The 121896-nt window shown below is 37.3% G+C and overlaps 3 protein-coding genes across 4 annotated transcripts; 1 reads left to right on the forward strand and 2 right to left on the reverse strand.

The window, feature by feature from the left end:
• Nucleotides 1–22886: 22886 nt before the first annotated feature.
• Nucleotides 22887–49376, reverse strand: LOC121414466 (forkhead box protein O1-like). The gene is made up of 2 exons (XM_041607647.1): nucleotides 48729–49376; nucleotides 22887–24565 (listed from the first exon to the last, which is right to left on the reverse strand). The coding sequence occupies exons 1-2, from the start codon at nucleotides 49161–49163 to the stop codon at nucleotides 23357–23359; spliced, it is 1644 nt and encodes a 547-aa protein (XP_041463581.1). The 5' UTR covers nucleotides 49164–49376; the 3' UTR covers nucleotides 22887–23356.
• Nucleotides 49377–57882: 8506 nt separating this feature from the next.
• LOC121412788 lies at nucleotides 57883–73211 on the reverse strand. The gene is made up of 9 exons (XM_041605552.1): nucleotides 73167–73211; nucleotides 72173–72350; nucleotides 70381–70545; nucleotides 68687–68804; nucleotides 66744–66907; nucleotides 65527–65593; nucleotides 61289–61322; nucleotides 60314–60403; nucleotides 57883–58317 (listed from the first exon to the last, which is right to left on the reverse strand). Exons 2-9 carry the CDS (start codon nucleotides 72332–72334, stop codon nucleotides 58218–58220), a joined length of 900 nt encoding a protein of 299 aa, XP_041461486.1. The 5' UTR covers nucleotides 72335–72350; nucleotides 73167–73211; the 3' UTR covers nucleotides 57883–58217.
• Nucleotides 73212–81172: 7961 nt separating this feature from the next.
• On the forward strand, nucleotides 81173–121468 carry LOC121414467 (TGF-beta-activated kinase 1 and MAP3K7-binding protein 2-like). Of its 2 annotated transcripts, none has more exons than XM_041607648.1 (7): nucleotides 81173–81482; nucleotides 106114–106204; nucleotides 107318–108371; nucleotides 114724–114872; nucleotides 115798–115891; nucleotides 117239–117331; nucleotides 119608–121468. In XM_041607648.1, the coding sequence occupies exons 1-7, from the start codon at nucleotides 81478–81480 to the stop codon at nucleotides 119739–119741; spliced, it is 1620 nt and encodes a 539-aa protein (XP_041463582.1). In that variant the 5' UTR covers nucleotides 81173–81477; the 3' UTR covers nucleotides 119742–121468. The 2 variants fall into 2 exon arrangements, with proteins under 2 accessions (XP_041463582.1, XP_041463583.1); XM_041607649.1 differs by lacking the exon at nucleotides 81173–81482 and adding an exon at nucleotides 99364–99690.
• Nucleotides 121469–121896: the final 428 nt, after the last annotated feature.

Genomic DNA, 121896 nt, shown 5'->3' on the forward strand with positions numbered 1-121896 from the left:
TTGAAAACTTCATCACGAGGTGGTTTTCTGAACCGGTTCGGAAAATCGCTTCCAAGATCCCTTCGACCGTTCTCACTACACCTTAAGCTAATTTCCACTAAACTAGTTTTAGGAAAGTAGTGAGAACGGTGTCGAAGAGAGAATAGAAAGAAAGCAAAAGAGAAAAGGGGAGAGAAAGAGGGAGAGTGAGAGAGAAAAAGGGAAGAGCCGGAAAGAGGAAAAAGTATGGCTTTCTCCGCAATGGCTATCACTTCCTTCCCCGCTGGGTAATTAGCGATCCGGTCGCTGAATTGCTGCAAGAGGCGACTTTGCTTTCATGCATTGCTAATGTGCGGGTCTGTCACAAGCTTGTATCGTGCATGACAAGAGCACGGTGGAAGGACCTTGTGACTATTCCATGTAGACCCTGCCACTTCTATGGAAAATTCACTTTGAATTGATTTTCGCCCTCCCATCCTCGCTGCCTCTGGTGACCAGTCGTAAAATCACATCGCTTTTCGCTCTCGTTTCAAAATCACTTCCTCAGCCCCGATCAATTTTCTCTCCACAGAGTCCCATTACTGATCATCATTATTGCGGATATTTTCTGAATATTATATGAAACAGGAAAATCTGTAGGCGTCTCATTAATAATTGAAGAAATAGGCCTAAGGTTTTAATTGGAATTCTATATGGTATAATTTCTTTTCATCCCTTTCTGATTATATCATTAAGGTGTACAGCAAGCAGTGTTCAACGCAAGCAAAGTTGAGGGGCGGGAAAGAAACGTCCCACATAAAATTTTCAAAATCACAGATTAATGAAAAATTATTTTAATCTAATTTGTCTATGATCTATGACTTGTACTATTTGTAAAAAAAAACAAATGTACATTTTTCCAAGAAAAAAAGTTTGTATATTGCTCTAAACTACGACCGACTTCACTTCCATTTGGAGAGTTCAATGACAAAACCAGTGGGCTGAGAGATACAAAATGTCTCAATTTCAAGACTAACCCAAGGGTACATGCTATACATGCTGTAGCTTTTGGTAACTATTTGAAGCAAAAGTCGTCTTTATTCAACTGGGTCAAGCAACCGTTCGTAAGCTTTTATAGAACAGCATGAATGCAGGGCATACTTGTTCGTAATACCTGTTTCTTAAGTGTGTAATCACCCTCACTTTTATATCCCCCCAACTTAGTCTTAATCAACAGACTTTTATACTAAGATTTAGAAGCTTTCTCACCGAGGACCACGACGACATATATTGGTCAAATTTCAAATTAAGGTACGCTTCCCCCCCCCACAAAGGGTAACTTGCCAATTCGTCCACTGCCAACTCGTCCATTCACCACATGGTCTACCTTCATTTAATCTAATGCCATTCCGTCCATCAACATTTCATCTAACAACTAATTCGCATTCCAATCACTATTTCGTCTATGACCATTTCATCTAATAACCAGTTGATCTAATATTTGTTTTTATTTTCATTCGTCTTGCACAATTAACGCGTAGTGTAATTAGACCAAATGGTATATGGACTAAATTACTATTGGACCAACTGGTTATTAGACGAAATGTTGATTGGATGAAATGGCAATTAGGATACTGGACGAACTGATGGTAGAGTCGGTAGACCAAATGATCGTAAAGAATTGGCAACTGAACGAATCAGCATTGAACCAAATGAAAATAAATCCCCCTCGCTAAGTAAATCTTAGTCTTGATCAGAAGACCTCTTACTAACCTTTATAGGATATAAAGATATGAACTTATTGCTACCGAGGACCTCTACCAATATGACATATATCGGTCAAATTCAAATTAATGTCCAGCTCTACGGCAAAGCACAGGTAGCGAAGAGGGTTGCGGATAATTGAAGAAGGTGGACTGTAGAAGCGGCATGGCGGTAAACGTAAAGTGCGCCAGGCTTTGATGATTGGCCAGGTTAATGAAAGGAGAAGGAGAGGAATGTCGGGTGAACCGATCCAAATCTAGGATACTGACATTTTTCTTTATTAGATTGGTTTCATTTCATCCCAGGGCCATCCCGTCTTACAAAGAGTTACGATCGATCCAATCAACCGCAACTATGGAAAGACAGCAATCCTAACATCTAAAGTGTGGAGCGTTGTGGCCCAGTGGATTAGTCTTCTGACTTTGAAACAGAGGGTCGTGGGTTCGAATCCCAGCCATGGCGTAATTTCCTTCAGCAAGAAATTTATCCACACTGTGCTGCACTCAACCCAGGTGAGATGAATGGGTACCCGGTAGGAAGAAATTCCTTGAATGCTTTGAGCGCCTAGGCAGCCCAGCTAAAGCCGGGGTAATTATAATAGCAGGGCCCGCTGGGAGAACAGTTTTCGGAACTGAAGCGGCTTCCCTGGGTAAATATACCTATATTATTATTATTATTATTATAATGCATACACATCTATTAAAAACATTTTCTGAATATGCAGCATTGTCTCGGCAAACCAGTGTGTTCATCAATACTTACAATGTGACATGGTGCAAATTGCTTGTAAGAAAACTTATGACATCGATTGATTTCCATATTTGAGGTTTATTGAATCACTGGTAACTCTTGTAAGATGGGAACCACGGTGCGTTTTCACTTCTATTTACTCATGTTCTTCAGCATACCCAAGACTGTGTTTACACTGTTGTCAATAGCTGACCTATATTGCTCAAGCCTAGGCCTACTAAAAGGGGAACTTTTCACATGAAGCAATAAAGCAATTTTATTTAGGTCACTATCTTCAGTTTTACTGATCAGTCTTTGTAATGGTTGTGGTATTGAAGATAGAAGCCTATATTATCTCTGTCCACAACCCTCTCTTATACCAGGGCAAGCCTGCGATGACCCGTCCCTAATTGAGACTAAGAGGCCGTTCTCATTATGCTTTCTAAAACTACATATAGTTTCAAGAAACCAGTTTGGAAGATCGCTTTGCTAGTGTTCCCACTTGATCACACGAAAGTCGTTTTCAAAATCACTTCACGTAAAGCGATCTTGTTGCTATGGAAATGCTCTCAGTGGGGTGACACGTTTCATGCGAAATTCGAAACCACAGCATAGGCATTCTACACCTGTCGTGTGGAGTAGCGCGCTCAAAATGTGCGAAGATCGCTTCCCAAAGAATGGTTGTGTCCTCACGTACGCTAAAGGCGGTGCTGCACCATCCCGAGTTTGCTCAATCTCGAGATTTTAGCCCGATCAGCCCTCTTCGCGATTAATCTCGAGATTCAAGAAACCCCGTCTCCACCATCGCACGAAGAGCGATTCTTGCTCGAGCGAGGCAACAAGCCCGATATTCCGAGCATGCGCACTTTCGATCTTGGAGTTTCAACGGCCCGCGCTTTTGAATAACTTCCCGCGATATGCAATCAAGTGCATGTTGTACTCTTAGCTTTTCACTAGCACTTTCGCCGAATTCGACCGTTGTTATGCAACAATCCTCTCAGCTCAGCCGCGCTATAACATAATTATAAGCGAGTGAAGTATTCTTCGTTTAATATGATGGCGGAGGAGGCAACGACAAGGGGGGGGGGAGAGGAGGAAAGAAAGCTATAAAATTGCTCACATTTTGCGAAGGAATAAGACGACACTGCTGTCAGTATTGTTATTGACTATGACCATCGTCGATAATGAGCGCCTCCCCATCGGTCTGGTCTCTCCCAAAATCCATTCACTGGGGGGCTGGACACCATCGTTGCTGATTGGGGAATTGATGAACGCTATTCGCGATAAAGTTGACTTTCGCATGCGTTCGGTACAATCGCGATGTGTTTATGTTTTGACCAAGGCGGAAATGGAAAGCGAATTGCATTATGGACTGAAGGTCATGAATAAATTAACCCGAGTCCAAACCCGAGTGCGTCTGCACCTACGAATTAGCGCGATAATTCGTAAATAGCGCGCTATTTTGCAAATAAACCCGAGTTGACTTGGGATTGCAATCTCGAGATTAATCCTACGAACTAGCGCGATAATTGCGTCTGCATTACAAACAATCTCGAGATTTTTCAGATCGGGATAATTTGCCGGATCAGAAATAGCGCGCTAATTTGAAAACTCGGGATGGTGCAGACGGCCCTTAAAACCAGTTTACCAAGGCGAAGTGATCTTGAAAATTACATCGCGAGGTGGTTTTTCGAACTGGTTTGGAAGATCGCTTCCAAGACCGCTTCGACTGTTCTCACTATGCTTTACACTAGTTTCCACTAACCTAGTTTCCAGTTTTAGGAATGTAGTGAGAACGGTGTCTAAATGGGGCTTGACAAATTCAAGCACGAGATTCATCTTGCTGTTCCATGATTTGAAAAAGATTTGATACACAGTTCCCTTTCAAAGCATTTTATCCTGTTTCAACAATTCAGAGGCTTGAGAACTGTTCAACATATTGCCAGTTTAAAAACGAGTTCAAACAAAATCCAATAAAATGACCGCCATGTTTGTACATGTACATGTATGTATTGTCTATGTCATGTGCCAACAGATTCTGGCCAAAAAGGTGAAATTGCAGAGAAACAGAAAAAGACAAAATAAGAATGGCAGAATAAGAAAATAAGAATGTAGGTGTCATGTCTTTAACCCCCAGCAAAAATATTACATACATGGTCCCACATGTACTTAACTGTGTTGGGAATCTTTGGTGTGATCATTTTCAGTTTTATTACATTTCATGATTTCAGAGAGTTAAGTTAATCTACAGTTAACATTGATTTTGAAGAATTCCTCATGAAATCATTTTTTTTTTGGGGGGGGGCAACAGGTAATTTAAACTTGAAGTAACTGCAATATACATTGACACATGTAGGCAGACATTTTGTAGTGACTGGTTCTTAATGTCCTAGTAAAGCATATGATTGCTGTCTCGAGGGCAATCACCCAAGTTTATTATCATTTTAGTGTGAAACTCTTTGGATCACTCTTCGAGATTAAAATCTCTAGTTTTGATCAGATATCAAACATGAAAGAGACAATTTCTGTCAATATTTGAATCAATGTACGCAGTATGTACCTTTGTTCGTGAGGTCATTGAATAAGAGATCGGTTGATCGCTGTGCTGCTGGGATGCAGTAGTCTCAACGCACAGACCCAGATCACACTTAACACATTCTATGTACTGGAATAAATGTCAATGAGTTAGCATTCTGTGAAAACCCTTCGAGTTAAGGGGTCTGAATACGTAGCCTACAATGACCTGTGTACAGAAGGCCTTCACGCTCAGATATTGACATTGAAATGGCAAGTTCTGTAGTTTTATAACTGCTAGTCTTGTGAGAAGACCCACTTGTTGATCAAGGTTTCAATCAGGGTTTGTGCCTACAGACTAGAATGGACTGGATTTGCAGGTTTCCTGCAATGGCAGTAAGAGCTACAGAGTGGGTTCATTGGCAATGTAGTCTCATTAAATAGACCCTATTCTATGCTGCATGTAATGCTATATTACAAACATTTGGGTCTGGCATACTAGGCCAGATAAAGGCAGTAGTGCACTTTCAAAGCCTTTTGATGAATATTCGTGGCATATTATCCTTGCCATTTCTCAGAATTGGGATGTATGGTTTGGATTCTTCGGTTCTGATTTATAGAATTACATGCAACCACAGGAATTGGACTTGCATGCTGAAGATAAATCATGGGGGGGGGGTTACTAACAGATAACAGTATGGATGGGACTGCAGAATGTTTTAAAATCAAGGCGAATGGACAGTTATATGGCAATTTTGATTGATCGTCTGAGCAATATTTTGATTGATTGTCTGAGCAATATTTTGATTGATGTCTTCAGCAAAGTTTTGATGGATTGGGAATTCTGTGACATGGGTTTGAGAACAAAAGGTGATCCACCCACATGGAAAGGATGCCTGATAAAATGCCACTTGGTACAATGCCCCTTTGGTCCAAATTCCATTTGATCTAATCCTCTATAAACTTAATTTATATCGTAATAAAAAACTTCGTCTGATAAAAAAAATCATTTGGTCTAATGACAACTTCCCCAATTTACCACGGGAATATCTACACCAAAGTGATGAAGTGTGTTTCATTTTTATGTCCCTCACTGCAGCAATGCTTAATTTCTTCAATACTTTCTTATAAGAAATTGAAGCAATAAAAAAGGAAATCCATTAGATATCGGGTTTAATTGTGAGATATGGCAGGTCGGGATATGAAATTTACGGTCGCGAAGAAGCGACATGCACTTGAGGAGTAGACAGAATTCCGGGCGCTCAGGAAGCATGAATGAGATGGCAGGAAGTAGGAAAGGAAAAAAGGAGAATGGAGGCAGGGGGGGCCGGGGGTGAGGGGGATTGAGAGAGCGTGAGAAAAAGAGAGAAAGCAGAGAGGAGGGGAGATATTGGAAGAGTGTGGGAAAGAGAGGGAGAAGGGAAAAGGGGAGAAGGGAAAAGGGGATAAAGGGAGAAAATGAAAGAGAAATTGAATGAGTACGAGAGAGGAGAGCAGGAAGGAGAATGGGTAGTAGAACAGGGAGAAACTGTGAGTGTGAGAAAAAGAGAGAGAAAACAGAGAGAAGAGGAGAAAATGGAAGAGTGTGGGAAAGAGAGGGAGAAGGGAAAAGGGGATAAAGGGAGAAAATGAAAGAGAAATTGAATGAGGATGAGAGAGAGGAGAGCAGGAAGGAGGAAGATGAAGGAGAAACTGAGTGAGAGAGTGGGAGAAAAAGAGATAGAAAACAGAGCAGCGGGGAGAAGAAGAGATAGTGTAAGAAAGAGGAGAGAAAAAGAAAGAAAAGACATGCGGACGGAAAGAAAGAAAAGGAGAAAGAGAAAAAGGAGAAAGCAAGAAAATGTTTTCAAGACACACGGTAGGATGGGGATAAGAAGAGAGAAACAGAGACAACAAGTGAATGAGGCCAGAAAGACAGGAAAGAAAAAAAAAGAGAAAAGGTGGTAACCCCCCCCCCCAAAAAAAAAAAAAAACAGGAGTGAAAGAGTAGAAAAATGGGAGTAAATAAGAGTGTAAAAGAAGAACGAGAAAGAAATAATTGATGTAAAAACAAAAAGACAGACTATATTACAAAAAAAGCATAAGACAAAGAGAAAAATGGGGACAGCAAGACTGACTATTAATAAATTTTACAGTGCAAATTACATGGATGCGAGACATTTTGCACTCTCATTCTATTTTAAAGTGAGTATAAAAGGAGCTGCTGAAATCACATTATCAGTATTAAAGGGACTACTGAAAAACATAAAATATCTGGAAGTGAATTTCTGAAATTAGAATTCAGACATCAGGGTGGATCCAGGATTATCTAAAGAGGGGGGGGGGGGGTATTTTTGTACAGGAAAAATTAAACAGGAAAAAAAAGGTTTTCACTCCAAAATGGAGGTAATTTTTTTCCAGGAAAAATTTGATAAGCAAAAAGAAAAAACACTTGCTTATTCACGACATATCCCCCTAAAAAAGTTTTGTGCCTCTCAAAGGGAGAGGGGAGAACGGGCTGGATTTGCCCCTACCCAAATACACCACTGTCGGACATGATTGTTGTATGATTAAATTGTGTAGTTGTTATTGTTTTGGGTTATTGAGGCACTTAATGTGTTACATGTAACAATTCATAATTATCATCAATAGCCATACATGATGAAAATCAAGCTCAATCTAGGGACCTTCTTTTGGTTTGTAATTTAGACTTTGTACATTCAAGGTGGTTTTGAGAATATTAATCTAAGAATTCTTTTATCATTAATCACTCCCTTTTGTTGATTCAGGTGTCCCAACTGAAAAATTCATCTCGAGGATTCCATCCGAAGCTTCTCTATATTGTACTTCATAACGGTTCCTTTCGAACATACATGCCTGTACTTTACCCTTAAAACAACCCAACAAATTAACATAACATCCATAGCTTCAATTTTTTTTAAAGTGTCATTTTTCTAAATATTACATATTTCTGCAGATTTACGTACCAAAAATTTATTTGGAGATTTTCTTGCATCATTCACCATTTAAGTGCCAGCCCCACCCATGCATCTTTGTGTAAGTGATTAAAGTACAAGTGCAGCGCAAATACACATTTAACATGAATGTATACATTGGTACCTACCTATAAATGCCATAACAACTTCAATGTACAAGCAGGCTAACAAACATAGATGTGCGTAGTGAACACATTGTGACGATTCACAACATAACATGATTTGAAATCGAATAAATATTAAAGATTAGTGAAATATACCATTCTGTCAAAAACCAGGAAAAACCACGATCAAATAAAACTGGACGCTGGTCTTTTAATTATTTATTTACTCTTCTCACGCAGGGGGCATTTATTTCTTGATGTGTCGAAATGTTCTGTGTTATTTTGATCTATTACAAAAAGAGACTTTGCACCAATGGCAAACAATGCCACCTAACGCCATTCAGCTCATCTGGGAAGCCCCTAAAATCAGGATATACAGTGGTGCTTTTCATGAAAAATTTTAAGCTTGGGCTGAAATTGTGATTCAGTGTTGGTTCAGTCACACTATCGGAACTGACTACGAACCAACCAGAGAGATGCCATTCAAAATAATGGTCGGTCTGGGGTTAGTTTGTAACTGTGACATTTAGCATACAAGATCATGTCTTGAAAAACCTTTTTCTGTAAAAGGGCGTTCCATTGATCGGTCTTGTGTTTATGCATTCTTGTTTTAATTTAATGCAGATTGAAAACATACTAAAACATTGACATTTCAAATCTCAGATTTGTTTGTTTTATAGGGCGCCCCTCCCCCCCTCCTGTGACTGTAAAATAATGTGAAGAAAAGACCTACTGCTCCCAGAAGACATAAAAATTACATTATCATTTTATCAATAATTAATGTTTGAGTTCACCCCAGGGCTTGTATTTAGGCCTTACCTCTATACATTTGATTAACCTTGGGCCCTCAAACATCTATGTACAAATGTAGGTGTACATTATGAATACCAAGTGACATAGGTCCCTGGCTGGACGGTTGACTGTAGTCTGCAGTCTTAGACTCTATATTGACATTGCATCAGATCTAAGATGATCAGAAATCCACTTTCCTTGGGCAAGCATAGCTACATCTCCCTCCAACTTCAATTAAATGAAATCATTTATCAAAAGCTACAGTACACAGGGTCTCAAAATAGGCTGTTACTTTCAGACTCTGAAAGGAACAGCCTATATTATGCAGGGTAAGACCCTGATTAGAACCGTAATCAACAAGTGGGTCTGTAGACAAGTCTAACAAAAATAAAACTTTTGGCCATTCAGCCTCTATGCAAGGCTTGACAATCAGACCATTTCAATGCATTTTGAAAAACTGACGGCTTCATCCTCAACTAGAGTGATCAGCATAGTCTCACAATTCAGACACTGTAATGAACAACATCTACCAAGGGGTCTGCATCTGACGACTACGCGTAGGTCAACAAGACCATCATTTATCAATACTTCTGCAATCCTTCCATCATCCATTGTACATTACATTCCTTCAATCAATGGGCCTGTATAGATGGAAACCACTGGCAGAATCAATATAATGTTCTGTCTGTCCGCCGGGCTCTCATTAGCATAATCTGTGCAATCTACATGTATAGATAGGCAATGCAAAGGAACATGGATGGCCCCTAAATATGAGCGTGAAAATTTTGTTAACACCAGGCCTTGGACTGTGACACTGTGATTGCTAAATTTTCAGAATATGAGGAGAGAAAATAGGAGATGGGATATAAGTTCTAATTATTGCTTAGTAAAAACATTAGAAAATGTAATCTGCATATAACCAGGTTATATGTAGGCCTGCTATAATGACCTTTTCAGTTGTTCGTTGAGAGTTTCAACTTTAAAGAAAGTTTATAAAATATTCTACAAAATAAACAATGTTCAACTTTTTAGCAATATCCATTAGGAAATGGACATTTCTGTTTAAAGTTTGAACATTTCTTTTTCTCATACAGGCCAAAATGCTTTAAACCAGATTGTAGAACATGTTTTAATGTGTAGGCCTACTGATAGGATTTAGGGTAGAGCCTTTAGATTTATAGTTGCGGATGTAGCCAGGTAGAGACAAAATAGGACTAAAAAACAAATATAACATTAACCAAAAAAATATATAACATTGAAGTCCAATGTGAGCAAATGTTTGGCTGTAAGAGTATTGGTCAAATTCCTGAAAGCTGCACTAACCTTGACTAATGTGATTTCAGACAGGTTATGATATCCCCCCCCCTCCCCCTGAATGGTCCCAATACTATAGGCTACATCAAAATACTATTTGTCCTAATTATATTAACTGCCAACAATGATCAACATGAATTATTTACTATTATTTACTATTATCATAATAGAATTCCACTGCTGAATATGGAAATGTGTGAGATACATGTGTAACTTTTGTAGGCCCAAGCTTTGCCCACAATAATTCTTTATGGCAAAATATATGAAGGAAAAAAATGTAAAAGTTCCATCAAGAACACTTCCATGTCCATTTTACGAAGTCATTCATGTCAAACAAGCTTATGCAAGGAGATAGGCCCTACATACATGTACACCTTCCTGAGCTCTGCACCATATCTACATACCTACGCACACAGCCTCGACCAACACACGACCAGAAAACCTCAATGCCGGGCCAATTGTTGTGATTCTCTGCCAGACTGCCAGTGTTTTGGAGTGGAGCTATGGGGGTCAGGTCGGGTCGTGATGGGTCGCCGAAGGTCACTTGGGGTGGCCCAGACTTTTTCATCACACCCCGAGGGTTTCATGGAACTCCGGTTATCAACATACACTGGAGATTAGCTCTCATACCTTATTGCATTATAAAACAGGTCTTTCCTCTCTCTATATCTTTCTTTCCTTGTGTCTTACTACTATTTGCATGTCTATCTGTCAATCTACCTGTCTGTCTCACCCCACCCCTCAACCCCCCCAAAAAAAAAAACTCGCCCTAGATCCCTTATCAATCTATGAAATCTTCACACGTATTTTTATCTTCACTTTTTTTTACCCGACTTTCTTCATGATTACATTTGATTAGAATAATATTGTTTCATCTTTTAGTGTTAAAAACAAAATAGGCCTAGAAAATAGAATACCATTAATTTTCATGAATATCAATAGCATACATGTAGTTCACAGATGAGCAGTGGTCTGTAAAGTGGAAAGAAAACTGAGATAGAAGAGAAAAATCAAATGTAAATAATAATATACATGTAGGCCAACATTTAAAATTCTGATGTTTTATCTTTCTATTTCAAAATAAGATTTGATTTGACTTCTGCTTTTGGAATGTGATGGTAACATTTTATTCAACAAGCACTTAAATTTGTAAGCCTGTGAGCTGTAACTGAAACACATCCAATGCCTCCATTGCCTGAACTTTACATGCACAACTAGGCGTAAAATATATTTGGTGTCAACAACAGTATTAAATGCAATACATACTGTCATACAGCCCTTCTAAAAATTGTAAAAAAACAAATGTGTTGTCATATTGATATATATTTTTTTTCAGTAGGGCTACTTTGCAGTCCTGTACTAGCAATTATTTTTCAATTACAGTACTACAACATAGGGCCTAAGGGATAAAGATCTATGCCCTCCGTTTTGATATTGTTCATATAAGGCCAAGTAAAAAAAGATAGTAGTTGATCGTCCGGGTTTTTGAGAGCGGTGATGAGGGAGGTCCTTGCTATTTGCTATCTTACTATTTTTTTTAAGAACACGGAGGCATTTTCTCGGTCCGATTTTTGACATCAGTGATGAGGGAGGTCCTTACTATTTACTATTTTTTTTGCTATTTTTTATTCAAATGATTGTCAGGCCATGTCAAGCTCGAATTATGTGATAGATGCATGCTCAATAGTAATAATAAATGATTAGAAATATATATATACATATTATTATATATGTATAAATATCTACGATTGATTGGAAATCTATGGAAAATAAAATCTATTGATGTATTATTACTGATGTATACTGGTACTGTATTGTTGTCAAACAGAATGTTCATGTCAAGTGAATAATTTAAACATTTTAATTTATGTAAGGGTAAAAAAAATGCATGGGGGGGTCTTTTTTATTGTCGTGGAGTCTTGTTCAATTTTCCAGAGCCAATCTCATTTTTAGCTCTGGGTATGGTTTCGCATCGCAGTTTTCGGGTGCTTGTTCGTTTACATAATGTTTAATACTACTGCTCAAATTTTATTCATTTTTAAAATTGATATTGAATATTAGATCCCTCATTGAATATTCGATGCATTGCCTCCTGACATTAGAAAACTCGCCAGAAAATTCAATGCATTTCACAAATTCACATGTCACGCCAGCAGTCAATCACATCATCCTAGCACAGGGGCCGCGGAACGGTTTTCAAAGTGGGGGGGGGGGGGGGCTGACCATGCTAAAAATCACAATCATATGGTCAATTTTACGTTTTTGTACACGATTTTGGAAAAAAGTGGGGGGGCTGAAGCCCCCCCCCCCCAGCCCCCCCCGGTTCCGTGGCCCCTGTAGCACACATGCAGTTCTCCCAACAGAGTCACAAGCACACAATCACCGTAACACACATCTAAGTACAGGCGCTATCACTCACCAAAAAAACCCGCTGAAATACAAATTACGTCATTAGAATTGATTTATCTGCGCCATATTTCAAGAGCATGCGACGGATTAGTTCAGATTCAGTAAGCGGGGTCCCCGAAAATGCACTAAAAATGAAGAAATCCGCGATCTTTTCCGAGTTTGCAAACTTTATTTCCTCGCTAATTTATGATGGTATCTTCAAAACCCAATAAAAAAACAAATCAGAATTTTTTTCTTTCTTGCAATTACGGCGATATCGGACTTTGCAATTGTTTTTGAAGTTGCGAGAGAGATCCCAGAGTAATCTTGTGAATTTTTTCGTTATTCAGCAGCCATAAAATAGTTAATAACAAGAAAATTGATGCTGCAATTAAAAAGGGAAGATGGCGAGGACGAGAAACAACACAATTTTTTTTTTTTTTTTTTTTTTTTTTTTTTTTTTTTTTTTTAGAAAATAGTAAATAGCAAAAATTTTCACGCGGCGGCCAAAAGTGATGCGCGCGAGGACGATCAACTACTTTCTTATTTTACTTGGCCTAAACTAGATTGTATATAAATCATTTTTACTGTTTAGAATGTAGGCCTTCAGGCTTAATGATGCGTTGATCTGTGTAGGGAGATGAAAGGGTCATGGAAACGGGTAACCGAACTCTGAATCTGTTGGGGAGTCTTTGTCAGGGCCAGTATGTAGGGCCAAGTCTGTCACCAGCGAAGCTTTTCCACCATCGGAATGCCTTTCAGCAACAAAACTCAGAATGGTATTCACTACTTTTCCTTGGATCCATCCACACACGCAATCTCATTCTCTTCATCCAACAAGCTCGCCTGACTACATGTATGTACGGAGGTTCCGCTGCATTGCTACTTTGCACAGTTTGGGAGTTGTCATAGGCCTACACACTCCGAGACAAACAATGACAATTTGCCATATCGTCATGTACGTACAACATAAAATGATGATGGTGTTGAACACAATTTAGAGTTAGACTGTCTTAAAATTGTACACCTATAAATCTGAGCTTCCAAATTTATAATTAAATTGATACATGTAGCTCAGCACTAGTAAAAAATATTAAACAGGAATACAGGGGGAATTTGCCCCCCCCCATGAATAAAATTTCTCAGTAAAAGAAGGTGGGTGAGTCACCCCCCCCCCCTCCCCCTCCACTGGGCATGGCAGTATAAACTCAAGCAATGAAAAGGTTGCAGTATGCTAGCTTCAATTGAAACTGAATTGAGAAGAAAACTTTCTCAATCTCTCTCTCTTTCTCTTTATCCAATCATCATTCATTTGTTAAAATATCGCACAGGGATGGAAAGCTCATTACACTTGGGTCGGCTGAGGAGGTGGAAAAAATATATGAGCCTCTTAATAGACAACGTGCTCCCTGAGTGAAGGGAGATAGGAGTGCGAGAGATATATATCTCTTCCAAGATGAGCCGTGAAAGGAGAACAATGCAGAAAATTAGAATGGAACTTGGTCGTAAATCACGGCCATGTGGGAATGCAGGGGGGGGGCTTGTGTTTCTTCCCCACAAATTCGTACACGCACGCACGCATGTTGTCCCATTTCAGGAAAGGATTGACAATATCCCTGTTGCTACCATTGCAACGATTCGAAATAATGATGGCTTCTGACTGCTCCTAGAACTGGCAAGGTTGATATCATCAGAAGCCAGATTGGAGAAAATGTGGATCTTTAAAGCTCCCTGGCACATCTTTTGTTTCTTAAAAAAAAGTTTGAAGGGGGAGAATTAAGCCTTGATTGTAAACACCACATGTCCCGGCCCTATTACTAACGCCCTCTCCGCATCGAGTTGACAACGACATGACAACTGACGTGCGAAGAGAGAATTTGGCCAAACGATGACTTGGAATAAGGGGACGTCGTAGCGAGTCAGCCGAGCCGATCATCTTCATTACGCTGGCCACACCATGAGTGGTGCTAAACTGATTAAAATAAGAAGGTTGCATGTGGAGACATGTCCCTGTGGACTTTACAGAGGGTTGACTTTGGAGAGAATGGCCCAAGACAAACAATTGAAGGGTGCGTTCAAACTATTCTCTTTTTAGCTGGTACAACAAACATGAATCATGGAACAAAATGGAACCACTCCTCACAGTAAGCCAACAGGAAGCGCATACATTTTTTCGCAGATTTACCATAGAATCACTCTGGTTAATTGGGAATAAGAGGGCAGCAATGCCAATGAGGTCGGGGCACCAAAGGCACTGGCCTTCATTGCCTTTGGGATGAAGCAAGCTCTACAATGCATAACACGAAAAACAGTTACTACGGAAGAGGTTCAATTACACAGTGTCCTTTTTTAAGCCCACCCACTGAATATCACGCATGAAATACAGGTAAACTTGAATGTAAAAATGCTATTTAAACTCACAAAGCCCATTATTGTAACAAATATTGTACAATCTTTTTTTAACAAGTCGTTTACATTTTAAACAAGGTGATTAAACTTTAAAAGTGTTGTTTGCAAAGTCTGAACAAAATAAAAGTTTGAAAGCAACTGTTTAAAAGTTTTAAACAATAGTTGTTCGAGTGACCAGCTTAAACAACATACTTGAAATTTTAAACAGCATTTTACAGCGTTGGATTGGAATTGATGACCATATGATGAGGAAGCCTGTAGTAGAACAATAATGGAAATCTCCATCGCAATTCAGTCCATTCTTAACATCGCGGTTCTGCAGAATCACATTTCAAAAAGTCATCTCTTTCATGTCTGAATTTTACAGATCTATGCTTTATAATTTTCATATGACCATCAAAACACTTCAAAGCAATCATGGTTTAACATGATTTAACTTGTTTTGAAAACTGTGTTTCTAGGGTTATAAGTAGCAAGTGAACGCAGCAATAGTGGTTGAGAGAAGACAAATAATCTCAGCTCTTGTACACATGCATGGCTGATAAGTGCTGTCACAAGATTCCCTCTATGTACCATGTTCATCCAGTTTGATACAGGTTAACAGGCTTGGCTTGAAATGATGCTGTTTTTCAGGTTGTGATATTGGTAATCAAACAAAATAAAGGGAAATTCAGATAATTATTGAAGAGTTACGATCCGATTCATAAAAATCGGGACTTTGTATTTGACAGCTTTATGTTTAGGCACATGCCTGAGGCTGTAGGCCTATACAATGATAACGTGATTTTTGAATGTACAAGAATACCCACTATTTCACTATAAGCATTTACATGAGGAAACTTAAATACTGGCATGGGGGGGAGGCATCATGAGAGGGGAATGAATTCAGCCAAAAAAATGTAATCTGAGGCCTGCTCTTGTCCATATTGCCACTTTGTGATTACTTCATACACAGACTTTGCAAGTTTGCAACAGTAGTCCCACACATACATTCTCGATGACCTATCACTTTGACAAATGAGGAATCCCTAGCGACAGAGGGGAACAGAAAGCCATTAATCACGGGTACCGTTCAATAAAGTAACCTTGGCGTAGGAGTCCCTACTTACAAGTTCCGTCCTGAATTCATTTTGAACTCTCCTTTTTTCTTTCCATCGCGGTATTAAAGCCACGCTGCTCCTGAAAAATGGGGGAGAGAGATAGAAGGATCTGTCGCTTTTCTCTGTCTAGTGTGTTGACGAGGTGAGTATCTAGGCAAATACACAAATTGTCTGTGTAGTATGCACAGACACGTATGGAACTATGCCATCAAACCTTTACAATATACATTAACTAAGGAAGAGAGAGGCATTGCGAAAGAAAGTGCGATCTCAATCTAGATCAAGCCAAACATACTTGATAGTGATGATTTATTCTGCCAACGGTAATGACTGAATTACTGCGACTGATATTTGCTCTCCTTTTCAAACTTCAAGTGACAGTTTCGTGGCGTGCTGCTCCTTCACGCCGCAAAGCTTACCGACGGCCACACGAGCACGTACCTTGTGTCATGCATAATTTTTGTTATCTCTTGTGTGGAAAAAAAAGAGTTTTGTGATTTTAAATATACTATATTCATGAACAAATACAAGCACATGTAGGTTTCATCAAAAGATTACAAGCAGATGTAGTTGCTAAATACTATTACATAAAATACCTCTAAAAACTCAGGACCTACTTTAAAACATTATATTGTAGAAGTCATGCAACTCATAATACTGACGAACATGTCGTGAAAGTAAGATTAAGCTGAATGTTCATTTATTCACAACATGATGTGATCACTCTGTTTTTTCTTTGTGCTGCCATTGTAAAGGCCTTATTCCTTAACTTTATAGGTTTTCATTCAGTAAGTTTCAAGTATTGTCTGCTTCACATTGTGGCTATATACAGCGCTGCTCTGAGTCCAACCAATATCTCCTTGGGCTGCATTTATGCGACCTCAACCCAGAATCATGATTTGAATCACGATTTGAATCATGATTCAAAACAGCAACATGAATCACGATCCGACAGAATCAGCGTTTATACGACCATCTTTCTAACGCTGTTTCTCCCTGAATTAGGGCCGATCCAGTGCGCATCACAGTGCGCAGTTTGACACAGGAAGTATAGTTGCCTTTGGAACTTGAAGACAAGATTGATGAAAACAATGAAATATACAAATGATGCTACAGTACAACCCCAGGGGTACAATACACAGAATGATAATTCCTAAATGCATGTGACAATTGGCATATACCGGTACTACACTGGCAATACTGCTCCACGTTAACCTGCACGAAACACAGCGCGCGCTTTGAGTCGAACCCGGAAGAAGCACGACACAATGACGTCATAGAATCATGATTCAAATCACGATATCGTTCATACCACCTTTTTCGTTCGTGATCTACAGAAACGTCTTTCAAAACGCCCCTTTTTCCATGTTTCATGTTTGTGATTTGAAAGACGTTTATTTCCACTTTCGACTAAACGCAATCGTGATTCTGCAGAATCGTGATTTGAATCATGATTCTAGGGTAAAAAAGTGTCGAATAAACGCACCCCATGTCCAACCATGGATCGTCCAACAGAGTATTGTGGACTATTTTGGTTATCACTATTGCTGTTGTTGTGAAGATATGATGGGAGGACCAGAGGGCCGAGTGCGCCCCACGACCTGCTATACAGTCCTGAATTACGGGTGCTTCTGACAATTTATGGCCACATAACTGGGGACAGTTTAGTTTATTATGTCATTAGGTAAATCTGCTGCTGATGCTAATGACTTGGCCACATGCCACATACCAGTCATGGTGATGGATAGAGAGAGGTTGGGAGAGGGGGACGAGGAAGGGGGAGGGGAGAGGAGGGATAGAGGGAGTAGAAAGGAAAAACGGAGAGGGAGGGAGAGAGGGGAGGGGAGTGGAGGGGTAGAGGGAGTAGAAGGCTAGCAGAGGGGAGGAAAAAGGGGTTGGGCGGAGGGGAGAGACTGAGGTAAGATGGAAAGGGAAATTGGGAGAGGAGAGAGGGGGGAGGGGAGGAGAGAATGGGCTAAAGGGGGCAGAAGAAAGGGGGAAAAATTACAGCAGGTCCAAAACTTGATGAGAAAATAATTGCAGGCTGTCCTAGTTTTTAAAGCCTGTCCAGGGCCAAGCATAAATCTTGAAAGAAACTTTTTTTTTAAAGGTTTTTGTCCTTTCTTTCCCTTTATCTTCCTCATCTTCATCCCTCATCAAACACTGCTTTAGATCACAAAGATACAGCCATTTTATCCTCCATTTAGAAAATATCCTAGTCCTCATCTGGCAAGCATGGTAATTACATGGATAAAAGACACTAACAAGGCAAAAGAAAGACCAACATAACTGCTCATTATAACTCTTTTGTTCCATTTAATGACATTGGTGCAAGAAAAAAAAAACAATTTCACGGCCTACAAACAGGATTATTCATGGAAAAAGGGATGGGATGTGACTTTTGTTTTAATGAGATGAGAGATACAGTAATCAAAATGTTCTGGGGGGAGGCATGAAATGATATAATACTTTTGCTAAAAATGTACATGATGTAGGCATGATCATACATTGTACAATATATTGTAGCCTCCTTTGAGCTGTTTGTTGGAGAAAGAAGATCATGACATGTACAAGCGTAACTATCTCTAAAAGTTTTTTAGTTCATTGTGACTGATTGGGGGAATTTTTAATATTATGCAAAAAGCACGCAGTACATACTATGCAATGCAAAATAGTAAATTTTTTATAAGAAAGTGGTTCCCAAGTCTTACAGCATTCACTTAATTCTTCAATATAGTCAAATCTTCCAATCACTTTTATTAAAATATTAGACATTATCTATTCAGATTAAATCTCATACTAGTATCATAGGTCCTGTTTTTCCACAAAGACTTTAACTAGTACACATTTTTTTGTAACAAGTTTACAAGCACCCAATCAAATTGAATGATTTCAGAAGCTTTTAACTTCAAATTTATTCACAAGTTTTATGAAACATGCCCCTGATGGAACATACATGCACATGTGAATGTTGGTCTTGTTTAATAAAGACTTGTTATGATAACAAGTAAACATTTTCTGTATTAAACAAGTTCACATGCAACCAACCGATCAAATTGAATGATTTCAATAGCTTTAACTTCAAATTTATTCACAAGTTTTATGAAACATGCCCCTGATGGTTATAAATGTCGGTCTTGTTTTGATAAAGACTTGTTATGATAACAAGTAAACATTTTCCATAACAACTTCACATGCAACCAACCAATCAAATTGAATGATTTCAGTAGCTTTTTACTTCAAATTTATTCACAAGTTTTATGAAACACACCCCTGATGGTTATAAATGTGGGTCTTGTTTCATAAGGATTTGTTATGATAACAAGACAAATTTTCTTTAACAACTTCACATGCAACCAACCAATCAAACTGAATAATTCCAGCAGCTTTTAACTTCAAATTTAATCACAAGTTTTATGAAACACGCCCCTGATGGTTATGTCGGTCTTCTTTTGATAAAGACTTGTTATGATAACAAGTAAACATTTTCTGTAACAAGTTCACATGCAAGTGATGCAACCAAACAATCAAATTTAATGATTTCTGTATCTTTGAACCCCCTACATGTACTTCCAAATTTTTAGCAAGTTTTATGAAACATGTCCCGGACGGCTATTCATGAAGTAGACACGTACAGTAATAGCAGGGACAGTAGTGCTACAGGTCCACAAGTGACAGTCGGCGATTGTTAACAGCCGACATTCTTCGCCTACCATCTCCGCTAATCTATCCGGGTGCTAATTAGAAAGCGTTGTGCACCGGAGAGTGGCATGCCTGTTATTTCAGACACATAACAATGTCACTGTTGTACGAGCAGCATGAATTAATTAAGCAGAAGGCAGTATCCATATGTGTGACCCTTGACCTACATACATGCACTATCACGATACAAATTTAAGATAATATCTTTCACCTCCCCCTTGAGATCTACAGCTTTCCAATGTTGATTCCGAATCTCCCAAAGCTGTAATAGCATACAGGAATTTAAATGGATTTTTCCCCTATCATTGGAGTGCATGCAACGATTCGCCGGAGTTTGAAATAGATTTGAGTCAGTTGGTCTTATAAAGCCACAGTGGGGTCAATAAAGTCAGTCAAAAAAAAGAACAAGATTTTGACTCATTTGGGTGGGATAAGTTAGTCGGGTCTCTAAATTTAATCACAGCATTTGGTCTCATTTCGGAAGAGTTCTAATACCTCGGTCACATTTGCTCTCAGCTGCTGTACGGCGAGTCGAAAACCGCCGTTTTACATTTTTTTTGTACTAGTTAGCTACATGTACATAACATGTACATGTAGCTAACTACCTATATTATACATACATGTATGTAGGTGGTTTGAATAAAAATTTATAAAACGGTTGTTTTTGACTCGCTGTACAGCAGCTGAGAGCAAATGTGACCGAGGTATTAGAACTCTTCCGAAATGAGACCAAATGCTGTGATTAAATTTAGAGACCCGACTAACTAACAGCAAATGTGACCGAGGTATTACTAGGGTTGTACTGACTCAGTCAGGCTATTGGGAAATCAAACTTCAAAAATACTGTTCTATCCAATGGTTGATTTTGACAATATGCACCTCTCATTACCCAAGTGTTTTATGGTGTACCCATCTGAGGGAGACTTCTCCATTTAATTTTTCTATACGACTGTAAAAAAGGTATCTTGTTGAAATGATTCCTATAAAGTATGATTAATATGTAAGGAATAATGGACTATCAGTTCACGATTGGAGAAAGACGTTATACCGAGGAGGCGAAAAACCGAAATTCAAGTATTTCAGCGACCTCTACGAAGTCGCCTCATCCTTCTCCTCCTCACTCAAGCATGCAGGAAGGTGATGCTAGTTCGAGAGGGAAACCATGGGGGGACATGAGGGGTGGTGAAAAAGCAGAGTACTGAGTTGGGGACGTGAAAGGCAAGAGGAAAAGGCCTGCATTGCCAATATGGTGAGGGGGGGAGGGGGTGATTCAGGAAAAATCTCCAAAATGAGGAAACTCCTATAAACGTATTGTAAAAGTAGGGTGGGGTATTCCAGGAAGCGAGTTCGAGGTGAGGGCAAGTAAATTTGGCTATAGGTACAGGGTGCTACATAAGCACTTGCCCGATTGCCCGGGGCAAGTAAAAGTTAGAGTCAGGCAAGTGTTTTGAAGTAAAGACCAAAACTACTTGCCCAAATTGGGCAAGAAAAATTCTCACAGTAGAATGACCAACTTTCTTTTGAAAAGGTAAAACTTTTTATTAAGGATTTTTTCGGGCAAGTGAAATAGATTTTTGGGCAAGTATACTTCAACTATTTAAAGATTTACTTGCCCGACAGGGCAAGTTCTTCTAAAAAGTTATGTAGCACCCTGAGGTATATAGGCCTAAATGCAAACGACACTAAATCAGGGCAAGGTATCACAGAGCTTGCATTTGAGATGGGGAAAAGGGAGAGGGAGAGAGATGCAAATTTCAGCATAATAGAGAAATGGAAGGATGGTCTGGATGGAGATAAAGATCGGGAGAGGGGGGGCAAGAGGGGGGGGTGAAGGAATACGGAATGAAGCTGTTGAAAATTGGGTTGAGGAGTTGGTGAGAATACATGAATGGAAAATCAAGTAGTGGCTCACTTCTCGCTGCCGTGCAAGAGCACTCCAAATTCACTGACCTGGCTATGCTCTCCGAGAGCTTTAAAGGGAGTCCAGAGAGCTCAGAATAAAACTACAATTCAAGGTACGCATAAAATGCCTGTTATAATATTATTATATCGCTTCAATTGTATTATATCTTTGAGTGCCAGAATCTAGCAGATCCTTTCTAATGAAACATTATCCTGTTGTTGTTTTCATCTTTAAATATAGGCCTACAGATTCAACTTCAATTCAAGGTTTAAAAAAATCCAATGCCAGTGATCGCCCACAGAATACAGCATGCCCCATTAGATGCATTATAAATTCTAATTTTGGCTTTTCAAGTTTAATTCACAGCTCTAAAAAAAAGAACTTTCCAATGCTAATTCACCCACAGAACACACCCACCTACTGATAGATTGTATATATTGTCCATTTAGATCTAGAAAAGAATGAACTTTTACCCTCCTGTACAAGTATTCAGTAAATTGCCTCGACTCACCCAATATCTTCAGCTTTAGGCCTATAGATCTCTTCATTACATTTTCTAATGCATTAAATCTGAGTAATTTCCTCGAGTACATGGGAAAGACGAACTCAATTTTGCCTTTGCCAGGTCGCTTTATCATTTTTTTTTCATATTGATGATTTTGAATTACATGTAGAAATGTGGATTTTTATTTGAAGTTTGTTTTTTTCATTGGATTTGGTATGAGGTTAGATCCAAATTTGAATGTGTATTTAAAATTCACCATCTGGTAAAGAAGTATGAATGACAAGGAGTAGATATTCAGACCTGACTTTGAGTGAAATTTGAAAAATTGAATTCAAATTTGTATTTGAAATTCACAATATCCATATTGTGAATTAGATAAACTATCCAAACATACATGTTTACCATACACTCATTTTAGAGGCAAATCAAGGGGTGGTCTAGATGATGTGCACACTATCACATAATAGGCATTTGAAGACTATCTCACGTAGGAGAAGCAAAGTTATGAAAAGAGTTTTCATTCTTACGATTCAAAATGTGTCCTTGTTTACTTAATACAACTTGGTTGGAAGAAAGAAATACCAACATGCTTTATATTCACATCAATGATCACATCCATTGAGGTACTTCCAAGCGAAGACTTCTCTTTTCTATTGAATCCTTTGCAGACCTAGCACTATGCTTGCATATTTCTTACAAAAGAGCATTTGGGGAAAATCCCTCTATGTCCAAAGGTGTTAGAAACTCGCTCCTTTATTGGATATTGGAAATCAACAAGGATCCCTCACTGACTAGAAGTGTTAGCTCCTGAGGGGAATATTTCACCTTGAAAGGTTCTGCATCGCTTTGACGATTAGACAGTACTTAAAATCAAGAGAACTTGATGACAAGGTGTTGCTTGAGGAAAAGCAACAGTGGTTATGATGACATTTTAAGAAGAATGATTAGCTCTTGTCGAGTACAAGTACTTCTACTCCTACCACAGGTAGTGGTAACTGAAACATTCAGTCTGGATTGAAAGGATAATGTATTTCTTTAGTCCAGTAATTTGATCAAAGATTAGATCAAATTTTAATGATTTATAAGTGGAAAACATTCAACAAGAGGTGGAAGATATTCTTCAAGACAGACTTGAAGGGTATGTGATTAAGTAAAAGATATACAATGAAAGATGAGCAAGAGAAAGTTGGTCTTACCGTTTAATGAACCCAGCTTGGAGCAGCCATGGTCGTTGCTGTAGTTCCCATCGTTCCTATGTTATCAAAGCTGGCTTCAGGTCCTTCTGTCAAGTCCTGCTCATTCCGCAGGATGGTTTCCACATCGAGATCCCAACCCTTGAGAGGGTCCACTTGCACGCTCTCCAGGTCACTGGGGAATCTATCCACATGTCCCATCCCGGGATGGTGGTGGTGAATGTGGCCAGGCATGTGAGGAACATGTTGAGGGGTTCCGCCATTGGGGTACGGTAGCGGATGGTGGTGGCTGTTGGTGTGAGTGTTGTGGCCGTTGTTCAGCAGCATGGCCAAGTTGCTGCCTTGGTTCCCGGAAGGCATCAACCTGTGAGGCGACGTGTGCTGGATCATGCTCTCCTCGCGACAGCTCGGCATGGGCCGCGGCGACTGCTGCTGGCGCAAGATGGCGGACTGCGAGAACATGGGGTCCTGAGGGATGATGGCATCGTTATTTTCATGCATCAAATTTGTGAAGCTCTGTCGCATGCCATATTGACTGGGTGGCAGCTCCTGCATTGGGGAACACTGACCTAGAGGACTTACAGCTGGGGTGCCCTGTTGCGAGTAATACGGGCTGTTACTATGTACAGGAGACATATCGGAACCACTGTAGCTTTGCGGAGAGAACAAATATCCGCTGCTGTTGTGTGAGTGGCGGATCGCGGGTTCTACACTAAGACTTGAATCTAGGGTCATTGCTTTGGCTAGTTTTGCTAGCTGATCTGTTGACTGGTAGGGGTCTGGACTATCATATGACTGATCTTGGAAGGGAATCGGTGACATAGGTGGGACTTCATTGTCATGCATGTCAATTTCTGGGTGCGTGGTCATAATCGGGGATAGACGGCCACAACTACTCGCATTTGAGCTGGCTCGCGACCTGAAATCTGTCGTTCCCAAGTTGAACGGTAACGGGCTGGCACCTTCCTCTCCTTCTAACTTTGGTGTGGGACTTGTGTTTCCCCACTTTGCGCGCTCCTCCAGGACCTTCTTCTTGACTCTCCCTCGCTTCCTCTCAAACTTGGAGTTTGTGGTGTCCATGCTGGACGCTCTTCTCCTTGATGACTTGCCTGGTTTGGCATCAGGATTGATCATCCACCAGGAGCTCTTTCCTGTACCTTCATTCTGCACCCGGACAAATCGGCTGTGAAGGGACAAGTTGTGTCGAATAGAGTTCTGCATAGAAAATACCAAAGAAAATGAGGAAATGCTTTAAAATTTTCTTAGGTAGTTGTGAAAAAACTTAGCACAGCAAAATAGATGTAAAAGCAGATAAAATATTCAAAATTAGCATGTGTAGGTATTTAGGTCAGTATTTGTTTTTAATTTAGAAATGGTGCATTGACCGCTTCATCATCAAAGTCTCACTAACACATGTAAGTCTGTCTGGACACAACAAAACTGGGCATTTGTAAAAAGCAAAAATGAAAATTGGTCTTCTATCTGTAGATTGATTGTTCAACTTCTGATGATACAGGAAATGTATTCGTCCCTGCAGTAAATCATTTTGAATGTATTGGTAAAGTTAAAAAGGGCTACATGAACTTTTATTTAACAAAGATCAGAGGACATATAGGTTCTCATGAACATTATGATGGTTGGGTCATTTAGCAATATAGTATTCAAGATGCCAGAAGTCCAATCAGCAAATTAATTACAATGGGAACGGGAGGTGATGGCATTATTTTCGTTTTCTTTTGTTCCACATGAACATTACATATCAATGACTGGTTATGAATATTTTAGAAAAGGAAAGGGGAAACCAACAGAATTCATTATTTGATACCAGTACGAATAGTATCACTTTCTTTCTCTCCAACCCGGTCCACAATCAAGAATATTTCATTACAAATAATCGCATTGCCATGACAGCATGCTAAGCAGGCGGCATGGTTACAGTGAAATGCGCCAGTGTCACATTGCCTTGTCTTCCGATAAAGAAACCTGCAGAGCCTGAAATCGTAGAAACAGCCGCCATATCGCTTCTCCCTCAAAAAGTGGCAAACCAGATCCCAGCTCTGCTCTAAGCCCTGAAATGAAAGATTAACGACGGCTTGTGGTGGGTATTAATAACGCACAGGCGCAGAGCCGTTCCCCGTGCCCTTTTTCTCCGAAGCGCTTAAACGCACGTTGAAAGCGTATCACTATTACGTTCATTAAATGGGCGGCGGACCATAGAGACGGGAGGCTCACAGCGGTCACATTATCCCGCATTATCGATTTTGAAAATTAGGCTTCGGGAGAGCGAGACAATGTGGTGGCTTGCTTTTAATCAGACTACGCTATAAAGAAAGGCAGTGGGCTGTAATTAACAACCACTCAAATTGTTAATGACTTGACCTAAATAGGACAGCTCATAATGAGAGATAATGGCAGAAAGAGCACAAGCACAGAGAGACTTCTCCCTGAAGTGTGTACAGTACAAGCTGTCGACTGGCTGATTTTTTTTTCCCAGAGAGGTACAAGCAAAGTTATCAGAACAGAATATTTGGAGAATCCACATGGCAATCTAAACTATACTGTGCAATAAAATAATACTATGACCTGAATAAGATGATCCCAGCCATGGTGTAATTTCCTTCAGCAAGAAATTTATCCACATTGTGCTGCACTCGACCCAGGTGAGGTGAATGGGTACCCGGCAGGATTAAGTCCTTGAATGCATGAGCACTGAAAGGCAGCTCAAGCTAAAGCCAGGGTAATAATAACAATAACAACGCGCCTCGGAATAGAATATTTCTAGATAGATGGCGCTATATAAATGCATATTATTATTATTATTATCATTATTATACTCATCGTGCTGCAATCTATCGCAAGTGGCAAAAATGTGTGACATGTAACTATTTTTTCATATATTTGTGTTTTTTTTTAAATAATATATTAAATTATTTTTATGCTGATCAGGCCACTCTGTACAAATATTCGCGAATAAATATATAAATAAATGTTATACTGATCACCAGTCATTACTGATAGCACGCTGTCATCAATGACGAGTGGCAACAATGTCTGAAAGCACGAAATTTGTCATATAGGCTTCAGATAATGCATGTTAATTACATTAAGAAACCAATAGGAGAGCTATAAGATTGCATTAATTGCAAGTTTCCATTACAATTATTCAGAAACTGTGATTCCGATGACTGCACTGTCTATTGAAACTGTCAAGTGAAGTACCACCATTACTGATAATACAGGGCATAGAATGCACTTGATAATGATAGTACAAAGTACATATATTCCAGTTTAAGGTGATTTCATACTCACCAGTATGCAAACAATACATGGAATTTTCCATGTGATGCAAGGAAATGACATATAAGGAGCCTACTATGTTCAAAAGTACATAGGAACTCTTAGAAAAATAACAGAAACCTTTGCAAAGATAAAGGTTGCGAGTATTTTTGGAGAGTAAAAGCAAAATTACATGTTCTCATTCTCAAGCAGTTTTTTTTTTGGTGGGGGGGGGGGGATTTTCGGGGCTATTTTGGACAACCTACTGCTTAAAATCTACAATGATGAATAAGGCTTTAACATTGAAGTGAATGGGGATTCTCCAGGGCAATTGAGAGGCGAAATTGTACGTGTAATACTTCCATTATCATCATGGGTATTTTCACGGGGGACACGACATTTGCTCCGGCGACAAATGCTCCGGGCTTTATTTCATCTACATGTAAATCATAGGGTTAGGGTTCCAATGAGGTTTTACATGTACATGTATAGGTTTAGGGTAGGGTTTAAAGTTAAAGGTCAAGTCCACCTCAGAAGATGTTGATTTGAATCAATAGAGAAAAATCAGACAAGCACAATGCTGAAAATTTCATCAAAATCGGGTGTAAAATAAGAAAGTTATGACATTTCAAAGTTTCGCTTATTTTTAACAAAATACATGTAGTTATATGAACGAGCCAGTTACATCCAAATGGGAGAGTCGATGATGTCACTCACTCACTATTTCTTTTGTTTTTTATTGTTTGAATTATACAATATTTCAATTTTTACGAATTTGACGATTAGGACCTCCTTGCCTGAAGCACAAAATGTTAAAATAATGGAATTCCACGTGTTCAGGGAGGAATGAAACTTCATTTCACATGACAATGATGAGAAAATAAAAATATTTCATATTTCACATAATAAAATACAAAAGAAATAGTGAGTGAGTGATGTCAACAGTTCCCTCATTTGCATACCGACCGAGATGTGCATATAACTGTTTTGTGAAATGAAGCGAAACTTTAAGATGTCATAACTTTCTTATTTTACATCCGATTTTGATGAAATTTTCAGTGTTATGCTTGTTGAATTTTTCTCTTTTTATTCAAATCAAGTTTTTGTTAGGGTGGACTTGTCCTTTAAGTCCAGGATTGAAGATGGTCATTCCATTTGTAGGCACAATTTAGAGCGGAGCGATTGTCGCAGGGGCAAATGTCATTGCAGGTATTTTCACGATCGAGGAGGTGTGAGGACGCTCACCGAGAATCACAATAGGATCCAAATCTATCTGACTTCCTGTTACTCAGCGTCAGAAGCCTTTCATTCGCTTCAAAGAATAGCACAAGTCAAAGAATGAGACTTCATAATGAGAAACCAAACAAACGGCCGCTCGCTTGGCCCAAAAGACCTTACTTTTCTAAGCCTATGAGCAAACTACAATGTGATTTGTTTTGTAAGCCTCACCCCCCCCCACACACACACACCTCTCTCTCTCTCTTTCTCAACACTGCAGATTTATTTCTAACATGAAAAACAAGATTTGGAGGAATACAAGCCTCCTAGGTGTGCCTCATTCTATATGACCTACTTGATCATACTAAAATGGCAGTTTATTGGAAATCACCATCAAACAAATGTTGGATAACAAAGTGGAATTGACCTCTACATGTACATGATTTGCCATTTACTGTCCTTTTTTGTACATACATGTATGTGTGTGGGCCTACATGAATTGTACATCACCGTGTAAAATGGGTACATGCACTACATCATGCAAATCTACAATGTACAATGTATATCTGTAAATTAAAAAGTACCTGGCAAATGACGATATTCTTTTTTCAATTGACACCTGTGCAATGCATACCGACAATGCGTTTTTTTGGGGGAAATCTTTTCACTCGAAACAGCACAACCAAAATTGAAATTTATGGATAAAGATATCAAAAAATTCTTTAGAAACAAACATAAATGAGTGAATTAATGGCCATACTGTCAATGTACATGTATATATACTGGATGAATCATAAATTAATTATTGCATGAATTAATTAATTAATAAACTAAAAACATTAAAAGAGAACTGTCAACTGCAAAAAGTAAGTTGATTACATGTAGATTGGCCTAGTTTTGGTCATTCCATAAAGATAACTTGCTGGTATGCATATGTACATTAAAGTGGTATTTGCCAGCTGGTAATTATTATCATTTCATAATGGTCTACTCATGTAACAATTGCGCAATAATAAGGGAATTATCTCAAGTGGCAATTGTTAGCAATGCATAATAAAAAAAGAACACTGAACTGTCACTGATAACATCACACTCAAATATCAGTTAGAATAACAAGAATAAGAAAAGATAACAGGAGCGATTCAAAATGTTGGGTAAACGTTCATTTATAGATAGACCCAAATTATAGTCACATTTTCCCTATTCCTTCAAAATATTGTTTATTTTCTGTTATAAGATGGCTAAATAATTTGCAGCTTGCTGATTGGTCAAAGCGTACCACATGATCATTCGCGAAAAGTGTCTATCCCTGCACGCCCGTGCAAATTTCGCGCACCCAAATTGTCTAACCCACGGTAAGTGCAATTTCAAAATTTTTGATATTTGATTTAGATCTATTTCATTATTTCTTTCTCATATAAGGTGCTTAAAATTGCGATCGAAATTACTTAGCCATCTTATAAAAGGAATAACGCATTTTACCCGTCGTTTTTCAGCGATATGCAGTGCACTCGAGGTTTCTTCTTCGCATGCACACTCCACACTCGCCTCCGGCTCGTGTGGAGTGCGCATGCTCAGAAGAAACCTCTCGTGCACTGCATATTCGCTAAACAACTCCGCGGAATGCGTTATTCCTATATTAATACCACAAACAAAATCATTTAAGGTGAATTTATGCTATAATTTTGAGTGTTCTGCAGTGTACTTGGGTGTACACAGATCATAATCGCAGTTCATCGTGATAATAGTTGCACTAAATAGTTCAAAGTTAATCAACATACTGAAATACCAGGCAAGCAGTTTAGAGAACCTTATTTTACACATCATTCGTATGTGGAACAAAATGCAATTTTTCAAATGAATGCGATATGTTCATGCTTCTTCAGAAAACAAGTTTATAGGAGAAACGTCGATCTGAAAAAAGCCAAACTTTTCAGCGAGTTTTCGAGAATTGTTCATGATCAGCTTGATACATGGAGATCTGGAATCCATTTCATAGATAGCGAAAACAACGGTAACTTTGCCATTATAGCAAATTACCATGGTAACAGGGCTCAGCCGCCAATCACAATCAAGGTTTCCATGAAAGTTTAAAAATAGAAAAGTTACAATGCATTGTGGGAAGTATTTCAAATATGAAACGGGTTCCTGGTTTTACAAATGGAAAAAAAAAAGGCTGCAGACATGTACAGGCAGGATTTTTTTTTTATGTTTCAACACACCACCTAAGCCTTCCCCCCCCCCCCATAAAAAAAGTATAAAAGCACCCATGGTAAAATTCAATTGTGAACAGAGGCTACAGTAGTTACTGGCCACGGCTATGGTATATATATATAGTGATCTCATTTCACACTAATCCTTCAGGATATTAGCACAGGAAATAAGACTTTTCATCCCCATAAAGAATAGGTTGAAACTAGGACCGGTCGTACAGTCATTTATATGTGAACTATGGTCTTGTTCACGTTTATAGCATACTACGACTAGTATGTGTATTGTTTCAGAGCCAACAAAGGTGAAATAGGGGGCAAGTTTTTGAAATAGGTCTCATATTTATAACATAGATTTGCGAGAGAGTAAAGGAGCAACCCATGTGTCTTCTGCTGTGCTTATATACACTAAAAAAAACAAGTCTTGATAACAAAAAAATTGAAGCCTCAGACCTGTGCAACAAAGATTCGGAACATTTATAGTGTTGATTGGGATTTAAGAAAAATTGTTAGATCACAAATTATGTGCATTGATTAACATTGGTCCAAAGATTTTAAAGCCAGTTTTGAATCAACATATTTAAATTTAACACTATAAATTTACTTCATCTTTATTATGCTTCAGCAGTAGTCACCATGTAAAACACCTTCTTCAAACTCTACCCCTATATGTAGCAGTTTCCTATCTGTATATTTTGTTTGTATTTGGGTTTCCTATCTGTAATTAACAAAAAGGCCTACTTGTTCCTTATCACTTTCCCTTTGATTCCTTCCTTTTTAGTCGCTCCTTCCCTTCTTCTGCACCCTCCATTTCTTCTTGGTCTATAAAACCATTACTTATACTTCTTAAAACTAGTTTACTGGAAATCGGTTCAGGAAACCAGTTTGGAAGATCGCTTTGCTAGCGTTCCCATTTCATCACCCGAAAGTGGTTTTCAAAACCACTTCATGTAAAGTGGTCTTGTTGCTATGGGAACATTCTCAGTGTGGCCACACGTTTCGCGCAAAATTTGAAACCGCAGCATAGGCATTCTACATACAGTCTGTGGAGTAGCGGGCTTGAAATGTGCGAAGATCGCTTCCCCAAGAACAGTTGTGTCCTCACTTACGCTAAGACCAGTTTAATGAAGCAAAGCGATCTCCAAAACTACATAGCAAGGTGGTTTTCTAAACCGGTTTGGAAGATAGCTTCCAAGACCACTTTTCTCATACATATATCAAACTAGTTTCCACTAAACTAGTTTTTAGACGGTAGTGAGAACGGTGTCTATTTCACCCTTACATCTTTCTTGCTTCTCGCTGAAGGCTCCCCACACTCCTCATAAACCAAATTGAGATGAATATCATGTGCAACGCAAATTACATCTTTGAACCCCTGACATTCAGCCAGCCCCCTTCTTCGTTGCAGATTACACGCTGCTCCTGCAATAATGGAAGACGCTCGAATTTTCTACCTGCCGATCAATAAGCGGATGGGGAAAAAAGAGGGCGACTAGAGCTTTTTGAAAGTCACGCTCACCCCTAACCATCCCCCCTCCCTCCCCTTCCATCCCTCTGGCTATTCCGTCCACCCTCAAAAGCGGTCAATTTGATAATTACTGCCTTGCTCTTCAGGTAAAGACGAAACCATCTCACCCACAGACATGTGCCGGCTCACTTACACATCAGAAATTGACAGAGAGAGAAAGACAGACAGAATAAGAGAAAGAGAGAAAATAAAAATAAAAAAAGAGAAAGAAATGGAAAAGACAAACAAAAGAGCAAAAGAAAGAGTGGGGAAGAGAAAAGGAAAAAAGGTAGAGAAAGGGAGAGAGAAAGAGTGAAAAGAAAAGGGAAGGGAATATATAGAGGCTTTTGAAACTCACATCATTATGAACTCAAACAATAGACATGGATTTTCCAAGGGTATCGAATCGGCCGGCATTAATTAGTACCTTGGCTTTGACATTTTGCGTTATTGATGAAAACCCTCAAGGAAAGGGAAAATTTTCAAAAGAACACACAATTCCATTGATTGCTTTATATACCCCAGTCACACAGGCAAACCAAACTCCAGATTGATCAGAACCATTGTTATTGCCAATAGCATACCATCAGTCAGTCTAGCGTCGATTTCGTTATTGTGACTCTAGCATCAATTTCAGAGTGCAGACAGATATTCACGATATTATCCCATACAATGAAAAGTCATTCCCAATTTACATGCCTACAATCTTCAAGAGTAAAAATGTTACCCAATATTGTGTAAAAAGGGAACATGCATGTTAGTTTACACATGTAGGTAAATTGTATAAAAGGAAGTTTTATGGGTATAATTTTCAAACAACGCTAGGTAAGAGGCCATAAAGGTTGAGTAAACATTTACCCAACATTGTGTAAAAAAAAAGGATCATGCATGTTTGTTGGGTAAATTTTACCAAACCAATTTTCATGGGTATATTTTCAAAGAATGCTGGCTAAGATTTACACATTTCTATGATGGATTTCATTGAGAAGTCCAGAAGAAGATTGTACTATACATGTACATTTTAGGACTTACAAATACTGCACAATGTACTGAGGCCTAATTCTAATACATGACAAACTATTTGATATCAAGCAAAATTTTCAAAGCTACACTGTATACTAAATTCCACACAGATTTAGGGAATCGATCAGATCACTAATCCCCATTTTCTTATACTGATATCATTTGTTGATTGTCTTTCATTTCCAGGGGATTTCAGGGGGCTGTATGCAGGATATCATTTCTGAGCACAAGGCGCAATTAATACTAGTGTCTAACAACTCCAGTACAAGAAGTAATTCATTTTATTTCTCATAATCTTACATTATGTTGCCTTTTCAAAATATGATGTCCCACACGGTAAAACTTGATGTTAGTAGACTAACCATTCTCAATTTAGTCAATACATGACCAAATTGGACTTCTTCCAAGGAAATAGTGACAGTAACATGTACGACCATGGTGCGAATTGCTGGATTGTCATCTTGGCCCACATGTACATGTAGGTCTCGGCTTAATACATGAAGGCGACAAGCGATTTTGCCCTAAAGACAGACCAAATCGCTACCAAAACTCCAAAAAAATGCATGCTTTGGGGTGACCATTTTTTTCTTGAGTCACCCAAAGATCTGTTACAAACAAAATTCAAGATTATTTATAAAATCGATATAAAAACTCAAACTATGACAGAAAAATTAAAAGTGATATTTGCAAATAATTGATTGTTGCCCCTAAAAGAGAAGCCCTTAAAGTGAATGAAGTACATTGTAGCCCTCAAAATTCTGCAATCGCCCCAATGTGGATATAGCCCCTAAAAAAACAAATTTCCTAACCTTAAACCTGGTAGGCCTTCATATTGACGTTAGTTTTTCAACGTCATCACCTGAAATTCTAGAAATTGATCTTTCAGATTCAAGAAGCTGTATATTCTTTTCTTTGTAGTTTATACAGCCTGTATATATATATATATATATATATATATCCAAATCAAAATACTTTTAAGGAAATAAGTACAATACATGCAGGTAAATCCTTACACTGGTTTCATAAGAAAGTAAACTTGAATGACCACCGACACGCGATCCCCCTAAGATCCTGTGATGGCCGACCATGCTCGCTATGTGTTCCCATTCCTCTACGGTCAACTGACTTAGTTTCAATTGACCATTAAAACTAATGTTATGGTTCGAAGGTGTCAATTCTATCTGTATCCACATTCCGCGAACCCAGCTCGTTTTGATTTCATTGACGTTATTAAAGCCCAATAGGCGGTTTCAAACCGCCTCGATCACAAGAATCCCCGTTAAATTACGAGAACTTCTTAAGGCTAAAAAATACCCGTTAATTATTCCTGCATTCACACCGCCCCGAAACACATCCTTCGGGATAAGTTCCCGTAGTTACGAGCATGCGCAGTGTGGTCTGATAAGCAGGCAAGGCGGGAGATTCAAAATCACTAGCCCAGCAGCCACCCACGCCGCCGCGCCCAACGACACGCTGGGATAAAAGTTCCCGTAATTTGCTTTCACATCGCCAAAATACCTGCGACCTTGGAAAAATCCCCACGAAAGTTCTCGTAATTTCGCCAAGTACCTACTATTTAGCGGGTATTTTCTTTCGGGGAGATTACGCGTAGTTTGCTTTCACATTACCAAAATACCTGGTATTTTCTGATCGGGGTAAATTTCCCGATCAGAGAATACCTGGAACTGGCGAACTTCGAGGCGGTCTGAAACCACCTAAAGACAACGCATGGCGATGGTTTCCTGCATTCACAATTGTTTGATTTTAAAATAAGTTATTTTTGCATATATTTTCCTTGTAATTGAAAATTGAAAACTGTTCATGTCTTTGTTTGTTTTTTTTTATAATTCTACTGTGCTCTGTTTCATATTTTGGGAGATCTTTTATAAATCCAGACAAAGTTATAACCAGGGCTCAACATTAGCAGTGGTCCGATGGCCCTGGGCAACCAAAAAAGAGAGTCGGGCCAACAAACTTCTGTAGAAGCCCACGCTCGGTGGCCCAGTTGGGCTACCAAATTTTGATAAATTGTAGTGTTTTTCCATTGTTTCAGGGCCACCATAATTGCTTTGCAGGCCACCAAAAATATGAAATTGATGATTTTTGTTTACTGATCGGGCTACCAAGAACAAAAGTTTAGTGTGGAGTCTGCAGGCATGTAAAGAAAAACACAATCTGTTTATTCTGGTTTAATACATGTCGTTAAACAAATATGTTTAAAAACTTTAACAGCAACGTTCAACTTCATAGATGAGAAAATGATAACTGATTTTAAATTTCTCAACTCTTGTTCTATTTCTTATCAAAAACATCTCCCCAAGCAGGGTAAATGTAATATATGAAATCGAAATAACAAAATGTTAATGATGATTATCTGGAGCCATTGTCTGATATCACTAGATCTTTTTTCTTATCAAAAACATCTCCCCAAGCAGGGTACATGTAATATATGAAATCGAAATAACAAAATGTTAATGATGATTATCTGGAGCCATTGTCTGATATCACTAGATCTGACTACAGTGTACACCTCTACATGTAAAATAAAACAAATAATGTAAATGTACTACATGTAGTACTTGAAAGTACTTCAGAAATGTTTCTCAACTAAATAATGTTAACAAGCTATCATAACTTTTAAAATTCTGAGAGATGTTTAGCTGTGACTCTTATGCAAATCATGCCAAGCGCACTTTCCCTGTTGATCATGTAATTTTGGCGTACAGTATTGCAAACCAAAAAGAACAAGCACCCCTTCCGGGGGGGGGGATTGGGAAAGCCGTGGTGTGTATTGCACTGGAGTTGACTTTTGTTAAAACACCAGATAAAAATAGTATGCCCTTTTTCTCATAGCAGGGAGCCCCCCCCCCCCCCCACTGACCCATTTTACATGTAACACATTAATGCATAATAGGCTTTACACCTTTTAAATTTCAAATACATCATACATGTACATGTATCATTCTGGATCACCATGATTAATACTTCCTCTCAATTAAAAAGCACACCCAGATGTAAATGTATATAGGCCTGCAACAATTATTTTCCCTTGCCAACTACATGTATTTAATAGGGTTGCATAATGGCCGATAATTCCCTTTAAATAATGAAGTGCTGATGCTTCATTCTGCGCATGAAGAAGGGCTATGATTAAGTGTTCCTGTTCACAGACCTGTCTCCCATTTGTCTTGCATTCAGCCTGTAGAGTACAGGGGGGATATGACACGGCCGCAGCCGCACGTTTCGGATGACAACTCACTTCCTGACCGGAGCCCCGGCGTGTACGCAAAATTGAGGGTAGCGTCAGTTAATACAATGCAGTTTTGATGGGCTTTTAATATACACAGTAAAACTTGCATTATACAACCTGGTTAACTATAAGGGATGAACTGGTGATGGATTGTTTGCAATTGTTAAGGAACTATTGAAATTCAAATAGTTATGTTCAATTTCTAATTTATATTGCTTCAAATTTAAACGTTGTTGTTTGAATGCATAAATCATCAGTTTACTTTAAACTCTGTATGAATAAAGAACAAACATAAGTTCATGTATAAATAGCAATAATAATCATATTGCATTTTATAGTGCGCTTAATATCCATGAGTAAAACAATTATGTATCTTCTTGAATTTTTTTTTACGGTGTAGTAACTCGAAGGTTTTGAATTCTTCTTTGGAGAAAGGAAATCATATTACAAAGATGGTAGCATCATTTAATGACTTTTTAACAAAAAATAATCTTCAAATCAGCAAAATAAAAAAAATTGTCATTAAGAAGGCATTAATTGAATGTGCCTTTGCTAACCAATGAAAATGTGCAGTGATTGGTCAAAATAAATGCAATTAAAATTATTTGGACTGCTTGATTTGTTTGCTTTGATAATATGCATTCAATTCTTGTACAAAATGTAGTCACACATTTATACAAAAAGAAATAATCCATAATATAAACAAAATACATGTACTGTACATGTACATGTAGTATTCTGTAAGGAATAAAATGATGTTAAGTATTATCAACTTAATTATTATTATTACTTTGTACATAATACTGCGCTTTTCCCATGAGGTCCAAAGTGCACAATGAAATAATTAAAGGGAAAAAATAATGCTTTTCTGGAGTACAAACTTTTCTTTTAAACTATAATCAACGCAATTATGATTCTAGACAATTACAGAGTTGTGGACTTTCTCCCTTTATATCGGGAGACCAGTTTACAATCGATCACACTTTCTCATAGACAAAAGGCCCTGAACATATAACGCAATGTGAGCATCCCCAAAGCAGCCTCTCTACCACAAAGCCGACATTCCAAGGCACCCAAATCCCATGGTAATCCATACAGAGTATGCACTGACCATAACCCAAGGCTTCGACAAAAAATTCACCAATTTCTTCCTACATCATTGCAAGCTCATACTGACTGCAAGTCTGCGACAATCGCTCAACTCACTGCGTGGAAACAAGTTGCTACATGTATAAATGTACATTCTGTACTTGGGCAATTCCATAAAATGATCAACCTTTTTGCACCTCTGATCCCCCTATTTCTCAAGTCTTACTTCACTTCATAAACTAATACCCCTTTCATAAACCCAATTACTATGAATTAGGCGGCTAATTTGGTCGTAAAATTGGAGGACAAGAGTTATCCGCATTACTCTGATGCTGCTATTATCCGCATGATAGCGGCATCGGGATAAGATTTTGAGTTTATGAACGCATTTCCAAATAATGCGGATAATTGCCATGGTGCGGTCACAAGGTCACCCTTTTCCAACACAACCGCATCGGAGGGGGCGTGTCCAGTTGTCATGGCAATTATCCGCCTTTTTCAGGACGGGCGCTCGTAAAAATAATGCGGCTTATTTTCGGAGTTTATGAACGCAATTTTTATTGAATTATCCGCATTACTCTTAGGCGGCTAATTGGAGGATAGGTTTATGAAAAGGGTTTAATATAAAGTGATGGTCCTTTAAGAACAATACAGACTCAAAAGAACAAGAAATCAGAGGGAGAAAATTTCATGAAAGTCCCACCTATAGGGGGTCGGATGTACATACATGTATATCATGGAATTGCCCATTTTGGCATTTGGTATTTTCAAAAAGGAATAAATCAATTACTACTGACTTAACTCTCTATGTGGAAACAAACTGCTATGTGTATTCTACATATACATACGTGTAGTAATTGGTATGTCCTTCAAGAGGTGATGAATTGATTTATACTCATAACATTTCATAGGTTTATTTTGAGAATGACATGTACTTGTCGAAAGGTTTGAGACGATTGATTTTGAACAAATCCCAAAACAATATATTTCAACAATTGATCTCCAATGTATGTAAAAATTGTGATCACAAAATATACATGATACATTTTTTCATATCATTTCAAATGTTTAAAAAGTTCTTTAAACACGTTGGTACAGTTAATCACAATTCGGCCAATACCAGCGAATGATCTCTATACACATGGACATGTATTATTCCCCTGGTCCACTTTTAATGAGTGCAACAAATTTGTTGTTTTATTACTATCCTCAAGACATCACATTGTCCTCGTCCTGTGAACTGGTATTAGTATATTATAGCAGGGTGCTACATAACTTTTTAGAAGTACTTGCCCAGTCAGGCAAGTAAATCTTTCAATAGTTGAAAATACTTGCCCAAACATCGAGGTCACTTGCCTGAAAAAATCCTTGAAAAAAAAGTTTTACCTTTTCATTCTAATGTGAGAATATTGCTTGCCCAATTTGGGCAAGTAGTTTTGGTCTTTACTTCAAAAGACTTGCCCAACTCTAACTCAATCGGGCAAGTGCTTATGTAGCATCCTGATAAAAGGCCTCTACATTGTACATGTATGTAGGGAAAAAATAAATACACTGTAGACTACATGTACAAAATAGGCCTGTATACATACAATTATACTTCCAAGGATCATTTCTTGGTCAAATATGAAATCAATACATACTGTGTGAAACTGATGCCAATTTTCTAATGAGCTGAAAGGTAAGGAGAGCCTTTTGAGTATGGGCTGTCCTTGCTATTTTATATCTAGGTACAAAAGGCCTGGGATTTTGACTTTATGCATGTATTATGTACATGTAGGCCTACTTTGTATCAATCAATGGATAGGGTGTTATGGGGGGGGACAAGTTGATAGTAAAGGGTAAGTCCACCTCATCTCCCCAACAAAAAGTTGATTTGAATGAATAAAGAGAAAAATCAAGCAAGCAAGATGCAGGACATTTCATCAAAATCAGATGTATTTACATGAAAATTTTGATACTTTAAAGGTTTTTTTTTGTTTCACAAAACATTTACAGTGTACGCCTACATGCACATGTACCCTGGTAGATATGCTAATGAGGGACCGATGATATCGCCCACTCACTGTTTCTTATGCCTTTTGTTCAATAGAAGAAATATTGTTTTTTCCTCATGTGAAACAAAAATTGAATTCCCCCTGAATATGTGGAATCACCAAGGTTGTATTGCTATTCAAGAACTTCTTTAAAGTATTGTCAAATAGAAAAATTCATATTATATTTTTCATTATTTCAAAATATAATGTTCTACAATTCATATTATATTTTTCATCATTTCCAATTACTTCATCCTTGGACGTCAGAAGACTTTCCCTCGAAATTACTGCTGCTTCAACTACATGTACTCAGTTTGGCTTTTAAAGCTTACAGCACATGTATTTGCAAGATTAAGCCTTTTTTAATGGCATTGCAGCCAGTGGCCTTCAAACCATACCGAAATCTACCTGCTGTAATAAGCTCAACTTATAAACCACTAGGGTTTTTACCTCACTTAATACAGAGCCTGCTCTACACTCTTCCAAAGCTTCGGGTGTGTTCAATGTCGGTTTCAACAGCAACATGAAACGTGATTGAAAACGTGAGTTATACGAAATACTGAACACGAACACGATCAGCAGTGTACTGTTCAGTGTCAAAAATATAAAGCCGTTTACATGTACATGTATATGTTAAATTTCCCGCTTTCGGTAACGCAGCTTTAGTGCTCATTGTGACCCATCATATAAGAAAGGTCAGTTCTGACACCAGTTGGAGTAGGTTTCCACTGCGAGAGCAAATTTACATGTAAATACGTTTCAAAATGCAATTGTGTCAATGTCGCATGCGTGATGCTCAAGGTCGTAAAATTGGAGCTGATCGCATTTACAAACACGTTTTTTTACGTTTAAATTTTCATCTGAATCATAATTTAAAAGACGTTTATTTTTACGACTGGGAGGAAAGGACATTGAACACACCCTAAATGTTTTTTATTATATCCATGTTTTGTGATCATGTTTTCAATCATGATCCATGTTGCCGTTTAAATTTGGAAACGGACATTGAACACACCCTATGTTTCAATCCCATACAGCCATTCCAGCAGAGCATGAAAAAATAAATCCTTTTGAAGATTTGAGCAGCGTGGAATACTGTATGCTGGGGTACTAAGCTAGCCCGAGGTCCTTTCTGTGGAAAAAAACACTTTCCACAATGGAGCGAGTAAAAACAAGTTTTTCGGGTCTGAGAAACCTGCTATCTCTTTTGTAGATAGAAGATGAATCCTTAGCCATCTACATTCAAGAAGGGCCTGGAGCAAAGCTATTCACACTCTAAGGAAGAACAAATTTCACATTACTACATGTAGTACACTTAATGAAACCTAATCCAAGCTTATGGGCCTGACAAAGATAACATGTTTATGAACAACTCAGTTTAACTCAAGATAAATTTGGTTTTCCTTATTATTCAACTTTTTGCTGAACTTTGTCATAAACATGAGTGAAGACAAGTATATACATGTACCGTTATCTCTATACATGTATTTGCATGTATATAATCTTTTACATTTGACATTTTAAGAGAGGAACTTTAATAAACCAGACAATATGAACAGGGCTTCACATAGAAACAAGAGACATTCTGTTGGAAACTTCTCCCTTGTAGCAACTGAAGTCTCAAGGCATGCACATGTACACAACACTAATTGCTCACTGGACTGGTGTTCCTAAGGGCACCTTAATAGGACCACTTGTGTTTAATCAAAGTACTAATCAATCCCTCATGAGTCTGATCTCCTCAGAGATAAACTGTTCAAGTGTGTTGGTCAGAGTGCTCCCATTTTGTAATTGGAAAATAATTATTTTACTGGGCAGGAGTCCAAGACTCTCTGAAGGAATTCTGCTTGTTTTTATTCTTCATTCAAGAATCGCATTAAAAAGCGGTACTGAGTGAACACTGAAACTGTCAGTTACAAATGCAAACAATGTAGCACCAGATATTCATTTTAAAACACAAGGTACATGTTTTTTACACCTGTAGCTATTAGCCTATTACATGCACATGTACATGTATGCCAACAACAATGTAGTGAACTGATACACAAGTAGTGCAGAAAAAAGGACATGCATGCAGAGTGTGACCTTGCTGTACAGTGTCATGTATATATCCAGGTACATACATGTACATGCTGGTAGCCTATATGTACAGTGCAGATCTAGTTCTACTGATATGTGGACACCTGTACATATAAAAATGTGGTATTCAATCAATGTACTCTTCAAATTCTTTACACTTCAAAACTTTAAGGCACTCTATAGATACATGAATAAGCATTAAAATGACCAATAATAAATGCACTGATGCAAAGTACATGCATGTACAGGCCTACATGTATGTACAATTATGGAAGGAAATGTTACACACAGTATGTACATACATGCCTTGAGCTGATCATAGCATGTTAGGTCCCACAAGTGTCCTTATCCATTACAAATGTTCCAAAACAATTTTCAATATTTTCTTAATTACCTTCTAGGTACATGTACATGTAAAATTTGTTAGCCTACATACATGTAGGCTACTAATTAATAGGCATCATTCATTTTATTGTTTTTCATCTTTAAAACAAATAAAATGTGCACAAATGACAACTGCAGTTATGAATGTATTAATGTATACATACATGTACATGTAAATTTTGTCAAACATTATAAATGTAGACCTAAAATAATCAAGAGTCATATGACCTTAAAATCCAACATGAAAGGCCAAATATTATGTTGACTTTTTGATCATGTCTTTAATAGGCCTCAATCAATTGTAGCTGAGTCACGAAGGCACCTTTTTCTCAAGCACCCGAGGACAAGCAAAGATTATGTTTTCAAACTGAGTATCTCTCAGTTTCAATACATGTGCAAGCCTATGATGTGCAGTATTCAGTGAGGTACAGTGTACAGTAGAATACAGCCATGCATTTTGGGAGCACGTTGGAATTGTGGCTGTCGAACAGGCCAGGGGGGCAAAGGGCATTCGTGACACACGATCAAGCAAGCGGCAGGGCATGCTGCATGCATTATCGTTATTTCAAGCAATCAGGGTCTAAATCCGTTCAGACTTCTCCCACAAGCTTTCCCACTGGAACAAACGCATCCAGTGTTTGGCTGGGGAAGGTTTGACAGATAAGATAGGGGGGGGGGGGTTGGTAGAGGGGAGGAATTAGGCAACTGCATGGGAATGTAATGAACAATGAAGGCTCCATGTACCTTCAGCGAGGAGGCGCACGTCGACGCAAACGTGCACGGAGCAGAGGTGAGTTTCCCCACGTCATATGACGCCGTAAAATATTCACAATTTCAGCGATTACACAGCTCGGTGCAGCGGCATGCCCCGCAAAAGATGCTGGCATGACGTCAGATGCAAGACCGAGAGGGCATTAAAGGGGACGTAGCCGTCTGCCATTAACTCAGGGCAAGATTCAGGGAGCTGATTTGGGCTTGAAATGGTTGATCGGACTGACGTCAAGGAGCTATATTGAGCCTGTTAGGGGGGACCGGTCTTTCATACGCAAATGAGACAGAAGTGCTGAAGAAGGGAGGGGGGGGGTTGGGAGAGGGTATGAATAGCCACCACAGCTCAACTCTGGAGAATCACCTTGCCTATTCAATAAAGTGTTCACGCCTACTTTGTATGAAGTAACCTTTCACTTTTTTCATTCATTCTCTGACCCACATTATGTGGTTAGGGTTAATCCTTTTCCACGCTAGCCTTCCTTGGCTCAAGTTGGCTGAGCTTTCCCATTGGTCTGCCAACCATTGAGATTACAATGGTGTTCAGTTGCGTGTACAATTCTGGCTAGCTGTGCATGATCTACATGTATATTGAAGGCCTATGCTATCATATACATACATATACTGTCATGCATGCCCTATGCCTTACATTAATGTTCACAATGTCCTCTTGCCTCTGCCTGAATCCCATCTATGAAGCCCTATAAAATGAACTTTGTTTTTCTCCATGATGAAGAAATTCAGTTCTACATTATGATACATGTACATATGTACAAACAGAAGGCTTCAAAAAAAAAAACATTCCACTTATTTCTTCACCCCCCCCCCTCAAAGAAAAAAACATTAACACACAATTACACAGTCAAATATTAAAATTCTAAAGCTCACTTCTTAATCTGGTCGTTTGAATTTGCAATGCAAGCAAAACAAAATTTACAATAAAATTGAAACTACATGTATTTTCTTTTGACCACACTGGCCACAGCGAGAACCAAAAAAAATCAACTGAATACAAGTACATGTATGTTGTTTTAATAAACACATTCAAATAATAATCACAATAGTGGCTATGGAATACCGGGTAGTTGTCAAAGTACTATTTATATAGGCCTACATGTATTAAACTTCACTTCATTTATAAATAGGCCTACATGTATCTTGCTTTTGTTACTACAATGTATTTACATCTTAAAAATCGCAAATTAAATTTGAGGAACATTCAATCATGTACATGCACAGTGTATACACATAAAATCATATGTAGCCATAGCAACATGGATCAACCATTAATTAAAAACATGTCAAAAAGGTCAATGACCTTTCATTTCTTGAAACCATACTTCCCAACTTCTGAGGGATGGCCAAGACCTAAGGAGTGATTTTGCAAGTAATTGATTTGTAATCCACAGCAAAAAATAAATAAAAAATACAAATCACAAATAAGGTCTAAAGGTAACTTCATGTACTGTACATGGCCAATTACACATGTACATGTAAAGATCTGTGCACAGAATTATGGCCTTAAAAATTAGGTTTGTTTGCCTTAACACTACAGGGAAAAAAAAAAGTATGATCATTTTTGCATAGCTTCGATATAAAAGAACATTTTTTCAAACCATGCATAACTATAGAGATTGAAGGGTGTTAAAGGACAATATGGATTAAGTTTTATTCATCATTTTCCGTCAACATATTAAAAAAAATGTATAGAAATTAATAGTTCAGTCGGTTCATTTATTCTATTTTTATTTTCAAATTTCAATAAAAATTGCAGTTGTCCTACACATACATGTACATGTAGAGTCAGTATTACAGATTATAGGACAATTTTATTGTGTGCTTATTTTGTCTAATTAACATATATACACTGTATATGTACACAATTAGATCTGCGGAGAAAGAAACATGAGGGCGGCAGGTGATTTCACCCCTATCATTCCTTTCAAAATGCATGCTTTGGGGCGACTATTCGCCCCAAGATCTGTCACAAACAATATTCAAGACTATTTAGGAAAATCAAATATTCTTACATGTACTATGGCAGAATATTTGCTGTTACTGCATATTTGCTTGTAACCCATAAAATATCCTTCAAATTGAAAGAAACAGCCTCCAAAAATATTCTGCAATTGCCCCATGTGGAAAAAAGTATTGCCCCTAAAAATAAGTTATTTCCTACATTGTATAATGTACCCTGTAAAGGCTGTAATAAATGTTTTTTGCATTATTAGAACATTTTGTACAGTATGCAACTTCATGCACTGTTGCAGAGAATTATCATCTCCGATTTAGCATCAAGTAACCACTTCTAGAAATATTAATTTCAGGAAGTTCAGTATACATATCAAATCTTGTATTTATTTGAACTCCACATATCGGGAGGGGAAATTTCCTTAAAGGGACACAAGAGTCAAGATGCCTGCTACATGTAATTGTGCGGCTCCTCTTTCCTCATTGTAATGACAGCTATTGGCAGTGGGGATAGTGATGACTACATGTAGCATAATGGGAAGAGCGAGCCTGCTTCTTGCTCAATTGATTCCAATTACTTATTTTATTCCTCATGAACAATTGACAACACTTCAACTCAACGCAACTTGAATTAAATTGGAAATGATGAGTTAGAGAGAAACTACATGTAGTATGAATACTTGTACCAATAAATAAACATAAATAATCAATACTGTATACATGTACATTAAGCACTCAAAAGAGTACAGAGTGGATTCATTACTGATCAATGAAATAATTTCATGCATCAACTTTACAACAGTCATCTCATCTGCATATAGTAAATGTTTTGTGGTTTTGTAGACCAACATTCATAAACCTCTGACCTCTCCCTGGAGTCCCCCCCCCCCCTTAACTTTTTTTTTCTCTCAATCTCTTCCAAGATTTGGATATTAATTGACCGTAAAAGTGTTACGTGTAATTCTAAAAGTAAATCAGGATTTCACTCAAAGTACATGTACATGGATGCTTTATTGAATTGAACGTACAGTAACACCATTTTTCCATTTCTCGCTCTCCTTTATGTGATCTTTAGACTTAAACATTGGTCAACATTCTAAATCAATGGCTGAATTACAGGTGAATCAATATTCAAGTCAAAAACAATTATTGTAAGGATGCTTAATGATGAATGTATTGTAATGTCCGTATCTCACTCTCTCTCTCCATGTAGTCTTTCAAGATTTTGATATATTAGTTAACATTCTACATGGCTGGTTTTTTAATCAAGATTTAGCTCAAGAAACTTTGCTAATGATCGTACCAGTGACACAACATTTGTTCGTGCGACAATTGCTCTGGGCTTAATTTCATCTAAGATGTACACATGTAGGGTTAGGGTTAGCAATAGGGCATTATGTACATGTAAGGTTTAGGGTAAGGTACAATGTAAATAGTGTTAAACCCAGGGTTGAAGTTGGTCATTCAATTAATAGTGTGTGGATTTTAGAGCGGGCAATCATCGCCAGAGCAAATGTCATGGAGTCGAACATGACGTCTTTCTGTCTCTTTTTAAAGTGAAAATGATATCTTATTGCATACATCATCAGCCCTTCGCCATGCCCTATCTATCGCCAGCTCAGCTTGGCAATCTGGAGATTCATTAATCACACTTATCTTCCACGGTGCGAGGAGGCGCTCGTTTATTAGAATCCAAGCCTGGTACACATTAAAGGCTTATTCAGTCTTCAGAGAGAGAGAGACATTGCGACAAACTGATCTCTCATTCCTTGGAATTTTGAGTGTACATGTAGACGAAATGTAGACCGTACATATTTTGTAGTCATTATCAAGATGGCATGAACTGTCATTATGACTAGAATGCCACAAAAAAATCGAATTTCCTACAATACATGTACATATATAAGCCAAATTTCATTTAACAAAGTAAAGAGATATAAGTAGATGAAGATGAAATAAAGACCAACTGAGGATTAGACTAAATGAGAATTGAAGTTGGTATTAGACCTAGAGGCTTTAGAGTAGACTACAGGTATTTCAGAAGTAGACCAACTGCTAGTAGACCAAGTAAACATAACCAAATGTATGACATGTAATGTATGTGTTCCCTGGCATCAAAGCAGACATACATGTACAATACATGTACCCCACGATGTTCTTCTCCCATCAAACGGGACAGCAATACCCTGTACTGTATCCTGCAGATCTTCTCTCAATCTACCTACGTCACATTAGCTTTAGAAAGGTCATGGTATCTTCAATGCACAGGATTAAAGGGAAACTTAAAGGGGTGATCCTACTTCATTTGCATGATCCAGGCTGGAGATAGTTATATCTAAATAAATAGAGTATAAGTCACAGAGCAAGATGCTGATAATTTGATCAAAATGATATATCAAATACTAGTAACAAAGTTATTGAATTTTAAAGATTTGCCTTATTCTGGTGAAACAGTTCTAGGCATGTCTTCATGAATATTCATTAAGTGGGCTGATTATGTCATATCCCCACTTGTTCTCTTGTATTTTATTATGTGAAATTAGGTTCATTCTAATTTTTTTTTACCAAAAACTAAAACAATTGGACTGACAACTGATCAAGTGCATTAGCTATTTATTGCCTCAACTTATTTAATCATATTTGAGGCACATAATTACACATGTATGAAAAGATGAAACAATTATGATTTCATGTAATGACATTAAAAAAAGGGAATGTGGGGATGTGGCATCATCAGCCCACCAAATGAATATTCATGACGTTGTGTATATAACTGTTTTAAAAAATATTAATAAACTTTAAAATTCAATAACTTTGGAATTTGTTATCTGATTTTTGTGAAGTTTTCAGAATTTTGCTCTGTGAATTTTACTCTAGATATAATTATTTTCAGCCTGAACCATCCCTTTAAAGCTGTGGGAGGAGGAAAACTATGATTGAGTGCTTCAAAGTTCTTGTATATCTCAAAGGAGAATATCACAGTAAAATGATCAACTGTAGAGTGCAGATGGTTGCTCTAAGTTGGTAAAATCAGAGGAAAATGAAACCATGGGAAAAAGATTAGCTTGTGTGAAAACAGAAAAATCAAAGAAACAAATCAATGATAGTTTGAGAAAATTGAGCGTACAGTGAATAACAAAGAAAGTTATGAGCATTTGAATATTGAAAATTATGGGATGTCACACTTGTACAAATCCCCAATTAATTTTCTACAAAAAAAATTATCACTTTTATCAAGCCTATCCATACATGTAGGTCAGTTTGTTTTGTTTTATTTTTCCTCATGGAAAAATATTTTATTGAGATCCCATAAAATATATAATGGACAAAATGTTTGTATTATCACAACAATGAGCAAAAATATATATTTTAGGGGGGAGTTGTAGTTCTGTGACATCACAAATCTTGGTCTCATTGCCAATTGGAGGACCTCCATAGCATTTAGTGATTTTGACATTCAAATGCTCATACATTAACTTTCTATTTGTCCAATTGTTCTCCAAATTCATTAATCTGTTTTCAGATTATTCTGTATTTATACTGTACAAGCACTAAGCTATTAACGCTTAACCGATGGTTTCATATTCCTAAGAAATGACGATAACCAGCTGAAACATTCAGATAGAATTTTAAATGTAGTACCATCCATGCACATGACTCACAGCAAAATAAGAAGAGTTAAAGGGAAAGTTTACCCTGACCCCCAAAAAAATCAATTTAAGAAAAATGGTGAAGGTTTGAGGAAAATCCACCGACCATTCAAATTTTGGAGAGTTAATCAAATTTAGATTTTTTTTAAAAATATGACATCATATAGGGCTATTCGAGCAGCCAGCAGCGCCACATGTTTTAAAATGCATTAATTTCAATTTTCAATGGTTCAGGCTTATGATGACTGAAAAAAATTCTTTCAAGAGTGGGTGTTACATGATTTGGCTGTTGATGTACTGAAGGTACACTAAAAAACAATTTCCTTTTATAATGACATTTCATTGATTTTCTTAAGTACTCTACAATACATGTATATGGGGAAGCTGCTTGCAAAGGACCTTACAAAAAAATATTAAGCTAATCATAAAAAAAGTTGCATTAGAGTTTACAAACTGCAAAAATTGGAAATCTGTTTATTCCTCAATATAAAAATCAGTGCTGGATTTAAAAAAAAATAATTAAATCTTTATAATGGAACTACTGTATGAGAGAAAAAAAACATGTGAAAGCAGGAATAATGATGATGGTTATCAAAAATATAATGTATTGAATTCAATTTTGTATTTTTTTAATTGCTAAGAAGCGACAAGAAAAGGAGAGAATATGAATTGTCTATTGATCACATTGGCTACTGTGTGCTTGCAGTGCGGAAGTTGACTGGCCTGGTCAATGCACAACGCACGCGCTGCAAGCTTATGGGTGCATTGGGTTGCGATTTGAAAACAAGTCTCTCGCACGACGGACAAAAAAAATACACAAAAAGTACAATCGTTAAAAACTACATTCTTTGACATGACACTTGCCAAATTTATGACTACAATGTGGGATGGACTTCGGAGATTACTCTGGGATAACATACCTTCCAACCCGCTGAACTATTGCTGTCTCCTTTATCCTTGAAAAATGGGACATTTTTTACCATCCAGTCGTAAATTTGGGAGAGGGTCAAGCGTTGATCGGGAGCACTTTGAATCGCTTTGGTTATTAAATCTGCGTATGACAGGTTTCCCCAAGCATTTCTTCTTGAACCATTCCGTCTCTGTGATGATGGAGTTGATAATTCACGATTTTCTCCTCCTTCTAAAGGTAAAACAGGCTTAGTATCCGGTGTTTCTTCTGTAAGAACGGCGGGACTGAGTGCCGCGTGGGGATGGTCTACCGGAGGCGCCGGGGCGGCGGCGGCGGCATTACCCGGTTGCTGGGGCTTCGAGTCCAAAAAGTCCGGCCGACGCAACGGCCATGTACAGGAACGTGGTCGAGCTTGTGGCTCGAAATCGGGGTCGTTATCAACCATCTTGATGATGTTTCCAAAGGGTATTAATAATCCTAAATTGGGTCACAAGTACACACTATCATATGAAAGTATCCACTAAAGTCCAGGGGGCTGTCGTTCCATATAAAATGCATGTGTGTCACTCTAAAAGTTGTCAGACACTGACACAACGAACATTCACAGTCACAGAGCTAGCTCCATCCGGCCGCGTATATACGTGCACAATAATAGTCCAAGCCGTACTATACTATGCATGCAATTCTCGTAGACGTACGTACGTGCGAATCCTATACGATCGAAGAGCCGGCCGGGAATTCGTTATATACGGCACGCATTTGCCGTACAAGTAGTAAGCGCAATGCATAGAGATAGCTCTATGGCGCAATGCAATGCATGTAGGAAAAAAAAGTCAACCGCAAAGACTTATGAGGGCGACAGAGTTGCTCGTTCAAAGCAGATTGTTGAACATTGAGAAATAAGTTCCGTTATATTTTTTTTAATGTGATATCAGGGGAGATAAAACGTTAAAATTCATTCCACATTTTTCTTAGAGTATCGCCTCCTTTATCACTGCCATAAACCTTAGACTCACCATGCACCACCACCATCATTCTCACAATCACCACCACTTACTTACCAAAAACCATAGCACCACTATTTCCATTATCACCACTACGGTCACCACCGCCAATTTCACTAACACCACCACCACCACCACCGCACCACCACTGCTACCAACACCACCACCAACACCATCGCCACAACCAACATCACTGCCATCCTCCGTTCACCATGCATCGCTACCGCCATCATCACGAGCACCATTATCGCAACAATTTGCCTTGTTTAAAAAAAGGGGGGGAATAACCACCGCCACAATCATTACCACCATCAGAGTCACCAACAACATCGCAGCAACCATCACTCTTGAAGGGGAGTTGTTGTTGGGTGGGGGTTTATTCCTTTTCTTGGTAAAATCTTGATGAGTTTTATTTAATCACTTGATATTTTTTGAAAGACACAAACACTTATAGGGTGTCCTTTATCATACGAGTATTATTGCCATAAAGCCGGGGAGTAAGAAGGGGCCAGTGCCCCCTCCCCTATGACATTTTCAAATATTTTTTTTATATGTATACGGTAGATTTTATCTAAAATTCACTCAAAGCCTACACCTGAATTTTTTAAAATCGTTTTAATGATCATTTAACAAAACTCCTCCAGCTTGATGAGCCCGATGCATGTCGCTTCGCTCACTCACGCTTTATTGCGCGGGGGGGGGGGGGATTCCTGCAAATGCATGTACATGTATAATGCAATAAGGTCATGTCTGCTCTTGGAGCGATGTATGGTGTCGAGGCCCAAAAAGTGTTTGGGAGGGGCGGGCGCAAAACCCGGCGTTCTGTGGCTGAGCAACTGTACACTTTGTTTGATTACGTAATAAGTTGTTTACGTGTCGTCAGTAAAGGTAAGGGTGATTGTGATTTCATTCATAAAAGGCTGGTCGGCGCGAAGACAGGGCGTGCCGCCACAGTGAGTTCTTTACATGAAACGGAGCAAGTCCAAGAACACTAAGAACAGAATTTAATCATCATAATTTGCATTGATGACAGGCTTTATAATCCTTCCTTTTGCCTTATCTTATTTATTGGCAAATCCGCACATTAAATTTAAAGGATAATACGCCCATCATACTTCCCTTTCGGAGAAGAAAATGAAGGGCAATAAAATTCAATACACCAATAACCAAAAACAAGAAATCTTGATTCAATTTTCAATTAGTTTTATTTCATTTTCACCAGAGCAAAGTAAAGTGGTCGAAAATAATTACAATGACATTTGCAAATAAATGAGGTATGTGCAACGTATCATATTTTTCCATAGGTAAAGCAGATCTGTATAAGCAAATTATCATGAACACTATATATATATCTGAGAAAATGGAGGGATCCACTGAAAAGCAAATGCTTGTAGTGTGTGGACCTATCTAGATAATTATCAGGAAGTTTTTAAACGAGAAAAGAAATGCCAGAAAGGGCTGATCAAATACCAACAGTCAATGCCGTACGATAAATATCAGCTGATTTTGTTTTCCTGGGTTGCTGATGGAAATAAAAAAAGGGGGGTTCACTACAAAATTACGGTTATTTTGGTTTCATTTTTCAATGTTTACACATGAAAAAAAAGTCGTTTCAGAATGGGGGTGCTGCCTATGGAGAATAATACACGCAGCACCCCCAATTATTATTACTATTTCTTTTTTTTTTTGGGGGGGGGGTGCTTCAGCACCACCGGCGCCCCCACTTTCCAGGGCCATGGTGAACATTTATATACATCGTATAACATGAATTATACAATATATTTTTAAAATACTTGAACAACTTTGATGATGACCAAACTAATATATTTGGGAGTATATCAAAGGGACAATTAAATGCTCTTCGTCGTTCTTGTTTTTACATCTCCCGAAAAGACTCGTCTCCCTCTTTTTTTTATTTTTGTTATTTTTATTACTTCTAGGTCATTTCATTAATCATATTTCGATAAGAATTGATCAAGTCCCTCGTTTAGAAATGCAACTGAAACATAGAGCAGCCAAACGGAATGGTCATCATATACGAATAACGAAACTATTCTGAGAGTCAGGACGGACGGCACATGACTCACGATGTATAACGAACAATATAACAATGAGGTTCTTATATTGATTTACATTTTTCACATTGTTGTTAGTATAGACCAGTCAATGGGGGTTCTATTTGACGAACTAATGCCCCCTTTCAACCCCCATGTACCACTTTACTAATTCTTCTATCTATGGGGATTCTTGACTCCAGGCCACTGGCCTGGACCCGACAGTATTCGTGCAGAAATTGACGTCATATTTGAGCAACAAAAAGAAGGAATTTCATTGAGTTTGCAGCTATTTTTGAGCACCGACTTTGATCGATTTTCTAAAACGGAATGGACTGAAAGACAACGTCTATACCCAGGGGTGGCGGTACATTGTTTTTAATTTAGAAGCTCACGCATATCAGAATATAGCCCCCCCCCCCATACACACGCTTAACAACTTAACAGGTGCGCCTGCATGAAGTAATTCTTGGTGGTGGGGTGGGGGAAACTTCCTGGGGGCGACCTTTCAATTTTTATTTTTTATTTATTTATTTATTTACTTATTCATTCATTCACTCATTCATTTATTTATTTATTTATTTATTTATTTATTCTATTCATTCATATTTTTTTCCAAAAAATTATTATTATTTTTTTTTTTTGGGGGGGCTCTCATGGCCCTGGGAAGCGGGGATGCTTTAGCACCCCAAGTATTAATTTTGCTTGAGCCGGGTGATGCGTCTATTGTTATCCATAGGCAGCACCCCCAGGCATTCTGGAAGATTTTTAAAAAAATGAAACATGTAACCAAAATGACCTTATTTTTGTAGTGAGACCCTATTTTTCTATATTTATTCATTTTTTTTTGCTTTGCTTTTAGAATTTCTCGGGACCAATTTTACCTTCATCTTGTAGTGAACAAACAGGCATGGGCAGGAATCACATTATAAACTTGAGGGTCCTTTTTAGTCTTCTGTGTGCAGAAGTTGCATAAAAGATCCCCATAATCCTTTTACAAGACCGACTTATCTTGATAAAACGGTCATTGTTAAGGTTTTAATTTGATCCTATCCTCGAGCCTCTCAACTTTTTTTTCGACGTTCAAGTTCGCTTAAATTGTCCTCATTCACTATAAGCCGACCATGATCATGTTCATTATCTCTGCTCAGTCCTGCATTAATTTTACACAAAAGAATGTCGGACTGAGATTTAATGAGAATCAAGATCATGAAAAGTTGATAGGGACTTGGTTTCGGGTGAATGGTTTTTCAAAAAGCAGTCGTTAGTGGAATGGGTGGGGGCCTGCTGTAATAAGTCGCAAGTAGTTCAAGAAAGGCGACGGGTTTAAAACTAGTTGAATAAGATAAAGCTATAGGAGTTGTAAAACTTATTGGAGCTTATTACAGCTTCGTTATCATAAAATACAACGGTTGGCCGCTAGAACTGTCATTGTAAAGGAATTAGGGAGGGTTAAGTCCAATAGGATTAAAAGGGCTGCTTATATCAGTAGACTGAACGTCCAGTATAAATTTGGGCATGGGGGGGGGATGGCACAGTCGGGAAGGAAATCCCGAGTCCCGGGATGGAGCATGGAGGGGGGGGGGGGGTGGCACTATAATCACAAGGTCCACATCATGCACGTTCATGGATTCTAAAAAAGGACAATAAACGAGTAATTTTGCTTCGATCTCAGAGTGCCATGAAGTCACGTTTCCCCCACAATAATGTGTAATAAAATTATATCCGACTTTCATAATAGGTTAAAATATATACCAGGCACCATGCACTACCTAGTAGAAAAGTAGACCATTAAAGACTTTCAATTAAAAAGTCCTTTCACTCCACACACATCATCATCATCACCACCACCACTATCACCATCACAATCATGAAATTATGGAAGAAGGGCAGAAAGAGGAGGGGGGGTTGAAAGCAAGAGGTGGATAGGAGAGAGATTACAGAGAGAAACTGCTAGTTCAATATCAGCCTCTAAAAATCATCAAATGACCTCTATCTTCACTATTATGCCACACTATCATCATACCATCACCACCACCACCATCATCCTCCTCCTCATCACCATCATCATCCTCATCATTACCATCATCACCGTCATCATCACCATCATCACCGTCATCATCATTATCATCACCACCATCATCATCACCACCACCATCATCATCATCATCATCCTATCATCATCATCACCACCATCATCACCGTCATCATCATCATCATCCTATCATCATCACCATCATCATCATCACCACCATCATCATCATCATTGCACACTTTTCATACAATGACAATATCAAAGGAAATGCCTCAATAATAATCAACAATCACAAAATATCTCATACAGGACCCCATGGAAGAATAATATTGGAAGTGTCACTGAAAAGTGCTACTAGTAACCTCCATTACAAATATTTTTTTTCATGTATTTTATTCAGGATTTTGTTTTTTACTATTGAAATAAAAACAAACAAAACAAACTTCAATTCCTCATCATCATAATAAGCAAAACCATCATCAACTCAAATCATAATTAATGAATATCAAACCACCATCAAGCCCCTTAAAAGCCAAAATGGTAAAATCCAAGTACTTTGCCTTCAAAATGTTTTTCTTTGCACTGATAGCCATCTCCTAACTAAGACAATTATACCAATGTCATCAAATTTAACACTGTATTTTTATTCAGTTAAATTGATTTTCAAATTTTGAAAAGTCATATAAGTAATCAATCATTTTAAGAATGACCCACACACGTTTGTCCTTTTTTTAACAAGTCCTACAGATGGTCCTCAATATGAAACAGTGAAAATGGATGAAAGGCATCTGTGACAGCTTTCACATAATCTGAAATTCAATACAGCTTTCCCAATAAGATTTACAGATCATATAAAAGCTTAAGTTATTCAGTAGCAAAAACCAAATGAAATTTGAAAATGGAGGGATTTAAAACATACTGCAAGTTATTTATTAAAGGACAAGTCCTCCCCAACAAAAACTTGATTTGAATAAATAAAGAAAAATTCAACAAGCATAACACTGAAAATTTCATCAAAATCAGATGTAAATTAAGAAAGTTATGACATTTTAAAGTTTCGCTTCATTTCACAAAACAGTTATATGCATATCTCGGTCGGTATGCAAATGAGGAAACTGATGACATCACTCACTCACTATTTTTTTTTTGTATTTTATTATATGAAATATTTTGATTTTCTCATCATTATCATGTGAAATGAAGTTTCATTTCTCCCAGAACATGTGGAATTCCATTATATTAACATTTTGTGCTTCAGGCAAGGAGGTCCTAATCATATTCGTAAAAAATGAAATATTGCATAATTCAAACAATAAAAAACAAAAGAAACAGTGAGTGAGTGACATCATCGACTCTCTCATTTGGTTGTAACTGGCTCGTTCATATAACTATTTTGTTAAAAATAAGCGAAACTTTGAAATGTCATAACTTTCTTACTTTACATCCGATTTTGATGAAATTTTCAGCATTGTGCTTGTCTGATTTTTCTTTATTGATTCAAATCAACATTTTTCTGAGGTGGACTTGACCTTTAACTTAGCTTTATTCCTTTGGTAGAAAGCACTCTTATCAATCAAGTAGACGATGAAAACTTCTTAAATGCAAAGTATCAAGATTCAATGTTGCATTTTTCCTGAGAAACATATTACATACCACTCACAGGTAACAAATTATTTGTAAAAATCTAAGTTCCTCACAAAATACAAAGCACTAGAATACTTTATCCCTATTTTTGGAACATGAACAACAATTTCTTGCTGGCTGACATGCACGGCAATGAATGAATGATTGAGAAACAAAGTACACTTTTAACACAAATGATTTGCATGGTAGTCTTATTTTACTTGATTAAACTTGATTTACATAATAATAATTGTTATCATAAACAATTAAAAGACATTGGAATGTACTGATGACAGAAAAAAAAGGATCAATGCAAGTGGAGTGACATGAAAACAGCATAGAAGTATACACAGACAAGAATTTACCAAATATCAAATTAACTAAAATTTGGGAGCATCTAAGTTCTGATAAAGATAAACATTATTTTTCCATTTATAAATAATTTCTGAATATTTTATTACAAATATTTGAAATGGTTATACAATGTGTTAAATCTAAGATTTATCAAATACATGCAATCAGGGATGGGGAAATAATGATCATTATCATACATTAATAGCAATTCTGGGAACAATGAAAAATCTCAAACATTTTTCATCTCACAATATTGAATTTTTAAACATAATACAATGTACAGCACAAACACCCTGAACTAGTTTTTATCCAATAATTTTTTCCTACAGAGTGACAGATGATAATACTTCAATTGAGTCGTTCTTTCTATTTTTAGTACATCTAATTACCCCTCCAGACAATTGCGCAATCATAGATTATGCAACAATACTTTTCTGAACATATTATCAGAATACTTTAATCAACATGGCATTTTGTACACATTTGCAGCTCTTTTAAGCACCACTGCTTAGCTTATTCAAGTCGATACCTGTAAATACAGTTCTAAAGCCTAATTTAGTTTAGGTAAATCCTCTGTAAGTGCCCATCACAATTCAATTAAATACTTGATTATATTTAATTCAAGTAAACCTTTCTTCCAATTGACATTTTTCATATAAATTACACAAATCAAACATGAATAAAGTATTTAAATTGTTTATGGAAGAAGGCAGATATGTGCATATGCCCTAAAACTGTTATGAGGTAAAGGATATTAAATCGGTTTGTTTTATTGCATATTTCCTTTTGATATAAAACCAAGGTATCCCTAAGCAGGCAATGGGCTGAAAATTTTAGGATATAATCATCGTCTACGGCTTTCCGAAATCAAATTGTAAATGTGTAAATCTTCAAAGGACCAGATTAAAGATGATAAAAACATAGTCGAGAGGGGGCGCTAAATACCTAAGAATTAAATATTTAATTCTGAGAATCAGCTGATGAAAAATGATTCAATCGCTACTACACTTCTATAATAACGGCATGTCAGATGATATTTGAGTACAATACACATCATGACCCAAGCTTTATCCCAACTTTATCCAAATAATAAGTGGATTTTAAATAGTTTATTGAATTGTATTTTTTCAATTTACTTTAACGCCATCCCTTAAAAAAGAGCTCCATATCTTCTTCTGACCATGACATCACCTGTCAAACAAGTTCAGCATCACTAACATTTTCACAATATCACATCTCAACATACCTTTTACATTGCTTCTCTCTGAAGCAGAATGCCTGACATTGCACCTTTCACATGTTAAAGACCGTTAACACGTTGTCAGCTCTGGAAACGTTATTTCTAGATTTTACCCGCAGTATTAATATACTGAGTTACGATTGATCGCGTAACAAAAAAGTTAGCAATTAATTGTACGCTTGATTTTTACGACTGATTGTACTTGCAATCAATGTAATCGATCGTTAAAAATGTTTTACTATCATTCCTAAGCTTTGTGTTACATTCTATCTTCCACTTTCAATTTCTCTTACTCAAATTGTTCACATCATCTTAGACTAATAATCCACTTTTCATATAGCGCTTAATACATCGGAACGTGTCTAAGCGCTTTACAGATATATTATTACCCCAGTCATCGGATTCAATCAGTCATTCCCGCACACAATGTAAGCACATCCTCCACTCCCTGGGGAGTATTCCAGTCAGTTGCCGGTGAGGCGCACACAGTACTGGACAAGCTACAATGACTTTCACATCCTATCAGGTACCCATTTAGCACCTGGGTGGAGAGTGGCAAAGTGTGGATTAACGCCTTGCCAAAGGACGCCAGACCGTGGTGGGATTCGAACACACGACCCTCTGTTTACAAGGCGAGAGTCAGAACCACTACACCACGGCTCCTCCACACACAAGAAATCCAACAGTGTCATAATTTTTTTATGATGTCCTTTGTAAAAAAAAAGAAAAAGAGAGAAGCACACTGAATTTTCAAGAAAACAATGAATGTATGATTATACATCTATAAAATATTTTGAACAAACATGCATTTTAGATGTTGACGTTGCCGGCTTTCCATAGTTGTGGTTGATCATATCAATCGTAACTCTTTTTGTAAGATGGGGCTCTGACGTGTTATCTCTTTCTCTCCATCTCTCTCTTCATCATAACCAAGTGAAAGGTACAGATATTTTGTAGATCTTGTCTTAATAGATCAAGTCTTAGAGAGGAATTGGTGTCGGTCAGGGTCGTCAGGCAAGACAATATTCTGAACTTGCCACTCTTAATCCAGGTGATAAATGTGTCCATTACGAAGAGTATTGGGGTCACTGTTCTTCGTTCAACAATGCGAAGAATTTAGGGGTAGGGGGCGCCCTCTGCCCCCTACATCTGGAAGACGGAAAGCATGTAGGACTGATGTGTGTATTGTTCATGTAGCGTATTCCTGTCTGTGTAGGGCATTGCTTATGGTGAGTGCAGATGTAAGAAGCTGAATGGTCAACATGTTCATCTCCGCTTCTAAAGACAACCTGTGTGATGGGAAAACAAAAGAAAAAACAAATGAGAATGAAAAGAAAATTGGAAGAGAAAGAAAGGGAAAGAGAGAGAGATAAAAAAAAGGAGAAAGAGGAAAAATTAGAAAAAACATTAGAAAGAAACCGACATGAAATAAATGGAAAAGAAAGATAATGAGGTCTTCCCACCAATGACAGATCACCAATCTAGTTTAAATGTAGCTTTTAAAATTTTGTCATGAACAGGTGTTTTACCGTGTTAGCAATAGTTTGATTGCGTGTGAAGCCTTGTGTTTCATCTAATAATTATATGCTTTGTGCATTTCATAATCAATGCAACTGTATAAAGTGAAAGGGCAATGAATGGAAATTCCGCAAGCAACTATAGATGCAAACACATTGTTTTGGTTTCTGTTCTCAAAACAATATTTTGAATGTTTTAATTATTTCGAGCCATGTTTTACTTCAACAAATTTATCATCTACTTTCTATCTAAGGGACTCTGCACTTCATATATTTTTTTTCTTCGGTCCTAGTGTAAGGTTGAGAAATTATAAATTTTGAGGTAGAAAATAAAGTTCTAAGTCAACAAACTCAATTATCAAACTGAAGGGGAAATAGTGAAACTAAGACACAAATAAATAGAACTGTAACCGAAGAAGTCTGGTAGTGCACTGTTTAATATCTGGGCTGCTTTGCCTCAGCTAAAATCAAATCATTCTATGATTTACATAAATATTTAAATCAGAAATAACAACCAATCAAAGTAAAGAAAATGGAAGGATCCAACTAAAATGAAAGAACCAAATTCATAAGATAAACCAATAAGGAATGAGATGAGATGACAAAGATGTCTGGTGATTATGTAATAATGGAAGTAGAAACTAAGGAGTCAGGTGAGGGATGGAATAAGTGGAACACCTGAAGAGAGAATAGAGAAGGAATGAAGATGACAACAGAGAATTGGAGGAAAGGCATTCAGAGTAGAATGAATGAATGACAACTGAATATCATTAAACTCAAATAACCTAAGTTCAGACTGCAAGGGCAGTGCTGAAAAGAAATACAAATGAACTTAGTCTAGACAGAACAGAAATGTACAACAGCTGAAGAATAAAGGAAATAAACAAAATAGCAAAATGACAAAATAACCATCTTACACTAGTACAAATTCTTATCTGGAAATGTTAATTTTTTTGCCTGGTGAAAAAAAAAATATAACAGACATACAGTGAGAGAAATAGGGAGTAGTATAAACAGGAAAAAGAAGAATTAGAGACAACACGGGAGCATTTCATGAAACAAAGAGTCATTAATTTCCACTGTTATAAGCTACTGAAATCTTTGCATGTGATTGGCCAAGACCAGGGGGCTGTTTCATAAAGCTGTTCTTAACTTACAAACAGCTTTATGAAACACCCACCAGGGCCCTGTCTTACAAAGAGTTAAATTAATCTGATCAACCTTTAACCGTTTTACTTTTAAATACAAATGTTGAATTGTGTTCTTTAAATCTAAGATTATGTTATATATATCATATTATGTCTTGTAGTATTTCTGACCTTGTTATATGTACAATTGTGAAATGGAAATCAATAAATCAAATCAAATATGGAAATCCATCAATGTAATAATTTCTTATACAGGAAATTTGCACAATATCCTTTGTAAACAAAGAGAAGCATACAAGATTTTCAAGAAAACAATGAAACATGCATGAATATAAAACAATGTACAAAATATTTTGAACAAACATGCATTTTAGATGTTGACGTTGCTGGTTTTCCATAGTTGCAATCGACTGGATCAATTGCAACTTTTTGTAAGACAGGGCCCAGATTCATCAGCAGAAATCACTGGCAAAACTTTTCATGAAACAAAGAGTCATTGATTTCCAGTGACTATTGTTATAAGCTACAGAAATCCTTGCATCTGATTGGCTAAGACCAGATTAGTCAGTGAAAATCACTGAATTTTTATTTCATGAAACACTGCCAAGAGGATCTCTTACTCGTTGCTACTACTAGATCCTAGACTTGGTACAAAGTGCATTGACCCCTCATCACCAAGGATACTGGAAGTAGAGGTTGACATGGCTTCTCTGTTGATGAGGAGTGGACAGAATAATTAAGTCTTTATTCAAATAGCCATATTTTGTTCATGAATAAATATCATAAAATACTACATAGCATGTATGATGTGAGATTAAATTATTTTTCTTTTAAATACAACCTTGCTTGTTTTAAAAGAATGAAAACAAGATTCATCTAAAGTAAATCAATCTCAGAGATTGATTGTAATTGTTTAGTTTATGTGAAGGGAATTGGGATCATTCTAAACCTGAGAATGATTGAATCAATCGCAAACTGTAATCTTTATCACTATATGTGCATAACAGTCTGGTGAAACCACCACCATAAATTACTTGATTAAAAAAGTAAAATTTTAAACTTGAAACGCCGTGAACATCCAACCTGTATAAGACTCAGATAAGACCTTGAGAATATCCCCCTATCAAATGGCTGATGTGAGGGTCTAGGTCCAAATGGGTAAGATTTATGGCTCTAAGCGCCTGGAATTTATGTTCACAGTAAACACTTGTAAACTTAACATCTTTTGTAAATGAATCATGATTTATTGCTGACTCATTGAATGTATGGCCAGTTACTTACATGCAATATAATAATTAACTGTTACAAAAATATCAACCCTTATATTTACTATCTTATTCATAAACTTTATTTCATATTTCAAACATTTAATTTGTTATGCGCCTAAAGGGACAATGAAGTTTAATTCAACCCAATTTAATACAGATAAAGAGCCTTCAGCGTTGTATCACTTACAATATGCAAGTAAACCCATCATCAAATTCAAGCTGTATTGAATTATATTCCATGATGCACAAATAATTTTTTTTATAGCTCTGACCCCCCCCCCCCTTACACTATAAATGTAAAAAAAAAATAATGTCAAATTGACTTACATTCTTGGTTGATCTGATGAACTCTGGAAAATTTCTGCATGACATGAAAAATGTTTTTATGTTTAAGTATTAAATTTCGAAGAACATACTGTACATGTACAATGATATGACAATATGTTTTATAAGTGAACACAATAACACAAGTAACAGCCAATGGCCGGGGATCATCTCAAAATATTATTATCTTCTGCTTGAAGACGCTCTTCATTGGTTGTTGTTAAACAAATTCATTTTCAAAAAAAAAATATGGATAGGATGTACAGAGATGCCAAGTTCAAAGACCAGCTATGCGTGAGATTTTCTGTGAATCTGAGTGAGATCACAGACATTGTGTACAATGTATATGGGGATAGGCTGTGATAGTTGCATGAGACAGAGATTTGAGGGGATGAACAAGAGTCCAAAATGCTTGAGTCTCACGCATAATGCGTGAGACTTGGTAGCTCTGCATGTACATGGCAGGAGTAAAAAAAGTAATTCAAATAAGGAATGTAAAAAAGACATGTCTTTGGCATAAAAATCACTGGACACTGATCATAAACCATTTTTAAACATGCAACAATTGGAAGCACGTCAAAGAGAATATTAAGCAAAGTATTTAAAATAGGCCTATCAGATTAAAGTTAAAGGTAAATGTCAATGTCACATTTCAATTTTATCAAAGCACTTTAACCACTTGGCTGCGGGCCACGCAATATTAGGTGCTTGGTTAGGTTGTATTCTGTGTGGACCACATAATATGTGGTTACGACACTGTCCAATTTAAGTGTCGGCATTGCGCTCTAATACACCTATGGTGGAAATAGCTTAGGACTATCAAAACTGCAGATTTAAACAACCTATGGCGCCATAACAAAAAATTCTCGGGACTTCCCCTGTGAGTTATAGATGCTCAAATCCACTTGCCATGTAGTGAAATTTGAGTGGGTATTAAAGGTAAATTCCAGTTTGGTAACGATCTCAAATTGACGTTTTACAGAATCTCATATAATGACCACCCAAGTGTCTGCTTGTATGAATAAAAAATATGTGCCAAAGGATTCTGGAAGAAATTGTGTAATTGCTGTGAAATAAGCAAAATAAGCGCGGATTTGGTCACTTCCGTCGGGTCTTTATTCCAGCAATAATAATACACTGTCCCACGTGTGCCTATCTGTGTTGGCGATCTTCAGTGTGATGGTATTTCAGCTTAGATTGTATGATTTCACAAAGTTCAGTTTATGTAACTGTACCAGATCTAGATCCACGATGATATAGTCATACTTAACCTTGGTTTACAGACTTTCTCACGAAATTAGTGTTTTACTGCAACTACTATCCTTTAGCTTTAAACTGGCTCAGCACAGAGGGGTTGTATACACATGATGGCAGCCCGGGGGGGCCACTTCCATTCATGAGTGGTTACCATGCGCGACCATGGGGTCTCGAAAAGCACCCTGAACACGTAATTTCCATATTCTGAAAATACCCCCCTTAACAAGTATTGGCGTGTGAAACCCTACCCTTAACAAGTATTGGAACGATACTCTTGGCAAATTTTCCCTGAAATGAACCCCTAATCAACTACAGGAATGTTTTATTGTTACAGGTCCTTTGTTCGTCTGCTTTACCTTATTGGTTTAGTACGACCCCATTCTACACCTCGCGACAATCGGACTCTAAACACGAAGTGTTGGGGCAAAAAAGACATCCTTCATAAAACATTTTAATTTTGTTTTATCATCCCCACAAAGTCGACCCTAAACACGTAATTTTCCTAGCGAAATAGATACCCTTTTTTCAATATTTTTGTGTTTTTGACACCCTTATCACGTTACGTACGTAACGTGCCCTATCGTGAAAAAGACATCCTTTTTACATGTTTTTTTGGTCGCGCATGTTATGCACTCGTCAATGTAAATGGCCCCCCCCCCCCCCCCGGATGGCAGTCAGCAGTGAAGTGGTTAATGTGGGACACAGTGTAGCAGTTAGCTTTACCCTTGCCTCTTGAAATTTCACTTATTCTTTCTAGCACAATCTCTCTTTAAATGTTCCTTTAAATATACATGGCATAGATTATTTATTCATTTTGATATGATAGTCATATTTTGTTTATTCTTTCTCGCACAGTCTCTCTTTAAATATACATGGCATAAATTATTTATTCATTTTGATATGATAGTCATATTTTATGCTTATTATCAACATCATTATCATCACCGTCATGCTGCTATCTCGGATATTATTCTATCATGAAATTATATTTATTTAAACAAGGTGTTTCAAAGAATAGTATTGTGATTCATCATCATTTCTGTTGTATTAGTGTGACATGTCCATTACAGAATAAGTCCATCATATCAATTCTTTCCTGTCTTGAGCTTTTGTTTTAGTTTCCTTGGCCCCATCTTACAAAGAGTAACTATTGATCGGATCAATCACAAGTATGGACGGCCAGCAACGTCAACATCTATTTTGCATGTTTATTTAAAATATTCCCTATGATGTATATTCATGCATTCATTGTTTTTTCTTGAAAATTTACTGTGATTTTCATTTACGAAGGACATTATGCAAACTTTTTGTAGAAAAAATTAGGACACTGATGGATTTCCATAGAATCACAATCGATTGGATCAATCGTAACTCTTTGTAAGACAGAGCCCTGCAAAACATCTTGGTTCTTTGTCCTCCATGCTTTCTTTTCCCATCCACCCTACCCTCAATGATCACGTCAGGCATCATTTCGTCATGTCTCAGTAAGTGACCAATCTATTTCCTTGGTCTTTCTGTTTTTGAATAATTGATAACGATGATGATCAGTATTGTCGTTATCATTGTTATCATTCTCTCTCTCCCCCTCTCTCTCTATTATATTATTCTGACATAACTTTCAGCAGTAGATATGAACACATTATCTTCTATGATTGGTCAATGTGATGGTGTAGAAGACTTGTTCTACAATCAGTTGGTCTACTACTCAGATAGTCTACTACCACATGGTCTTTAACCAGTTGGTCCACGATCAATCGCCATTTGGTCTACTATACACTTGGTCTAATAGACCTTATGCAGGGATTTCATGTCACCCCCATCTTAGAAGCTGAAGCTATCACTGCCTTGCATGCGTAGGTGATCTGCAGCTGGCACATCTCTGACAACTCTTGATTACACATATTCCTATAGCCTCTGAGGGAGGGCACTATGATATTATGTCATACGCATTAGGTCTATACGCACTGAGTCTACTTCTCATTTAATTTAATGTCCAATAGGTCTAATTTCCAATTTGTCTAATTCTTTCTTTTTTACTAAACGGTTCACCACATAGATTTAGTGGTGTTAGACCAAATTGAAAATCAGACAAAATGCATGAAGCCTGACTGTAAATCAAATAGAGTGGAAAAATGGCAAAGTGGCAATTAGACCAAATGGTTAGTTGACAAGCTGGTTATAGATGTACTACATGTAGGCTTAGACCATATGGGAGGAGCGCAAACGGTAGGGTAGATGGAGCGGGTGTAGATCAATAAACCTTTCATCAACAGGCAGGGATGAAGTCGAGGCCGGGACTTTGGATCGGGGGGGGGGGGGGGGGGCACTCAGTATATAATGCAAAGTGGGTATGTGCCACGGAGAGGACCCCCATTTTTACACTCAAATTTCCGTTCCAAGGCATAGCATTTTTGTCTTATTGAGAAAAAGAAGAAAAAAAAAACGCTCCAAAGCATAGCATTTTCTTCTTGAGAAAAAAAGAAGAAATCCGCTACAAAGCTTCGCATATTTCTTGTTACGCTGTTACGCTTGCATTGATCTGCAACAATAAGCCGCAATTTTGGTGAAAAGCGGCCACAGAGCGCTGTCCGACCATCACCTCTATGCGAGCGCACTCGGCGGCTGTGCCGTCGGGCTAGCTGCATCATGCACGCATGCCTGTTCCATAGGGACGCATACGCACTCACACGCAGGCGATCCGTTCTAAGGACCTCCGTTTTCACAAACATTTGTAGTTCCGAAGCCCATTCCGAGGACCCTCCTTTTAACAGTAAGCCCGCTCCCAAGGCCCGCGTTTTTTGTCTCGCCTGTGGCACATCCCCACCACTTTTTTGGTCGAGTGCCCCACCCCTCCCTGGGCTTTGGATTCACGAGGCCGCTGGAAAAAACGTCTCCCATAGATTTTGTACATGAGACTCAGGCCGATGATAGCAAAATATGGCATCAAGGTTTGCCTCCATAACACCCCTGGCATCAGGACTTACCTGATGACCACGTATCTTGTGAGCTAGGGTTGTGAGGTACTGTCTGACATGGACTTTGACCAGAAGACTGCATGAATATATCAGGGATGTGGAAGATAATGGGAGGAGAATAAGAAAGGGAAAACGTAAAAAAATATCATTCATTTATCATCCATTCAATCAATTCACTCACTCATTCAATCATTCACCTCTTCATCCATCCATCCATTCATTCATTCAATCACTCAACCAATCAATCAATCATTCCAGCATTCATTAATATTATCAATTTACATGTACATAGTTAATCAGACACAATTGATCCCTTGCCATATGATCGCTTATTACCTGTTCATCAGAAACCATATGAGAAGGGACTATCTTTAAAAATGATTCTTCTAGTTCTTGATTCATTCATTCACTCATTGCTTCCTTCATACCTCCATTGTTCATTAATTTCTTCATCCATTCATCCATTAATTCATCCATCCATCCATTAATCCATTCATTCATTCATCCATCCATCCATCCATTCATGTACTTATTCGTTCAACCAACCATTCATTAAAATTATTAATTTATAGTTTATTATTTACAGTGTATATCAAATGGAATCATATAAGGCACAGCCTGGCTGAGTCCCCCCACCCCCCCTTTCACATGATCCCCAATTACCTGTTCATCAGAATCGATATGTGAAGGGACCATCTTTGAGAATGATTCTTCTAGTTCTTGATTCATATATTTACTCATTCATCCATTGCTTCTTTCATTCCTCCATTGTTCATTCATTCTTTAATTCATTTATTCATTCATCCATTCGTTCATGCATTCATTCATTCATTCAATCAATCATTCATTCATTATAATTGGTCTTCAATTGGTCCCCACGTTAAATTCTAATGGGGCCAGTTGGCCCAATTGAGACCTATTGACCCTACAATAGGACCTGGTATCTAATTTGGACCCATTTGACCTATTGAAACCCATTGCTAACAATTGAACCCAAATTGAAACCAATGGACACCAATTAAAACCAACCGAAAATTCAATGGGTTTCAATTGGAATTTGTCCTGGGTCATTTGTTAATTCAACTAATCAATCAGCCAGGCATTCATTAAAATCATCAATCTATAGTTTATCATCTACAATGTATTTTAAATGGAATTATATAAGGCACAGCCTGGCAGAGTCCTCCCATCCCCCCCCCCCCCCTTTCACATGATCCCTAATTTACCTGTTCATCAGAAACCATATGTGAAGGGACCATCTTTGAGAACGATTCCTCTAGTTCTTGATTCCATAGCTGTCTGCACTGGTGATGCTGTCTGCTTATCATGGAATGGAGACTGGATCGGAACACTTCAATTTCATCATCAACTTGATTATGAAGAGATGATCCTGTAATCATGACATTTAAGGTAATTTTTTAAGAACAAAATTTTCCTAATTTTAAAATAATAAAAATTTGAAATGATAAAATTTAATGACACAAATTCCTAATCCATCATTCAATCAATGCCAGGTGTGTATCTTGAATTTACCAGAAAGAGGGGGGGGGGGAGATTTTCTGACAAGCAAAAACAGTCATCAAAGGAGGGGGCACACATTCTTTTTCCCCCCTCTCTGGATCTGTGACTACTCAATGTTAAACAATGAGGCAGAAGATCCTATTTCTAAGAGTCTATGATTGCCATACATGTATGCTTATGATTAGAATCAGTCGTACAATCAACTGTATCTTTTGTGAAACAGGGCCAAAATTAATGTAAAAAAAAAAACATACTTCACCATGAGTGAAAAATTATTTCTCTATAAACTTTAGAGAGGTTTCAGGGTATGTGATAATGATTCTTGAGACCATACATTTGAATTGGAAATGTGAATATTAATTACATAAAATATAAATCATTGGTAATTGAGAATTAATTGAGAATTGTATCTGAAATAATCATGAAAAAATCTTTTGCCCCCCTGGATCTGTGACTACACAATGTTAAACAAGGAGGCAGAAGATCCTATTTCTAAGAGTCTATGATTGCCATACTGAAATTTCTAAAAACTTTTCATGCTCAACAAAGCATTAACGTATGTTAATAGGTATCAAAATATAGCAGAAAACTAAACTTTCTGAAGACAACAAGGCAAAAGCAATTTTGTGTCTCGCCCACTTATGGAAATAACCAGAAATATCGTAATTTGCCAGGGCACGCAAGAGAATTATATTGAAACTTCATTGTGAAATGACTGGGATGGAATAACACTTGTCATAAGAGCCTTGCAAGTAAACTTTAATGTTGACCTGAAAATGACCTTTGACCTTACCATGTGACCTCAGCATAACATGCAGGTCGCCTAAGTACATCTACCATCCAAGTTTTGTTGAAAAGTAACTTACGGTTGCGGAGTTAGGTGTCGTAAGAGAGTCTTGCATGTAAACTTTAACGTTGACCTGAAAATGACCTTTGACCTTACCATGTGACCTCTGAGTGCAGCATAACATGCAGATCCCCCAAGTCCATCCAAGTTTGGTTGAAAAGCAACTTACGGTTGGGGAGTTAGGTGTCATAAGAGAGTCTTGCATGTAAACTTTAACTTTGACCTTACCATGTGACCTCAGACTGCAGCATAACATGCAGGTCCCCCAAGTCCATCTACCATCCAAGTTTTGGTTGAAAAGCGACTTACGGTTGTGGAGTTATGTGTCATTACAGGTTTGTGACGGACGGACGAAGGAAGGACGACATTTGGATCCCTAAGTCTCGCCTTTACCTCTGGTGGGCGAGACAATAATAGCCATGTAATATACTGTTTTATGTCCTCATGAATTTGAAGTAAAACTTTTGAAAAGAAAAAAAATTGCCATTTTATGGACTGGAGTACATGGAAGCGTAGTCCTTGCATGACATTACTATGACATCATGTATGCTGCCAATTTGAAGTCTCCATTTTAGTGATTACCAATATTTACAACTTTTACATATTCACAACTTTCTTATTGTTTGTCCAATATTGTTTAAACTTCTACCTACCAACATGTCTATTTTGACTTTTTCCTCTAAAAAGTTTTTATTTGGGTTGGATTCCCCTTTAAAGCTTTTCCAATGTTGCGGATTTATGCAGTAGGTTATGAAAGTAGCACCTGATTTAAAAAAAAAGAAAAATTGCCTGCACACATACCTATTTCATCCAAGAAATCCAATTGCTGTTCATCAATATTGTCATCAAATTCTCCATCATTAGGGAGCCATCTGTATGCACAATTTTGAGCTTCTCCTCTTTGACAATTGCCCCAATCCTGTATCAATAACATATCTTTAATTCACCATCAAAACATTTTAAGTGATTAGCCAGAGAGGCCAACCGTCTTAAAAAAAAATATGTATTTTAGCAAGCTCGGAATAAGCAACAATTATAGGTATATTATAGGCCTAGCATAATATGTATAAAGCTTTTGGTAAGCAGTTACTCAATTTTTAAGATTACTGTTAAAATGGCTTTCTACAATGAACAATTAATAAAATATTATTGAGGGGACTAAATAGTTTGACAAGGGCAATGAAACTTTTTACAAAAAGAATCACCATACAAAAAATGATTATTGGTCAATAATTTCTGTAGGAATGATACTTGTGCAATGTAATTCACATTATTGAATCTCTACCAAAGCTGAAGTGAGATTTTAAATTAGGTTCCAGAAATGTATTGAACTTCAATCTGATGTTTAATTTGTTGCATATTACTTAGGAGCTTAAATGATGATGAAGTAATGAAAATTATTTCAGCTTGCAGCTTTTAACGCTACATTTGGTTAACTTTAATTCCTTTTATTCCTTCTGGTGCTTTCAACAACTTTAAGAATTTACGTTTCCATTACCCCAATATTGACAGGAGACGGCACTTTCATCACAATGTTGCCACAGTAAAATACATTCAGAGAAGTGGGAAAAGTCAACATAATTTTGCAAAAGCATCACAAATGAGCATGCACTTCCAAAACACAATTACAAGTATTTAGTACATAAATAATTTCAATTTGGATTATACTCAGAAGAGTAGTGTATAAATAACAAATTTTGAAAAATCTGGTCTTGGTCTTAATAATAATTGCTTCTCACGTTAGAAAAATTGTTTGGCTTGAGAGAGGACAGCTAGCTACTAGTACCAAATTAACAGTTTTTCTTTTGAAGTCTAATTAGGCAAAACAAAAAATTTCGATTGAATACATTCAACATCAAGTGGTTTATTGTTTTCTAAAATGTAAGCAAAACTGAAAGCATAAAAAAAAAATCATAAACAAACTTACTTGTTACATTCCATTTTATTTCACTTTCCTTCATTTTTTTATGCCTGATCTATTCATAACAGTCGTCACAAACCAAACAATTGTTTTTTGCTTGAGTTTATGCCAGTGGATTACTATTACTTCAACTAATCCTTGACTTCTATATAAAAAAAAATTAATAATAATAATGATAATATGCAACATTTATATGTATCGCTTAATACAATATTTCAAAGCGCTGTAAACTATTAACCAGGTTTAACACAGCTACCCTGTTTGGGTGGTTGAGCATTTAAGGAAAACCTTCCTACCAAGTACCAATTTACTACACCTGGATGAAGAGTGGCGAATGTAGGATTGCCTTGCCAAAGGACCCAAGTGCTGCATTTGGATTAGTAATGCAACATTCTATGAAAATCAAATGACTCATCATGCTAGCCCCAGTTGCATAAAAGGTACCATTATGCAAACTTTGCCATCCAGTAGTAACTATATATCATGGAATCCTCGATTTTGATTGGCTGTTGAGCAGTTACCAGGGTAGTTACCATATTAGTAACTTTTATGCAATGCGGCCCAGATGGATCACCTCTTCCGGATCATCATCATCATCGTCGTCTTCATCAACATACTGGTCATCAAGCATTTCCAATTCTTTAGAAAGTTCTTCAAGTCTGTTGTGATAATACCTTGTTCCCGATGGCTCGCCAACAGGATGAGGATCTGAGCTCTGTGATATACTCCCGACCGAGACCTTAAAAAATCAAATGAAATAGAGTAAAAACATTAATGATTGTATGATAATAAATGCAACATTTACCCGGGGGGGCCACTTCCATTCACGAGTGGATACCATGCGCGACCATGGGGTCTCGAAAAGCACCCTAAACACGTAATTTCCATATTCTGAAAATGCACCCCTTAACAAGTATTGGCGTGTGAAACCCTACCCTTAACAAGTATTGGAAACAAAACGATACTCTTGGCAAATATTCCCTGAAATGAACCCGCCCTAAACAAGTACAGGAATGTTTACGGGTCCTTTGGTTGTCGGCTTTACCTTATTTGGTTTAGTACGACCCATCTACACCTCGCGCAAATAGGACTCTAAACACGTAGTGTTGGGGCAAAAAAGACATCCTTTATAAAACATTTTAATTTTGTTTTATCATCCCCGCAAATTCGACCCTAAACACGCAATTTTCCTAGCGAAATAGATACCCTTTTTTCATTATTTTTGTGTTTTTGACACCCTTTTCACGTTACGTACGTAACGTGCCCTATCGTGAAAAGGACATCCTTTTTACGTGTTTTTTTGGTCGCGCATGGTATCCACTCGTCAATGTAAGTGGCCCCCCCGGGAACATTTATAATGCTCCATATTGGGGAGGGATAATGATGATGCTTTGAGAGGGGCGCTTGAGTTCCATGTAGCTGGTCAGAGGGGAAGGGAGGCGATCGACCAAAGAAGACATGGACGAAGCAAGTGGTGGAGGAGAGTGGGAGGGTTGGGGGAGGAGGATGCAACTAATAAGAGTAAAGTGGAGGAAGCATGGACCTGGCCACAGAAGAATATTCTATTGCTACTGGGGGTGCTGAGCATTGTCACTGCACCCCCAGTAACAATAGATAATCCTCCGTGGTCAGGTCCATGGGAGGAAAGGGGAAAGCATGATCTCCGTGAGTTCGAGGCCTACCCTGTAGATTGGGACTAACCCAGAGGCGGCAGAACATCAGGCTCATACAATGAAAGAGGAGGGGCACCTATAGTTTGGCATACAAAAGGTGCCCCTCCACTTTCTTTGTCCGAGCCTGATGTGCCACCGCCTCTGGACTAACCCAGATTTCAACAATGGATGACCAACTGACAGATATCTAGTAAACTATTCTGAGGAGCACAGATTACAAGGCGTAAGGAATAACAGATCATTTAAAACGTGTGGGTGCATGTATTTAATCAAATAAATAAACACTATTTATAAACAAAAATAAGATGAAAACAAAGAATTTTTTGATACTTCTTAAATGTTTCAATCGATTCTGCTGATCGGATCCTCATTGAAAGAGCATTTCTTAGAGATGCTGAAGAAGTACAGTAAAAGCCTTTTCTCCTTATCCCATCACCCTCCCCCAGAAAAAGAAAATGGCAAAGTAACCACTGACATCAAAATGATATTTGTGTTTTTTTAATTTGTCAATTATAAATGTACCAAAGCCTCTTGCTCAATGGTATTTAATGTTTAAGGGAATATTATCAAGAAATTCCTTTTACTGGTAAAGCAATACTAATAGATATGCAAATCTTTGCCTCTGATTGGCCGAGTGCGAATTAGTCATGGACAGTCACTGACAAAATTCCCCCGGGTCATTCTGTACCCTACCTTTCTGTATATGCTCGGCTGATATGATCCACCTGGTGCATTTTTACGAAGACTCCTGCGTGCCCAGCGATTGCATAGCTGTGAGGAACTGGAATCAACATCATTACATTGCTTACTTAACTCCTGGCAGGTCAAATGCGGTTGGTTCTCCAAAGCTGACATCTTCTTAAAGGGAGAACTGGAGACAAAAAAAAAAAAAAAAAAACATGCAAATGTCAAAAGCTAGAACAAAATGGATCCTAGGCTAAGATCTAACTTTTCTCCATGGACATGGTCCATGATACATGTATCAACAAGTTAAATTATACAACAGAAGTAATGAATTGCAACATTTTAAGTGATGAAATGCCTTGATAAAAATTTTTTTCTGCTCTGTCATGTCGGTTTTGAACCCGAAGCTCTTTAAGAATTTGAATGGAAATAATTAATCTTAATTAGCCTAGGCCTAATGTTCAGTAACTCACGCTTCAGTTGTCAGCACATTAGATATTTAACATTAAAAATAAAAATTTTGATTCTGAAGTGAAAAAATATTTCATTCGCTGCACATAAGTCTAACTTAGAACATCTATTGCATAATTGGATATCTAAAGTAGATGTTAACAAAGTCAGTCTACCCTAGTTTAAATTAGGCCAAACATTAGCTACAAATTATCGACAGCACCGGTGGCAGCCGCGCCTGGATGGCCGGCTGGAGGTAGAAGCGATTGCCTTGCCTCGTTTGGCCCGGTCTCAGCTGCAGTTTGTCTTCGAATCGTCTTCGACCAGCTGAGCCTGAGAATGAGATGATCACTCTCACTCAGGCGCAGCGCCGATTTCTATTCCAATACAATAATTCCATCATCTAAAGTCTTTTGTGAGCTGAGCCAAATTCTATTCTACGCAAGCCGCGGAATTTCTTCGGACTACCAGTAGAGGCCTACCGTCTAGATCTGAATATACTGTAAAAATTAAAAATATAACGTATAAACTATAATAAAACTTTTGGTCCTACCTTATTATTGAATTTGTCTTGTACTCGACTTCAACTCTGATATGATCGATGCAATTAATTAATGTGCGCGCATATCTGCGCTATGCATATGCACGTGCACATATCCATGTAGGCTACACGCAACGAACGTAGAGGGCAGCAACACACAAGCGTGTTGCTCTAAGGAAGGTCAACTCCGCTCGAATTTTGTGACCACTCTAAAAAATAAGGGGGACTTTTCGGAAATTTGTCGAGTTGATTTTTTTTCATTTGTTAATTTCAAATATTTTTTAATGAACAATTATTAGATCGGTTATTCTGGGTAGAAATATTAAAAATATTAAGTTTAATTTTAAAGAAATTATTTAGCTTAAATAATCATGATTTTGACATTTTTTCTCATTTTGGAATATTAAGTCTATGACGAGGATCCCTCTTATCTCTTATTTTCCTCTGCTGAATTTCGCTGCACCACTAATAAATGCATAGACAACCACCGTAATAATCGAGGTCATTTTTCTGGCCTGGGTGCGCCGAGTCTGGGCCGGTCGCGTAGCTAACTAGTGACGTTGATGATGCGCTGGGGCTTCAGTCGACTCGTCATAGATCTTCTAGCAACATAGACAATGACATCTAATTTGCCTGGTCTGATTTGAAGTGCAATTGCTTCAGGGCTGATGTTTATCAACGATGATTGTTCAAGGTCAGATTTCAAATTTTAAATTGCATTTGACTTTTAAGTCTATAAATCTTAATAGAAGAAGCTGCATCCCCGAAATCCGGGTCTAATTTCAACTTCGAGTCCGAGACTATGGACGGCGAAGAAAAAACCCATGCATCGGATGCATTGCATTGGCTGCGCGCTGCGCTGCAGCTGAGCTGCAGCTGAGCTGCACAGCCATGCAGGTGCTGCGTCGCGTCGAAGGTCGATAATCATTGAGCAACCAAACTTCCAAAGCCAAATTAAAGCTTGAATAAACGGCCACCTATTCACATTTTCCCTGGTTTTCTTCAATAATTTCTAAGAAAATCAGCCAATTGAGGGAAATTGATTGCAATGTTACATCGTTTGCAGAGTGCCATCATCGACATTCGTTTTGCGTTAGAAACCTTAGTTATAGATCTAGGCCTAGACTAGAAATGGGGGCTAGATAGATTAGACCATCTTAATTTCTGATTTTGGGTAGAAAGTAGACTTGATAGACAGCATCCATATCTTAATTTGACCATTGATTCTGTGCAATCAATGTTTAAATACTTTTACATAATTTGTTTGCCATATTGCAATTGGTAAATTTTCATGGGCCTGCATGGCCTGGGCTTGGCTGGCAGAACGCGTTTTTTTTTTTGGATAAATTTCGAAAGTGAAAGAGCAAAGTGACTGAGCTCGTCGTGATTTTATTTTTATGCATTTTCTGACTGAATTTTAAAGATTTCATGCCTAACGGTAACTTGTCAACCATATAATCTTCTAGTTCTAGATCTAGACTTTACCCTGTATGTAGGCATTTAACGGACTAAAAAATCATAACCTCCTAGCGGCTAGCCCATGCAGACTGGCCTTAATTGAACCAAACTTAGCTTGCATGGACCAACCCTCAAATGGTCTAGATTTAGGCGTCCTATACTATAAAGACAATGTGGAATTCGTCTGTTTTGAGTTGATTATTATTTTAGTATTTTTTTATTGTTGCATAGACTCATACCAACAAGACGTGCTAGATCTATATATATTCTAGGCCTAGATCTACTTAGATATCCAGTGTGGAACAACATCTTCAACAAACAGATCGAGACTGGTCAAAGCATTTGTCTACAGTCTAGTTAGACAAATAAAGTTTTCTAGATCTTTAGACTTGGGTCTATCGATCAACTAGACAGGAATAACCATCGTTTCTGGGGATTTATTCAACAATTTCTGACATTTTACTTTAATCTCCATCGGTGAGTGAGCCAGCGCAGTTCAGCAGAGCAACCAAAATACAGAGACTGAAGCTTTTGGTCTATCGATCAACATGATCAAGATCTATGTTAGATGTAGACTTCACTTATTACTGATTGGAATGTATTTCTAAATTTATAAGTTTTGGGGAAAATGGTGAAAAGAAATGATAACATACTACTGATAGATACGTGAATTATTTTTTTTAATACCCATTGGCATTGCTGCCTGCTCTAATAAATAAATAAATGAGTCACGGCCTATATGGACTGCAGATAAATGCTGATCGACGCCTAGCAGAACAAGTACGTACCAGTGCTAGACTAGGGGGTTGAAATCTAAGCAGACGACGGAGCATAATGTAGCTTAAGCATAGAATGATGATGGGTTCAGCGAAAAGCCCAGAGAAAATAAGGGGGACATATTCAATCCCGAAATGCTTTGCGAGTGGTCACAAAATCGTCTCGGCGCAAATCACCTAAGTCAGCCGTCTGGTGAAATCGCTGATAACAACAATCACCGATTTGGTAATTATTTTAGTTTCCTGAAACTTGCATTTGTAAAGTTTTAAATATCAAAGTATGTTTTCATATTTATGTATATCCCTCAACATATTTTTTAATGTTATCTTTGATATCGTTGTAGTCATATTCTTTCATATTCGTTTCTTGATCACTACTAATTTGTTGTTGTATTTGATCGGCATTTGATTTCGTTGTCATGAACAATAAAATATGCGCGCAGCTCAGTTGCATGCGCGTATCGAGTTGACCTTCCTTAGAGCAACACGCTTGTGTGTTGCTGCCCTCTACGTTCGTTGGCTACACGGTATGATTTTTTTTCTTTAGCCTGGGCTCTGCGCTACCGTGACGTCAGCCTTGCGAACTATATAGGCTAGCATTTAATGATAATAATGAATAAATAAAAACAAATAAACCATTTCAATTCATTAAGCCTTTAAGGTTAAATTGTTGCAGGAATATTTATTTTGAGCGGATGCCCGCGGTGAAGAATATCGCATTATTCGGGCAATAGCTTTTGATGGCAACGCGATATTCTCACTATCCCCTTCCCCATCTTACTCGGCCTATTCATTTTTGGGCGGTCGTCCCCGGCCGGCCGGAAATGCCCGCCCCCCCCCCCCTCAAAAAAGACGAGAAATTGACAATCGAACGGAGAAGAGGAATGAAAGTCAGTTTTGTTGGTCATTTTAACTCTTAAAACATAAAAGAAATATCTCTCTCTCTTAATTAATATAGATTTTGTTGAGCGGGAAAATGACAATATTGCCTTAAAGTTTCTCCTTGCACAGCCGAAAGTTATGACACTATCACAAAGTTTCGCTTATTTTTTCACAAATCAGTCGATAGATCTACGCACTTCTCACTGAAATGCATATGAGAGAAACGATGATATCCCTCTAGGCCCTCAGCCATATTTTTCTCGATCGGCTTCTCGAAGTTGATTTATTTTTTGAAGGGGTAGTCCTAATAATCACTTCTTAACTTTATATCCTTTCAAATTATAAGTATATATCTCATAAGCCTTAATTAGATAGTGCGAGCGCAAAGCGCGAGCAATTTTTTTGGGGGAAATTTTATGTATAGTTTTGTCCTAAAAAAGAACATTCTGGGCAATGTTTGGGATCCTGAACAAAGTGTATATGCATCTATGCGAGAGCGAAACGTGAGAAGAAAATTTTCAATATACGTTTTGATCTGATCGAAAAGGGATCTGTTGCTTTCGAGTTAGTCATGAAGACATTACATGTTTCAACAATCAAACAATGCGAGCGTGAGATGAATTTTGTTGACATTTCTACGTAAAGAATGGAAATTTCAATCACTTTTTATAATAAAGGATAGGCATATATCTCAACAATAATGCGAGCGCGAAGCGCGAGCAGAAAAATGAAACTTTGACCACTGAAAAACGGGACGCTGTTCATGTTTTGTAAATCATGAAAACAATGGATGATTGGTTATCTTCCTATTAATGAAAGCGCAAGCACGAGCAGAAAACTTTGGATATTCTGATCTGAAAACGCGAGCTGATTATTATTTCATTATTATTTTGAATTCGGACTGGGAAATTCTGAGGACATTCTGTCATCATATGAAAATTATAACTGTACTCGTATTCCTCTTCCTAAGCGCGAGGGGACAATTTAGTTATAAGGAATTCATTAAAAAAATCTCATAAACCTATCATGAGCGTGAAATTTGTTGATATCAAGTCCTGAAAACTGTACATGTTAAGCACTTTTTTAATCATAAATAGGGTGCACGGGTCAATATATTTCAAACAATTAATTCGAGCGCAAATCTTGAGCCGAAATTTTTGATAAACTGTCATGAAAAGATTGTGAGTAGTTAAAGAATTAATAGAGGTATACATAACTCACCATTTAAAATGCAAGCGCACAGTCCTACGTTTTGACAATCACACCTGAAAAGGGATATTTTGATCACTTTACGAAATACACGAATACAATAAGTACTTGTATTGGCAAATCAAATAATACGAGCGCTTAGCGCGAGCAGAAAATGTTCATATTAAGACCATAAAGAGGGCATTTTACAAAGCACTTTTTAAAAAAATCGAGTGGTAAATCAAACGAAATAATGAAAGCTCGATGTTCGATCTAGTAAAACACGTTTTGTGAATTGACTTCAAAACTTAATTCGGCATCACGCTCCATATCAGCGTATTTAGCAAGATATGTATATCATAGAACAGGCAATGTGAGTGCAAACCGCCAGCGAAAATTTTATTTAGTGACATGAAAGCGGATTTTTTTCTTCATTTTCTAAACCTTCCCCTTACCTTTTTTTTATTCACTTGGTTCCTCCTCTTCATGGGTGTCGATCGGTATTCTTGGTTGGGGGGGGGGGATGATTGACACAAATGTTCTTGTGGATGGGGATATTTCAACATTACCCCCACTAAAATCACAAGTTAGGACATTTGGGAGTGGTTGATATGCATGGTGTTCTTGGAAATTCCTTCATTGTTGTAGTGTACTATACTTGTATATTTTTTTTTGAAAATTCAATTTGTGTTACGAACCATTTTTCAGATGGGGGGGGGATTGTGAATCAACGTTCCAAAGGCGCTCGATCACAATATATATATATATATATATATATATATATATATATATATATATTTACATATATATACATATATATATATATTTATATATATATATATATATATATATATATATATATATTTATATATATATATATATATATATATATATATATATATATATATATATATATATATATATATATATATATATAATATATATATATATATATATATATATATAATATATATATATATATAACTCATGAGGAGGGTCGATACATGTATCTCACTAGAGAGCGAGCTGAAATTTCTTTATATTCTGACCTGAAACCTTGATATTCTAAGCATTTTTGGTACCAATGGTTAAGATGGGTATCTAGAAGAACAATAGATGCGAGCGCGAGCTGAAAATTTTGATATTTTGATCTGGAAAAAAGGACACTTTAATGGAAGATATATATCCAACAAAAGATTATTGTAAAATCAAAGTTCTTTTGAGGTTTAGAATTGAAAAGTGGACATTATATTTAATCATGAAAAGTATGGGTTTTTGGTACATGATGCGAGCGCGAAGCGCGAGCTGAAAATTTTTATATTCCAATCTGAAAAGCAGACATTTTTAGCATGATTTTAAATCAAAATCGAGTTGGCATCTCAATCTCGCTTGCTGATTTCAGTGTAGCATTACAATCTTATTTTATTTTTACTTTTGGCACATGCGGAATTATTGGGGGGGGGGGGGGAGCAAAACGATATGTTTACCCCCCAATATTTTCATTGGTGGGGCGATCGCCCCTGCCCGCCCCCCCCCCACCGGATCGACGCCTCTGTGTATACAACTTCTCTCTTAAATCTAACCTGACTGGCAATATCTTTATTCTTCTTAATGCATGATGATAAAATGCAGATTCGGACCAATTAAGACTAGCACAAATTACAACCTGTGTGGCTTCTCGTGCGCCATCGGGCTTACCGTCATTCCTTTATTTATCTTGCCACCCTTTTACTCCCGTTTATTTTTCCACCCTTTTGAGTTAATGATTTATTGAAATTAATTTATTCACCACTGGTGGGATGGAACACCCTATCAACAAAAGTTGATTTTCGTTGGGGTCCTTTTATGTCATGTGTTAAAAAATATCAGATACATAAACATTTCATTCTTTTTCATTTTGAACCTCCACCCATCTTGCGAGGGAAACAAACTGATTGATGGCATACTATAATCATCATGATCAAACTTTTCATTTTTTCATCATCATTATTATAATTTTTCTACCCTAAATTATTGGGGGGGATGATAATACAGGCCATCCCCCCCACTTGAAATATTGGGGGGGGATATATCCCCCATCCCCCCCCGTGATCGACACCCGTGCCTTTTCCTTTCCTTTGGCTCTTTTCCTCCCCCTTTCCTCTTATTTTTTTTCCATCCCTCTTTTTTTTCTCCTCCAATATGGGGGGGGGGGGGCGGCCCCTCGATCCGCCTATATGCCCTCACTCACTATGTATTTGAACTATAGTATATTCCGATTTTAAATGATTTGACAGTATAAGGACCAACTTGACTAAACATGATGGAATTTCCACATAATCCGGGAAGAAGAAAACTTTGTTTGACGGGAGAGTGAGATTTTTTTCATATATACATAAAATACAATTGAAATAGTGAGTGGGTGACGTCATCAGTCTTCTCATGCATACTGACCATGCACGATGTGGCAAAACTTTACAATGTCACAATCTTCTTATTTTGGGCCTACATCTGATTTTGATGACATTTTCAGTGTTATGCTTGTTGGACTTTTCTCTTTTTATTGAAATCAACCTTAGTTGGGGTGGACTTGTCCTTTAAGTTCTCCGCTCAAAATGCAGTTTAATGGTTTAAAATTATGTGTATCAAATAGGAACTTGACTGTACTTATCTAATTTTTATTCCATAAAGATATTCCTCTTTGAAATACAATTCTTTTAAATCTATTATCCATCAATGTGACCAATCATGTTGAATTCTTTCCCGTCTTCAGTTAAGGAATTTCAATCAATTAACCTTTTTCTTTCTTTTAGGATGAAAGGAATCTTCCTAATTATAACATGTCCTTATTTTTTTCAATTTGTATTTTTGAACACATGCCCGCTTGTAAATATTTTTTCAATGCTTTAGACGTTGTATTTCAATTAATTATTATTAGGATATATTGTAAGGTGGTTGTTCAGTAGGGCCTATATAAGGATTAATTTCCTTCCTGGCCGCAGTCCAACTGAGCAACGATTAAAATTATATTGTATTTATTTAACTTATATTAATGCTTTGTTCGAATTGGATTTGAATGTCTTTTTATGAAAAACGAGGCATTTCAGTAAGGGCAATGCATCTTTGTGAATAGGTTATGTATTTCATTAAACAGCCGATTTGAGCTCGAATCGAAAGCAATAATTTTTTATTTGGATGCATAGTGATTAGAAAGACTTGCTCTTTGCTATTCTCCCACTCCTCATGCTATTCACCCTTTCTCCCTTCCTCTTCTTTAGTCTATACCAATTTCTTCCTCTCTCCCTTCATCTGTTTCCCATCTTACCTCTCTTCTCTTATCACTATTATCATTATTTATTTATTTATTATTATTATTATTTATTTGTTTTTTTTTTGGGGGGGGCGTCAATATGAAGCCTTAGGAGCAGGCTGCTGAGGAGGCAAAGGCTTATCAAACTTAAAATTCCAAATCGACTAACTTCGAGAACAAAATTTATAATTTTTCTTTCTTTCTTTCTTTCTTTCTTTCTTTCTTTCTTTCTTTCTTTTCTTTTCTTATTTCCTTCCACCCCTGCCCCTGCAGGCTATACAAATGCAGATCGAGCCTGTCCCATTTTTTTTGTCCAAAATTATCTAGGAAGATTTTTTGTCGAAAAATTAAGAGCATACGGATCTCCCAATGACTGGTGGAAGAAGTTAAACTATGCCATCTTGTGGTGGCTTTGGTATCAATTCTAAGTTGAAAAGTCCCTTGGTCAAAGGTCTTTTGTCATGCGTATACCTGCTAGGAAATCTTTGTAGCCATAAAACGTATAAGTCGACTTGCCGCAACTACAATGTGTGGTAAACGCACTTCGAATAGCGTCAAGTGCAACATTGTGGAGCTGGTACATATTTACGTGTTTATATGGCCGATTGAACAAGTTCACTTTGCACTGACAGGGACAGACGAATCAGTTGAGTTAGAATAACTTCTAAAATCAATTGAAATTTCTTGAAGATATGGCTTTAACACACCGTAAAGGAGTTGGAACCTTTCCATGATGTAAGTAGGTCGATTCCCAGAGGAGAAAAACAATTATGAAGTGTTCGTCTGGTCCGATCTGCTGAGTGATGATTGATGTGATGATGTGAATTGTGATGATGATCTGTTTGGAATTGGAAACGAAAATGAGTTGAGAATGAGAATTTTAATTTGGGTTGTACGTGGTTAATTGAGCTGTGCCGATTTATTCATGATTAAACTCCTTGTTTGTAATTGTATTCTTAAATTCTGACTGTCCAAGTTGTACAACTGTCTTGAAAGTTATGGATGGGGCACTGCAGTTCGAGCCATGCCAATTTGCACACAATTTATTTTAAGAATTATCATGAAGTTGATAGGGCCTATAAAAAAAAAAAAATTAGTCACAGTTCATCAACTTCATGCACAATCAACTAAAATCATGAATATCAGATGGGAGACAGGATCCTAGAGTTCATATTGCTTGATGGAATTATTAATTACTCTAGTCTAAAGTACTAGTAGTCCTAGGCCAATGCTGTTTTGCTGGTATTGTGATTTTTAGTATGGCTTAGTCTTGAGGACGCAATGATGATGATTTTTTTAGATATGTCATATACTTCTTCATCATTGACGTCAATGATGAAGAAGTATATGACATATCTAAAAAAATCATCATCATTGCGTCCTCAAGACTAAGTATGGCTATCAAATGTGCGCTTGGCTGAAAAAGGTGTCATAAAAAGGGTGACCTTTATTAAATTCCACACAATAGTTTTGCAAAGATTTAGAAAAGAATTCAAGCAGAAAAGGTAAAACAATTGCAATATAACACTTCTTCTTCAAGCTACATTGACTGCATCCTTCAATCCTGAAGATTCTCGCAGTGTCAGATGAAGGTTAATGGGCCATAAAATCAGTCGGTACCACATTTTTTACTATAAAGTCACTTGTTTGAAGACCTCCGCTTACAAATTGGCGATATGTCAAATTTGGATTTTGTCAGAACGTGTGCAAAAGCTAACAAAATCTGCAGATGTTTTGTCAATGTTTTCATGAATGGAGACCCTTTTTAATTAAGTTACTCTACTAGATATTTTTACATGAAGGAGGGGGGGGGGGCACGTCTGCACATCTAGAATAATATTTTTATTATTTCACAAACATTTTTGTCTCACCTGCGAAGCAAAGTGAGACTATAGGCGCCGCTTTTCCGACGGCGACGGCGACGGCGGCGGCGGCGGCGGCGTCAACATCAAATCTTAACCTGAGGTTAAGTTTTTGAAATGACATCATAACTTAGAAAGTATATGGACCTAGTTAATAAAACTTGGCCATAAGGTTAATCAAGTATTACTGAACATCCTATTAGAGTTTCATGTCACATGACCAAGGTCAAAGGTCATTTAGGGTCAATGAACTTAGACCATGTTGGAGGAATCAACATCGAAATCTTAACCTGAGGTTAAGTTTTTGAAATGTCATCATAACTTAGAAAATATATGGACCTAGTTCATGAAACTTGGACATAAGGTTAATCAAGTATCAATGAACATCCTGCATGAGTTTCACGTCACATGACCAAGGTCAAAGGTCATTTAGGGTCAATGAACTTTGGACGAATTGGGGATATCTGTTGAATTCCCATCATAACTTTGAAAGTTTATGGATCTGATTCATGAAACTTGGACATAATAGTAATCAAGCATCACTGAACATTTTGTGCAAGTTTCAGGTCACATGATCAAGGTCAAAGGTCATTTAGGGTCAATGAACATTGGCCGAATTGGGGATATCTGTTGAATTCCCATCATAACTTTGAAAGTTTATGGATCTGATTCATGAAACTTGGACATAATAGTAATCAAGCATCACTGAACATTTTGTGCAAGTTTCAGGTCTCATGATTAAGGTCAAAGGTCATTTAGGGTCAATGAACTTTGGCCGAATCGGGGGTATCTGTTGAATTACCATCATAACTTTGAAAGTTTATTGGTCTAGTTCGTTAAACTTGGACATTAGAGTAACCAAGTATCACTGAACATCCTGTGCGTGTTTCAGGTCACATGTCCAAGGTCAAAGGTCAATGAACTTTAGCCGAATTGGGTGTATCTGTTGAATTACCATCATAACTTTGAAAGTTTATGGATCTGATTCATGAAACTTGTACATAAGAGTAATCAAGTATCACTGAACATCCTGTTCCAGTTTCAGGTCACATGATCAAGGTCAAAGGTCATGTAAGGTCAATGAACTTTGGCCATGTTGGGGTTTTTTGTTGAATAACCATCATATCTCTGTAAGTTTATTGGTCTAGTTCATAAAAAGAGGACATAAGAGTAACCATGTATCACTGAACATCTTGTGCGAGTTAGAGTAGTATGCAAAGTCAGCACTGCTGCTATATTGAACCGCGTGATGCAGGTGAGACGGCCAGAGGCATTCCACTTGTTAGTTGATAATGTTCCCTACTATATTCTTATGAATAAGTGTGCCAAAAATCTCAACATTTTTTAGAGAAAATATACATGTATGATTTTCTTGGAAAATGCCTCAGCCAGTCATTTTTTAGACTGAACAAAACAATGGTGACCCATGTCTGCGCACCCATTCACTTTACACACGATTCAGGGATTTTGGTGAGAAAGAATGCATTTTGAGGCCGTCACATGAATTGCCAGGAATTCATTATTTTTTCACCATTTTGAGTCGATTTTTAATGAATACCTTTCTATGTATTGCATAGTGTGTCAGGTTTGTGGTCATTGCATATCTTCTTTTACAAGAATCACGCACTTGTTCACTGCTACCACCCTGCCTGTGGTGAATCTACAGGTAGGACTATGGTATGCCAATGTTGTACAGAGCACACACTTCAAAAAATCATTAAAATATCACTTTTGTGACCAAAATTACTAATTTTCATACAGTTGCAATTTATTTGACATTAGTAACTTGGGAATAATTTTTGTATTCACCAGAGCGCTCAAAAAATTGAATTTTGGGCATATTTTTGTGTACGCCCTCTATTGGCGGAAAGTAATATGGCAAGAAAATTTTCATTTTTTGATCTCTATTTTTAATTAAGAAAAAAATGATTTAAAGAATCAAATTGAAATAAGAGCCAAGTAGTATGAATAATAGGTGTAATGAAAACTATCAGTGTAAAAAATCAAGAATTTGCCCCAAAGAAAAAGAGAAAATAAGCCAAACATTGCCACCCTTATTTTGCCACACATGGAGATATAACTGAGAACAAGGTTATATTACATGTATAACCTTGTTCATTGCATTGAATGAGTGGAATCACGCAGATACACGTGTGCGCAGACAAGGAGCACTGCCCAGACAAGGGTAACTTACTTGTAGGTCGTTTTTTTTCTGTTGGTGTACAATTAGATTTTCAAGATATAACTTTTTGAGACATTTGACTGTATGCAAAATATGGTACCAGTAACTTGAGTTATGGTCATACCATCATACCTTAAAATTGGGAATGTTGTTAATATCAGTTTATTGATGGGGAGGAGGTGATGTCTAGTCATTTAGGCAGATAAAACACATTTTTCTAAAAAATCATGCAATAAATGTTCAAAAAAATGATTGTAAATATTTGTGCAGTGTTCAACAGTTAATTGTCTGATATTTCTGTCAATTTATTAACATTTTTAATTGATCAAAAGTTCCTGAAAATATTGTCTTGTCTGTCTCATTTTGACAAACAACCTGTCCCTACAAAGAACTCTACAACAACTGGGTAGATCTGGGGGGTGTTTCACAAAGATTTAAGTATGACTTAAGTCGCACTTAAATTCTGACGCGTACATGATATGCAACGCACGATCTCATTGATAGATACGCAGTAGTGCGTGTCCTCATGACACGATCTGACCAATGCAGTCAATCCTTTCATATCGTACGCAACTCAGTGTTTAAGTGCGACTCTAAATCATACTTAAATCTTTGTGAAACACCCCCTTTTGGTTAGATCTACAGACTACAGTACATGTATATATTGAGAAAACTAAGGGCCAAAGATGTTTATCTCTGCTAAATGTATCTGGACATCAGAGCACCACCCTTCTATTAAAATAGATCTAATGAACTGCAATCATATTCTATGGCAGGCTTATGTGAAAACATTCAAACAAACATCGAAGTTTAAGTTGAGTTATTGACGCCCCCAAAGAGTCTATGATTGCTCCATTCAAGTTTGCTATTTAAAGCTGATGTTAGTTTGGCCAATTGCCTTATGTACACGAACTACAATGCCGAACTTTGCAATGGGGCTGGAAATACATGTAAGATACATGTAGGCCAGAGTAATAACTAAAAAAAAAAACAGTGCTTGCCCCTAGTGTTGTAATCAAGTCATCGCCGACTCGGGTCTAATACATGTACGTGTGACTTGAGTAGTATTCCATGACTTGTTCATATTGACATTTGTACAGTTGCTTGACTGGCTCGACTCGACTGGAACCTTAAAATGACTTGACTTGATCCAAATTTAGTGACTCTTACAACCCTGCATGCCGGTGATCTTAATCAGAGACGTGAAATAAAGAAAAGATCGACAACTCAATACAGACTGAAAAATGATTTGCTACCAAAATTTTCAAAGGATAATAAGTTTCAAACCTTAATCAACCAAGTGGATGTGTGCCATGGAAACAAGACTGCCAAACAGGATTTCAAAAAAATTTCCTTGCTTGAATTTGCTGGCCCGTAACATGGTATGGTAATGTGTCCTCAAAATCAATCTCATACATGTACCTGTATGCTCTCCTAGAAGTAAACTAATGTAAATGTAGATGGAGGGTGAACTCAGAATGACAAAAACCTGTACATCCAGGACAGCACTGACTTCACTCAAAGAAATCTCGCTTGTGCCTCTTTATCTAAATGATACAATTGATTTATTCAACCAATGAGATACAAGGAAAATGGCATGGTCACCAAAAATGAACAAACCCTATTGATGAACATGAGCCAATAAAAGCATGGAACGGTATCATGATGGGGATCTGAATATCAATGAGAACTCAACAATGAGACCATGTGGAGATGGGTTAGAAAACAAAGGAATCATGACTGAGGAAGCATTTGAATGGGAGATTGGAATGCAATGTACCTGGTGTAATGGTGTTGCTATGTCAGAGATAAAGGTAGATCGTGGAGATGGAAAGAAGGATGAGACCATGACAAATTGACAATGATTGTTATTGGAAATGGAATGAAGGATGAGATCATAACTTGGAATGTAAAATAAACATGTGAGATGTAAACATTAAAGTACATACATGTAGAAAGCAAACATAAAGCTGGGGAGCATTTCATCAATATTTTCATCCGACAAGTCAGATCTGACATCTTTCCATGATTTTGATTCCTATGGTAACTGTCAGATAAAATAGGACTTGTCGGATAAAACGTCCGACAAGTCCTTTCATGAAACGCCCCCCAGGGGAGCGTTTCATCAATATTTTCATCCGACAAGTTGTCAGATCTGACATCTTTCCATGATTTTGATTGGCTGAGAGGCAGCGTTCTTATGGTAACTGTCGGATAAAATAGGACTTGTCGGATAAAATGTCCGACAAGTCCTTTCATGAAACGCCCCTAGGACTCGACATTGGCCAGGGGCAGCCAAAAATGAGAGTCGGGCCACCAAAATTCTGTAGAAGCCCACACTTGATGGCCCAGTCGGGCTACCAAAGTTTTGATAAATTGCAATGTTTTCTATTGTGTTAGGGCCACCAATAATATGAAATTGATGATCTTGGTGAACCTATCGGGCCACCAAGTAAAAAGTTAGTGTGGAGCCTTAACATGTAGGCCTACACTGTAAGAAATAAATCTAGCAAATTAGACTGTTGCTTCTTCCTTCCTATTTTTCCTTCTTCTTTCTTCCTCTTTTTCTGTTGATACTTCTTACTGCAGATGTAACTTAGTCAACATGGAGACGTATGTATTTTTCCATTCAATAGGTTTCAATAATAATTCAAAATATGGAGGAACGAAAAGTGGATTCTAAGGACATAGATTGTTTGGAGGAAGTATCGTTTGGAAATGGGGGTATCGGTGTGCTAAAATTATATTTTAACAGGGGTGTGCCTCACAAAACTCTAAAATGAGTTAAACTTTCCTAGTCTTGGGAACTAGCTGTTCATGATCTATGGAGCAAAGTGAAAACAGGGTCTAGGGAACCGTACAGGTAATATGCATGTAAATCTAGGGCAGGGAAAAGATTACATGGGGCCTCAGTGCGATGTCACTCCCTAAATGCTTGAGCCCCCATACCCCATATCCCAATTTGATGTAATGTTAAAGCTTATCCACAACTTTGGAGATTTAGGCATTTATAAATCGGTTGTGAAAGTAGACCCTCAAAAATAAAGGATTTTTGTTTGCCTGATATGGGTCTTGAAAACTGCATTACTGTATGTGCCACAAAGCAGCACACCCCCAAATATGCAAGTACATATATGTTCCCCCCCCCCTCCTGATATGGGTTTCGGAAAATTATGTCGTTGTCATTAGGGCTCTGTAACACAAAGGTTTGCGATGAATTGCAAATATGAAAGAAAAGCACTGATTGGCTCCTGGTCAGTATTTCAAACAGAGTGCGCATGCAACAATGATCGTGATTGGTCATTGGTATTTAGCCATTGATTGTAAACCTTTGTGTTACGGAGCCCTGGGTCCCGTAACAAAAAGGTTAGTGATTGGTCGTACGCTTGATTGTCACGATTGATTGTACATTGTAGTCAATGAAATCAATCGTAGAAAAATGTTCTACGATCATTGCTAAGCTTTGGGGCCAGTAACACAAAACTTAGCAATGAGCGTAGAACATTTTTTATGATTGATTTCATTGACTACAATGTACATTCCATCGTGAAAATCAAGCGTACAATCAATCGCTCAAGCGTACAATCAATCGCTAACCTTTGTGATACGGGACTGTCACAATATCAGTTAGTCGTCATTTGGTAAGCAGCTGTTAAATATACATGTATTTACAGTCTTTTATACTGCAATATCATTACAAACGGTGTACTGTGCAGATTGACCTGAAAAGTAAAATCATTATGTAGTCAACGATCCAACATTTTGCCCTGTGAAATTAAACTTTGGTTCATAAACATTTCATCCGTCAATGGTGTTTACTTTAACAAAATGGGCAAGCCATAACTGGAAACTAGACAGATTAGTTAATGGGTTAAATGTCATTTTTGACCTTGTGGGCAGGGACCAAATGGAGGGTTGACAGAGCGGGAGTAGTCCAAATGGCAATTTCATTCGCACCATGTGAAGAGTTACCAGCACCATGTACATGTAAAGGGAAGTGCACACTGTGCTTTACTATAATCTATTCTATTGGGAACTTCATTTTAGGAAAAAAAATAATGGAAATGTTAATGGCAGTTTGATTAAAGCACCCCCTTATCTCTCATCTTGGTCTAATATGATTTATCATAACAGGAAGTAGAATTTTGGGCAAGTGTATTTGATGAGGAACTATGAACTCTAAATTGCTTTGAAATTGATATCTGGGTTCATTAACATATTTTGTCATATGAAATATAAACACCAATTGTACATGTACATGTACTGTAGTTGCAGTAAACAATGATTTTATGAGAAAGTCATTGTTACTCCTTATAAAGCCCGGAGCGATTGTCGCCAGAGTAATTGTCGTGTCACCATAAATTATACCATAAATTATACCATGTCAGTAGATATGGTGAGGACTCCTTATGGTGAAACGACATTTGCTCTGGCGACAACTGCTGCTAGCTTTATTTCGTCTAAAGACATGTAGGGTTAGGGTTGGGTTTCAAATCATTTAGGGTTTTATGTTATACCCTTTTCATAAACCTATCCTCCAATTAGCCGCCTAAGAGTAATGCGGATAATTCAATAAAAATTGCGATCACAAACTCCGAAAATAAGCCGCATTATTTTTACGAGCGCTTGTCCTGAAAAAGGCGGATAATCGTCATGACAACTGGACATGCCCCCTCCGATGCGGTTGTGTTGGCACACCGCACCATGGCAATTATCCGCATTATTTGGAAATGCGTTCATAAACTAAAAATTTTGTCCCGATGCTGCTATTATGTGGATAATAGCAACATCAAAATAATGCGGATAACTCTGGTCCTCCTCCAATTTTACGACCAAATTATGCTGCTATTAGCCGCATAATTGGGTTTATGAAAGGGGTATTAGGTTAAAGGTGAGGTTTCGGATTGGCCACAGTGTCAGTTCCAGGGGTGAAGTTGGTCATTCGATTAATGTTTCAAATTTACAGCGGATCAATTGTCGCTCCAGGGAGCAAATGTTATGGAACCATGATATTGGTAAACCTTTTTAAGTCTGTTCTTAGCTGAAAAAATGGAATTGAAAATCACCAAAAAATGGACAAGCACATTGTAGGATAGTGTAGGATTGCTTTGAAAAGACCCTGCACCTGGCAAGAACTCCATGTTTATTACGTCATTTTCTGTGTAATTACATGTACAAAGTATGCTAGTTGAATCATTTGGCATGGGATTTTGTTCAAACTTATTTTTGACTCGCATGCATAGCAAAGTGAGACTGTAGGTGCCCCTTTTCTGGCGACATCGGCGGTGTCGTCAACATTGAAATCTTAATCAAGGTTAAGTTTTTTGAAAAGTCATAATATAGAAAGAATATGGACCTAGGTCATGAAACTTGAACATAAGGGTAATCAAGTACTACTGAACATTCTGCCTGAGCTTCAGGCCCGGGGGGGGGGGGGGGGGCCACTTACATTGACGAGTGGATACCATGCAGACAAAAAAACACGTAAAAAGGATGTCTTTCTCACGATAGGGCACGTGACGTACATAACGTGATAAGGGTGTCAAAAACACAAAAATAATGAAAAAGGGTATCTATTTCGCTTGTTTAGGGTCAATTAGCGGGGATGATAAAATAAAATAAAAATATTTTATAAAGGATGTCCTTTTTGCCCCAACACTTCGCGTTTAGAGTTTGATTTGCGCGAGGTGTAGAAGGTAGGGTCGTACTAAACCAAATAAGATAAAGCCGACGACCGAAGGACCTGTAACAATGAAACATTCCTGTACTTGTTTAGGGGTTCATTTCAGGGAATATTTGAGAGGATCGTTTTGTTTCCAATACTTGTTAAGGGTAGGGTTTTCGGAATATAGAAATTACGTGTTTAGGGTGCTTTTCGAGACCCCATGGTCGAGCATGGTATCCACTCGTGAATGGAAGTGGCCCCCAGGGGTTTCAGGTCACATGAGTTGACCAAGGCTGTGATCATATTTGGCTTATTATTAAATAGGATTACATTCAGATATGAATCTTTGTGAAACACCTCCACCATACTCACTGTAAATGATGAGTCTGCAGGCACAGACCCTGGTGTCTCCAGTCTCCACGCAAAGACTAGCACATACAAAACTTGCTGTTTCAATTCAGGAGCGAAAGGGCATGAGTAGGCTGCACATTCAGACCCTTAATTCAAGTGAAGGGGGTCTGCACAGCAGAATAGTAGATGACATGGTGTAAGCAATATTCAACCCTTCATTTCACATCAAATTAATTTTGCTACTTTAAACTGGATTCAAGCTTTTCATCAAGTTCATACATGTATGAGACAGCAACATATATTTTTATGTTTTTTACGTAGTCCTTCTGTAGGCTATGTTCTTTCTTCTAGCATCTCTAAGATCCTGGCTGGCCAGCTCAATTTCCAAGAAATGGTGGAGGCCAATTCGCTTTGCGGTTTTCTTCCAATACTGTGCTGCACAATATGAGCCTCATCCTCAATTCTGTAAATAGGTGCTTTCAGACCCACTTTAAATTAAAAATACCTGGTATGTTTTGCCAATGTGAAAGAAAATTAATAATAGCAGTAATATTTTAATAGTTCTTGTATAGTGTATATCCTACCATCTAATATCTTTTAAGGCAGTTCCAAATGTCTTGGATATTATTATGCTTGCTTTTAATAGCATGTTGAGCCTTGTAATTACATGTACTTGTAATATGCCCCAAAATAATGCCCGCAGATTAGTCGCTGCTTTGAATTTTTTTGCAAGAACTTTGCTCGCCTGGATTTTTTCGAGGTAGTGGTTCATTCTCTCATTGTGAAAGTGAAAATAGAATAGGGTTTGTTTTCATTAAGACTTGTTATACAGGCTGTAATATAAACAAATTCACATTTGCTATTGGACAATTGGATTGAAGGATTTTTAGTAACTTTTTTTTTATTGTTACAAGTTTGTTATTGATTGTTTGCTTTTATTTCTGAATTCACATGCCCAAGATATAAGTAAACAAGGTAATTAAATACAGTATACCGTAAGTAAAAAAAAAAATTCTTTTCACATTTGGTACATGCATATTTGAGGTACGAAGAAACAAAATCTAAGTTTTTAAGATTTCAAAGTATCCAAAGAGATTACCGGTATGCGGAAATATGCTGTTCTTGATCAATTCATCTACAAATGTTAGAAAGAAAGAACGGTCCCGACAATATTGGCAACTTACACACTCACATTCCTCACAGTCACAGTATACACACACAGCACTGCCATTACATTGCAAACTACGATACAGTACCAGTCATGCCAGTACATCTTATCAAATTATGATCTGTGTCTTTCCCAGCGTAGGAGGAAGAAACATTCACATTTCTTGCATCACAATATCACAATCAATTTCGGAAATTTGATGTCTTAGCATGAATTTTGGATACAGGATTACACGAAGGTTCAAGAAACAAAGAAATTGACATTTTTTCCCGTTGTTTTTTTACGGCTTCGTGCTGTCTCTCTCGTGCGTGGTTTACATGGTATCTTATGAAAAGCAAACAGGAAGGAAAAAAAAAGCTGGCGCGAAACGGGACTTTGAATAGCGCCAGCTTAAGTCGCACTATAACCACATTACAACGCAATCTCTAAGCTCACTCAACTCTCGCTCAGCGGTGACAAAATATTACTGAGTATGCTTGGCGTCTCTTTTAAATTAGCCAGGGAACTTCACTACTTTGAATCGAGAATAAAGTCAAAATTAGTGTCATGAAGGTGGGTGCGTTTGTTATGGACAACATTTAATTAAGATCGTAATAATCGCTTCCCATTACCCGCGGCTCATACCCCTCTAAACGACATTGCCTGGGCGGCTATGCCCGGCCACTCGATGTGTTGTGAACTGGCAGACATCGTACATGTACGGGAGGGGTTACGGTGGGCTGGCTCAGACCTGCACCGTGTATTAACCGCACCCCCAACTTTTGCTTCTATCCCGCCGAGAAAAAGGTGCGGTTAATACACCGTTACTTACGGTAATAATTGTTATAGTTGCACTACTCATGATCTATGTTGCCGTTTAAATTTGGAAACCGTCATTGAGCACACCCTAAGTCTCCCTGAGTACATCAGAATTTCAATTCAATTGTTATTCTGATTCAGTTTTATATTGAATTCAGTAGCATGAAGGAGCAGAGTGTGGAATCGGTTTCGTTTTACATGAATAATACAAAATAGTTCTTGATCGATCCATAATTGTGGATGATTGATATTAAGTGGAGATGTCAAAATGATATCATTAATATCAAGTTATTTTTTTTTTCATGTAGAGTTCCAATGTATTCACATAGAGACACTAGTGCAACTAGTTGTAAGCCTCTATTTGACTATAAACTCACAAGAGCATAGGAGATCAGTCACGCATATTGTATGGAAGAAAATTACAATTTGATTGAAAGAACAACTTCAAGGAGACGTCAGTTAACATTGCTTTTTGAATTTTCAGTTAAGTTGGTTTCAAAGTGCAGTCTGCATGTAATTCTGCATTTGCATGTAGAGGCTGTTTTGTTGTTTTTCCATTTAATCTCCTCTCACCTCCTCTCTTTAGGCTACAGAAATAACAGATTTGACACATTTTGGTTAGATATGATTTTGGATTGTATTTTTGCATTGGAGGCTTGATAATAGTATGATATAGGATTTGTATAGCGCATGTATCCACCTTTCTAGGTGCTCAAGGCGCTCGCATATTACCCTGGCTACGCTAGTCTATCTATTCCGGTGCGCACAGCTTTTAGAGGAATTGCTTCCTGCCGGTACCCATTTACCTCACCTGGGTTGAGTGCAGCACAATGTGGGTAAATTTCTTGCCGAAGGAAAACATGCCATGGCTTGGAATCGAACCAACGTCCCTGGGCTTGAAAGACGAGAGTCTTTGCCACTATACCACGACGCCCCCACATGAGACACGTGGAGGCTTGAAGGTGGTTACCTACTTTCATTTTATCATTCTTTATTTAATTTTTCAGACTTCCATGTATAGTGCTGGGCTCGAAAATAGCAGTGGCCTAGGGCAACCAGAAATTAGAATTGGGGCACAAAGATTATGTGAAAGCTCACACTTGAAAGTTTTGATATTAAAATCGTAATATTTTCTATTGTTTTTAGGCCTTTGGGTCACAAAATTTGCTTTGTGGGCCACCAACAGCATGAAATTTATATTTTTGGTGGACTGAGTGGGCCACCAAGAAAAAATAGGTGACCAGTATGGAGCCATGTACATGTACACATGTACATGTTCACTGCACTGTAGTATGAATTCATCAACATATAAAACTGGTCATGATTGCATTGTTGAGAGACTTGACCATGCCTGCTACAATGTACATATTTTGATTTGATAGTGAAATGATGCATCCATTGAAATGGTTAGTTTCAGTTTATATCAAAATACACCGTGGCGGAAGTCCTGTTGCACTAGGTGCTTTAACACCTGGGTGATCAGAAACATACCTGATACTTGATAAGATAAGTCATATTCGTCTACATTATCTTTCTGGGGCCCGTTGCATAAAACTCTTTACCTGAGAAAACGCAGGTTTGTTTTACCGGGGTTTTTGCCCTGTGTTAAAGTCAATGGCAGTAGGGACAGTGATTTTCCGTTTCAAAAAATTGCTTTTTCGTTTTCAGAAAATCTTAAATTCCGTTTAGGCATGTCAGAAAACGGAAATTCCGTTTCCCCACAGACTTTGTATGTCAAGGAAAAGTGACGATTCCGTTTACCCATCCCGTAGCAATAACAGCATTTTTAACCTCAGGTTAAGATTTGATGTTGACGCCGCCGCCGCCGTCGGAAAAGTGGCGCCTATAATCTCACTCTGCTATGCAGGTAAGACAAAAACTGCCACATGAAAGATGGCTAACGCAGACATGCACATGTGGGACAGTACTCAGCAATTACACCACGTTTTAAGAATCATTTGGAGTTCATTTTTCATGAAATTGATACCACAAGTCCACAACTAGCATTATTCTCAAGACCAAGTTTGACAGGATATAAAAGGAGATGAAACTATCAAAGCAAAACCACATCAAACAATCTCTTTTATGGTAGTACTCGGTGCAAATGAGAACATTTCATGAAAGCCACTTTCCGTTTCAAAAGGCCATTTCCGTGAATTCCGTCCGTTTTCCGCGATCGTGGCAAATCACTGTCCCTATGGGAGAAATCGGACAAACCTCAGTATTTAGTTTTTACCAGATTTCTCAGGTAAAAAGTTTTATGCAACAGGCCCAAGGTCATACTTGTTGGTTACAAAATTGTTTTTCACATTCTGGCATTGCAAATCTTTAGTATTAAGTAATAGTTACATGTAAGCATCATAACAGAAAAAAAAGTTAGAAAAAGAAAATAGGGAAATAAACAAATTATCAAATTATGTAAGCAAAAGAAGTAAAACAAGTAGAACCTCTGAAAAAGGCAGGGCGTGTGTGAAGGTTAGGGTCCCTTTTGTGCCAATTAAATCTCTGTTTACATGTACATAGAATATTTATAAACTAAAAAAAAACTATACAAAACTACAATGCCAAGATACATGTACAGTAATGAACAAAACAACAATTCTACAGATATACATGTACATGTATTAGGGGCAGATCCAGGATTTTCCAAAGGGGGGGGGGACACCCAAAGGTTTTAACCTATAAAAATTTAAGGCAATTTTGAAAAAAAAGCCTCATCCCTTTCAAGGAGGGAGGGGCACACTTTGGTAAGAATGGCATGTTTACATTAGACATTTTTATTATGGCTCTCAAAGGGGGGGGGGGGGCATGTGTAATGGGTAGAGAGAACAGAGTTAAGATGAAAAGAAATGAAAGAAATGAAAAATGGTCAGACATAATAATATTACATGTAGTACAGGATGAAGGCATGGCAAAGGTACATGTAAGAGCACAAGAAATGGGGAAAAGATCGGCTGTCTGACACTTTGCAAAATATCCAGCTACATAAAAGTAGATATAATGAGATTCTTAAAGGTCAAGTCCACCTCAGAAAAATGTTGATTTGAATCAATAGAGAAAAATCAGACAATCACAATGCGGAAGATTTCATCAAAATCGGATGTAAAATAAGAAAGTTATGACATTTCAAAGTTTCGCTTATTTTTAACAAAATAGTTATATGAACGAGCCAGTTACATCCAAATGAGAGAGTTGATGATGTCACTCACTATTTCTTTTGTTTTTTATTGTTTGAATTATGCAATATTTTAATTTTTACGAATTTGACGATTGGGACCTCCTTGCCTGAAGCACAAAATGTTAAAGTAATGGAATTCCACGTGTTCAGGGAGGAATGCTACTTCATTTCACATGACAATAACGAGAAAATCAAAATATTTCATATTTCAAACAATAAAAAACAAAAGAAATAGTGAGTGAATGACATCATCAACTCTCTCATTTGGATATAGCTGGCTCTTTCATATAACTGTTTTTGTGAAATGAAGCGAAACTTTGAAATGTCATAACTTTCTTATTTTACAGCCGATTTTGTTGGAATTTTCAGTGATATGCTTGTTCAATTTTTCTCTTATTCAAATCAAGTTTTTGTTGGGGTGGACTTGTCCTTTAAGTTTTCAATTCAGGCTCCCTTAAGTCTCTTGATCTGATAGTTTATTTTTTGGGTGTGAAAATATTTGTAGGCCCTATGTGAAAGCAATAAGACCTGCTTTATTGCACCCTTACAATAAGTTTAATGATAAAAGTAGCCAAATTATAGAAAAATTTCCGTTTGATGAAAATCCAACAAAGAATAACAAGAGTTATGAATTTTTAAAGAGTGTTTATTTTGTCACATCACAGACAAGAAGCTCCACCGTGATTAGTAGTCACGCAATATATATTAAAAATATGCCATTTATAAAAAGAAATGTTATGAAAGTTATGGTGCTGGGGTTATATCACAAACATTTCATACCTACATGTACTTCTGTGGGAAAAAGTATTTTTATTTCCTTTGAAAAGATCAGAATTTCTGAAATTTATATTATACATGGATGATATACATGTAGGGGAGCTGCTGACATATGACATCACAAACTACAATTTGAAAATTGGGCAATTCCATAAATATGTATGTCTTACCCCCTATACATGTACATGGGACCTTCACGAAATTTTCTGTCTCTGATTTCTTGTCCTTTTGACAGTCTGTAATGTTCTCAAAGGACTGTGACTTGGTCAGTTTTTAAACCTTGAGAAAAATAGCGATCAGACATACAAAAATGTGGATATAGAAATGCCCATTTCATTACTATCTTGTTCTTTTAATGGAGTTTTATCAAACCTTCACCCATATTTCTCTTTATCATACTTGTATTAAAACCAACATATCATCAACGCGAGCTTCCTGTTTTAAAGTGAGGCTGGCCTATAGATTTACATGTACACATATGTCAGCCTTTGCGGCATTTAATCAAATAATTAGTACGTAGGCTCACTCAGGACCAGCCTACCTGTAAGTCTTGAAAGTGGTTTCCTTTTCCTGACAAAGGTATTGATTTCAAATGGAATTAAATTATATATTTTTTCTCAACTAATCATATTTATATCTGGTTGGAAAAAATTAAAGGAAGTGTTCCAAAATAATTTAATGTCATTTTTTTCTCTACTGATCATATTTATTCATCTGGTAAAAAAATTAAAAGGAAGTGTTCAAAATCAGTTTGATGTCATTTACCAGCATGCAAATAATTTTATCAAATGATATATTCACAATACATGTACATAAATGATAAACTAGTTCATCATATCAAATGACTCAAATTCAACAACTGGTATTAGACCTGTGGCTTTCATGAAGTGTTCTCATTTGCACTGAGCACTACCATGGAGAGATTGTTTGATGTGGTTTTGTTTTGATAGTTTCATCTCCTTTTATAGCCTGTCAAACTTGGTTTTTAGAATAAATGCTAGGTGTGGTATCAATTTCATGAAAATGAACTCAAATGATTCTTAAAACATGGTGTATTTGCTGAGTACTGTCCCACATATGCATGTCTGCGTTGGCCATCTTTCATGTGGCAGTTTTTTTGACTGACGCACATATGTGGCAGTTTTTTTTGACTGACGCACATATACTCCAAATGATTCTTAAAACATGGTGTATTTGCTGAGTACTGTCCCACATGTCTGCTTTGGCCATCTTTCATGTGGCAGTTTTTTGACTGACGCACATATTTCGCAAAGTTCATTTTATGGAGCTGTACCAGATCTAGATCTAAGATGATATATGGACAATTAGACTGTGTTCAGACTTTCATATGAAATCTGTGTTTACTGCAACTACGTTTATTAATATCTGCCCGCTACCAATGGTATAATGTGAAATAGATGAATCCAACTGTTAAACATATGCAGTTTTTACTTTTGTTTTGATACCTAATTGCTTGCTCTCCACAGTATGAATATTAAAAAATATTGATTTAGGATGTATGTGTTCATAATTGTGCACACCATATTCTTAGGCCCCTCAAAAAGTTTGTTTGCTGTAACCCAACCATCCCACATCAAACCTGCTGATTTGTTTATTCAAATGAAAATTTGACAAAGAAAAAAAATGTGCCAACGGACCCGAATTTTCATGGTTTTGCGTACATCTTTTTTTTTAGTCTAACACTCTCCCAACTGAGGAATTTTCGGCTTCTAATTTCAGTGGTGAATGGCAGGCAAACATCGTCCATTTTATACAATTGAACATACAGTACTCTGAACGGAGGCTCGAGTGTCTCGCCAGAACCCTAGATCTCCATGTGATGTGTATCGTTCAAATGCGTATGTTTTACTTGAGGAGTCCCTGTCTTATGCACAGCCTCAGAAAGAAAAAATGACCGATCTATTCCCCCCCCCATCCACTATACCTTTTTTGGGCCTTACTGTATACTTGTAGTACTACATTGGATTTAGGCTGGCTTTAATAACTTCTGTATCATTTATCCTTGAATGGCTGACCATAATAAATATTCACCACCTTTATTCAAACAAACAAAACAAGTCTCCCAAAACTCAAACACTTTTTTAAAAGGGCCTACTCTAAATGGAAAATCTATAAAAATTACCAGGGTTTTTGTGTGCATGCGTGTGTGAGGGTGTACAGTACATGTTTATGTGTTTGCATTTTATATATCTGCTGATAAAGTTTGTTAATTTTGTTAGTTTCCTGTTTCTAATTGTAAATTTTGTCAATGCTCTTGTTTTTCGGGGCCATTCTCTACAAGCAGTTTGCTTTTTTTTATGGTCCTAGCCCTATTTTGTATTATTTATTGCATAATTATGTACACTGTACAATTTTTATGGTTGATTGAATTGAAAGAATACCGGTGTAAAAGGCCTGTATAAATCTGATATGAAAGGGGATACTCTGTCTTGCTGATTTTTTTTTAAATACTAGATTGAACACTAAAAGGCTTAAAATATTAATGGCTTGTGTGATCATGAGTCACATTATTATCTCACGTGATGATGCTACGTATGTATTAAGCATGTAGATAATCCGTTATCATAGTCATGTGTGTATAGTCCTAGTACTTTAGTAGCCTTGTCATTTTATACACGTTGGCATTACTACAGCTGCGTGCAACAGTTTTGTGTGTGTATTCGCTTTGGTGTACAAACAGTATATGTGTGTGTGTGTGTGTAAGAGTTCACAAGGGGAATCCCCTCATTCAGAGTTGAATTGTACAATGAATGTACATACATTTGCTTATTGTATACAAGTATTTCACATTTTATTCGTGAGAGGCAACTGGGAAGTGTTTGAGTACAAATACTCACAAAACAACTGATCGTGGAAATTATAGTGAAAACTTAAACTGATCACTTGGTGTCAGAAGTAATCTAGACTTCGTTGTGCTGTAGGCCTATTGACGGTGGTAATGGTAAGTTGTACAAATTTTACAGGCAGTGGGTCTAGTCAATTTTTAGTACACAATCACATACTAGTACTACTACTAAGTACGCACTAAAAACTGCCATTTTCTCTATAGATCGTCAGGACAGGCCTACATGTAGATGTATGTGTAGCGTGCATATAGGTACATTGTAATTAGTCTCCATACTTGTAGAAAGGATGTGTTCAGTTTATATGCATCGACTTGACATTTTTTTTCAATGTACATTTTTAGTTCTTATAACATAGAAATCAACATTTTTGTATTACCAATGTCTGCAGTGTCCACTTGAATTGGCAATCTAAAATATTTACCATCTCGTGCTATGTCATAATTACTATACATGTACATTTAGACCTACATGTACATATGTACGCATACAATTATGCCTCCTTGGTGGTGTTTCATAAAGCCGTTCGTAAAGTTATGCACAACTTAGACTGGAACATGTTCTTATACATAAGTCAGCTACATAGGGATATATCATATAGCACACAAAAGGGTCACCAGTCATTCTTAAAGTCATTTGTAACTTATGAACAGCTTTATGAAACGGGGCCCCTGGTTCATATTGTACTTGCCTCATACATGTAAATGTGAGGATTCTTTCTTTTTCTTTTTGAAAATTTTAAAATAACATGAATTTTGAAATTTAATTTGTAATCTAAATCCATGAATATTATGATTCATCCAGTAAACTTAAAAATATCAATCAGCTATTAATCTTTTAATACTGGAAATTTGTGAAAATTGCAAAGTTGAAACTCAACTCTTTGTATGTACATGTAGTTGCAATGTTTCACCAACCACTGTTGGCTTCATCAGGTTTAAACACCAGCATGCATTTTCAGTATCAAAGATTAATAATTGATTGATATTTATAATCTAAATAAGGTTTGCAAACACCAACAATTTTTTATTTTCATATCCATACATATATATTACAACTACATGTATGTAGGCCTATGTATTTATTTCTTATTTTGACTGTCAACAGATTTTACCTTGATATACATGTACATGTAGTCATGTTTTTTTTTTCTTTCAAAGCATCAACAATATCATGGAACTCTTTATTAGATCACAAAGCATAGAAAGCTACATGTACAGTATGTTAATGTATTATTAATTTTTAGATGAATGAGTACTGAGTTGCAGTAGGCTATTTAATCGTCACTATAATGTGTATACATAGGATCACATGTACATGTACATTCATAACACATACAGGCTCCACTTTTGCACAGAACATTGGGTGATTTTAAGTCCGGTGAACTTCAGCGTTAATGTTGGTGTTTATACATGTACATGTAGTGTTGGAATACCTATTCTGAGTTTGTAAAACTGATCCAGATCACATCATTGACATCTCAACAACCAGTGAGTGACTTTTCAGGACTATCTTCAATCTATGTTTGGTGTTATACTCATGTAAAAATTGACCAAACACCAACACCAAAAGATCAACACCGAACTTGAAATCGCCCATTGTCTATTGCAGAATACACTTACATGTAATTGAATAAATGATTAAATAAAAACATAAAAATTTGATACCATTGTATAATTTGATTTTTTAATATTTTTTTAAAGCAAAATATGACGCCAAACATGCTACATGTATTGGTAACCAAGGTACAAATTGGTTGGTATGCAAATGATACCCTTCAAGTGATTTGACATAATTTGTTTTTATGACGACCCTGTCTGGGGGGTGTTTCACAAAGATTTATGGTTGACTAACAGTTGCATTTAAATGTCTAGTTGCGTGCGTTTTAAAAGGTATGCCATATGATGCCAATTGTCAGATCATGTAAATGCGCACTTCTGCGTAATTTGTCAATAGGATTGTGCGTTACATATCGTGAGCGCGTCTGCATTTCAGTGCGACTCGAAGTCATATTTTGAACTTTGTGAAACACCCCCCTTGACTCAATTTGACATACTTACTACATGTACATCTACAGTATGTATTTCTATGTAGCGCATAGGCTACTGTACATTTGCAATAATAGACATGTTTCGTGCCATAGGCCTACATGTACATTTACCGGTATATAGTACTCATTCGAAGTAATAGTGCTCAGAGGCGTGAGCTTCTGTACATGTATTTACATTACATTAAAGTACATACATGTAACACGTACGTGCACGAGCCATAGACCCAACGTCAGCTTAAAGGGCGACGCCATATTGCCAGATTCTGGCCAGATTTGGCGCGCGCCCTCACCCGGCTAACGTTGAGCGCCATTCATCTATACACTAATTCCTCTTGATTACCATTGATAAAAACCTCGTTCAAATCTTTTCCGGAATTATTATGAATAAGCGATTGATGTTTTTCCGTTAATCAAATATCCGTTATTATACCCATATTTTTGTGATATTTATAACATTTTTATTTTAATCACAATTTCAGTCCAAACGCGGGTCAGTTTTTGAGAACCCACGTTGTTTGTGCATGCCCACGTATGGCCTTACGCGTATTGAACGGAATGATGTTGGGTCGAACACCAGAATATTGTTGTGATTGTTTGTTCCGTGTTTGTTGGGGATGAAGCTATGATGGCGACCAGTCACCTTTGACAGTACCGCCAAATCGTTAAGATTAACTAATTAAGGTCAAGGTGAGACAAGAGAAATGAGCAAGGCGCTTTATGGGGGGGGGGGGGAGAGAGAGAGAGAGAGAGGGGGGGGGAGTTAAGAGGACCCAGTGGGGATACAGTTTCATCATCAGTGCAGGGCGTCGATGAACAACTTAATTTTTTTTCTTCAAAATGTGGAAAGTGACAGAAAAATCAGAAAAAAGTTAATTGGTTCTTATTTTTTGAAAAAACCCCCAGAATTTATCAAGATTGCTGTTTATTCTTCATCATGGTTGTAGAATTTAATAAAGTATAATTCTTTCAAAAAACTCAAATTGTGATTAATCGTATTGGATTTATTTCACTCTTTTCTTTCGCCTTGTTTTTTTTTCTTCCAAAAATCAGGGAGATGAAAAATATGAGAGCTAGGACGTAAACATATGGACTCCGTAACACAAAGGTTTACGATGAATAGCAAAAATGAAAGAACGCTTCTGATTGGTTCTTAGTCAGTATTTTGCGACAAATGCACGTGTAACATTGATCTTGATTAGCCAATTCATTTAGAGATTATTGATCGCTAATCTTTGTGTTACGGAGCCATGGTGAAGTTATGACGTTGGAGAGGGCGCAGCCCCATGCACTTGCAGATCCAGATTGATTTTCATGGGGGACACTTAGAGTGCCCCTATATTTCTTCAGTATTATTTTCACACGCAAAAAAGTCAAAGAAGACATCATGCCACTCATGCCACCGACAGCTGCCGCGTCAAAGGGGGGCGGTCAATTATTTTGATTTTTTTTCATTTTGTCCTCGATAGGGAAGCCGGGGGGGGGGTCAATTCATTTTATATACATTTATATTGTGTTTATATATGGGAGGGGGTCTGCTACTGAGCATGTTTTTACAAGGGCTTAATATAACAGAAATGGCACGATTTAACACAATAAAATGTATCATGGAGGTTTATACTAAATTAATACATAATTAATAATTGTTTTAATTGAAAATGAAAATAATGAAGGCACCCATAGATCTTAAAAATATCTCATAAATACAGGCCTAAACCTGTATGAAGTTGAACAGGCATAAAGTATAAATGTTTAGCTATAGCTGAATTGATCCCGCAACCAAATAATGTTGGCATAAACTAGCTGTTATATCAGTGGCGTAACGACATGAACGAGCGAAAAAAAATTGGGGGTTATACACGATATGGCGTATCGATCAGGCAAAATTTAAAAAGAATTTAGTAAGTTGCAACCGACATGAGCATAATTTTGATGTTTTGGTAACAAAAATCCAATTGAACAAGTTCACAAGATTCTCTTTCTTTTTCCTCTTTTTTTCTGAATTGGGGGCATATGCACGACCCCCCCCCCATTAAATTATAAAGCACCACTCTGTTCTGCCACTGTCTAAAATTGGATTTAATCTTTTAGAATTTTAATCTCTTATCTAATTAATCTAAAGGGATAAGAGTAAGACAAAAAATAGTTGCAGATTACTTATTTCAAAGTATTTTTACTTAACTCCCCAACTCTGCTCTTGCTGCACTGCACGTAACGGCCCTCCACCAAATTGCCAGGCCGACTCGCCCCGTGAGCAAGTGACCGCGTTCGCGTAAGTTCACCCGAAGCCATGACTAAATTCTGACCATAAACATCACCTAACTAATCACTCTCTGACAATATTTCAAAGTGTATTTTATTACAGTCGATCCTTTGGGCCATTAAACGATAATATTTTCAATGTTATCATGACAAATAATTTTAATGAGATAGTGGCATTGTAGAAAAAACAAATTTATAAGCACGAAATGGCACCAGATATATCATCAAACATACAGCGCAGCGTTCGGGACTGGTGAGTGGGACGGCTCGCTTGGTGTTTTCGCCCCAACGAATTCGGCGAAAACGTTACCATTGCGCCGTGCGAATGTTAAATCTGCGGCTCTCAATCAGAGACTTGAATGTCTCTTTTTGCATTATCGAAAATAAATCATAGACTTTGTTTGATTTATTTACAAGTAAGTTGCATATCCGTCGTGATAATTAGGAAAATCCATGATGTCTTCTTCTAATTCTGAAAAAACTATGTCTTGAAAATGCCTATGTCAGAAAATTGCCGGAAATCGTAAAAACTTGCCTAAAATATCTCTTTTTGAAAGTTCATCCATGGTCTGGAAAAAAATGTTATAACTTTTGTAGACGTATACCGTAAACAAATACATCCTCGATCACTGAAATAAAGTGTTTGCTAAGCTTTTGTAATTCAGGCCATGTTACCATGACAACTTGGGAAAACCCTTATTTTTTCGAAAAAAAACTTTGGTTTTAAGGGTCATTTTACAGACATAAAACTAACCCAATTTTGAAGAATTGTGTTTAAATTTCACATAAAATTAAATTATCTATGTTTATACTTTCGTTTATGAATATTCATATTTCTTATAGAATCTTAGTTTTTGATTGGTCAATGTTTCAGTCATGGATAATGACAGAGCGTAAAAAAATCTGAAAATGCGCATTTTATCGGCAACCAACAAGCAAGATGGCGGAACACATTAAGTTGGCGCTTTGCACGTACGTGGTAAGTGTACATTACTTGTTGCCAGGATTGAGGCATGTGTGTACTTGTGTATGTACCGTAGTTTCACTTCCAAGCCTGACAACATGTACTGTACACAGGTACATGTATGTGCAGCAATGTGTTGTGTATGAATTATTTGTCTTGTGTTGCCTTCACATCTGATGATGATTGTTCATAATGGATATTAATTACCGGTAATTTAGATGCATTAAGTGATTTGCTGACTGTATCTCTTCATTGTCTTGTATAGTTTTTGTTCCAATATTTTCTTTTGTTTGTTTTCATACAGGTATCTTTCAAAAAATGTGAAGTGTTATAAATAATTGAATCCGGTAGATAATATCATCGCATTGAATGAATGAATTGATAGAAAAAAAGATTAAAACTTCATTGTAAATGTACATGGAATTTGACATTATTCAGATACATGTATTTACTAGGGTTGGGAATTACTTGTCAATATAATTGGTTAAATTCAGTTTAAGAAGTAGCTACATGTAGCTACCATCTACATAAATTGTTTTGATGATATTGATGAGATTTTTACTTGCACTATTCATCTGGGCACTTGACAAGTACAACAAGTACGATAATATGCCAATGGCAGTCTGTACTTTACAGGAAGAAGAAGAAGAATTGTTTTTGCCTTTTCTGTAATTGTGCGGTTAGAGATTGAGTGAGATGTGTAAATTGATAGAGACTTTTGATCTGGGGTCCGTTGCAGAAAGAGTTGCGTTTAAACGCAAGTCAAAATATAATTTGCAAGTCCCAAATGCACGCTGTTGATTGGTTGAAATTCAAGTTGCGCATGATTTTTAGAGTTGCAACTCTTTCTGCAATGGGCACCTGGTAAACAAGAATGTGGTGATGTACAGCGGGTGTACATGTGCATTGGCGGCGGAAGCCAAAAATTTCAGGAGTTAAGGTTCTCAACCAAAACATTTTAGGGACGTAGGAAAATAAATTGACAAGCAAAAAAAAAAAAAAAAAAGGTCTATGTACATGTGTGTCAACGCGTCACCTCCCCATGTCGACCCGCTTTACATATCGTCAACATGATGTACAGTAAACTTGAATCGGGTGCACCAGCAACAGGTTGTGAGTGAATGTGTTTTCAAGTTGGTCGGTAAATGAGGAATCGATGTTCACACGTGCGCATTTTAGAGCTGTATTGAGATTTTTGTCTTTGGCTGGTAGTAATGATTATTCTGTTTTCATTTATTCTTTTTGCAGTATGGCTCTAGTAGAGGAAGGTGTAAGGCAACGATTACGACAACGCTTTTCACATCTCCCTGATCCAGTCTTTGATGAATGCCTCAGAACTGTGAGTACACACCCGAAACACAAAGCTATAAGCAATGATCGTAGAACATTTTTCTACGATCGATTCCATTGGCTACAATGTACGATCATTTGTAGATATCAAGCTTACGACTAATCGCTAACCTTTGTGTTATGGGACGTAGGTGCTTACATAGCCCTGTTTTACAAAGAGTTACGATTGATCCGATCCATCGCACCAAGGCCAGGTGCCTACAGAGTCTTGTTTTTTACAAAGAGTTATGATTGATCAGATCAACCTCAAGTATATGGATATTCATCTATCATATTTTTGTCCTGAAGAAATTTGCAAAATGTCCATTTTAAGCAGAGAAGCACGCTTCTCTTCTTAAAAAAAAGAAAGTTTTAAGAAAGCGATGGATGTATGAAAATAGGTTGACATTGCTGGCTTTTCATAGTTGTGGTTGATTGGATCCATTTCAACTCTTTGGAAGACGGGACCAGGTGTCACAAAGCTGTTTATTAAGTTATGCACAAATTTACAAATGAATAGACTATGGCAAACCAAGTGTGTGTCTAATTAATGTGTTGCAAGAAAGTTGCAATTGATGCAAACATTATTTGGGTCCCCAAATCAAATCATCTGCTTCGTGCAACAAGAAATGTTAACCGATTCCCTACATGTAGTGCTACAGCTATAATTGATTATCAATTGTTATTTATCACAAGTATTTTCTTGCAAACTTCACCTATTTAAAGCGCATGCGGAATGAAGATGAAATATGGAGATTTGAATGTTGACTTTCCTTATTTAAGCACATTTTAAATGCATGCAGTGCCGTGCTCTGCCTACTTAAGATGACAAGAGGCTTTGATGCTCTTCTTGATTAAAAAAAAGACAAATTGTATATTTGATGTGGATGTTCTCATGATAATAGAGCAGTAATTGGAGAAGTTGAATTATGCCTCTAAATTATTTCAAGACTTTGACTACTCAATTCTGAAATTACCATGAGATATGTATAGGGATTGATAATGGTTCATATTTTACAAATTAATTTCATGAATCCATAGTCTGCAACAAATTCCATATAGCATGAGATGAATGTGGTTTTCCTTATTTAAAATTTTTGTTTTATTTATTCTTTTTGTTCAGAATCCAACCAACCTTAACCTGTGTATCACTCAGCTGAAAGAGAGAAGCCAGGCTCAGGAACGGAGAGACCCCATGTGTGCTGTGACAGCCGGAATGGATCCGGCGCAACACTACACACAACAAGCACCACCACAGCACCGACAGCACCACCAACCGCACCTACAACCACAAGAAGAGGCCTCGCAGGACGGCCGATTAAACAGCGACGGCTGGTTTGAGCTCACCTGGCCTCCAACCATGAACGCGGGAGGAGACAACGTAGACCCGCCACCCACCAGGACGTCGGAAGCGAACGAACCGACCAGTGGCTGGCAGGGGTATAGAGATTTATACAGTTACCGACCGCCTCTTCAGGTCTCAAAAATATCTGTGAACTTACAGGACTCTGGACAAAGAGCTAAAAGTCCCGGCCCAGTCCAACCTACAACGTCCCCTTCACAGCCTAGCAGAACTTATGATGCGGGGAATGGCAGTAGAACGCCGGGCACCCCAGACAGTATCGGACTCGAATCGAGTATAACCTTGCCGAGTATATCGCCCCCTCTTGTAGACAGGACTCCGTCGCCATCTGTTAACCCGTTCTTCCCGCCCATCGATCCTCATGCTTTACGTGCCTCACAACAATCAAACGGACGGTCATCCCCTGCAGCGGGGTATCAGTATCCGAGAAGTGCCTCGCCAAGGCACGTCCCAGTCAGTCAGAACACCAGTACTGCGCCTTCCCATTACAACTCACCGGCAGCACCGATGCCCATTGTGGGGCAACCCAACGTGGCGACGTCACATCCTGTCGCTCCGCACCAGCGCAATACCCCAGAGCCCAGACAGGACGTGAGGAGGAAAACCTCGCAGCCGGAGCGTTGGGCGGAGGTGTACTCACCCCGCCCCGAAAGCGGCGTTGAAGGTGGGGTTGGTGTTCATGGCGCTGCGAGACACAGGACACAAGTGCAACAGTCGTACCCAACCTCTTCCCAGAGACCAGCAACCAAAGGGCCGGAGAGCATGGAGCACAGACATAGAATGGGGAGTCAAGAAGAAATTAGATATAACCAAGGTATGTCTGACAATCTACAAGCTATGATGAGATAAGATCTTTGCATGCAAAATAATTATGATGAAATAATAATAATATGAGCTATTTTGATATTTTCTTTGATCTTGCTCTCCTTGTCACCTTGAACCTTGAAGAGTAATCCCTTTCAGCACCTTCAAAGCTATCCCGCGATGAAAACATTCTGTGTTTCAATGCCATGGTTAAGTAATTTGAAATTTCACTTATAGGTGAGGGTGCACCATGCAAGTAAAAATTGCCGCTTGTCTTACAAGAGTCACACAATCGATGCTAGTAATTTATTTTCATAGATGAAGTATTAATTAGTATTATAGCCATTTATAAGCTTTATCGCCAGGGATGACAGAGAAAAATGATTATCGCACTGATCATATTTTGAGGGCAAGGTCAATTTTCTTTGGAGCATACTCCTATTACAGCAGAGATGGGAAACGTACACAACAAATTTTGTAGGCATATGAGAGGGGCTTTGATTGCAGTCAAATAGGCAGCTCTGGCCATGGTCTTTGATGGCCTTATTTACTTGAGCCAGGGTGCTACATAAGCACTTTCCTGATTGCCCGGGGCAAGTAAAAGTTAGAGTCGGGCAAGTCTTTTGAAGTAAAGACCAAAACTACTTGCCCAAATTGGGCAAGAAAAATTCTCACAGTAGAATGACCAACTTTCTTTTGAAAAGGTAAAAGTTTTTTCAAGGATTTTTCGGTCAAGTGAAATAGATATTTGGACAAGTATATTTAAACAATTTAAAGATTTACTTGCCCGACTGGGCAAGTGCTTCTAAAAAGTTATATAGCACCTTGCTTGAGCTATGGATTGTGATGTATTTTTAGGGCAACAATATCTTCATACATTTAGACTTCACAGCAGTTCATTCTGCATTTGCTTTTTTGTGATTGCAGCTTCTTTCGGTGCTTTTTAAGTGGAATGCTTACATGTGCTTACTTTCCATACATGTACATGTATGTGTCTACAGCTCATGGTATCAAGATATGAACCAGGGGAATATCCCCAAAATGGGAAATCCCTTGTCTGACTATCAAGGATGTTATTGATGTAATTTACATAGCAGACAGTGCTGAATCTAGGTTAAGAATAAAGAGGAAGGGGGGGGGGGGGGGTTGGGTTGACATTGAAGCAAGAATGCTAAGTGTGTGGAGAATCAAACAAACCTTGTATCTGTTGTCAATTACGTGGTCGTAACTAAATATTGTAATATGACAGTCAATTAATGTATTATTACAGCTTCATGTGGTTTTATACAAGTGGTGTTTTTTCCACCACCTACGAGTTTCTATAACGACATTGGTAGCAGACATGCAGGAAGTTCAGAGGAAAGTCCCTAAAGAGTAGACTAATTTAGAAATCCAATCTTTTTATGTTGTTTACAGTAGCATAAAGAAACAGTTTTATATCAGTTCAAAGGGGGAATTTCATTCAAGATAGCGCAAAGGTTTCAAAGACTCTACATACTCTTGTAAAAGTATTCAAAGTTTTCCATGACAGCGGTAACAGTTGTATACCATTTCATAGGGAAAATTTTATTCAAGATTGCGCAAAGCTTTGAAAGGCTCTATGATTACAATGGAAAATTTTGCACAACAGGAGTGTTGGATACAGAGTTTAGAAGCAGATTCCCCCATAGGGAATTTCCATGGCATTGGGAGCATGAAAAGGGAAGTCCCTGTTATTAATATGGTAGCAATAAAAGTACAAATTAAAAGAAAAAGAAATCTTTTTGACATTGCTGTCTAGAAATAAATTCAAGATTATAAATACTTGTTTTCTTCAAATAATTGACAATTGAACTGCACTCCTATGATCACAATGTTCCATGTTTATTCGTACAGTCATACAATGTATTTCCCAGGTATACCAGTAAAAAGCTAAGGATTCTTCCCTGGAGCACTCTATTAAAGGTCAAGTCCACCTCAGAAAAATGTTGTTTTGGATCAATAGAGAAAAATCAGACAAGCACAATGCTGAAAATTTCATAAAAATCGGATGTAAAATAAGAAAGTTATGACATTTCAAAGTTTCGCTTATTTTTAACAAAATAGTTATATGAACGAGCCAGTAACATTCAAATGGGAGAGTCGATGATGTCACTCATACCCTTTTCATAAACCTATCCTCCAATTAGCCGCCTAAGAGTAATGCGGATAATTCAATAAAAATTGCGTTCATAAACTCCGAAAATAAGCCGCATTATTTTTACGAGCGCCCGTCCTGAAAAAGGCGGATAATCGCCATGACAACTGGGGGCGTGCCCCTCCGATGCGGTTGTGTTGGAAAAGGGTGACCTTGTGACCGCACCATGGCAATTATCCGCATTATTTGGAAATGCGTTCATAAACTCAAAATCTTATCCCGATGCCGCTATTATGCGGATAATAGCAGCATCAGAGTAATGCGGATAACTCTTGTCCTCCTCCAATTTTACGACCAAATTATGCTGCTATTAGCCGCCTAATTCATTTTCATTGGGTTTATGAAAGGGGTATGACTCACTATTTCTTTTGTTTTTTTATTGTTTGAATTATACAATATTTCAATTTTTACGAATTTGACGATTAGGACCTCCTTGCCTGAAGCACAAAACGTTAAAATAATGGAATTCCACGTGTTCAGGGAGGAATGAAACTTTATTTCTTATGACAATGACAACAAAATAACAATATTTCATATTTCATATAATAAAATGCAAAAGAAATAGTGAGTGAGTGACATCATCAACTCTCTCATTTGGATGTAACTGGCTCGTTCATATAACTATTTTGTTAAAAATAAGCGAAACTTCGAAATGTCATAACTTTCTTATTTTACATCCGATTTTGATGAAATTTTCAGTGTTATGCTTGTTGAATTTTTCTCTTTTTATTCAAATTAAGTTTTTGTTGGGATGGACTTGTCCTTTAAATACAAATGTTCCTCAGAGAAATGCCCCCAAAATGCTTAGGGTCCGTTGGAGACAAATTTTCTCATTTCCTCATTTTATGAGGAAATATTATCCCCCCCTTATTCTACATTTAATATCATCACTGGAAAAGAAGTTAAAAAGTCATGATTTTTTTTATTTTACTGGGCCATTTTTAGAAGCTTCTCTACTTAATTTTTATTTCACTGGAAATGTCAATATTTCTTCATATGTTCTGGTTATCCCTCTTTTTTTGAAAATTCAATTCAATTTAATTCGTATTCAATTCAATTCGTATTTATTTTTTACTCATGAAAAGAAATCAACAAAGTTCAAACATATAAACAGATTAGATGAATCGAATATACAATAAAATCCAGTTAACATGAGTGAGGGCAGTGGCAAGAAAGGACGAGCCTTATAAACGCCAACCCGAGATACAATAATGAAATAAATTGAAATAACACAATTATACTAAAAATTAGGAAAACAAAAATACCGTACAGACCCCAGACAAAAACAAAACTACGATACAAGAGCCTACAATATTAATGCAAATGATAATGATCCAGTAAGAAAGTTTTATATTTCTTTTTGAAAACATTTAGAGATTTACTGTTGCGAATTTGGCAAAGGATCGGAATTCCAAATAACAGGACCCTGATAAAATATTGATTGTTTATACAAAGAGGTTTTAAAAAATGGCAAGTGAAAGTTTGATGCATTCCTAGTCATATGCATGTGTATGGAACTATTTGTACAGAAATATTGCAACAGTGTCTTCGGTAAAACATTATTATGGCAAGAGTACATGAAAATTGCAATGTTGAACTTAAATGTAACATGTAGATTACTGATAGAAAAAATTGGAAAGTGGTCACTTACATCGGACAGCATGTAGGGACAGTGATTTTCCGTTTCAAAAAAATGGCCTTTTCCGTTTCAGAAAATCGCAAATTCCGTTTCAGCACGTCAGAAAACAGAAATTCCGTTTCAGCAAGTCAGAAAACGGAAATTCCGTTTCCCCATAGACTTTGTACACACGGAAAAGTGACAATTCTGTTTACACATTGAATAGCAAAATCAAAGTGCATACACTCGCACTGGCCAAAATTTGTATATGCTACTGTACCAACAACACAATAGAATCCGTTCTAATCGGATCTATGCTGGTGTATTTAATGATTTTTCAAACTGATTTAGCATGCATACATCCTCACCTTTCACATAATTAGCGTTATTTTACGGTGAAATTAAATTTCATCGATAATTTTGGGGTTTTTTGGACATCGTTATCATCAGTCAACGACTTTCGCCAATCCGCCATCTTGGATTTTAAGACCACGATATCGTGCTGTTACATCTTCAAACGTAGAGGGCAGCAACACACGACCTTGCAGTTGAGCGATCTGAAGCGATGTGAAGCTCAACCCGGCCGGCCGGGTATGATCGTGGGGTACTATCGAGTCGTGTGCTGATGTCGAGAGCAATCACGATGTGTGAATTGTCATGATTGTAGCAAAGTGAGATCGTGTTTTCTGGGGTTTTGTGGCCATTTAATATTCTCATTTTGTTGTTAATTTGGAGTAATTTCTGTTGCTATTCTGTGTATTTTTTTGGGAAAATACGTTTTCCGTGATTTTCCGTTTGAAATGCCACTTTCCGTTTCAAAAGGCCTTTTCCGTGAATTCCGTCCGTTTTCCGCGATCGCGGAAAATCACTGTCCCTAAGCATCAGACCAGATAAAATGATGTTATCATCGTCTGTTATTATGTTATCTAAAACAGATCGTCGTGTCACACAAGTGGTTTTAAAATTAATGGATGTAAAGAGTAGGACAGAGCAGTGTCAATAGATGTATTTACATAGTCAACTTTATTAAAACTTAACAAATCTATATTAAAATCGCCTAACAAATAATTTTCTTTTCATTGCACAACTTTTCAAGTATTGTTTTAAGTGAAAACATATCAACAGATTGTCCAGGTGACCTGTAGACTGTAAACAAGAACAAATACATTATTACACATACATGTATTCACTTCAATGCATATTGCTTCTATATGTAATTCTTTCACACTTACATGTACATGTAAGTCTGGTTGACTTTTATATTCAATGTCATTTCTAATATAAAAAGCCTACACCACCCCTTTTGCACGTTCTCCCTTGACCAATAAAAGTATAACCATTAAAGTTGTATATTGCAGTGAGAGCATTATCTTGTAACCAGGTTTCAGATAAGCCACTGACTGGGAATTTCAGATTCAAGCAGCTTAAAAATGATATTACATTGTCACAATTTTCCCACTAAACTTCTACAATTAATGTGCGTATGAGAAAAAAATCTTTTAAAACAGTATCACTAAAGTTCCGGTTCAAATTCACATTAAAATCATTAGGTGTAAAATATGATTATGAAAGTGATCTTTCCCTTTAAGATAGCCAGCTTTCGCTTTTGAATGTAAGAATAGATCAGTGGTTTGGATACATAGTTCTAAAAGCAGATTTGTTCTATATGATTGGGTTACATCTAAATATAGGGAGTCATGTAACATGAGACGGTTGTACATTGTATGAGTGGTATATCCAGAGGAGGGGGGCACGGGGAGAGCATAATCAAATTTTTGTCTCGCCTGCATCATAGCAGAGTGAGACTACAGGCGCCGTTTTCCGACAGCAGCGGCGTCAACATCAAATCTTAACCGAAGGCTAAGTTTTTGAAATGACAGCATAACTTAGAGAATGTATGGACCTAGTTCATGAAACTTGGACAGAAGGTAATTCAAGTATTGCTGAACATCCTGCCTGAGTTTCAGGTCACATGACCAAGGTCATAGATCATTTAGGGTCAATAAACTCTGGCCAAGATGGGGGTATTTGTTGAATTACCATAGACTTTATAAAGTTTATTATGGATCTGTTTCATAAAAATGGACATAAGAATATGATTAATGACTAACGTTACTTTCGTTCCTCAACTTCTAATCTTTTAGAAGAAATCACAAAGGGAACAAGCCTTTGCTCATGTACGTGTAGGGTCGACCCTGTGGAATTTGAAAACCCAGACTTTAGCGACCACCTTCGTGGACAACCTGGGGTCCGCAACACAAAGCTTGGCAATGTTTGTATAACATTTTTCTACAATTGATTGCATAGACTACAATGTACAATCAAATGAATCAATCATGAAAATATGTACGATTAATCGTTAACCTTTGTGTTAGGTGACCCTGGAGATATGTAGCTGTAAGCTTTTTTGTCAGACTACCATTTAATATATATTCATTCTGTAAACTTGCTATGAAGTTGTTTTCTTTCTGTAATTTGCTCTGAAGCAGCTTGAGCATCTATTCTAATTAGGAAATTGCGTTATAAATCTATTATTCATATTTTCATAACACTTATGCTTTGCTACAGCTCTGATCATGCACCAGAGCGCAAGGAAAGAGAGACTAAGAAAGGACTTAGACGAGGAGCAGACGAAACTAGAGAGAATGAGAGCAGAGATCAGGAGTATGGAGCAGGACCTCAATACAAAGCGATCTCACCGATCTCACTTCCCATCGGTTAGTCTTGATACTATGTCCCCAGTGTTCTGTCTTCTAAGGCACAGCGCACACTTCACGATCCGACTTAGGGTGCAAAATTTGAACAAATCGCACTTTGCATTAAATTTGACAATTCTCAAGAAGTAATATTGGCAGTGACATACATGTATTTCGTAAGCATCTATAAATATTGAGAATGATGTGTAACGATTTCATCCATTGCAGTTTCATAATTTTCGTCAGACGTTCAAAAATGTTCTTTGAAATTTGCTGTCACTTTATATAAAACAACTGAAGACGCAGTTTTTGATCAAATCACATTATGCATTAAATTTGACAGTTCTCAAGAAGTAATATTGGCAGTGACATACATGTATTTCGTAAGCATCTATACATATTGAGAATGATGTGTAACAATTCCATCCATTGCAGTTTCCTAATTTTCGTCAGACGTTCAAAAATGTTCTTTGAAAATTGCTGTCACTTTCTACAGAAACTGAAGAATCAAGTTTGTGATTTCCTCCGCCTCAGTATTTCAATTTTCATCGGATGAGCTGTCACGTAATGTGTAAAATCTAAAAGAACACACTTCAAGAATGGAGTTGAGAGTTCAAATAAACAAATGTTTTTTTCCCCAGACCATATTTGTTGGTTCCTTGACATTTACTCCGGCGACAATTGCTCCGATGGAAAATCTGCACATTAAACCAAACATAAAAACTAACCTCAAGAACTTAATAGACCATAACCCTAATCTTTACATTATTCCGAACGAAAAACTCTATTACAATCCTTATTCTAACCCTATGCCCTCTGAGATATAAAGACCAGAGTGGTTGTCGCAGGAGCAAATGTCGTGTCACCTATTTGTTATCCCTCTTAGGATCTCTTTAATATTGTGACGTTTAAATGGATTTTCCATTGATTTTTATTATCTCCACAGAATGAAGAACTGAGCAAGATGAGAGAGGAGAAGAGACAACTCCAGATTGATATAGAGTGTATGAACAAAGAGATTGATATGTTTAAAAAGCAAGGTGAGTTCTATATAGTCTGCTGTGCAAACCCTTCACTTAACTTACAGGGTCTGAATTGCAGCCTACTCATGCCTTGTGTAGCAAGTTTTTTTTGTATGTGTTAGTCTTTGCGTGGAGACACACTTGTTGATCAAAGTTTCAATCAGTTCTATGCTACCATTCACCATTACAAATCTTTCTATGATACACACTTCATGAAGGGAAGGCTATCTTAGAAATAAACTTCTTTGAATTAAACCATTAAACATGATGATTTTTTATAAATCAAAAACATTTATGAAAGTTCAGACAAAATGGGATTAAAATACAAATAAAAAGTTGTCTTCTGTCAAACAGAAATTGGCATATACATAGAAAGGAAAATCTATCCAATTATTTTAAAGACAGAATTGATTCTGTCTAGTGGTACAGCACACATTACTGCAGTGTGATGAAAGGCAGCTGTGAAATTTAGGCCCAGCCTAGGTAAAAGGCTCCCAGAGAGGGATTTGGACCCATGACCTCTGGATTACTAAACTAGTGTTGAGTTAAAGGTCAAGTCCACCTCAGAAAAATGTTGATTTGAATCAATAGAGAAAAATCAGAAAAGCACAATGCTGAAAATTTCATCAAAATCCGATGTAAAATAAGAAAGTTATGACATTTCAAAGTTTGGCTTATTTTTAACAAAATAGTTATATGAACGAGCCAGTTACATCCAAATGAGAGAGTTGATGATGTCACTCATTTTTTTATTGTTTGAATTATGCAATATTTTAATTTTACGAATTTGACGATTGGGACCTCCTTGCCTGAAGCACAGAATGTTAAAGTAATGGAATTCCACGTGTTCAGGGAGGAATGCTACTTCATTTCACATGACAATAACGAGAAAATCAAAATATTTCATATTTCAAACAATAAAAAACAAAAGAAATAGTGAGTGAATGACATCATCGACTCTCATTTGGATGTAGCTGGATCTTTTATATAACTGTTTTTGTGAAATGAAGCGAAACTTTGAAATGTCATAACTTTCTTATTTTACAGCCGATTTTGTTGGAATTTTCAGTGTTGTGCTTGTTGAATTTTTCTCTTTTTATTCAAATCAATTTTTTGTTGGGGTGGACTTGTCCTTTAAGGGGCATGTAGGTAGCATGAAAATGTAACTTCTACACATATGATCATCGATCGTTGATTCTTGTGTAAAGGAATATTTTTTTTCAATGTGAAATTGCGAGGGTCCATTTTCAGATGGCTGCATTAAAGCTCACTAACATTGCCGAGTCGGCTTGTATTGAAATACCTGACCATTTCGGATGTTAAATGCTGCATATCACAATAAAGGTTTGTGATTTTTCCCCTTAGGTTTTACCAACCCGCACAGCCAGGAGTATTTCTATGCTAATATTGAACAAGGCCCCACTGGTCCTATACCCCCAGGCCCACCGATAGTCCCTGGTAAGTAGATTTATCATTGTTCTCATTATCATCATCATGGCAATTATCATCGTCATTATCGTCATCATCATTGTCATCGTCAACATCATCATCATTATTTGCATTATGGTTATCATCATTGTCATGGTTAAAATTTTCATCATTCTAATCATTCATCATCATCATCATCATCGTCATCATCATCATCGTTATCATTATTGCCCTCATCCTAATTGTTATAATCATCATCATCCTCCTAAAGTTTGATAGTTACCCGCTCTTGTATCATCACCATATCTATCATCATCTGTACCATCGTCGCTGTTGACGTCGTCATCATTTTCATCAATGTCATTTTGGCTGCAGCGATGTTGACAAAAGACAAAAAATATGTCTCTACAGTCATGGGCTGTGATATGAATGTTATCTTTGTCCTTCTGAACTGTGACCTAATAATGCTCATTAACAAAATATTTCTGGAAATTCATCCTTGTTAAATAATTGTTTATGAAAATAACGGCATTATCGTGGTTTATGTCACCAGTCCATTCACTGCCGTTTATTTCGTCAACGGTGGTGACTTCTTTCCACTGCCTTGACTTTGTACACAACGAGCGCACACACACAAGAAGAGAGGTGACAAATTTCACGATAAGGCCAAAATAACAAAATTTTGACAGATTCTCACAGGTTCTCAATCTCCCTTGGGCTTCAGTACCGTATAAATCAACCTGCAACATGCTAGCAGTATCTTAGCTGTGATAATCCTGTACAAAAATGGCTCCTCCAAACTCAAAAGAATCATCAAGAATTCAAAACAGATTTAACAGTACTAACAAGTCCCTAAACCCAACCACAGCAGCGGAAACAACTATCGGCTTCAGTACCGTATAAATCAACCTGCTAGCAGTATCTTAGCTGTGATAATCCTGTACAAAAATGGCTCCTCCACTCTCAATTACCAAATGAATCACCAAGAATTCAAAACAGATTTAACAGTAACTACCAAGTCCCTAAATCAAACCACAGAAGCTGAAACAACTGTTTATAAAAGTAAAAAAAAATCCAAACCTCTATTATTCCATAGAGAATGAAGCATTCTAAGAATTTAAGTACAGGCATTCAGCATGGCTGTTCAATTATCTGCCTGCTTTTTGTTCAGTGTAATACATTGTAACAATGAAATGCACATAGCTTCTCTTTTTTAATACACAATGGCAGTGCAAATTATGAGATTTGTATGCATGTACATTTAGTCAATCAAACATGCCATCTAATTCAAGTTTATCCTTGATTATTTGTAAAAATACAGAAACAAGAAACAAAACTAACCTCTTTGCCTTCCTTAGTGACATAATCAAAGTCTAAAAATGTCAAGGATGCCTTTGCAAGAGGGAAAGCCTGATCTTCACAAACAGCCATGATCATTGTGTCTTTTGTGTGACTGTTGCTATACAAGGCATAGTATAAGGAGGTGCTAATATACAGAAGTTTGTTACTCATTGTGAGTTTAGAATAAAACGGCCAAGTCACTTCTGTGCTAATAATTTTTGGCACTAACAAATTACAATGCAAACAAATCTAAATTAAGGTGAACAAAAAATGGAAATTCAGATGTACTTGCGTCATGGTCATTGTTATCATCATCATCATCGTCATTATCATCATCATCATCATTATCATTTTCATCAGCAGCATCAGCATCGTCATCATTGTCATCGTCATGGTCATCACCGTCATCACCGTCATTATAATTGTCATTATCATTATTTCTATCATCATCATCATCGTCATCATCACTGTCATCATCATTTATCATCCATCACCACCATCACCACCATCATCACCGTCACAGTCATGATCATCATTGTCATCATCATAGTCATTGAATTTGCCATCAAGACTGTCATCATACTTTTTTCTTCATCGTTATCATTCTCATCGGTATCATCAGCATCGTCACCATTGTCATCACAGTCATCATCACCATCATCTTGATCATCATCTCTTACATGTATCATCATCATCATGGTCATCAGCATCTTCATGAATGTCACTGGTGGGGGGGGGGGCGTTGAGGGTGTTGAAACTTTAAGAAATGCATATGTAGGCCTAATATCAATTGATTTGTGAACTCGTATGAACATAAACTCATATTTTCTCTTTTGTATGCACTTGTTCAATTGTTTTCACTGTAATGTTTGGGAAGTATTTTCAGTTATTTTTTTTTCAAAGTGATTTGTGAATGAGAAATATAATTAGTAACAATAATCATTTCATTTTCTTTTTTTATGAAGTTTCAGATCCAGTGTCACCTCCAGTTCTAGACCCAGACGAGGGCCAGCAGTGGTCCTGTACGCACTGTACCTTCCTCAATCATCCCTTCCTTGATAAGTGTGAATGTTGTGAGATGCCTCGGGATAGTGCCTGAACAACGATCGTCCACAAAGACATCAGATCAAGAGACCCCTAGAACCTCACGGCCAACCAAAGGCATCTCTTGAATAGAATGATATATTATAAGTGGTTCGTTAAGCCCATAAAGACGGAGATTGACAAAGAATAGGAGTCAGGAACCTGCTTGGAGGATCACCCAGCTGTGGTAGCGTGTGAGTGTGATTAATGAGAAAAGTGTGACATCTTGCCAGTGGTGTCGGTATGTGCTGTTTGGGAGATAGTCCGAAGCTTGACGTCCGCAAGGATTCCTGTGACCTTAGGTGGTGCTGTGAGATAGCTGATATTCTTAGCCATCATTTGCTTGTGAAGAATGAACTGCGGAGGATGTCATCGATGGGAGATGCATTTGCTGCTTTAGAAATGCTACATGAATGCTGCTATCATCAGTCAGTAATAAACTGAAACAACTCTTTGCAAACACAGAAATATCATTTGAAGCTACAAGCAATGCCCATGCCAAATGGAAATTCTCTCTTAATGTTCAGATCCTACTGGATGATCCCCAAGCCATCACTTTTAGTTTTAAATGAAGAATGACGAGCGATTGATGACAGTTCTTGATATCAGAATATAGATATGAGGCATGATGGTTTGTTGGTTGTGTAGTTGTTCTCTAAATCAGAACGTTTCGGGTTCAAAACCCAAGTTGATGTGCTAGTGCCTTATGGAAAGGCATTTATGTGTATTACCAAGCCCCTCAGTGAGGACCTCATGAAATGGTATCCCAGGGCAACCATTTCATGAAGAGTGTCAGCACAGACAAGTTGTCATTCCCTCACAGTTTCTTCTCAGTGACATTCTTGGTTTTGATGGGCTGAGAAACACTGGCTATTGTAATTGTTGACCATTTCCATGGTAACTTAGAGTGAATGACAAGTTTTCTTTGCTGACATTTTTCATAAAATGTCATGATTTCTTTAGCATTCAGGCGGGTGATTCATAAGCTGTTCATAAGTTATGAGTGACTTTACGAATGACTGGTGATCCTTTCTTAGGTGCCATTCGATAACAATGAAAATTTGGTGTGTGTCATTTACCAAAAGAAAGATGATGATTCGTTCATACAGATGCCTGTAATATACAAGCAGCTTTATGGAACACCCACCTGAAAGGTCAGAATTACAAATGATTATTTCTTTATTGATGAGTAGCTTTAATGTGAGAATTTGGCTTTTGATTTCTGTAAAAAAAAGGGCATGTGGTCCACAATACATACATGCATCCTTCCTTTAAAATCACCATGTAGGATGTCCCCTCTGCGTAGCAAGAAAATTCAGGGATAACTGAAAAAGCCGACTTCAATAAGCCTCTACCAGTGTCTACACTCGATGTAATACAACTCAAGTTACACATTTTTTTATCCAATTTTATTTTTTTTCTGAAACTACAGTGTGGATCGATGAATTTTTTTCACTTTTAATTTAGAATTGTTTTCCTGGAAGCCAAAATTTTCTGTTGTGCCATTGAAAAGGAGCTCCTCTGCTAAATAGTGATCATTTTACCTGTTTGTAAATTTAGTTTGCATGCCATGGTGTCCAAATATGATAAAAGACAGTGAAACAATATTGTACCTTCTTCTTTAACAGTCATTAACGAATGATATTACGGTCCTTTTCAATGTATAACGGCCACCGCACACCTTACGACTGTTCGCGATCCGACTTTGGAACAAATCGCACTTCGCTCATTTTCTGAAAATGTGAATGGAACATAACATTTTTTTGAGGTTAAAATTAATTGAAAGAATACTAATATAATCATTTTGAAAGATTTCAAGCCTGTACTTTGGAGTAAAGGCCAAATTAGTTTCAAATTGTAGCCAATCGTACGACTGCTATGGCGTCATTACGACTAGATGTTAAATTGGCTTTTATTCTAAGAAGGATGACAGCATAGTCACAAATTTGAACATAGGTATTCGTATGATGATTTAGAACATTACACAGTAAGATATTCCAAGTCTCAATATTAGCATCAAATTCAACTACGTTTTATTTCAAAATTGAGTCGCAGACTTATTTCCAAAATTGAGTCGTAAGGTGTGCGGTCGCCTTAACACTGTAAGGTGTCTATGCATGATGCTATGCAAAAATGGTAAAAACGTTGAGAGAAAATTAAATACACATCAG

This window comes from Lytechinus variegatus, chromosome 4 (assembly GCF_018143015.1).
Source record: "Lytechinus variegatus isolate NC3 chromosome 4, Lvar_3.0, whole genome shotgun sequence".
Classification (NCBI taxonomy): domain Eukaryota; kingdom Metazoa; phylum Echinodermata; class Echinoidea; order Temnopleuroida; family Toxopneustidae; genus Lytechinus; species Lytechinus variegatus.

Bases quoted from the DNA above. Each gene is read 5' to 3' on its own strand.
- LOC121414466 (XM_041607647.1), bottom strand. From the start codon at position 49,163: ATGGTTGATAACGACCCCGATTTCGAGCCACAAGCTCGACCACGTTCC. The intron at 24,566-48,728 runs GTATGTTATCCC...TTTTCTATGCAG, and splicing joins ATAGTTCAGCGGGTTGGAAG to AACTCTATTCGACACAACTT.
- LOC121412788 (XM_041605552.1), bottom strand. From the start codon at position 72,334: ATGTCAGCTTTGGAGAACCAACCGCATTTGACCTGCCAGGAGTTAAGT. The intron at 66,908-68,686 runs GTATGTGTGCAG...TCATGATTACAG, and splicing joins GGATTTCTTGGATGAAATAG to GATCATCTCTTCATAATCAA. The intron at 65,594-66,743 runs GTAAATTAGGGA...ATATTCATGCAG, and splicing joins ATATGGTTTCTGATGAACAG to TCTTCTGGTCAAAGTCCATG.
- LOC121414467 (XM_041607648.1), top strand. The intron at 106,205-107,317 runs GTGAGTACACAC...CTTTTTGTTCAG, and splicing joins TTGATGAATGCCTCAGAACT to AATCCAACCAACCTTAACCT. The intron at 114,873-115,797 runs GTTAGTCTTGAT...TTATCTCCACAG, and splicing joins ACCGATCTCACTTCCCATCG to AATGAAGAACTGAGCAAGAT.